The sequence below is a fragment of the Ahaetulla prasina genome, chromosome 1, assembly GCF_028640845.1.
Source record: "Ahaetulla prasina isolate Xishuangbanna chromosome 1, ASM2864084v1, whole genome shotgun sequence".
Lineage (NCBI taxonomy): Eukaryota > Metazoa > Chordata > Lepidosauria > Squamata > Colubridae > Ahaetulla > Ahaetulla prasina.
In genome coordinates, this window is record NC_080539.1 from 2,841,118 (window position 1) to 2,984,151 (window position 143,034).

Genomic DNA, 143,034 nt, shown 5'->3' on the forward strand with positions numbered 1-143,034 from the left:
CTTATAAAGGATGGAAGGCTGAGTCAACCTTGGGCCTGGTGGGACTTGAACCTGCAATAATTGCAAGCAGCTGTGTTAATAACAGACTGTCTTAGCAATCTGAGCGACAGAGGCCCTCTAGATGACCGAGGTCATCTAGAATCACTAGATGACCTACCAGGTTCTTTCCAACTCAACTTTAATTTGTTAATCTATACATTTTATTGTCGCTTGAAAGTGGATCAGTTATAAATGTTAATGTTGCTTGAACGCGGATAAATTATAAATTTGATTTATTTAAAGTTCTAAATCAAAGCAGCGGTTCAACAGTGCTAAGAATTTCCTTGTTAGAGAGGAAAGATTGGCCATTTGAAGTCACACGGGGGGTCAACGAAGAGGTTGCTCCAGAATAAGAATTCCTTTACCTAAAAAAAAAAAAAAAAGTATCAAAATAATTGTGACTGCCAGCTATAAAATAAATAAAGGAACAAGATTCTGGGGAGCTCCGATAAAAATACAGCCCGTACAGCAACCGGCTGAGTTAAGAGCCGCAGTTTTTATTTGGGCACTACCAGAAAGTAATTAAAGCGGTTTATAAGGGCTGCCCATCGCACACCGTGACTCTGCGCAGCAAACAGGAAATTAAAACCCAAAGCAAGGCAAACAACACAATTAGTGGCAATGGCATTTCAACCATAATCTGTCAATCTATGTTGAGGCGGAGAGCCAAACAATCGTTTCATTTTGCAATCGAGGAAAGATGACCGTGACAAAAACAGGGCTGGTTCACCACCCAGCCCAGAGATGGAGGTCCTTCATACTTAGTAAGCCTCAGGTAAGGCCACACCTGGAAAAAGCACGACCTGGATGACTGAGAATCTCCACAGACTTTTAGCCATGCAATTTTGGATGAAGACCCTTTGAATGGTGCGGGAGGAGGAATGGATTCCCAGAGGAAAAAAATAATGCAGATACAGGAACCATTTGCACCATTCAGGTGACCCTGAGGACACAGGCAAACCTCCAAGTGGTCTCAGCGACCCTCTCGGTAAAGGTAAAAGTTCCCCTCGCACCTATGTGCTAGTCGTTTCCGACTCTAGGGGGCGGTGCTCATCTCTGTTTCAAAGCCGAAGAGCCAGCGCTGTCCGAAGACGTCTCCGTGGTCATGTGGCCGGCATGACTCAACGCCAAAGGCGCAGGGAACGCTGTTACCTTCCCACAAAAGGTGATCCCTATTTTTTCTACTTGCATTTTTTACGTGCTTTTGAACTGCTAGGTTGGCAGAAGCTGAGACAAGGAACGGGAGCTCACCCCGTTAGGCGGCACTAGGGATTCGAACCGCTGAGCTGCCGACCTTTCGATCGACAAGCTCAGCGTCTTAGCCACTGAGCCACTTAAAGACCCTCTAAAAGGATGCAAATGACTGGCTGTCTCCAAGGAGTATCAATCCTTCCATTCCCCACCGTCCAGTCAGAGCTGAAGAAGTTTCTTGGCTCTCTAAAGGAATGTCCTTTAACAAATGTCTCACTTAACAACATCAATTTTGGGTTCAGTTGTAAGTAGAAGACTGTCCATGTAGGATACGTCTGTGGGAAGAAAGGTTGTGGGAAGAAAGCTGTGGGAAGAAAGGTTAGAAAATGGGGCAAAACTCACTGAACAAATGTCTCACGTAAGAACAGAAATTTTGGACTCGGTTGAGGTCACAAGTCGAGGACTACCTGTGCTACAGTTGTTAAATAAGTCACACGGTCCTTAGGTTCCCCCAGGGTCTTTGCTTGTCGGAAGCCAGATGGGAAGATTGCAATCGTGATCACGTGATCCTGGGAAGTGGCAACTGTCATAAATTCATTTTCTACCACTTCTACTCTAAATACATGCCAGACAGTTGAATTTTGATCACGGAACCTTGGGGAAATGCTGTGACGGTCGTAAGTGTGAGAACCGTTTGTAAGTTATTTTTTTTCAGTGCCGTCGTAATTTCAAATGATGGCTAAAGGAACGTTTGTAATTCAAGGACTTAAGAAATGAAGCTGCTGTTCGACTTTCTGACTCATATAGAAACGGTGGCGTCTGATTATATTTATCCTGGTTTTTTTTTTGAGAAAGACATGAGTAAGAAGTAATATCGGAAGTACTTACAGGGCAGTGTGGCTGGAAGAATCGGTTTTCTTGAAACACTACCACAAAAAGTGAAAAAGGGAAGAGAAGGGGAAAAGGAAGGAAAGAGGAAAAAGGGGAGGAGAGAGCGAGCAGGAAAGGAAAAGAAAGAAAAAGAAAAAGAAAGAAAGAAAGAAAGAAAAGAAAGAAAGGAAGGAAGGAAGGAAGAAAAAGAGAAAGAAAAGGAAGAAAAAGAAGGAAGGAAGGAAGGAAGGAAGGAAGAAAAAGAAAAGGAAGAAAAAGAAGGAAGGAAGGAAGGAAGGAAAAGAAAAAGAAAAAAGAAAAGGAAGAAAAAGAAGGAAGGAAGGAAGGAAGAAAAGAAAAAGAAAAGAAAGAAGGAAGGAAGGAAAGAAAAGGAAGGAAGGAAAGAAAAGGAAGGAAGGAAGGGAGGGAGGGAGGAAGGAAAGAAAAGGAAGGAAGGAAAGAAAAGGAAGGAAGGAGGAGAAAAAAAAGGAAGAAAGGAAGAAAAAGAGAAAAAAGAAAAGAAAGAAAAAGAAGAAAGGAAGGGAGGGAGGGAGGAAGGAAGGAAGGAAGGAAGAGAAAGGAAGGAAGGGAGAAAAAGAGAAAGAAAGAAAAGAAAGAAAAAGAAGGAAGGAAGGAAGGAAAGAAAGAAAAAGAAAGAAAGAAAGAAAGAATATTTATTAATCATACTAACAAAGGTGAACATTTGTAGCTCGGGGTGACATGAGGAGACCTTGGTGGTCCCTGAGTGTGCTTGTTTTCTTGCAGACATTTCATGACCCAGCCAAGTAACACCATCAGTCCTAGTCAGTGACTAGCACTGGTTGTGTTACTTAGTTTGATAATGAAACATCTGCAAGAAAACAAGCACGCTCAGGGACCGCCAAGGACCCCAATCTCCCCTCCTCCTCCCTGCAACCCCCTCTTCCTTCTAGCATTGATGACGTTGCCTAGTTGGGTCATGAAACGTCTGCAAGAAAACCACCGAAGCTCAGAGAGCACCAAGGATCCCACAGTCGCCCTCCTCCTCCTCATCATTCCCTTCCTTCCTTCCTTCCTGCCTGCCTTCCTGCCTGCCTGCCTGCCTTCCTCTCATTTCCCTTCCTTCCTTCTTGTCTTCCTTCCTTCCTCCTTCTTCCCTCCCTCCCTCCCTCCCTCTCTTCCTTCTCATTTCCCTTCCTTCCTTCCTTCCTTCCTTCCTTCCTTCCTTCCTTCCTTCCTGCCTTCCTCTCATTTCCCTTCCTTCCTTCTTGTCTTCCTTCCTTCCTCCTTCTTCCCTCCCTCCCTCCCTCCCTCCCTCTCTTCCTTCTCATTTCCCTTCCTTCCTTCCTTCCTTCCTTCCTGCCTTCCTGCCTGCCTTCCTCTCATTTCCCTTCCTTCCTTCTTGTCTTCCTTCCTTCCTCCTTCTTCCCTCCCTCCCTCCCTCTCTTCCTTCTCATTTCCCTTCCTTCCTTCCTTCCTTCCTTCCTTCCTTCCTTCCTTCCTTCCTTCTTTCTAGCACTGATGATGTTACCTAGCTGGATCATGAAACGTCTGCAAGAAAACCACCAAAGCTCAGAGAGCACCAAGGGCCCCACAGTTGCCCTCCTCCTCCTCCCTTTCTTCTCCTCCACTCCACAAACCCCACTCCCTACACACTCTGATGACGTTACCTAGATGGGTCATGAAACGTCTGCAAGAAAACCAGCCAAGCTCAGAGAGCACCAAGGATCCCACAGTCGCCCTCCTCCTCCTCATCATTCCCTTCCTTCCTTCCTTCCTTCCTTCCTTCCTTCCTGCCTGCCTGCCTGCCTGCCTGCCTGCCTTCCTCTCATTTCCCTTCCTTCCTTCTTGTCTTCCTTCCTTCCTCCTTCTTCCCTCCCTCCCTCCCTCTCTTCCATCTCATTTCCTTCCTTCCTTCCTTCCTTCCTTCCTTCCTTCCTTCCTTCCTCTCATTTCCTTCCTTCCTTCTTCCTCCTTCCTTCCTCCTTCTTCCCTCCCTCCTCCTCCTCTCTTCCTTCTCATTTCCTTCCTTCCTTCCTTCCTTCCTTCCTTCCTTCCTTCCTTCCTTCCTTCCTTCCTTCCTGCCTGCCTGCCTGCCTGCCTGCCTGCCTGCCTGCCTTCCTCTCATTTCCCTTCCTTCCTTCTTGTCTTCCTTCCTTCCTCCTTCTTCCCTCCCTCCCTCCCTCTCTTCCTTCTCATTTCCCTTCCTTCCTTCCTTCCTTCCTTCCTTCCTTCCTTCCTTCCTTCCTTCCTTCCTTCCTTCCTTCCTTCCTTCCTTCCTTCTTTCTAGCACTGATGATGTTACCTAGCTGGATCATGAAACGTCTGCAAGAAAACCACCAAAGCTCAGAGAGCACCAAGGGCCCCACAGTTGCCCTCCTCCTCCTCCCTTTCTTCTCCTCCACTCCACAAACCCCACTCCCTACACACTCTGATGACGTTACCTAGATGGGTCATGAAACGTCTGCAAGAAAACCACCAAGCTCAGAGAGCACCAAGGGCCCCTTAATTCATCATGGTTAGAAACGGCCCAATTCCCTCCATGAATCCCTCCTTGGGCACAAGATCCAGGTTATTTATCTCTTTATACTTCGTATTTCTAAACTCCCTGAAAAAGGGGGCTTATGTATTTAGGATGGGCCGGTTGGCCTGGATTTTTATTCAATTTAGCTGGATAATTCCTTTTCCTCCCCTCCCCTCCCCTGGCAACCCTCCGTGGTCCAAAATGTTTGAAAGCCTGACTTTAGGATTAACATTGTAATACCACATGTGGTGGCCCTGCCCAAAGGCAACAACAACAACAAAAATTGGGCGAAAATACACACATGGTTAAAGAAAATAATAAAGCAACATACATGCTTTAAACACAGAAATATTTTTGTTAGGTTATTTTGCCAGAAAAACTATAATAAAGGGGACATATATTTAGTACTGTGTGTTTTGACGGCAGCGATATTTGCACAACTTTGGGAAAATGAGGAAACTCCTTTGGATGAAAATATAATAAAAATAAAATAAAATATTAGATGGTGCGGAAGTGGACAGGTTAACATTAAATATAAAGGATAACGAAGGCACAGAATATTTTTTAACTTGGGATTTGTTTTATCAATGGTTGGATAATAAAAGCAGAAATCAGAAGTTGGAAGAGTGCTATTATATGCAAGTAAAGGATATTACTACCCTGTTTTCCCGAAAATAAGACCCAACTGGAAAATAGGTCCTAGCGTGATTTTTTCAGGATGCTTGTAATATAAGCCCCATCCCCAAAATTAGGCCCCGTTAACATTGCCAGCCAGGTGGATGCATTTAGTACTGTATTTCCCGCAAAAGAAGACTTAACCAGACCATAAGCCCTAATGCGTCTTCTGGAGCAAAAATTAATATAAGACCTGGTCTTATTTTCGGGGAAACATGCTATCACTATTATTAGGTAAAGGTTTTCCTCGCACATATGTGCTAGTCGTTCCCGACTCTAGGGGGCGGTGCTCATCTCCGTTTCAAAGCCGAAGAGCCAGCGCTGTCCAAAGACGTCTCCGTGGTCATGTGGCCGGCATGACTCAATGCCAAAGGCGCATGGAACGCTGTTCCCTTCCCACCAAAGGTGGTCCCTATTTTTCTATTTGCATTTTTTACCTGCTTTCGAACTGCTAGGTTGGCAAAAGCTGGGACCAGTCACGGTAGTTCACCCCATTATGCGGCACTCGGGATTCGAACCGCTGAACTGCCGACCTTCTGATCGACAAGCTCAGCATCTTAGCCATTGAGCCACAACGTCCCTTCCTCACTATTATGATGTATATGTAAAATGACCCAGACCAGGGGTCTGCAAACTTGGCTCTTTTAAGACTTGTGGACTTCAACTCCCAGAGTTCCTCAGCCAGCAAAGCTTAAAAGAGCCAAGTTTGCAGACCCCTGACTCAGACAATACACTGTTTATTAAATACTTATATGTTAATAAAAGATTTAAAAAGATTACAAAGATTAAAAGATTAAAAAGATTAAAAGACAAGACCTAAGTTTAACTCATAGAATCATCTATTGTAATGTCCTTCCTGTTAAAGACTACTTCAGCTTTAATTGCAACAATACAAGAGCAACCAATAGATTTAAACTTAATGTTAACCGCTTTAATCTAGATTGCAGAAAATATGACTTCTGTAACAGAATCATCAGTGCCTGGAATACTTTACCTGACTCTGTGGTCTCTTCTCATAATCCCAAAAGCTTTAACCAAAAACTTTCTACTATTGACCTCACCCCATTCCTAAGAGGACCATAAGGGGCGTGCATAAGAGCACAAACGTGCCTACCGTTCCTGTCCTATTGTTTTTCTTTTCTTCTTCCTATAGATATATATATATATATATATGCTTATACCTCCTAATATTTACTCATATATATGTTTATATACTATATAATCTTTTTGTATGATACTTACATATATTGTTGTGACAAAATAAATAAAATAAATAAATAAATAAATAAATCAGTAAGAAGATTAACATCTGGGGCTCTTGGGCCAAGGTCCTGGCGAAAGGAAGCAGGCGGGAGCCACTCCCGTCTGCCCCTCCTTCGCCCAGATGTTAGGCAGGTGTGAAGCCACCACACCAGGCCCATTATCTACCTGAAGGTGCTGCATTTTGGCAGGAAGTGGGGAGCAATTACAAAGTCCGCCTGGGGCCAGGAGGTGGATGACGGCTCCTTCCTGCTGGGTGTGTTTGTGTTTGTGGGTTTATGTTTATGTTTGTGGGTGTGGGTGGGTGCGGGTGCGGGTGTGGCGGGCACCGGGATTCAAGCAAGAACAGCACCGCCTGCCGTCAAAGCAAACTTGGAAGGTTGGTTTTCCCCACCAGCGTTTTTTTTTCTTTCTGAGAGAGGCTCAGGTTTCAAAAGTTAAGGGGGCCACCCAGGGACTTCTGAGTCACATTCGGACATCCGAAAGGGCCACTCTAGAATTTGTGGCTGAAGGGGATTCGCCTCTGGCTAGAAAGGGGCCACTTCTTAAAAATAGGAACAAGCACATCCGGGGCTTTTCCCTGAACTCCCCACCCCCACCCCACAGCCCCTGCCCATGGCGGCCTCTTGCACTGCCAAAGGCTACAGTTTGGCCTGTAGGAAGAACGGCCACATTCCCTTGCGATAAAGGAGACCTCAGGAGGGACAGCTTTCCTTTGAGTTCTACCACAATTTGTGTAGATTTCAGCCCCACAAAGCTATGGCTAATTACAGGAGTTAGTCTGTCTGTCTGTTTGTCTACCTACCATCCATCCATCCATCCATCCATCCATCCATCCATCCATCTATCTATCTCAATCTCTATCATTTTATCTATCTAGCTATCTATTTCATCATTCTCTCTCTCTCTCTTTCTCCTTTCTATCATGTCTATCTCTATCTCTATCATTTTATCTATCTATCTCTCTTCATTATTCTCTCTCTCTCCTCTATCATGCCTACCGATCTCTATCTATCTGTCTATCTATTGATAGATCTATTTTCCATCCATCCATCATTATACATCTGTCTGTCTATCTAACTACCTACCTCTCTGCCTCTATCTATCTATCTATCTATCTATCTATCTATCTATCTATCTATCTATCTATCTATCTATCTATCTATCTATCTCAATCTCTATCTATCTATCTATCTATCTATCTATCTATCTATCTATCTATCTATCTATCTATCTATCTATCTATCTCAATCTCTTATCATTTTATCTATCTATTTCATCATTCTCTCTCTCCTCTGTCATGTCTACCTATCTCTATCTATCTATCTATCTATCTATCTATTGATAGATCTATTTTCCATCCATCCATCATTATACATCTGTCTGTCTAACTACCTACCTCTCTGTATCTATCTATCTATCTATCTATCTATCTATCTATCTATCTATCTATCTATCTATCTATCTATCTATCTCAATCTCTATCTATCATTTTATCTATCTATCTATTTCATCATTCTCTCTCTCTCTCTGCCCTCTATCATGTCTATCTCTATCTATCTCTATCTCTATCATTTTATCTATCTATCTCTCTTCATTATTCTCTCTCTCTCCTCTATCATGTCTACCTATCTCTATCTATCTATCTGTCTATTGATTGATAGATCTATTTTCCATCCATCCATCATTATACATCTGTCTAACTATCTACCTCTCTGCCTCTATCTATCTATCTATCTATCTATCTATCTATCTATCTATCTATCTATCTATCTATCCATCCATCCATCCATCCATCCATCCATCCATCCATCCATCCTCTCCCTGTTTCTCTCTCCCTCTCTCCCCTCTCTCTGTCCATCTGTTCATCGATCGATCCATCCATCTACATATCCATATAAACACACAGGCACACTTTCCCAGGTTCTACGTGTTCCATTTTTTCTTTCTTCTTTTCAAGCTCTCGATCCTCGTGGCTGGGTTGATTGATTTCCCTCCACAATTCGGATGGCTTCCCAGCACACAAAATAAGTGATGCTGGGCACTGTGTTCGATATCCAATATCTGATATTGTCGGAGAAGAAGGGGCAGAGCCTGGGGGTGGGTGGGTGGGAGGTGGAGTCAAGAGAGGACTCAGCCTCGAATCGTTACCTTCCCACCAACGGTCTAAACCCAACCTCTCTGGAACTCCATTGACTCTTGTCTAGCACCAAAATAGTGCTGACCATTAGTTGACTAGATTACAAGGGTCTCCAAACTTGGCAACTTTAAAGACTTGTGGACTTCAATTCTTAGAGTTTGTGGGAGTTGAAGGCCACAAGCCTTAAAGTTGCCAAGGTTGGAGACCCCTGGACTAGATTCTTGTGTGTAGACATGAGCAATGAATCAGCTTAACCAGAACCGAACTGGGTTAAGGATTCATGTGATCCTGATTCTTCGCCTCTGCCAGATGCTTCTGAATGACTCAGAGCAATCTTCCAGCCTTCCTACCTGTGTGATCTTCTTCCATCGAACCGCAAGACCGAAGAGAGCTATGAGGGACAGGACCACTCCAGCAGCGATGACCGCTTCGGTGGGGAAAGGCAGTTTTCTCCCTGGAAGACATTCAACAGGCACCAAGAGCTAACTTCCATAATAATAATATCAGAGTGGGAAGGGACCTTGGAGGTCTTCTAGTCCAACCCACTGCCCAGGCAGGAAACCCTACACCAGCGGTTCTCAACCTGTGGGTCGGGACCCCATTGGGGGTCGAATGACGATTTGCCAGGGGTCGCCTAAGACCATCGGAAATATGGGAAGTATACTTGCGAGTCGAAGAATCACGCTCCAATGGTTGACTCCACAAGCCAGCTGCAGGCTCTTCAAACCGCTAGCCGAATTCGGCTTCAGGCGCAATGAATTAAAAGAGAGAGAAATCTTTGCTCCGATGTCTCCCTCTCAAGCCAGCTGCAATCACTCCCAATCGCTAGCCTAATCTGGCTTCAGGCGCCATAAACTTAATAGGGGAGGAGTCTCCGCTTTAATGCCTCCGTCCTCAAGGCAATCGCAAGCAGTTCAGATCGCTAGCCAAGACGGCTTCAGGCGCGATAAATTCAAAATGAAAATAATTTTATGGTTGGGGTCGCCACATTGTGGGTAATTGTATTAAAGGGGTTGCCACATCATGGGTAATTGTATTAAAGGGGTCGCAGCACTATAAAGGTTGAGAACCACTGCCCTACACCATTTCAGACAAATGGTTATCCAACATTTTCTTAAAAACTTCCAGTGTTGGAGCATTTACAACTTTTGCAGGCAAGTTGTTCCACTTATTGATTGTTCTGACTGTCAGGAAATTTCTCCTTAGTTCTAAGTTGCTTCTCTCCTTGATGAGTTTCCACCCATTGCTTCTTGTCCTGCCCTCAGGTGCTTTGGAGAATAGTTTGACTCCCTCTTCTTTGGGGCAGCCCCTGAGAGATTGGAAGACTGCTATCATGTCTCCCCTAGTCCTTCTTTTCATTAAACTAGACATACCCAGTTCTTGCAACCGTTCTTCATATGTTTTATGGATTGCAATAGTAGAGTATAGCCTTTATTGCCATTGTACATCATGTATACAACGAAATTGGTTAGTACAGGTAGTACAAGAGTATAGGTAGTCTTCGACTTACGGCCATCGTTGAGCCTGGAATTATGGTTGTAAGTCGTGCGGGATCACACGATTTTACGAACTTTTTGCAACAGTCGTTATGTGAATCATTGCAGTCATTAAGCGAAAAGACCTTGGAGTCCTAGCGGATAATCCCTTAAACATGAGTCAGCCGTGTGCGGCAGCAGCCAAGAAAGCTAATCCAATTCTTCATTGCATAAACAAAGGCAGGGAATCAAAAATCAGGTGAAGTATTAGCACCACTTTCTAAAGCCTCAGTAAGGCCACACCTGGAATGCTGCATCCAGTTTTGGTCCCCATATTACAAAAAGGATGTTGAGACTTTTGGAAAAAGTGCAGAGAAGAGCAACTAAGATGATTAACGGCCTGGAAACTAAAAGAAGTTTAACGGTTGCAGGATTTGGATATGTCTAGTCTAGAGAAAAGAAGAATTGGGGGGGTGGGCATGATAGCAGTCTTCCAGTATTTGAGGGGCTGCCCCAAAGAAGATTTGGGGGTCAAGCTATTCTCCAAAGCACAAGAAGGCAAGACAAGAAGCAACGGATGGAAACTCAACAAGGAGAGAAGCAACTTGGAATTTAGGTGAAAGTTCCTAACAGTGAGGACAATTAACCAGTGGAACAGCTGGCCACCAGAAGTTGTGGGTGCTCCAACGCTGGAGGCTTTAAAGAAGACAGTCACTTATCTGAAATGGTATAGGGTCTCCTGCTCGAGCAGGGGGTTGGACTAGAGGACCTCCAGGGTCCCTTCCAGCTGTATTTTGATTGATTGACGTAAAGACTTGTGTACAAATTTATGTGGGGAGACGTACCCTTGTATTTAAAAAAAAATACATCAGAACTAAGGCAAAGCTAGCATGTGAATGTGAATGTCACAGACTGTTTGATACATAAATCCAGAGTGTTAAATTTAAGGTCCTGAACCCACAAATAGTTTAATGACTAAAACTTTAGGTTTGCATGATTCCAGCCAAATCATAAAGGAAAACTAATTTGATGTGATTCATTAGCTATCTATTTCTGCTTCTCATAGTAGCTGTCTTAGGACAAAACCCAGTCCTTTCCTTTGGCTGGCATTCATGAATTCCCCTTTTAAAGACGTAAAAGACAGAAGGGCATCTGCACATTAAGCTCAAAGTAGAAAAAACAATTATTTTGGCTTTGCACTTTTCTATGAAAAGTGTTTGGTAGCCATACTTCCTAGGTCGGAGAGTCGTTTTGATCTAGTGGTTAAGGCACCAGGCAAGAAACTGGGAGACGGTGAGTTCTAGTCCCGCTTTAGGCAGAAAAGACAGTCTAAGTGACTTTGGGATCAATCACCAGGAAAAAGTGAGTTCTAGTCCCACTTTAACCACAAAAGCTAGCTGTGTAATTTTGAGCCAATCACCAGGAGACGGTGAGTTCTAGTCCCGCCTTTGGCATGAAAGCCAGCTAGGTGACTTTGGACCAATCACCAGGAGACAGTGAGTTCTAGTCCCACCTTTGGCATGAAAGCCAGCTAGGTGACTTTGAGCCAATCACCAGGAGACAGTGAGTTCTAGTCCCGCCTTAGGCATGAAAGCTGGGTGACTTTGGGCCAATCATCAGAAGATGGTGAGTTCTAGTCCCGCCTTAGGCATGAAAGCCAGCTGGGTGACTTTGGGCCAATCACCAGGAGACAGTGAGTTCTAGTCCCGCCTTAGGCATGAAAGCTGGGTGACTTTGGGCCAATCACCAGGAGACAGTGAGTTCTAGTCCCGCCTTAGGCATGAAAGCTGGGTGACTTTGGGCCAATCACCAGGAGATGGTGAGTTCTAGTCCCGCCTTAGGTGTGAAAGCCAGCTGGGTGACTTTGGGCCAATCACCAGGAGAGGGTGAGTTCTAGTCCCGCCTTAGGCATGAAAGCCAGCTGAGTGACTTTGGGCCAGTCCTTCTCTCTCTCAGCCCAACCCACCTCACAGGGTTGTTGTTGTGAGGCAAACAGGAGGAAGAAGACATACTGAACACAGTACCTTCGACGACCAGGTGGAAATCCTTACGGCTCGTTCCACGCGGAGAGCGAGCCACGCAGGTGTATATCCCTCCATCCGAGGATTGGAGCTGCTTAATGGTCAGCTGGAACAGCTCGCTGGTTTGGAAGATCCAGTAGCGGGAGTCCTCCAGGCTCAGGCTTTGGTTGTCCTTCAGCCAGGTAAGTTGAGCAGGAGGGTTGGCTTTGACACGGCAATCGAGGGTCGCATCCCACTCGGCGGGGATGCCGGGAGGGTCTTCCCCAGTTAGGATGGGGGCGTCTGTGGAGCGCCAGCAGACGGGTCAGCAAAGAAAACCCAGGTTTGGGCAGAATTACCTTGGCGCCACCCCCACCCCCCCCCGGCCAGGTGCCCTTCCCAGCAAAGCCTCAGCATGGACACAAAGAGCAAATAGATATTCAACGTGATCCTAAAGCCAATGGATCCAAATGGGAAAATACAATATAAATAATTACAAAGACTAAAGACTTTTCCTCCCTCTCTCCTCTTTTAAAATGCTTTTTCTGCTTTTTCTTTCTACTACTTTGCATTAGCATTTTCCCATTTCCTTCCTTCCTTCCTCTTTCCTTCCTTCCTTCTTTCTCCTTTTTAAAAATTCCTTTTCTGCTGTTTTATTCTTCTAGTTTGTATTTTCCCATTTCTTTCTTTCTTTCTTTCTTTCTTTCTTTCTTTCTTTCTTTCTTTCTTTCTTTCTTTCTTTCTTTCTTTTCTTTCTTTCTTCCCTTCCTTCCTTCCTTCCTTCCTCCCTCCCTTTTTTCCTTCCTTCCTCCCTCCCTGTCCCCTTTTCCTCCCTCCCTCCGTCTTTCTTTTACCCCCTATTTCTTTTTTTCTTTCTGCTCATTTGCCTTAGTGTTTAATTCAGTGGTGAAATCCAAATTTTTTTACTACCAGTTCTGTGGGCGTGGCTTTGTGGGCATGGTGTGACTTGGTGGATGTGGCTTGGTGGGCGTGCCAGGGGAAGGATACTACAAAATCCCCATTCCCTCCTCACTCGAGGGGGAAGGATACTGCAAAATCCCCATTCCCACCCCACTCTGGGGCCAGCCAGAGGTGGCATTTGCCAGTTCTCCGAACTGCTCAAAATTCCCGCTACCGGTTCTGCAGAACCTGTCAGAACCCGCTGGATTTTTACCTTATGTTCTTCTTCATACAACTTCCAATTAAAAAAAAAATTTTTTTTAAACCGCCACTCACAGGCGACGTTCAGCAGGACAGAAATCTGGACGGAATTGTCCCGGGCCAGCTGGCAGGTGAAGGAGACGCCGTTGTCCTCGTCAGTGACGGGGGAGATGCAGACGTTGCTGGCGTTCACTTTGTTCCCCTCCTGCAGGATCACTTCTTGGTCTCCTCGCAGCCACCGCAGCTCCTCATCCTGGCTGGGATGCTTCACGGCGCACCAGAGTGACTGGGTCAGGCCCGCTTCGGTCGCCAGTTCGTAGCCCGCGGTGTTGGCGTTGATGGACAGCTCTAGGCCTGAGGCGGGAAGGAGTTAGTCAGAATAACAGAGTTGGAAGGGACCTTGGAGGTCATCTAGTCCAACACCCTGCTTATGCAGGAAACCTGTCCTAGGGATTCGAACCACCGACCTTTCTGGTCGACAAGCTCAGTCGATCTCAGACAACTGGCTATCCAGATTCTTTTTAAAAGTCTCACATGATGGAGCACTCACAACCTCTGGTGGCCGGCTGTTCCACTGGTTAATTGCTTCTCGTTGTTGGCAAGTTTCTCCTTCATTCTAGGTTCCTTCTCTCCTTGATTAATTTGCATTAACAACTGCACTTATTCGCTTAACAGCTCTGGCGAGAAAGGTCGTAAGATGGGGCAAAACTCCCGTGACAAATTTCTCACTTAGCAACATAAATTTTGGGGCTCAATTGCGGTCGTCAATCGAGGACTACTTTCTATTTATTGTTTTAAGGTTTTGTCTTGTTTTTATTGAGTGTGAACCACCTAGGTCAGGGGTCTCCGACCTTGGTCCCTTTAAGACTTGTGGACTTCAACTCCCAGAGGTCCCTCAGCCAGCTTTGCTGGCTGAGGGACTCTGGGAGTTGAAGTCCACAAGTCTTAAAGGGACCAGCTTTGCTGGCTGAAGGACTCTGGGAGTTGAAGTCCACAAGTCTTAAAGGGACCAGCTTTGCTGGCTGAGGGACTCTGGGAGTTGAAGTCCACAAGTCTTAAAGGGACCAGCTTTGCTGGCTGAAGGACTCTGGGAGTTGAAGTCCACAAGTCTTAAAGGGACCAGCTTTGCTGGCTGAGGGACTCTGGGAGTTGAAGTCCACAAGTCTTAAAGGGACCAGCTTTGCTGGCTGAGGGACTCTGGGAGTTGAAGTCCACAAGTCTTAAAGGGACCAGCTTTGCTGGCTGAGTGACTCTGGGAGTTGAAGTCCACAAGTCTTAAAGGGACCAGCTTTGCTGGCTGAAGGACTCTGGGAGTTGAAGTCCACAAGTCTTAAAGGGACCAGCTTTGCTGGCTGAAGGACTCTGGGAGTTGAAGTCCACAAGTCTTAAAGGGACCAGCTTTGCTGGCTGAAGGACTCTGGGAGTTGAAGTCCACAAGTCTTAAAGGGACCAGCTTTGCTGGCTGAGGACTCTGGGAGTTGAAGTCCACAAGTCTTAAAGGGACCAGCTTTGCTGGCTGAAGGACTCTGGGAGTTGAAGTCCACAAGTCTTAAAGGGACCAGCTTTGCTGGCTGAAGGACTCTGGGAGTTGAAGTCCACAAGTCTTAAAGGGACCAGCTTTGCTGGCTGAGGGACTCTGGGAGTTGAAGTCCACAAGTCTTAAAGGGACCAGCTTTGCTGGCTGAAGGACTCTGGGAGTTGAAGTCCACAAGTCTTAAAGGGACCAGCTTTGCTGGCTGAGGGACTCTGGGAGTTGAAGTCCACAAGTCTTAAAGGGACCAGCTTTGCTGGCTGAAGGACTCTGGGAGTTGAAGTCCACAAGTCTTAAAGGGACCAAGGTCGGAGACCTCTGACCTTGAGTCACCTTTAGGCAAGATTTGAGGGCAGCATAAAAGTTTTTTAATAATTTTTTTTATAATTCCAGCGACAGTACCTTTAACGCCATCAGACACCCCTATCTGCCTCTCCCAGGTCCTTGGGAAGGACTCCATGCAGGTAGTCCTCGACTGACGACCACAACAGAGCCCAACATTTCTGTTGCTAAGTGAGACTTCTTTCCACTGAGTTTTGCCCCGTTTTACGACCTTTCTTGCCACTCGTTGTTAAAGTCGATCACTGCACTTCGTAACACCGTTGTTAAGCGAATCGCCGTAGTTCACAACACCGTTGTTAAGCGAACCTTGCTTCCCCACTGACTTTGCTGGTCAGAAGTTTGCAAAACGGGATCACGTGACCCTCCCCCGCCCCGAACACTGCGACCGTCATAAATGTGAGTCAGTCGCCCAGCGCCTGAAATTTTGATCTCATGGGATGTTGCAACAGTCGTAAGTGTGAAAAACCGCCATGGTGGCTCAGCAGACTAAGTCTGTCTGTTATTAACACAACTGCTTGCAATTACTGCAGGTTCTAGTCCCACCAGGCCCAAGGTTGACTCAGCCTTCCATCCTTTATCAGGTAGGTAAAATGAGGACCCAGATTGTTGGGGGGGCAATAAAAGTTGACTTTGTATATAATATACAAATGGATGAAGACTATTGCTTGACATAGTGTAAGCCGCCCTGAGTCTTCGGAGAAGAGCGGGATATAAATGCAAATAAATAAAAAAGAAGGAGGGAGGGAGGGAGGGAGGGAAGGAAGGAAGGAAGGAAGGAGGGAAAGAAGGAAGGAAGAAGAAAGAGGAGGGAGGAAGGAAGGAGGGAAGGAAGGAAGGAGGAAAGGAAGGAAGGAAGAAGAAAGAGGAGGGAGGAAAGAAGGAGGGAGGGAGGGAGGGAAGGAAAGAAGGAGGGAACGAAGGAAGAAGAAAGGAGGGAGAAAAGAAGGGCCTCTGGTGGCTCAACAGACTAATGCAGTCTGTTATTAACAGCAGCTGCTTGCAATTACTGCAGGTTCAAGTCCCACCAGGCCCAAGGTTGACTCAGCCTTCCATCCTTTATAAGGTAGGTAAAATGAGGACCCAGATTGTTGGGAGCAATAAAAGTTGACTTTGTATATAATATACAAATGGATGAAGACTATTGCTTGACACAGTGTAAGCTGCCCTGAGTCTTCGGAGAAGGGCGGGATATAAATGCAAATAATAAAAAAAAAGTTTTTTCAGTGCCGTTGTAACTTGGAACGGTCACTAAACGAATGGCTGTAAGTCGAGCATTACCCGAGGGTGGACACAAATGCCAAATCCAGTCTTAACAGCTGGCTGACTGGGTGACCACCCGTAATAATGGTCATAATCCCCATTTGGAAAGGATGCAAATGACCAAACTTTGTCTGCATGGTATATCAATCCTTCCCTTCCCCACCGTCCGGTCAGAGCTGAGGAAGCTTCTTGGATGAGAAGAGAAACGTCTTCAAAAGAAAAACCAGAAAGTCCAGTTGCTTATCCTGGACATAAACTGTTTCAACTCCTACCCTCAAAACGACGCTATAGAGCACTGCACACCAGAACAACTAGACACAAGAACAGTTTTTTCCCGAAGGCCATCACTCTGCTAAACAAATAATTCCCTCAACACTGTCAAACTATTTACTGAATTTGCACTACTATTAATCTTCTCATAGTTCCCATCACCAATCTCTTTCCACTTATGACTGTATGACTATAACTTGTTGCTGGCAATCCTTATGACTTATATTGATATATTGATCATCAATTGTGTTGTAAATGTTGTACCTTGATGAAGGTATCTTTTCTTTTATGTACACTGAGAGCATCTGCACCAAGACAAATTCCTTGTGTGTCCAATCACACTTGGCCAATAAAAATTCTATTCTATTTCTTGGAAGAAGAAAAAAAAAGACACCTCTGGAACAATCTTGAACTGGTTGACGGAGAAGCTCCGTAGAGATTGTTCTTTTCCAAAAGGCAACTTGGACTTCCTTGGGGTTTTTTTTTTAATTTCCTCTGAAAACATTTCGCTTCTCATCCGAGAAGCTTCTTCCGTTGTGAAGCTTCTGAAAAAAAGCTGGAGAAGCTTCTCGGATGAGAAGCGAAACGTCTTCAAAAGAAAAAAAAACCAGTCCCAGTTGCCTCTTGGAAAAAGCCCCTTTGGGGCAACTGATGATCTGGATGACAGAGAATCTCGACAGACTTTTAGCCGTGCAATTTGGGACGAGTACCCTTCAAAGTTTACGCCAATTGTCTGACCTTCGGACCTTTCGCCGGGAACTGAAAACTTATTTATTTATCCAAGCGGGACTGGCCTGATTTTTAAAACGCTAAATTTTTAAATTTTTAAATTTTAATTGTATTTTATTGGGTATTTTATATGGTCAATTGGACGGTTTTAATTTTGGCCTTTATGGAATAAGTTTTTTAATTGTTATTTTAGTGTGTATATAAATTGTTTTAATGCAGGCTGTACACCGCCCTGAGTCCTTCGGGAGAAGGGCGGTATAAAAGTTTAATTAAATAAATAAATAAATAAATAAATAAATAAATAAATAAATAAATAAATGGGCCGGAATAGCTCAGGCTGTTAGAGCCTGTTATTAGAACACAGTAGCCTGCAATTACTGCAGGTTCAAGCCCGGCCCAAGGTTGACTCAGCCTTCCATCCTTTATAAGGTAGGTAAAATGAGGACCCAGATTGTTGGGGGGGGCAATAAGTTGACTTTGTAAAAAATATACAAATAGAATGAGACTATTGCCTTATACACTGTAAGCCGCCCTGAGTCTTCGGAGAAGGGCGGGATATAAATATAAACACAAAAAAAATGGTGTGGAAGAAGGAATGGAATTCCAGAGGAAAAAAATTGCAGATTACAGGAACCATTTGCACCACTCGGGTGACCCTGAGGACACAGACAAACCTCCAAGTGGCATCAACGACTCTCTAGAAAGGATGCAAATGACCAGCTTTGTCTGCAAGGAGTATCAATCCTTCCCTTCCCCACCATCCGGTCAGAGCCGAAGAAGCTTCTTGGATGAAAAGAGAAACATCTTCAAAAGAAACAAACCAGAAAGTCCAGTTGCCTCTTGGGGAAAAAAGCACTTTTGGGCATAATCCTCATTTGCATACAATGAACCCCAACTTGCACCTGGCCTGTTGGATGCAGTGCTCTGCTTACCTGTCATGACGCCTGGCGCAATGGCTACAACAAAGAGCAACTTTTGGTAAAAGACGCCTTCCATTTTCACGCAGGTTGCTCAGAACCCGAGCTGGAAAAAGAGACAAGAAGGGGGGGGCCTCTTAACGCTTCCATGGACTTGAAGGGTCCCCCCAAAATCGTCCCAGCTGCACACACCCCACCCCAGGAGAAAAGCCCTCCAACCGATCCAATTTGCATTCATTGCAGATGAATGATCTTTGCAGGCAATTTTCATGATCTGCAAATTCCAGAAAGCCATTTGCAGATCAATCCCACACCCTGCTGTTCTTCGTGCCACAGGGACCCATTTTGGGGTCTCCTCCACCCCACCCCACCTGCAGGCTATCAAAACAGACACTCACTTAAACGACCGGTCCTCCCGGGCCGTCCTTGGTCTGAAAAAGAGGCGGCCGTGATTGCCCAGGTTTTATAGGCGTCCCAAGTTATATGACTTTATGGCGGTGCGCGGAGAAGTGAGTCAGGTGTGCTGAGTTCAAGGTGTTGCCCATTCAAGGACTTTCTGGGTAAACACTGGGCAAACCCTTAGGAAGAAACCAGGAAAGGATCGTTACCCATTTATGGGACCGGTTGGGACAATGAGTAACGAGCATCCCGCTGGCTTACTGGTTTTGACCTGGCGGGCAGGGAGAAACCTTTCAATAGGCTGAACTTTGTCACTCAAAGAGGACTAGAAACTTTAACAGAATGAAGGCCAAGGTGTTAATCCGACGGAGCTGTTCAACATTCTGTTTTGGAAGATTTGGAGGCCAAGATTTTGGCTGTAAGGTAAAGGTAAAGGTTCCCCTTGCACATACGTGCTAGTCGTTCCTGACTCTAGGGGGCGGTGCTCATCTCCGTTTCAAAGCCGAAGAGCCAGCGCTGTCCAAAGACGTCTCCGTGGTCATGTGGCCGGCATGACTCAACACCAAAGGCGCACGGAACGCTGTTCCTTTCCCACCAAAGGTGGTCCCTGTTTTTCTACTTTCATTTTTTACCTGCTTTCGAACTGCTAGGTTGGCAGAAGCTGGGACAAGTAACGGAAGCTCACCCCATTACGCGGCAGCACTAGGGATTCGAACCGCTGAACGGCCGACCTTTCGATCGACAAGCTCAGTGTCTTAGCCACTGAGCCACCGCGTTCCTTTTAGGCTGTAGGGTTTATTTTATTTATTGTACAGATAGTCCTCAACTTACCACCACAGTGAAGCTCCAAATTTCTGCTGCTGAGTGAGACATTTGTTAAGGGAGTTTCCCATTTTACGACCTTCCTTGCTACGGTTGTTAAGTGAATCCTTCGCAGTGGATAGGTTAGGGACACTGTTGTTAAATGAATCCGTCTTTCCCATTGGTTTTGCTTGTTGGAAGGTCGCCAAAGGGGATCACGTGACCTCGGGCGCGGTAAAGGTCATAAGTATGAAGCAGGGGAACTGTTGTGAAGGAGGAGAGTGCAAAAGTTGGCTTGAAACTCAACATTAAGAAAACTAAGATCGTGGCATCCGGCCCTCTCAATTCCTGGCAGCTAGATGGGGAAGAAACGGAAGTAGTGACAGATTTTATTTTCCTGGGCTCCGATATCGCCACAGATGGGGACTGCAGCCAAGAAATTAAAAGACGCTTGCTCCTGGGGAGGAAAGCTATGGCAAATCTAGACAGCGTACTATAAAACAGAGACATCACCCTGCCAACAAAAGTGCGTATAATCAAAGCTATGGTTTTCCCAGTTGCAATGGATGGCTGTGAAGGTTGGACCATAAGGAAGGCTGAGCGCCAAAGAATGGAGGCCTTTGAACTCTGGTGCTGGAGAAGACTCCTGCGAGTCTTCTCACATAACATAAAAAACATAACATAAAAAAGATGCTGAGACTCTAGAAAGAGTGCAGAGAAGAGCAACAAAGATGATTAGGGGACTGGAGGCTAAAACATATGAAGAACGGTTGCAGGAACTCGGTATGTCTAGTTTAACAAAAAGAAGGACTAGGGAAGACATGATAGCTGTGTTCCAATATCTCAGGGGTTGCCACAAAGAAGAGGGAGTCAAACTATTCTCCAAAGCACCTGAGGGTAGAACAAGAAGCAATGGGTGGAAACTGATCAAAGAAAGAAGCAACTTAGAACTAAGGAGAAATTTCCTGACAGTTAGAACAATTAATAAGTGGAACGACTTGCCTTCAGAAGATGTGAATGCTCCAACACTGGAAATTTTTAAGAAAATGTTGGATAACCATCTGACTGAGATGGTGTAGGGTTTCCTGCCTGGGCAGGGGGTTAGACTAGAAGGCCTCCAAGGTCCCTTCCAACTCTGTTGTTATGTTATGTTATGAGTCCCTTGGACTGCAAGGCGAACAAACAAGTCAGTCCTAGAGGAGATCAACCCTGACTGCTCTTTAGAAGGCCAGATCCTGAAGATGAAACTCAAATCCTTTGGCCACCTAATGAGAAGGAAGGACTCCCTGGAGAAGAGCCCAATGCTGGGAACGATGGAGGGCAAAAGAAGAAGGGGACGACAGAGAAGGAGGTGGCTGGATGGAGTCACTGAAGCAGTCGGCATGAGCTTCAATGGACTCCAGAGAATGGTAGAGGACAGGAAGGCCTGGAGGAACGCTGTCCATGGGGTTGCGATGGGTCGGACACGACTTCGCAACTAACAACAAAACTGACTTGAAACCATTCGTTTAGTGACTGTTTGAAGTTACAACGGCACAACCATGCTTCACACTTGCGGCTTTTTCAGCATCCCCATGTGATCCAAATTCAGAGGCTTGGCAACTGACATGTACTTATGACGGTTGGAGTGTCCCCGGCTCACGTCATCCCCTTTGGTGACCTTCCGATGAGCAAACTCCGCAGGGAAGCCGGATTCACTTAACAACCGTGTTGCTAATTCAATAAGTGCAGAAGATTCACTTGACAATGGTCATAAAATGTGGCAAAACTCACTTAACAACTCACTTAGGAACAATTGTGGTTGTTTTAAGTGCGGGACTTACCTTACAAGGAAGCGCCTGCGAATGTATTTTAATCTTATGGCTGCTTGTCTCCTTGATAGCCACTAGAGGGAGCTGCAGTACAGGATTTGGGATTCCTGTTTGAGGAAAGCAATTTTAATGGCTAAAGCCGCTTTTAGCTTTACAGGTGAGCCTTACAGGTTCAAATGCTACCTTGCCATCAGGTAAGTTTTGTTTTGTTTTTCCTCAGGTCAGAGAAAACCTTCTTCATCAAAACAGAGAAGCAGCAAATGTGGAAGACTTTGGCATACAAACAGGGTGAGTGAACTACCCATGTGAAGCTTTAGAACAGGGTTTTCCTAAAATGGTCAACTTTTAAGATGAGTGGACTTCAACTCCCAGAATTTTTTTTTTTTAATTTGTCAAACACAACGGTATATATAAGTATAAGCATGAAATAACCATACAAATTGGATACAACCAAAGGGAACATTAGGACAGGAACGGTAGGCACGCTGGTGCTCTTATGCACGCCCCTTACAGACCTCTTAGGAATGGGGTGAGGTCAATAGTAGATAGTCTTTGGTTGAAGCTTTGGGGATTTTGGGAAGAGACCACAGAGTCAGGTAGTGCATTCCAGGCATTAACAACTCAGGGCCTCTGGTGGCTCAGCAGACTGTCTGTTATTAATAGCAGCTGCTTGCAATTACTGCAGGTTCAAGTCCCACCAGGCCCAAGGTTGACTCAGCCTTCCATCCTTTATAAGGTAGGTAAAATGAGGACCCAGATTGTTGGGGGGGCAATAAAAGTTGACTTTGTATATAATATACAAATGGATGAAGACTATTGCTTGACATAGTGTAAGCCGCCCTGAGTCTTCGGAGAAGGGCGGGATATAAATGCAAATTAAAAAAAAAACTCTGTTTATTCCTAATTCCTCAGTCAGCAGGGATGTCCAACCTCGGCAGCTTCAACATCTGTGGACTTCAACTCCCAGAATCCCTCAGCCACCTGTATTAGCACTTTTATTCCAATGAAGAACAGATGCTTAGCAATGTCTGTCCCAAAGGCGCTTTTTTTTCAGGAGGCAACTGGACTTTCTTGTTTTTTTCTTTGAAGACGTTTCGCTTCTCATCCAAAAAGCTTCTTCAGCTCTGACTGGATGGTGGGGAATGGAAGGATTTATCTTCCTTGCAGACAGCCGGTCATTTGCAAACTTTTAGAGAGTTGTTGAGGCCGCTTGGAGGTTTATCTGTGTCCTCAGGGTCACCTGAATGGGGCAAATGGTTCCTGTAGTCTGCAGTTTTTTCTCTAGAAATCCATTCCTGCTCCCACCCCTGAATCCTCTGGAAATCCAATCCATAGGGGCCTCTGGTGGCTCAGACTGCTAAAACAGTCTGTTATTAATAGAATAGAATAGAATAGAATAGAATAGAATAGAATAGAATAGAATAGAATTTTTATTGACCAAGTGTGATTGGACACACAAGGAATTTGTCTTGGTGCATATGCTCTCAGTGTACACAAAAGAAAAGATACCTTCATCAAGGTACAACATTTACAACACAATTGATGATCAATATATCAATATAAATCATAAGGATTGCCAGCAACAAGTTATAGTCATACAGTCATAAATGGAAAGAGATTGATGATGGGAACTATGAGAAGATTAATAGTAGTGCAGATTCAGTAAATAGCAGTTAACAGCAGCTGCCTGCAATTACTGCAGGTTCAAGTCCCACCAGGCCCAAGGTTGACTCAGCCTTCCATCCTTTATAAGGTAGGTAAAATGAGGACCCAGATTGTTGGGGGCAATAAAAGTTGACTTTGTATATAATATACAAATGGATGAAGACTATTGCTAACATAGTGTAAGCCGCCCTGAGTCTTCGGAGAAGGGCGGGATATAAATGCAAAAAAAATAATAATAATTAAAAAATAAAAATAAAAAAATTGCAGGCTACAGGAACCATTTGCACCACTCAGGGGACCCTGAGGACAAAGATAAACCTCCAAGTGGCCTCAAAGACCCTCTAAAAGGATGCAAATGACCAGCTGTCTGCAAGGAGTATAAACCCTTCCCTTCCCCACCCTCCAGTCGGAGCTGAAGAAGCTCCTGGGATGAGAAGCGAAACGTCTTCAAAAGAAAAAACCAGCAAATCCAATTGCCTCCTGAAAAAAGCAACTTTGGGACAACCGTGACCTGGATGGCTGAGAATCTCTACAGACACTTAGCAATGTCTGTTTTGTTGGAGGTGTCGTGTCCCACTCCTCCGCTGACGGCCGGGTCCGAATCAGGCGTGCCTCTGCAGCTCTGCCAAAGTCCTAGCAAAGTCCTCAGGGCAGGCAGGAGACCAGTAAGTGACTTCAGCAAGATATGTTTTAGACTTTGCCTGACTCAGAGACTGCCAGAAAGCAGATCCTTTATATAGGCCATGGGGTGTGGCTCCATGACTCAGCACTCATTAAGGCCTGCCCCTCCCTTCCTTCTGTTGCCTCCGCCTATCCAGTCTTCTGATGCGAGGGTCACTCCAATCAGCTGTTGTTGGGAGTAAACTTTCCTCAGGCTCACATGCTGTGGAGGAGGGGGAGGGGTCTAGCTGCTCCGTTTGCCTGGGCATGGAGCCAGAGCTGGGGGCTGGAGGCACTTCCTCCTCTTCAGCCTGTCTGGGCATGGAGCCAGGGCTGGGGCCAGGAGGCATATTAGGACATTCCTCCGTGTTCGGAAGCAGATAAGAAGAGTGCAGAGAAGAGCAACAAAGATGATTAGGGGACTGGAGGATAAAACATATGAAGAACGGTTGCAGGAACTGGGTATGTCTAGTTTAACAAAAAGAAGGACTAGGGGAGACATGATAGCAGTGTTCCAATATCTCAGGGGCTGCCACAGAGAAGTGGGAGTTGGGCTGTTCTCCAAAGCACCTGAGGGTAGAACAAGAAGCAATGGGTGGAAACTGGTCAAAGAAAGAAGCAACTTAGAACTAAGGAGAAACTTCCTGACAGTTAGAACAATTAATAAGTGGAACGACTTGCCTTCAGAAGATGTGAATGCTCCAACACTGGAAATTTTTAAGAAAATGTTGGATAACCATCTGACTGAGATGGTATAGGGTTTCCTCCATGGGCAGGGGGTTGGACTAGAAGGCCTCCAAGGTCCCTTCCAACTCTGATGTTATGTTATGTTATATGTTATGTTAAGTTAAGAAGACCCCGGCTGTGGTGAGATCGGACGAGACACAACAGGAGGGGATTCTCCTAAAATAAGTAATATTTTAAAATAAGGCATGCCAGGCTGCGCAGGGAAACTAAGGTGTTGATAGCCGGGGGTGTGAAAACTCAAGGCAGTTCGGTAAAGGTTAGTTGGCTCAAAAATTTTTCAAAGGGAAGCTAAACCAGCTGAAGCTTTGGAGCTCCTGAGGGAACGGAATTGCACAACTCGAGAGCAAGATAAGGCCACACTTGGAATATTGCATCCAGTTTTGGTCGCCACGATGTAAAAAAGATGTTGAGACTCTAGAAAGAGTGCAGAGAAGAGCAACAAAGAGGATTAGGGGACTGGAGGCTAAAACATATGAAGAATGATTGCAGGAACTGGGTATGTTTAGTTTAATGAAAAGAAGGACTAGGGGAGACATGATAGCAGTGTTCCAATATCTCAGGGGCTGCCCCAAAGAAGAGGGAGTCAAACTATTCTCCAAAGCACCTGAGGGTAGAACAAGAAGCAATGGGTGGAAACTAATCAAGGAGAGAAGCAACTTAGAACTAAGGTGGAATTTCCTGACAGTTAGAACAATTAATAAGTGGAACGACTTGCCTGCAGAAGTTGTGAATGCTCCAACACTGGAAGTTTTTAAAAAGAGATTGGATAACCATTTGTCTGAAGTGGTGTAGCGTTTCCTGCCTAAGCAGGGGGTTGGACTAGAAGACCTCCAAGGTCCCTTCCAACTCTGTTATTCTATTTCTAAGATTAGCGTGGTCTCTTTTGTTTTGAAATACTTGGCAGTAGCCAGTAGGAAAATCCTTGTGTGTGAATTCACTGCCCTCTGACCACTTGTATGTCCTCTTCATTTTTCACAGCAGTTACAGTCCTTAACTAGAAACCCTCTTGGAAGAGATTACAGATTAATAAAAATAAAACAATCCAGGAACATAGAAGCGAGAAAGAAAAACTGAACATGCATTAAGAACAATATTCCAATATTTAATAGTTCCAATATTTGAGGGGCTGCCCCAGAGAGGAGGGGTCAAGCTATTATCTAAGGCACCTGAAGGCCAGACAAGGAATAATGGAGGAAAACTGAACAAGGAAAGATTCAACCTGGAAATGAAGAGGAATTTTCTGACGGTGAGAACAATCAACTGATGGAACAGAAGTTGACTTTGGATGTTGCGGGAGCTTCATCACTGGAGGCTTTCAAGAAGAGACTGGACTGCCATCAATTAGGAATGGTGCAGAGGTGGGTTTCAGCAGGTTCTGACCAGTTCTGGAGAACCGGTAGTGGAAATTTTGAGTAGTCCGGAAAACCGCTAGTAAAAATTCTGACTGGCCCTGCCCCCATCTATTCTCTGTCTCCCGAATCCCAGCTGATTGGGAGGAAATGGCGATTTTTGCAGTAACCTTCCCCTGGAGTGGGGTGGGAATGGAGATTTTACAGTATCCTTCCCCTGCCACGCCCACCAAGCCATGCCACGCCCACCAAGCCACACCCACAGAACCGGTAGTAAAAAATTTTGAAACCCACCATTGGAATGGTGTAGGGTTTCCTGCTTGGGCAGGGGGTTGGACTAGATGACTAACTAGGTCCCTTAAATCTCTGTTAATCTGAGTACTGAGTAACCAAGGAGAGAAGCATCCTAGAAATGAGAAGCTTGCTAACAGTAAGGACAATGAACCAGCGGAACAGCTTGCCACCAGAGGTTGTGGGGGCTCCATCACAGGAGGATTTTTAAAAAGAGACTGGACAGCCACCCATCTGAAATGGTCTAGGGCAGGGGTCTGCAAACTTGGCTCTTTTAAGACTTGTGGATTTAAAGCTGGCTGAGTAGGAGTTGAAGTCCACAAGTCTTAAAAGAGCCAAGTTTGCAGACGCCTGGTATAGGGTCTCCTGCTTGAGCAAGGGGCTGGACTAGATGACCTCCAAGGTCCCTCCCAGCTCTGTTGTTCTATGTCCCCTGAGAAGTAGTATCCCTGCAGGCATTTCCTTGTACAGCCTTTGGAATGGAACGGCCCCTGCAGAGAAAGCATCAGGCCAACCCAGCGGACAAAATCAGAAATCCAGGGCGGTGTGGTCTTATATTGGCAGTGTTCCAATATCTCAGGGGCTGCCACAAAGAAGTGGGAGTCGGGCTGTTCTCCAAAGCACCTGAGGGTAGAACAAGAAGCAATGGGTGGAAACTGATCAAAGAAAGAAGCAACTTAGAACTGAGGAGAAATTTCCTGACAGTTAGAACAATTAATAAGTGGAACGACTTGCCTGCAGAAGTTGTGAATGCTCCAACACTGGAAATTTTTAAGAAAATGTTGGATAACCATCTGAATGAGATGGTGTAGAGTTTCCTGCCTGGGCAGGGGGTTGGACTAGAAGACCTCCAAGGTCCCTTCCAACTCTGTTGTTACATTATATTATATATTACTTCCTTTCCCATCGGTTGCTTTGCATCGGCTGCCACTCCAGGGAAAAAGAAGAAGAGGCCGGAACCGGTGACGAAAATCAGACACATCCCAAATGTTGTTGTTTTTTTCTACAGAAAGGAATGAATTACTCACGGCCGGTCGCATCTGGCCCGTAATTCGACGCTTTCGAGAGGAAAAGCGATTGAGAATGCGATAAGGAGAGCGAACTTGCTGTTCTGCCCCCCACCCTCTTAGATCTGGTTTCAAACAGGTGTAAAGATTGCAACAGGAAAAAGCCAGCAGACTTTCCCACAGCTAAGGAGGTCCTCGTGCTGAATTTCCCCATCGTTCTAGTCGGATCTCAGGATGCATCTCAATCAAGATCAAGGGAGGTACTAATACCCCTCTATAAAGTGGTATTACTTACTATGACCTAGTAAGACCTTAGTAAGGCCACACCTAGAGTCCTGCATCCAGTTTTGGTCCCAACACTATAAAAAAGACGTTGAGACTGTAGAAAGAGTGCAGAGAAGAGCAACCAGGATGATGAGGGGACTGGAGGCTATAAAACATACGAAGAACGGCTGCAGGAACTGGGCAGGGAAGACAGGAGAGCATCTTCCAATATTTGAAGGGCTACCCCAGAGAGGAAGGGGGTCAAGCTATTCTCCAAAACACCTGCAGGCCAGACAAGGAACAATGGATGGAAACTGAACAAGGAGAGATTCAACCGGGAAATAAGGAGGAATTTCCTGACAGTGAGAACAATCAACCCATGGAACAGAAGTTGCCTTCAGAAGTTGTGGGAGCTTCATCCCTGGAAGATTTCAAGAAGAGACCGGGCTGTCATCTTGTCAGGAATGCTGTAGGGTCTCCTGCTTGGGCAAGGGGCTGGACTAGATGACCTGCAAGGTCCCTTCCAAGTCTGTTAATCTGTACTCTGCAATCCCAAAGGAAAAATGGAGAAACATGCTCTTAAAGCCAGAAAGCAGACTCAGACTTTCTTAATAGCACCCCCAGCAGATATTTGGTGCCAATCTAGAAAGTCTGTTTGTTATTAGCACAGCTGCTTGCAATTATTGCAGGTTCAAGTCTCACCAGGCCCAAGGTTGACTCAGCCTTCCATCCTTTATAAGGTAGGTAAAATGAGGACCCAGATTGTTGGGGGCAATTAAAGTTGACTTTGTATATAATATACAAATGGATGAAGACCATTGCTTAACATAGTGTAAGCCACCATGAGTCTTCGGAGAAGGGCGGGATATAAATTCAAATTTAAAAAAAATTAAAAACAAACAAACAAAAAACCTTCACCTCGAAGGATGGGATTAAAATCGATCTTCTCCTCCACCCAAATTCTCCGAACAGGACACGAGCCTTCAGGACACAATAGGATTAACCCACTACCATTTAGCACAGGGGTCTCCAACCTTGGTCCCTTTAAGACTTGTGGACTTCAACTCAGCAAAACTGGCTGAGGAACTCTGGGAGTTGAAGTCCACAAGTCTTAAAGGGACCAAGGTTGGAGACCCCTGGTTTAGCAGAAGGCACAGAGCTCACTACATTCCACAATCTCCAAAGGGCATTTTAAACATTGCACCACCTGCAGAACAGTTCAAACTTCAAAGTCACAGAAACCTACAAAAATCCATCCATTCTTTCAGTCAGTTGTTCAGCTGACCCAGAACTGCACGCTATCTTTGTGTGTTGTGTGGCTCTGTTCACCCTTAAACTTTCTTTCCAATCAGCCTCCAGGTTGTTTCCAGCGTATTTCTCGCAGCTTGGAACTGAACCAGGTAGGTGGATTTCCCTTCCAACCCTCTTCAAGGGTAGCCCTGCAGAGAGCGTGTTGCAGTCGTCCAGACCAGGGGTCTCCAAGCTTTGCAATTTTAAGACTTCAGCTTTGCTGGCTGAGGGATTCTTGGAGTTGAAGTCCATAAGTCTTAAAGTTGCCAAGGTTGGAGACCCCTGGTCCAGACGGTATGAACACGGATCACTGATCCAAGGAATGGGCCTGCATTTTGGCTTGAAGTGTTTTGTTCAGGCATTAGGCCCACCCACCCTATGGAGAAATTGTCTCCCAGGGTCAATGCCTTCTGCCCCTTCTTGATTTCGCAACAGGCATTTCTCTCAAGGACGTTTTTGCAGAGTGAAGACTTAGACTTAGAACTTAGAATAAACTTTATTGTCACTTTGAATGTACATTGATCCATTAAAATGAAATTTCGTTACATGTAGCTCTCAAAGGGTCACCACCGCCAACAAACACTACATAAACATAACTAGATAGATAGATAGATAGATAGATGATAGATAGATAGATAGATAGATAGATTGTAGGTAGATAGAGAGAGATTGGATGTATGATAGATAGGTAGCTATATATGGAGAGAGAGAGAGACAGAAAGAGAGAGAGAGTGGATGGATAGAATAGAATAGAATAGAATAGAATAGAATAGAATAGAATAGAATAGAATAGAATAGAATAGAATAGAATAGAATAGAATTTTTTTATTGACCAAGTGTGATTGGACACACAAGGAATTTGTCTTGGTGCATATGCTCTCAGTGTACATAAAAGAAAAGATACGTTCATCAAGGTACAACATTTACAACACAATTGATGGTCAATATATCAATATAAATCATAAGGATTGCCAGCAACGAGTTATAGTCATACAGTCATAAATGGAAAGAGATGGGTGATGGGAACGATGAGAAGATTAATAGTAGTGCAGATTCAGTAAATAGTTTGACAGTGTTGATGGAATTATTTGTTTAGCAGAGTGATGGCCTTCGGGAAAAAACTGTTCTTGTGTCTAGTTGTTCTGGTGTGCAGTGCTCTATAGCGTCGTTTTGAGGGTAGGAGTTGAAACAGTTTATGTCCAGGATGCGAGGGATCTGCAAATATTTTCACGGCCCTCTTCTTGATTCGTGCAGTATACAGGTCCTCTATGGAAGGCAGGTTGGTAGCAATTATTTTTTCTGCAGTTCTAATTATCCTCTGAAGTCTGTGTCTGTCTTGTTGGGTTGCAGAACCGAACCAGACAGTTATAGAGGTGCAAATGACAGACTCAATAATTCCTCTGTAGAACTGGATCAGCAGCTCCTTGGGCAGTTTGAGCTTACTGAGTTGGCGCTCATAGATAGGTAGATATGTAAGAGATAGATAGATAGATAGATAGATAGATAGATAGATAGATAGATAGATAGATAGATAGATAGATTGATTGATTGATTGATTGATTGTAGGTAGGTAGAGAGAGATTGGATGTATGATAAGTAGGTATATATGTAGATAGATAGAGAGAGAGAGAGAGAGATTGGATGGATAGATAGGTAGATATGTAAGAGATAGATAGATAGATAGACAGATCGATCGTAGGTAGAGAGAGAATGGATGGATAGATAGGTAGATATGTAAGATAGATAGGTAGGTAGTAGGTAGATAGATCATAGGTAGATAGAGATTGGATGTATGATAGATAGGTAGGTATATATGTAGAGAGAGAGAGAGAGAAAGAGAGGGAGACAGAGATTGGACGGATGATACAAAATTATGCATGTACCCGAATGCATAAATTTTGGGTAATATGACATAAAGAGACAACACAGTCTAGTTCGGATGCACACATGTACACGGCGAGAAAAACAAATCTTGCGAGTTTACCACCGGACGGATGGCCTAGGGAACAAAGCCGTTACAGAATCTGGTAGTCCAGCTAGAAATACTTCGACACCTCCTCCCAGAGGGGAGCAACAGAAACAGCTCATAAAGCGGGTGTCAGGGTCTCTAATAATGCTTCGTGCTCTAAGCATATAGCACTTATAAGCGGTATCCTGAAGAACGGGAAGCGAGCTTCCTATAATCTTCTCCGCTGTCCTCACCACTCTCTGTAGGGACTTTCTATCTGAGGCATTGCTGCCACCAAACCAAAAAGTGATGCGGCTTGTTAAAACGCTCTCCATCGTGGCTCTTGCAAAAAGTAGCCAGATCAGAAGGAGAGAGATGCGCTCTCCTCATCCGACGCAGGAAATGCAGACGTTGGTTTGCACGCTTCACTAAGGAGGACATGTGGAGAGACCAATTCAGATTGTTCATTGTCTGCACCCCAAGATACTTAATACTGTTGACCACCTCAATGGCTGCATCCTTGATACTGAGTGGAGTATGATCATGGCGGCTCTTTCTAAAACCTACAATGACCTCCTTTGTTTTATTAACATTTAGAACCAGGTTACTTTTATTACACCCGTCCACCAAGAGTCTTCCCCTCTTCCCTATACGCATTTTAATTGTTGTCCCAGATAAGACCCACCACTGCCACGTCACTGCAGGTGGGAGTGTTTTGGCTTTTAAGTCTCTTGCTGCCCATTGGTGGAGGTTTTCGAGCAAAGAATGGGCAGCCATTTATTTGGGATGGTATGAAGCAGGGGGTCTCCAAACTTGGACACTTTAAGACTCGTGGACTCCAACTCCCAGAATTGCTGGCTGGGGAATTCTGGGAGTTGAAGTGCACACATCTTAAAGTAGCCAAGTTGGGAGATCTCTGGTTATAAAGGCTGCTGCCTTGGGCAGGGGGTTGGAGTAGATCAGCAGCCCTCAACTTTTTGAGCACCAGGGACTGATTCCGTGGAGAGAATTTTCCGTGGACCGGAGGGGGTGGGGGGGTGTTTCACGTGCTGCCTATATCCTGAGGATGGGGCTTCGCTTGTTTGGGGCAGCCCAGATTTCTGGCATTCCGCAGTCTGTCCATGGACCAGGCCCACCCCACTAACCTGCTCTGGGAAGGAATCAAACTCCCGCCTCGTCATTTCCCCAAGTAAAATATTACTCCTAAAAAAAAAGACTTCCAGAAAAGCAAGGAAAAATCAAGCTGCTAACAAGGAACCTGCCTGATATTCATTTCACATTCCTGCCAGCTGCATAAAGGAAACTGTAAGAAGAAAACAGCTACGGGTGCTTGGAGATAATAGAAAGTGGAAGCTGGAAGTTCGGCTCCATTTACAAGCAGGCAGAAAACTCATTCAAGACCGGATATTTCACAATGGAAATCGCCCAAACCTTTTTAGAAACACAAAGCCCATGTTGCACAAACCCCAAAACTTCAAAAACATAGAACCATATAAGAATCCCTCCTCTTATCCAATTTGTTTTTCAGCTGACCCAGAAACGAATGTCACTTTGCTTCTGCAAGTAAAAACCTCCTTCCAAGCAGCTGCTTCTTGGCTTGTCCATTTAAAGCGACAGCATCTTTTTTTTTTCCCTCCCCTTCTTCTTTGCCAAGTGTTCTCCTGGCTGAGAAGCGAGTCCTGATTTTTTTCATTCTAGCCGATCAGTTGGGAGGCTTCCTGGCTTCTCAATTTAAAGCGGCGGTGTTTTGGTTTTTTTCCCTTCTTTGTCAAGTGAGCCCTCATTTTTTTCTTCTAGCCGATCAACTGGGAGTCGGGAGGCAGCGAATAGATTAGGGGCAGGGCCAGCCAGAGGTGGTATTTACCGGTTCTCTCAAAATTTCCATTACCGGTTCACAAGAACCGGGGAGAATCGGTAGCAACCCACCCACCCCTGGACTAGATGAAGATCCCTCACAGCTCTAAGATTCTAGGTTATTCCTGGCTGGCAACAAGTAATTTCAGAAAATAATGTAGAGACAGCCCCATCTCAAACCCTTTTCATCTTGGATATCGAACCTAAATGAAAAATGTGATATTTTGATTGTGTGTGTGTATGTGAGAGAGAGAGAGAGAGAAAGAGAGGGAATATGAGATTATTGGAGAAACAAAATCTCTGCATACAGAGACAGGCACACACATTTTATTCTTGGGTTCTCACACAATTGTGTGTAAATGCACACACTCACGTGTATCAAAAATAATAAAGATATCAGAGTGTTCTGAATTCCTTTGGGACTGAGGTTGCTTTTGCCTGTTTCTACGATATGTACCCAAGGGAGCCAGTCCCGTGTAGTGGTGAAGGAACAAGGATAGAAACTACAAGGTGACGAGTTCTAGTCCTTCCTTGGACATGAAGGCCGGCTGGGTGACTTTGGGCCAACCCCTCTGGCTCTGCCCTAGGAAGATGGAGGCAAACCAGTTCCACAACCCTGTGAAGAAAATTGCAAGGACTTCGCCAATATCGTCGATTCATCGTTTTATGACCCAAAATTTCTGTTGCTCAGTGAAACATTTGTTAAATGAATTTTGTCCCATTTTACAACCTTTCGTGCCACAGTTAAGTGAATCACTGCAGTTTAGTAACACGGTCGTTAAGTGAATCCGGGTTCCCCATTGACTTTGCTGGTCAGAAGGTCCCCAAAAGGGATCACCTGACCCCAGGACAATGCAACCGTCATAAATATGAGCCAGTTGCTAAGCGGATGAATTTTGGTCATGTGGGGATGCTGCAGTGGTCCTTAAGCATGAAAAGCAGCCTTAACTCCCTTCTTCTGGGTTCTATCATATCGCAAGATCTCAAATGGACAGCTAACATCAAAAACATCATTAAAAAAGGACAACAAAGAATGTTCTTTCTGCGCCAACTCAGTAAGCTCAAACTGCCCAAGGAGCTGCTGATCCAATTCTACAGAGGAATTATTGAGTCTGTCATTTGCACCTCTATAACTGTCTGGTTCGGTTCTGCAACCCAACAAGAAAAACACAGACTTCAGAGGATCATTAGAACTGCAGAAAAAATAATTGCTACCAACCTGCCTTCCATTGAGGACCTGTATACTGCACGAATCAAGAAGAGGGCCGTGAAAATATTTGCAGACCCCTCGCATCCTGGACATAAACTGTTTCAACTCCTACCCTCAAAACGACGCTATAGAGCACTGCACACCAGAACAACTAGACACAAGAACAGTTTTTCCCCGAAGGCCATCACTCTGCTAAACAAATAATTCCCTCAACACTGTCAGACTATTTACTGAATCTGCACTACTATTAATCGTTTCATAGTTCCCATCACCAATCTCTTTCCACTTATGACTGTATGACTATAACTTGTTGCTGGCAATCCTTATGATTTATATTGATATATTGATCATCAATTGTGTTGTAAATGTGGTACCTTGATGAACGTATCTTTTCTTTTATGTACACTGAGAGCATCTGCACCAAGACAAATTCCTTGTGTGTCCAATCACACTTGGCCAATAAAATTCTATTCTATTCTATTCTATTCTATTCTATTCTATTCTTTTAGTGCCAATGTAACTTGGAATGTTGTAAATGAACTGTTGTAAGTCAAACACTGCTTGTAGTTGCTACGTAGGAATCAAGTGACTGAAAGACTCACAAAAAATAAAAATGTACCTAAAACCATGATGTCTCTTGCAGAATAATTAAATGCATTTCATTAAAAAAAAAATACTAACTTGAGATTAGCTTGAGTACAACTTAACTAGGGGTGAAATGCTCCCGGTTCAGACCGGATCGTCCGATCTGGTAGCGATGGTTGCAGGTGGTTCGGAGAACCGGTAGCAAAAATCCTTGCCCCCCACCCCCATGCCCAGCTGAGCCGCGCAATCATCAGAGGTTTTTCTTTTTACTCTTAAAAACATTTTTTTCTTCGGCCGAAAAAATGCTTTTAAAAGTAAAAAAAAAAAGAAAAAAGCCCGTGATGATTACGCGGCTCAGCTGGGATTGTCGGAACCCTTTAAAAGCATTTTTAAATGCTTTTTTTTTTTTTTTTTTGAATTTATATCCCGCCCTTCTCCGAAGACTCAGGGCGGCTTACATTGTGTAAGGCAATAGTCTCATTCTATTTGTATATTTATATACAAAGTCAACTTATTGCCCCCCCCAACAATCTGGGTCCTCATTTTACCTACCTTATAAAGGATGGAAGGCTGAGTCAACCTTGAAAAGTTTAAAAGTTTTAAAAGTTAAAAAAATAAAGTTGGCCACGCCCACCCAGTCACAGTACCACCCCCCACCAAGCCACGCCCACAGAACCGGTAGTAACAAAATCTACATTTCACCACTGAACTTAACCCTTTGTGAATGTTGTTTTTCTTAATTGGTATTTTTCTGCTGATACATAAAGCAGATCCTGAAAATAAGACCAGAGGGTAGTGTTTTATTTAAGCTTCGTTTCACTGTGTGACTCTTCCCTCTGTGAAACTCAATTCATTCACACATTCAGAGAGAGATGCATTTGACCCAAGTTGATCCTATCAACTGACAGCCTAATCAATGGCGCCGTTTACCTGCAAAAACAGTGCACAACTAGTTGCAAAAGGCAGAAAAATCATCACATTCGCTTTTTCATTTTATTTATTTATTCTATTTTTTTTGCCTCCCAGCCTCCAGATAAATTCAATTTTCAGGCACTAATTTAAACTGCAGAGAAGCCTAGCATTATTTTTCAGAGAATCTGCCCTTTAAGCACCAATAAACTATACCTCCCTCTATTTTTTAAACTGATATTATTCGATAAAAACGTTTTAAAATAATAAAACTACGTTTTCCAGATTTTCCCCATTCTGACGTGGCTATACCGTTCACGTGAAAAGACAGACCCCGTTTGTACCTTTGGCTCCGCCCGCCGCCACCTGCTATCGCCCTTCTCATTGGTTCGTCATTAATTATTCCCGCCCAACTGTCCTTGGACACGCCCTTTACCCCGCCTCCCTTACCTCATTGACTCCATCCCGCCACCTGTTATCCCCCTTCTCATTGGTCGTCATCATTCATTATTCCCGCCCACTTCTCTTTGGACCCGCCTTCTATCACCCCACCCGTCTCCCTTACCACATTGACTCCATCCCGCCACCTGTTATTCCCCTTCTCATTGGTCGTCATCATTCATTATTCCCGCCCACTTCTCTTTGGACCCGCCTTCTATCACCCCACCCGTCTCCCTTACCTCATTGACTCCACCCCGGCTTTCCACGTATCGTTCCCCACTCCTAACTTGCGGCGCTTAGGTCGAACGAACTATCCCCGCCCCTTTCGGCTTCGCCCTATGGGTTCTTAGCCCGCCTTCCGCCGCTACATCCTCGGGCCCTCATTGGCTCCCGGAGAATCTCCCTAGTGGATACTTTCACGCCCCTTTCTGATTGGCCGGCTGCTCTCTTCCCGGCGCACCAATCGGGTGTCGAGTTACCTCAGGAGCGTTATCCTCGCTGAGGTTTGAGGCGGCGGCTACCTGTCAGAAGCCAAGCGGCGTGATGGCGGGTCGAGGCCGGCCCTGCGCGGCTTGGAGGCCGTGGCTTCCGCTCCTTTTGCTGCTCTCGTGGCGGGGCGGCGGGGCCCGGGCGGCGGCGCATATCAAGAAGGCCGAGGCCGCTTCTTCTTCTTCCTCGGAGGCCCCGCATTACTTGGACGACGCCGAGCTGGGCGAGGCGCTGAGGCGGCTCTCTGAGGAGGAGGCTCCGCGAGGCCTGGCGCGGCGCTTCTCCATCGGCCGCTCCAACCAGGGGCGCGAGCTGTGGGTGCTGCGCCTCAGCGAAGGCCTCCCGGGCGGGGACGGCGGCGGCGGGCCTCCCCTGGCGGGCCGCCCTCAGGTGAAGCTGGTGGCCAACATGCACGGCGACGAAGCGCTGGGCCGGCAGCTGCTGGTGCGGCTGGCCCGGGAACTGGTGGCCGGCTGGGCTCGCGGGGATCCCCGGACCCGCCTCCTCCTCAGCACCACCGACCTCTTCCTCCTGCCCAGCCTCAACCCGGACGGCTTCGCGCGATCCCGGGAAGGGGATTGCCAGGGAGTCGGCGGGCGGGAGAACGGACGGGGCCTCGACCTCAACCGCAGCTTCCCCGACCAGTTCGGCGCCGCACAGCCGGATCTGGCCGCCGTGCCCGAAGTGCGCGCGCTGATGGAGTGGATGCGGCGCAACCGGTGAGGAGGAGGAGGAGGAAGCGCACGTGGGGGGCGGGGCTTGCCGGGTGTGCGCTTTGAAGCGCCGCCTTGTTCCTAGTGGTGGCCACGCCCCTCTGAGGTGGGCGGGGCAGCTCCTGCTTTAGGGTTGTGTGTGTGTGTGTATATATATATATATGCATGCCTGTATATATGTATAGAATTCTTTATATATTTATAATATATTACGATATATATATTGTAATACATACACACATGGATATATAATACATTATATATATATGTGTGTGTGTGTGTGTAGGTCTTTGGTTATTCGGGTTTTCTCCCGCGTAAAATTGGAAGTGTCTTGGTGACGTTTCGACGAAGTCTCATTCGTCATCTTCAGGCTTCAGCTTCCTGCTTCTGGGAGCAATGTGTGATTGCAGCTGTTTCTTCCTTTTTAACTGCTAGTGGGGGTTTGAACTGATTGGGTGGGAGCTTGGCTGTGCTCTGATTGGATGGGGGTTTTTTTTGTGCTCTGATTGGATGGGGGTGTGTCCTGTTTGGGTGGGGGCTTGGTTGTGCTCAGATTAGTCTGAGTTGCAGGGGGATTTGAGCTGGTGAGCTGCACTGCTGCTGTTTGAGCAGCAGTGCAAGCAGTGGAGTTCCCAGAAGCACGAAGCTGAAGCCTGAAGATGACGAATGAGACTTCGTCGAAACGTCGCCAAGACACTTCCAATTTTATGCGGGAGAAAACCCAAATAACCAAAGATACAAACACCCGGGAAAACCTCAGAAAACATATATATATATATATATATATATGTATGTATTTATGTATGTATGTATGTAAGACCAGAAGTTGCACCGCCCAATTAAGAGGTGGGGTGCCCACCACAACTAGGAATAAGGCAGCACTTATGTATAAAGTTTTAGGTCTAAAACTTGGCAACTCCAAATCTCAACCAGCAAATGCTCAGTCTTACATACTGGAAAAAAGAACCCAAACACTAAGTACAAGCTTGGTGGACATTACCTTAGAGATGACCCCCACCCTGTTAAAGATCTTGGAGTTTTCATATCAAATGATCTAAGTGCCAAAGCCCACTGCAACTACATCACAAAAAAAGACTTTAAGAGTTGTAAACCTAATCTTGCGTAGCTTCTTCTCCAGAAACACTACACTACTAACCAAAGCATATAAAACATTTGCTAGACCAATTCTTGAATACAGCTCGACTGTCTGGAACCCATACCACATTTCTGACATCAATACAATTGAACGTGTCCAGAAATATTTTACAAGAAGAGTTCTCCACTCCTCTGAATACAACAAAATACCTTATGCCACCAGACTTGAAATCCTGGGTTTAGAAAACTTAGAACTCCGCCGCCTTCGACATGACCTGAGTTTAACTCGTAGAATCATCTATTGCAATGTCCTTCCTGTCAAAGACTACTTCAGCTTCAATTGCAACAATACACGAGCACACAATAGATTTAAGCTTAATGTGAACCGCTCCAATCTTGATTGCAGAAAATATGACTTCAGTAACAGAGTTGTTAATACTTGGAATGCACTACCTGACTCTGTGGTCTCTTCCCAAAATCCCCAAAGCTTCAACTAAAAACTGTCTACTATTGACCTCACCCCATTCCTAAGAGATCTGTAAGGGATGGGCATAAGAGCACAAGAGTGCCTACTGTTCCAGTCCTATTGTTTCCTTTCATTATATCCAATTAATATAGTTATTACATACTCATACTTATACTCTGGTGTTCTCAGAGTTTGCTTGTCTTCTTGCAGACATTTCACGACCCATCCAGGTAACATCATCAGTGCTAGTAAGGAGTTTGCTGTCAGTTTATATTCTTGTGTCTTGCCCTGTCAGTGTTGGTGGGGGTGGTCTTGGAGAGCCTTTGGTTAAACTGTTTGATGTTGGCTTCTTTGGCAGTTTCTTGATTGGGGTATTGTTTACTTGATTGGTGGTCTGATATTAACCTTGGAGTTAATCTATGCTCCTCTGGGTGCTGATTGCTGATGGCAAACCCATCTGAAGGCAAGCGTTTTAATAATAATAATAATAATATTTTAATTTTTATACCGCCCGTCTCCCGAAGGACTCAGGGCGGTGAACAGCCAAATAAAACAATACAATATATTACAATAAAAACTATTTTAAAAACTTATTCCATATGGCCTAAATTTAAATATAAAATACATAATATAAAAATAAACCCCATTTAAAACGAATTAAAAATCTCTATTAAGCCAGTCCTGCTCGGAAGAATAGGTATGTTTTCAGCTCGCGGCGAAATCCTGCTCTTCATTTGGAGAAGACGTTGATCCCCCCCCCTTCTTTGTGGCAGCCTCTCAAATACTGAAATAGAGTCCCCCAGGTCTTTATTTATTTAAATCTATATGTTGCCCATCTCATTGATAACGTGACTCTAAGAGGCTTACAGATAGTAAAAAAAACTTTTTAATATGTCCTAACAATGAGGACAATTAATCAGTTGTGGGTTCTTCATCACTAGAGGCTTTTAAGAAGAGACTGGACAGTCACTTGTCTGAAATGGGGTCACCTGCTTGAGCAGGGGGTTGGACTAGAAGACTTCGGAAGTCCCTTCCAGCTCTGTTCCGATTGATTTATTTCCTTATGAATGCTTCGGTTTTAAAAGTAGCCTATGAATAAATTAGTGAAGGAATTAATAAACGTTTGAATCCTGTTCATCATTTTTCAATATATAATGTAATGTTCTGGTTGGCACACAGCAATTCTTAAAAAGAATTCTTTTGATGCTAGCTTGCTTAACATTGAAAGGTATCATATCCTTTTTGTACTGCTGGAAAGAAAGTAACTGGAGACGATATTTAAGTAAAGCTAGAATTTCTCATCTGCTGCAATCGATCTGATATATTTAGGGCATTCCCCCTTTTTTGACATGAGGTTACGTAGCTTTCAGGTATTCATTGAAGATTCTGCAATTTGGTTTTGCTGCTGCTGATTCAAACACAATTACTTTTGGCAGGAAAATAAATACCCTTTACCTCCAAACTGCTGAGATTTTTATTAGTGTTGTTCTGTTGTTGTTTTTTAATACAGGTTTGTGCTTTCTGGGAACTTTCATGGGGGAACCGTTGTTGCAAGCTATCCATTTGATGACTCAAAGTCACACAAGTCCTCTGGAATATACAGTAAATCAGCTGATGACGAAGTTTTCAGATACCTGGCCAAAGCCTATGCTTCAAACCATCCCATCATGAAAACGGGCACCCCAAACTGTCCTGGGGAAGAGAAAGAAACCTTCAAAGATGGCATCACCAATGGAGCTCAGTGGTATGATGTAGAAGGTAGGTTGCTCAATTGACTTGATTGCCAGCTAATTGATCGAAGCCTTTCGATGTAGAGATAAGGTTGGAAATAACCTGCTTTATAGAGAAATACGCTACCAAAAAGAAAGTATCCTAGCAACAGGGCCAGTGGTGGCTATAGATTCTGCTTGTTTAAATGTCATTGTTGTTCTCAGTAAAGCAATATATCAAGAAACCATCGGGTTTAACTCGTATAACTAATCCTCGAGTTACAACCACAATTGAGCCCAAAATTTATGTTGCTAGGTGAGACATTTGTTAATTGAGTTTTTTCCCCCTTTATAACTTTTCTTGTCACCATTGTTAGATGCATTTGTTAAGTTAGTAAACCAGTTGTTAAGTGAATCTGGCTTCCCTATTGTGTTTGCTTGTCAGAAGGTCACAAAAGGGGATCGCATGACCCCCTGGATACTGCAACCGTCATAACTGAGTCAGTTGCCAAGTGTCTCAAATTGGATCGTGTGAAATGGGGATGCTGCTGCAACGGTAGTGTGAAAACTGGTCCCAAGTCCCTTTTTTCAGTGCCGTTGTAACTTTGAACGGTCACTAAAAGAATCGTTGTAAGTCGAGGACTACCTGTATGGAGCAGATGTTAAGCCAAAGCACTTGTTGTATGGCTTGTTTGGGCATTTTGCAATTGGTTGAATTTCCCTCTAGATCCACAAAGTTAGAAGAATGCTATACATTCCACTTGAAGATGGATGGATGCAGCTGGTCTTATTCTGCTTAATATGGGAGACAAGTAACCAGGCCCTGGGGCATGTAGGCTTTGTGAGGAATAACCGGCACTTTGAATTGTGCTCAGAAGTAAATCATCAAATTAATGCAGCTTATGAAGCAGAAGTGTTACATGGGCATATTGAGTCCTGCCCACCCAGGCACTTAGGACCAATTGAAGTTTCTGGGGGGTCTTCAAGGTTTGCCCCACGTGGAGTGTGCTGCAGTAGTCAAGCCGTGAACTGACAAGGAATGAATGATGGTCTGAAGGTCTCTTTGATCCAGGAAGCAATAAAACTGTCTCCTTCAGTATCTGCCTAGGTAGTTAGATCCTGCAGGATTCAATTAAATATCTATTGGAACCCTAGAAGTATGCCTTCTGTAGTAGAACCTAAAGAATGACGTCCCCCCCAAAAAAAAACTAGATGCCCCCCCTTCCACACATAAACACAAACACACACACACACTGCTGTTGCTTCCAACTCTGTTATTCTGTATTCTGTATTGTAAGAACCATGAAGCCCTGGTTATTCATCCAGGCCTTCCACAAGGAAGAATGAGACTCTGGCTTCTGTTGCAATAATTTATGAAATACTCAACTGCTAGGAAAGATTGCAAAAGCACATAGAAGAGCAATTAACGAGAGTATTATATTCCAATCTTATGAATAGTAAGGTTTATTTATGAAGAAAAGTAGATACATTGAGGCATTTAACATAGTAGAGAAAAAAATTACAAAATCTGTTGTGCTGATGTCTCTATTTGTGACAGGTATTTCCATGGCTAATTATGTGCTTTTGGTGTTGCTGTTGATTGAACAAAGGATTGCATATACTGTATGTTATACCAATGGTTAGCTTTGGTATAGCAGCTGAACAAGTATATTCAATTAGTTAAAATTATTTGTGATCCTGAAAATACATTCAGCATCATAAAGAACATCTAAGATCTATCCGAAAGCATGTTTACAAGTATCTGTCCAGGATGTGTTTGGTAGTTGATTTCTTAAACAATAGACATTTTTAACATCAACCTATATATTCCTGATTTTTTTTTTTTTTTTGCAATTCTGCAGTTGGTTTTGTTGTCTTTATACTGTAAGTGTGTGGAGTGAGTGTTGATAATTTTCTATTAAAGTTTAAATAATATAATTGTTTTACATTTTGTAAGCTGCCTAGAAATAGTAGCTTTAATTTAGCCTATAAATTTGATTAAATTAAAAATGAATTAAGTGTTTAGATTTAGGATTTAGAGTCTCTTTATATTATTCTTTATGTTGGGTTAAAGAAGTATACATATTTTTTATTCTAATTAAATGCTCTCAACCTAACGATTCTGATTTCTTTTTCAATAACTTCATCTAAATTAGTGATAAACGGATTAAACAACCACATTTCAAACTCTACTTATCAAAATAAGATTACGGTAGTTCATTGTTATCAATGGAAAAGAAATAGAATTTTGAAGCCATGAATTATGCCTATTAATAGTTTTATATAAGGACTTCATTAATTTTATTATTATTATTTATTTATTTATTAAATTTTGTCATGAGTAAGATAGGTAGGTGTCAGATCTAATGAGAAAAATAACTTTTTAGCCAAATAAGCTAATGATTTCATTGTAATAATTTAAAATTTAATAATTTAGTCAGCAGATTTTTACACTGGCCAAATGTCTTATTTAAAGAAAGCCATCTCTTTTTATCAGTAATTATTATCTCTTTTCCTGTTATAGCCCCTATTTCTCTCTCTCTCTTTCATCATAGCAAACACACCCAAATAGTGGAATAAGATACGAGCTAATTATATTTACAAGGATTGCTGCATTTAATGTACCGTACAAGGAAATAGAATGAGTAAATAGTTGTAAAACTTAAAATTATTACTCAACTCAAACCAGGATATCCTTGTAGAAGCATAATTTCTTTTTTCGTATTTACAGATTCATCTGTTAGGTAGAAAACTATGAATTGTCAATGAATTCTTCCCTATCATAACAGGAAAATGTACGTTGTATATATAACAAGCAGTGTGATGCTCTCCAAGTATTTTGAAATAAAAGTCCCACAATCCCTCATCATTTATAAGGCTCCTGATGGGAAACATTTTTTAAAGTATACTGCTATAATTCACAACCTCTGACAATTAACAAGAACAATATTAAAATATCACAAACCTAAAAGTCATAAAATACCAATGTGTCCCCACTGCTATATTTTATGGCAGCAGTAATAATACTTGAAACAAATGTTAGCTTCTGCATCTCAGTTTTTCTTTTTCTTTTTTCTTCTACTTCATTTTCTCATATGCCATGTGTTTTTAAATTGTAGTTCTTTTTTAAAACATATATCACAGAGACCAGCTGTTCCCAATCATGTTTCCTGATTCCTGCTTTTTTTGTGCTTCACAGCATTTATTGGGTAAAAACCTTCTTGCAATCTGTTTCTCTCTTCATTAAAATAATTATAATATGACAAACTGGCGCTGCTCGCTTTTATAAGCAGATCTGTTAGTATATGTGAACTTCAAAACTTGTGTGTTTGCTTAAGAGAAAATCTTCCTTGGCACACTCTAGTATTTACAGTATCTCTTTAAGTCCTTCAGACAGTTTCCCATGTTACATAAAGCTAATTATCCACTTGGAAAATTCCCACAGATGCCCATGTTAGACATGAATTCTGAGAGCCTTACAATTGAAAATTGAAACAATAGAATGAAATCTCTACCATTCTAGACAAGACACAACACTAAAATACTCCTAGCACAATAACTCAGCCTACCTCTATTAAGCTCGTCTAGCATTCTGGCTCGGTGTCTGGGTTTTAGCTTGGTCTTTGGGACGGTTGGGAGAGTTGGGACCTTTTGGATTGGGGTCCCTAACCCCCACTCCCAGCCAGAAACCGGCCACACGGACAAGCAAATCATGTGAAAACATGTGAAACCACATCAGGGGTGAAATCTACTTACCTTCGGTTCGGAAGGGTGTTCTCCGCTGTTCTATTCCCTATTCTACTCTACTCTACCCTACTCTACTCTACTTAACTATACTCTATTCTATTTTCTATGCCATTTCATTCCTATTCCTCCTATTCCTATCCTATCTTAGTACTGTTGTCTATTCTATTCTCTATTTATTCTATTCTATTTGGAACTTTAATTACTTTTCAAAGAGAGCTGTATGTTCAGCACATTGCAATTATCCAATTGGGAAGTGAATTGTCAGTTGGCACACAAATATGTACAGAAGTCCCCTAGCCAAGGTGGCACCTACTCTTCAAACAAGCCATGAGTCTAGAAGGACTAGCAAACTCCGGGGGAACTGCTAGTCCATTGCCAATTAGGGATGAAAAATAGCTGAATTCAGGAGACCTCAAAAGCCAAAGCCACTCCATCTTGAGTTTCAGTCTGTTCTTGCACATCTAGCCCCTCACAGCCTCCAGGTACTGAATAAGCACCTCAGTGGCCTCATTTGTTTGGCCAGAGGTGGAACTGAGCATCATCAGCTGATCTCTCACTCTGTGCTGTTAGATGACCTTGTCCATCGGTTTCATGTCAATGTTAGATAGAAGTGGAGAGAAACTGACGCCAAATAAAGGAGAAGAATCACTACAAAATAGCACACACACATCCACTCCTAACACCGTGACCTCTGGAATGAGGTTTCTCCCAAGATCCAGATGGCCCTCACCCTGCCCTGGGTTTTCCACCTGAGCTTTTAATGAGGGAGAGCGAAGACTCTGCTTCCTTCCTCCCCATTTTGTTATCCTGCCATTTTATTTTTATTTTTTTACTGGTGGTTAATGTATGTCTCGTGTTTTAGTATTGTGAGTCTCCAAAATAGCAATAGCAATCCAGCATAGCAATAGCAATTCCACCAATGGTGGTTTTTTTTTTTTTTTTAATTATTTATTTACATTTATATCCCGCCCTTCTCCGAAGACTCAGGGCGGCTTACAGTGTATAGTTACAAGTTTACAGTTTCAAAAATTTTTACTACCAGTTCTGTGGGTGTGGCTTGGTGGGTGTGACATGGTGGGCATAACAGGAAGGATACTGTAAAATCTCCATTCCCTCCCCAGTCCAGGGGAAGGTTACTGCAAAATCCCCATTTCCTCCCGATCAGCTGGACTTGAGAGGCAGAGAATAGATGGGGGTGGGGCCAGCCAGAATGTTTACTACCGGTTCTCCAAACTACTCAAAATTTCCACTACCGGTTCTCCAGAACTGGTCAGAACCTGCTGAAACCCACCTCTGAATTCCACTTAGGCTTATATACCGCTTGACAGTGCTTTACAGCCCTTTTACAAAGTCAGCATATTGCCTCAACAATTTGGATCCTCATTTTGCAATACAAATTTAATAATATCAATGTTATCAAAAGCCTCGGAGAGATCCAGAGGCAATGATGGATGCACCACCCCCATCCATGTTTTCCAAAGGCCCTCTACAAATGACTCAGCACTATACCTAGCAGGAACCCCAACCAAAAAGGGTGCAGATAATCTGCTTCCTCAAAAACCATTGTGAATTGAGGTCCCATGACTGTGGGATGCTGCAAACTTCCTTTAGAGCAAATACGATATAGGTATTCTGTAATTGCAAAGTTATCTCTTAACTGTTATGATTACAAAATTATCTAGCTTTTTTTCCCTAATCATCAAAGCCTCAAAGTGCTTTTTTTTTTTTGTTTCATGCAAAAAAAATCTGCAGGTTTCCAGTCTTTTCTCTGATCAAAGAAGTCAATTTAGCCATCTTTGCAAATTCCATCATTCTCACTGACTATTCCTATATTGTGGGTAGAATTGAACTTTTCCCCTTTTGAGCATATAGTAATCACACCACAGTTGTCCTCTATAAAAACAGAATCCTGTGACTGTTTTTTAGCTGTTTGTCCATTAAATGTTACAGCATTGTTCACGTAACTGCAAATGGTTGCTAAATGAGGCAGTCGCTAAATGAGCACTACCTGTACGTTTTTTTCACATTGTATTTTAAATGTGCCAAGAACAAGGATTTGCTATATGTCTTTCCATGGCAACGGCAAAATTTCATATTTGTCCAGGGTGCGCTTTCATTTGTTTATTGTTTTGCTGCCGAATTTGGCATTCCTGCTTTGAAATCTGGAGAAGTTATTTTGCTAACCTTAAGAGCTATTGTCATGTTAAATTAGCATTGGAATAGGGACACCTTGTTTTTCAGGTTCTGATTAACTTTCTTTGGGACTTTAGATAGGTACATTTTTGGATAGGCACAGCTTAACCTACTTAATAGGAGTATAATAATGATAAAAATGGGGAGGGACATGCACTTTATTATTAGTTTTTCAAAAAAATGTGTGTGTATATATATGAATCTACAATCCCACCCTTTAGATTGAGTGAAGGATAAAAATTATATCAATGTGGTACTTAAATACATTTAAATTAACATAAATATTTAGAATAGAATAGAATAGAATTTTATTGGCCAAGTGTGATTGGACACACAAGGAATTTGTCTTGGTGCATATGCTCTCAGTGTACATAAAAGAAAAGATACGTTCATCAAGGTACAACATTTACAACACAATTGATGATCAATATATCAATATAAATCATAAGGATTGCCAGCAACAAGTTATACAACAACAAGTTATACAACAAGTTATAGTCATACAGTCATAAGTGGAAAGAGATTGGTGATGGGAACTATGAAACGATTAATAGTAGTAGTATAAATATTTAATATTTAAATATTAATATCGTAGACTTGAAAGCTTAGGCCAATTCTAAGCATCAAGTATTGACCTACTGAAGAATAAAAAGAAAAGATGAGTATAATAAAATGCCTCAGACATAATGAAAAATCAGGACTCCTACATATTAACCTGTTAAGGTTTTTTTGTAAACATGTATATATGCTTATACCTCCTAATATTTACTCATATATATGTTTATATATGATATAATCTCTTTGCATGATGTTGTGACAAAATAAATAAATATGACAAATAGGGAAGTTGCATGATCTCAAAATTCCAATTTTAAAGTAGCAGACACCTTTCTGGTTTTCCCCTCCTAAATGGTCCTTTGTTTCTTTGAAAGTTGAAACCTTTTTTTTCATGGCACAAATGGTTTTCCTGCCTACTGAAAAATGCTAATTTGAAATCATGTGAAGAGAAGCCTGTTGATGCAAAAGATTGTTCTTTGCTTACATTATTTCACAATTTTTTCTTTAAATTCCTTAGGTGGAATGCAAGATTATAACTATCTTTGGGCTAACTGCTTTGAGGTCACATTTGAACTTTCCTGTTGCAAATACCCGCCAGCTTCTCAGCTTGAGCAAGAATGGCTGAATAACAGGGAATCTTTGCTCACTTTCATTGAAAAAGTAAGATTTGACTTTAACTCTTTCTTGACTGTTACCAAAAACAATCCATGTATATTTGAGTCTGTCTTTGTTCTAGAAAATGAAAAGACTTTATTCATCTCTGTCTGGGCTTTTTTTGCCGTAGATTTTGAATATGCTTCTTGTTTGTCAGAATGTCAACTCTGCCTAATCCGTTTTGACTCATAAATTGGACCAAGTACACAATTTTTAATGTTCGTATTATTGTTTTATGACCCTATAAAGCTTAGCATGATTCATACCAAATGAAATAAGAGAAAATGTAATTGTGGTATACCAAAATTCAGGTAACATTTAAAGAGAAGGAAGTGTCACTGATCCATGTTTGAATTTCTTTGTTTCAAATCACAAAAAGACTTTGGTTTAGAGATATATACTAAGCTATAATAATAAGTGTGTTTGGTTTTAGCAGTTTTGTAATTCCACTTAATCATATCCTATTTATTAAATTAATGGCTAAGCAAGCTATAATTAGATCTGTGTTAATCAGATCTTTGTCTCAGTTTCTTATCAACACATTTAACAATTACCCAACTAAGCAGGGAATAAGTAATTTTCCCCCCCTCACTCAGGTTCCTTTTCTTTCATTTGCCCAGAGTAAAGGCATCTGGTTGGATCTTCACAAGCTTTATTCAGTGTCATTTATATTATCTAAATTCTGTCACTGTAGCTGTGTGTGCTTAGAAATACTTTATCTCAAAGAACACATAGTTCTTTCAAAGTTACTTCCTGTCCTGATCTCTCTTTCATATCTAAAGTCAACACTGGTAATTAGTCACACATCAGACTAAATGGTATTCCTTGTATTCAGCTATTGATTACTGGTAATTGTCAACGTAAGACCACAATTGAGCCCAGAATTTATGTGACTAAGTGAGAAATTTGTTAAGTGAGTTTTGCCTCATCTTACGATCTTTCTTGCCACCACTGTTAAGTGAATCACTTCAGTGAGTCACATGGTTGTGAAGTGAATCTGGCTTCCCAATTAACTTTGCTTGTCAGGTTGCAAAAGGGGATCAGATGATCCCAGGACACAACTGTCATAAATCTGAGTCATCTGGCAAGTGTTTGAATGTAAATGTCAGAGATTCCTCCCTTCAAACCATAAGAAAGAAACCCACTGACTCCATTGATTTAGAGAGGAGGTACCGGTACTTTTACTAAGAATGAACTGATAGCAGCAAAAGTGAGGCAAGATCTGAAACAAACCGCCTGAAAGTTACACATTGAAAGTCACCCCAAGTCCCTGTCCCTGGAGTCCCAGCACCAAGAGGTCAGCCAACAACCAGTAAAATATTATGGGAAAGCTCCTCTGCAGGTATTTCTCACCTCTGGAGTCTCAGGATGGTTAGCCATGAAGAAGTATAAACAACTCCACTCAGCATGCATGAGTGCAAATCTCCCTTCCAGTTCTCATGGGACGTCTCACTTCCCCATCCCAAATGCCCAATGCACCCCTCCCCCTTTCTATGGCAGCTGAGAGCAAGCAAACGTCAGGAAACCATGCTAGAGATCCGGCTGGCATTAAGTCACATGAGCATGGGGATGCTGCAATGGTCATTAGTGTGAAAAATGTTCTTAAGTCACTTTTTTCAGTGCCACTGTTAACTTCGAATGGTCCCAAATGAACTATTGTGTCAAGGACTACCTGTATCACAAGTATATGCAAACCCTACCTTTCAAGGTCTAATTAAAGAATGGCTGATCATGGAGCCAACCCCTAACCATACAGACATGGTATATTAAGCCATTCCATGGTTTTACAGTTCAGATTATTGTATCCTAATCCTAGAAACTTCATCACTTTGGTGGCTGTGAATCACAATTAGTGTCCTTTTGGGGTTGAAGCTCATCTGTGTAATCTGTGGTTAGAACTTAGAATAACTTTATTGCCACTTTAAATGTACACTAATCAGCATTCATTAAAATGAAATTTCGTTGCATACAGCAAAATGGTTCGGGGTGTTGTCCAGCTCTAGACAAAAGGATTAACTCTGTTTAAGGAGTCATTTGTCCTTTTTGAATGTAGCACGGGATGCTGTCAATGTTGAGTTGCTCATATGTCAGCAATAGCATTGATAATTTTCTTTTTTCAATAATTATAACTGCATAGGAACCCCCTTTCAATATCAGAGGAGCTAAAATAAAAATGAACTTTTGTCATTTTGTCATTTATTTGTTGTGCATATACTAAAATTCTCCCGAAAGTTGCAGCCTGGCAATCACCACAAAGATTAATGAAATATCAGTTAATACAGGGACAGATCATGGTTTGTCATTGTTTTCAGCATTACTGTTTTTACAGGTCTCAGGGAATTAGTCACCTTGTCACACACTGAGAGCAGAGCACTCGGATATCTAAATCTGTTGCACGAAATCCTTTAGGCATGGAAATAGTTTTCTTTCATCTGAGTTCCCCGAGGAGAAGGTCTTTATTTTTAAACCAAATGGCTTAAGCCTTAAGGCATAGATTGCAGCAGCATATGAAACTGCCTGAACTTGTTCTGATCATTCATTCTGCCAGGGTATAGTGATCATGTGTATAAATCTCTTCCCTTTTTTCATCTTTTACAGAAATATTTAGGACCATGCATAAAACACATTTAGAAGCCGTAACTGTAAAGTCTAAAAAAATGATATCTTATCCTGAGGCTGTCTTTTGCTGCCTTTTTATTATAGTTTCAGTTCCTGTTGCCTATTTTGTTTGATTAGCTGAATATTTGCACAAATGCTTTTTCACTTAAAGAGTTTACTTAAAGAGAGCCAGTTTGGTTAAGATGCTGGCATAGAAACCAGGAGATTGGGAGTTTTAGTCCTGACATGCCTTGAAAACCAACTGGGTGTCTTTGGGCCAGACCCTCTTTGTCAGCCTAGTTCAACTCACAGGATGGTTGTTGTGGGGGAAAAAGAGGAGAAACGCGTATTATTTATATCTGTCAAACTTGTATGCTACCCATCTCAACAAAGATGACTCTTTGTTTGAGTAACTTATAAAGTAATAAAGGCAGGATAAAAATTTAATAAATAAAAGGCATAGTATTGCTTATTTCCCACAAGAGCTGTGTTGAGGATGCTTTCAGGCCATGTCTCATAAATTAATAGTTGACTTTGCATAAATCGCAGCAATTGGCCATAAATTTATTGATACCTTCCTCAGTCTTCTAGCCATGGAAGAAATTATTTCACTTTACTCCGTGAGCTTCTTAATATGTGCTCTGTCTCGAGCTCTTTTATGAAATGGGAGCAAGATATGCCCAATCCCACCAAGGTATCAAAAAGTAGGCTACGGCCTCACTGCGAAGCGACAACCCATTATTAGGTCACATCAAAGAAAAAATGACATAATGAAGAAAGACAACTCTGTCTCATTTGTTTTATTAATGATTGGTAAATAATGCTGAATATGAAATCAGTACAAAGTAATAGGTAACAAATACTTTAATGTAACATTCCCTTTTATACCTGCCAGTTGCCACATGAATATTTATTGAAGTTCCTGTCGATAGCCCTAACAATAAATAATGATGTGCTTTGTGAACCTTCTTGAACATAATTTTATGTTTTAAAGCCACATGAATTCACCATCTGTTTTGAGTGAAGCATTTTGATAGAAGCAGTGCACAAAAATGGCATGTTTATCTGTAAGAGCCATCTTTTCGCTTTTATAAGCATGACTCAAAAACACACAACTATCCTCTTTGTTTTTCTTGGCATTTTGTTTTTTGAAAGACAGCCTGTGTTCCCTTTCAGTAGCTGTGACAGAAACAATCCCCTGGTTACAGAAAAAGAAATCTAAAACAGTGAACATAAGCTGATAAAATCTATGACATTTCCTTCAATCTAAAGATTAATGTAGTTGCTCTTTCTAGTATACTGAACTTTATGTAGAAGAAATTCATAATATAAAAATTCACAGGCATACTGTCAAGTTACATGTATATCCGTGCACTAGTTTTTGATTCATGCCAACCTTCTGGTGATACTGCCTAGCTGCTCTTGTTATGTAAGAAATGTGCTATTCTATGCCAATTTTTCCTCGTTATAGTCCTTGGATGAGAAAAAAAAAAGAATATTGCACAGATCGCTTAGCATGAAATTAACTAGTTACTGAACATGAGAGGAATAATGTAGCCTCATGATACTGAATATATTTACAACGTGTTTTGGATCTAATTCCTATTTATTTAATACAGGTACACATTGGAATTAAAGGATTTGTGAGAGATTCGGTCACTGGGGCTGCCTTGGAAAATGCAAGCATTGCTGTGGCTGGGATTGCTCACAACATTACGACTGGACAGTTTGGTGACTATTATAGACTGTTGGTGCCTGGGACCTATAATATCACAGCTTCCGTCTCGGGGTAAAGTATATGGAGCTGGTGTTGACATGTTCATTATCTTTGGCATAGTTTCTTCTAGCAGGGAGCTGCTTTTATGGGAATATTAGAAGCCAATCTCACTGCTTTGTCTCATTTTGTCATAAACTAGGCAGGTGCTGTCGTATAATCACATTGCCAGTGCGGACAACAATAAAAACAGGCACATAGGAAAGCAGGAAACGACAGTCGTTCTGTGAGGATTAGGAACTACTGTCAGTGTTTTTTTCTTAAGAAGGCTTCCCTTTGTTAAGGGGAATTGAGTGAAGGATTTGGAACAGCTGCACTACCAGCCTGAGGTTTGCAATTAAGCAGGCATAAAAATGGGGCTTTGATGTGGGACCCTTGATTTTGATTCTTCAGTTGAGAAATAATAACACTGCTATTTGGTCTTATTTTTTTCATTCACAAAATGGGAATGATATTCAAGGTGAATAAATACAGGTAGCCCTCGACTTACGACCGCCATGGAGCTCAAAATTTCTGTTGTTAAGTGAGACATTTGTTAAGTGAATTTTGCCCCATTTTACAACCTTTCTTGCCACAGTTGTTATGTGTATTCGCTGCAGCTGGTATGTTAGTAACTTGGTTATTAAGTGAATCTGGTTTCCCCATTGATTTTGCTTGTCAGGTTACAAAAGTTGATTACATGATCTTGGGACACAGCGATGGTCATAAATATGAACCAGTTGCCAAGCAGCTGAGTTTTGATCACATGATCATAGGGATGTTATAAAGGTTGCACCTGTGAAAAATGATCCTAAGTCACTTTTTCCAGTGCCATTGTGACTTGAACGGTCATTGAATGAACTGTTGTAAGTCGGGGACCATCTTTAGTAATAGAATTAAAGTAAATTCCATTAGGGATGCTCTTAAGCCAGGTGAAGCTGACGTCAGCCTAAAAGCATATTCTTCTCTCTTTTTCCCCCATCAGTTACCTGCCAATCACCATGGAGAACGTTGAAGTAAAGGAAGAAAATGCAACCGTAGTGGACTTTTCCTTGCATCCTACAGTCACAATACTGACTTCCAGCCCCACCAAGGAAGCGCTGATAACGACCAGCAACTCTCTTGACAATGCAGCAACTACCTCTGCTGTAAACAGAACAACCTCTGCTCGCCAGGTGATCCAGCCGGATGATTTTCGCCATCACCACTTCCCTGATATGGGTATCTTTCTGAGGAAATTTGCCACTGAGTACCCAAACATCACCCGACTCTACTCGGTGGGCAAGTCAGTGGAGCAAAGGGAATTATATGCCATGGAGATATCGGATAACCCAGGCATTCACGAAGCAGGTAATTTCCCATTATATGGTTTTGTTGCATGATCTAGATCACGGGTGTCAAACTCACATTGCCATGTTGCCGTCACATGACGTTTCGCGACGTTTTCCCCATTCGTGTGCTTCATGGCTGCCATTTTGACACCCCTGATCCAGATTCTCGTATTTGGAAAAATGGGAAAATATTTCTCCCTAGTGTTAACGAATTTTGAATCAGGTCTGTTAATATAGTTACCAATGTCCTGTAATCTTTCCTCATAAATGAGTTGGTCCAGTTTTCATTAATTTTTAATATATTTGCTCTGAAATAGTCATTCTTTAATTGCGATAATCGGAACCAACTATATGCAATAATTAATGTACAGTGATATCATTGTAGAGTATTACGATTTTTAATTCTGTTCCTATAATTAGCAAGTTGAGGGGAATTTTTCAGAGTTTTTCATTGCATATTTTACTGCGTTTACATTTTAATATGTTTTTTCTATCAAGTTAATTTTGTAAATAGGGTAGGAGAGTAACAGGGTTTGAAATGTTTCTTTTGCAAACCTTGAGGAAGAACTTCCTGAAGCAACAAAATATATAAATGCTGATGGATTTCTAAGTTTAAAATAATTGTTTTTTAAGGCCAAATTGTTTGGATTTTAGTTTGAATCTTTGGTTTCAATTCTGAAGTTTTATCAATAATTTCAAATGTAGCTTTTACTAAAGAGTCTTCTTTGGGCCAAATGACTTTCACTTCCTAAGGTTTATGTCCATTGTAGGTTCTGTTAACATTATAGACTATTTGTTTGGGCCTAATTAGAGCAATAAAGCCACATGTTAATTGTAAAAAAAAACATTAGACAAGTATGCATTTATAAGGTACTTGTTTATACATTTGAATGTTGTCTAAGTGTCTTGTAAAGCTCATGTGCCATTAGCAGAGCTTGGATTCATTTGGTGGGCTGTGAATGGTGTTTTCAGTTCATGTTAACATCTAGACCAGGGGTGTCAAACTCACGTCATCATGGTGGCATCATGTGACATATCGGGACTTTCCCCCCACTTCGCTAAATCGGGTGTGGGTGTGGCCAGCATGTGACGCATCTGGCCCTCAGGCTGGGAGTTTGATAGCCCTGATCTAGACCAAACAGAGAGAGAGAACTGAAATTTGTTTCTCTCCCCTATTTATCTATCTATCTATCATCCCTCCCTCCTCGTCTCTCTCCTTCTCTCCCCCCCCCCTCTCTCCATGTTTGTATGATCTATCTCAGCTTCTATACATCATCCTACTGTATATAGACAAACTGCTAAATGCGATGGCTAAACTAAGCGTCTCTGTTCCTCCTCCAGGTGAACCAGAATTCAAGTATATTGCCAATATGCATGGCAACGAAGTGGTGGGAAGGGAATTGCTCCTCAACCTCATCGAGTACCTCTGCAAGAACTACGGTACCGATCCTGAAGTGACCGACTTGATCCAAAAGACTCGGATCCATATCATGCCATCGATGAACCCCGATGGCTATGAGAAATCTGTAGAAGGTAGCTTTGCATGCCAGCTTTCTTCCTACACTTCTAGCAAAGGTGTTGGACAAGGAAAGGAAAGTGGTTTTATAAGGCAAACGGCTTCAGTTTTTTCTGATAGGCGACTTGGCTTTAGTCATGTATGTAAAGAGCCCCTTTTCTTTTCTGTGTTTTAGCCCAAAATTGCTTCTTTTCCTTGACTTATCCCAGTTTCCTAATTTTTCTCGATTGTACTTCATTTATCTCCCAGAAGTAAGGACTTTCTCAATTTTAGCTTGACTCTTTGGTCATTTTCATGCATTTTTGCCGGCCACTGTGAAGGAGTGGTTTGCCGTTGATCTTTAGTGATCTTAGACATTACTAAGCAGATTCTGTTCAGAGTCTGATCCAGGTGACACCTGTGTGCCAAGACTCATAGTGCTTTAAATTGCACATTTTAAATTACATTTGAAGGTCTGTCAGGAGTCAGTGCAGGGCCAATGACACAAATATGATAACCTGCCAGTGATGGATGCCAGTTAACATACGGGCTGCTGCATTCTGGATCAAATGCAGTTTTCAAGTGCATTTAGTGCTGTCCATTGCAGTAGTTTAAGGAAGTGGTGATAAGATATCCCAAAGGTGCTTTTTCATCAGGAGGCAACTGGACTTTCTTGTTTTTTCTTTGAAGACATTTCACTTCTCATCCAAGAAGCTGCTTCAGCTTTGACAGGATAGATGGGAGTGGTCTGAATAGTCCAGTTGCCTCCTGAAAAAGCACCTTTGGGACAACCATGATCTGGATGACTGAGCAGGTCTACAGACTTTTGGTGATAAGGTAGTAATTTTAGAGGATCCGTGGTGACCAGGCATTTTACATTAAGTAATATACCATCCTGCTTTCATGGTTTAGCTCCCCAAAGCATTAGAGAAAGGAAGTGGAAATTTACATCAGCCCAGGCAGGCAGGCAGGGAAGGTTTGTTGTAGACCTGTCAGCTAAAGAATTCCAGCTGACAGGGTCCAGGATGAAAGCCTTCGGTGCCATTGCCCCTGCCCTGTGGAACGTTCTCTTCCCAGAGGTGAGGCAGGCCCCCACTTTCCTGGCGTTCCAGAAAGGCATAAAAGCATGGCTTTATGGTTTTCCTTGGGGTGCACAGAGAAGCCTGCCGATGTGGGAATAATTAGTAGCCTGAGGGCCCTCCCTCCACCTTTTAATTAACTTTTAATGGAGAATTTTAATTCTCTTTGCCTCTTTTAATTTTTATATACATTCTGTTTATGTTTTCATACTTTAGTTGTCCTTGTGTGAGGGAGATGGGCAGTTTCAAAATTGGATAAATGAGATTTTATCAGCAATTTAAATAGCTGAATGGAACCAGCCTTTAAATTTTAGTTCGCTGGTTGACTTCAAAGGAATAACATTGAATGCAGCCCTATAACAATGGGGGATTGGTGAGAAACAATTGATTTAAAAAAGGGGTGGCATCAGGAGTTGGCAGATGTAATCTTACTTATTAAATTTATACAGCTGCCTATCTTTTGAATGGCAATGTGCGGCATACAGTAAAAACAGAACAATAAAATCCCATCTTAAAATAACCATAAAAACAGCAAACGCGTATAACTTGGGACGATATTGAAAAACTCAGTCCTAATAGATCCATCTCTGTTCCCAAGGGATCCAGGGCCTGTTGGGGGAAACCGTGTCTTAAAATGTCTCTGGAAGGCCAGTTGGATCAGGCCACGTTGTGCCTCAGGGTGCATGATGTGCCACAGTATTTTTATTTTATTTATTTATTCAAATTTATATACCAAATTTATTCAAATTTATACAGTAGAAAAAGCTCTCACTGCCTGGGTCCAATCGCATGGAACTCCTTAACATAGCCCCCCCCCCCCCAAACTTTTGAGAACCAGGGACCGGTTCCGTGAAGAAAGGTCTTTCCGCGGACCGAAGGGTGTGTGGTTTTGCCTGCATCCCGTGAATGGGGCTTCACTCGTTTGCGTGGCCCGGTTTCTGGCATGCCGCAATCTGTTGCTGGTCTACGGATTGGGGGTTGGGGACGCCTGCTTTAGCAAACAAGACCCATACAATGCCCTTCCTTCCTGACCTGACCTGATGGGAATCCTCCATGACTCACACAGTTTACTCAAGAGCAAACTAATAGTACGTTTAGAAAGAAGGTTTAGTGTCCCTAAGGTGTTGTTGTTTTTTCTCAAAAGGCAACCGGATTTTCTTAGTTTTTTTCCCCTTGAAAACCTTTTGTTTTTCATCCAAAAAGTTTCTTCAAACTGAAGAAGAACTGAAGAAGCTTTCTGGATGAGAAAAGGAGGCTTAGTATTTATTAGTGCAAGAGCCATGAAATAGGGACTGTGGAAAGATGGAACAATGAAAGCCGGGTCATTCATGAAAGAAAGAGACCAAATTTAACAATAGCTCATGCCGTTTTGGCAAGCCACAACTTGGTGTTTGAACAGTAGCTTGCTCGGCTGCACCTTGGATTCTTTCTAAAGAAAGGATTTTTCCAAATTGAAATGCTTGATTAGTATGAATGTTTATAATGGCTTGGGGCCAAAGTATATGGCAGCAACTTGAACAACAATTTGTTCATGTTGCTTCATACAATTAGGTAGATCTCCACAAGTAGGACTTCTAAAGTTTCTGAGATGAATACAGGTAGCCCTCCACTTACGACAGTTCATTTAGTGAGCGTTTGAAATTACAACAGCACTGGAAAAAAGGGATTTGTGACCATCATTCACACTTATGACCATTGTAGCATCCCCGTGGTCAGCTGATCAAAATTCAGACGCTTGGCAACTGGTTCATAGTTATGACGATTGCAGTGTCCCAAGGTCAAGTAATTCCCTTTTGCGATCTTCTGACGAGAAAAGTCAAGGGGGAAGCCAGATTCACTTAACAGCTGCGGCAAGAGAAGTCATAAAATGGGGCAAAATTCACTTTACAAATGTCTTGCTTAACAACAGAAATTTTTGGGCTCAAGTATAGTTGTCAGTCGAGGACTACCTGTAAAGTCTTTGGGGACAGTTTTCATTTATCCCTTGTTAATTATAAAATCTCTTAAAGAGTTTGGTAAAGGAGAATTGCAGAAAAAAACATTGTTTTGCCCACTTAACTTGGAGGTGCAAATTCTGTGTGCGGGAAGGATAGATATTGATAATCGCTATAAAGCACAGATGGTTCAACCAGGCTCTCTTCTGTTTCTCAGGAGACGTATCGGGAATTTTCGGAAGGAACAACAGCAACAACTACGATTTGAATCGGAATTTTCCAGATCAGTTCATCCAAATCACCGATCCCCTGCAGCCAGAGACCATAGCGGTGATGAACTGGCTGAAGACCTACCCTTTTGTGCTATCGGCCAATTTGCATGGAGGTAAAGAGGGATGCAGAGTGGCTTGTGTGGAAATGTACAGCACTTTTATTCTAGAAACAATAAGCCTGAGGCCTCACTGCAGGAAAAGTTACCCATGCATGGAAAAGGGTTTTCACTACATAATTTTATCTGATAATACCTTACAGGTTAGGATTGCTGGCCAAGATCATCCAAAGGAGAACCTGCAATTAAAAAAAAGTGTTCAGATTCAACACATGTGCTCCTATTAGGGTTACTTTGAAAATGGTTAGCATTGCATTGAAAAGAATGCTACTTGAATTACTTGATTGATTGATTAATCGTTTATTGTTTCTTAAATTCATACGCCTCCCATCTCGCTCTCCAAAGGCACTCTGGGCAGCTTAAAATGTAATTAAATTAAACTAATTGTATTACATTTACTAAAACAGAGTTGTCTTTTTTCCCCAGATTTCTGGACACCTGGAAAAAAGACATGTCTATTTTAATAGGTGTTATGCTTGCACGAGATCCAAAAAACTTCAGAATCATTTTTAAAGTATGCCCAACACTGTTTGTTTTTTTTTGGTTTGTTTTTGTAGCTCTTCTGAAAGGTCTAATCCCCCCCCCTCTTTTTTTGGGCTGGGGGGGAGGGTTTACTGAGTACATTTCCTCTGTACTGGCTCTTGATTTTCAAGAACAAGTAACAAGCAGGTGCTATCTTGCCATCTCTTGATGAATTCCCCTAGGTGGATTTTTTACTCATTGTTGTTTTTATTTAACTGGATTAGTTTTGTGGTTAGTTGCGAAATATAAGCAAATAGTATTATTCTTGACTGGAACAACTGCCTTTTATTTTACAATTAATTTACTTAGAGTAATAAAATCCTGAAAGCAAATATTTTGCTCTTTGCAGGATCTCTGGTGGTTAACTACCCCTATGATGACGATCGGCTAGGAGTTGCTACATACAGTAAATCCCCTGATGATGCTGTTTTTCAGCAGCTAGCTCTTGCCTATGCCAAGGTAACAATTATTGGAAGGTGTCTCCAGCGGATCCTGGAACCTCTGAGATCCAGTGGCTCACTTATCACACATGCTTATATATAGTGTTATGCGGGTTATGATTCCTGGGGGGTTACAAGGAACTTAAGAGAAGCTACTTTTTTTTTAAAGCTGTCAGGCTTGTGCAGACGAAATGCAGTTATATAACTTGTGGTACATATAAAGCATCCACAGTAAGGTACCTACAAGAATTAAAAGGCAATGCAACTAAAATTTAGCAGTACATAATGGCATAATAATCCAATGGCATTATCTAGCTTGTTAGAAAGGCCTTCTGCAAGATGCTGTTGTTTTAAATTTCTAGTCTTTTGAGATTATTATTGTTATATATCTATTAAATTTATTTGCCACTCATCTTACCACAAGTTTTACTCTGGGAAAGGTTCTGTTGGATAAGAGAAAAACAAAAGTGGTCAATTTTATGAATAGAATAGAATTTTTTATTGCCCAAGTGTGATTGGACACACAAGGAATTCATTTTTGGTGCATCTGCTTTCAATGTACATAAAAGAAAAGATACATTCATCAAGAATCATAAGGTACAACACTTAATGATAGTCATAGAGTACAAATAAGCAATCAGGAAACAATATCAATATAAATCGTAAGGATACCAGCAACAAAGTTACATTTATCCATATAAATTGGACATGTATGGTGTTTACTAGGGATGGGGATTATAGTAAAATTGTATTATGGTTGTTCCAAAGGTGCTTTTCCCAAGAGGCCACTGAACTTTCTTGTTTTTTCTTTGAAGACATTTCACTTCTCATCCAAGAAGCCTCTTCTGCTCTGACTGGATGGTGGGGAAGGGAAGGATTTATACTCCTTGCAGACAGCTGGTCAGTTGCATTTAAAAGACAAAGGCCTCTCTTTTGAAGACAGCAAAATCCACATTTTGGAGAGAGAGGGACACTGGTTTGAAAGAGGGGTCCAAGAAACCATCTATGTCCAAATTGAACAGCCCTCTCTCAATAGAGGGGGAGGGATACCACACCATCCATATTCAGTCTACAGCACAGTTCTTTCAGCAGTTCCAAAAAGGCTCCATACCCATTTGCACCACTCAGGTGATCCTGAGGACACAGATCAACCTCCAGGTGACCTTAATGACTTGCTAAAAGGATGCAAATGACCACCTGTCTGCAAGGAGTATAAATCCTTCCCTTCCCCATCATCCGGTCAGAGCTGAAGAAGCTTCTTGGATGAGAAGTGAAATGTCTTCAAAAAAAAACTAGAAAGTCCAGTTGCCTCCTAAAAAAAGCAATTTTAGGACCTTTGCTGTTTTGGTTGTTTTTTTTTTATATTAATAAGTAGGAGTCCTGGTAATTATTGCACTACATAAAATAAATAATATTGTCAGACTCTAGAATGTGGTGAAAGTTGTACCCTTTGTAAAGAATATATTTCTTTGCCCTAACTGCAAAACAAATCATTTGTTTTATTCAGGGTAGGGCAGAGAGTTTCACACCAATTCATTTATCTTTTTAGGGGGTTCACAATATCACAAAGATTAAGGAGTCCTGTACCAAACCATAATGAAATGTTTATTTAACATGATATGTTAACAGCCATTGTGCTTTCCAACCACGGTTCACAGCATGGGTAAACACCTTTTTTCAGTTTGACTTTTGTGGAGGCCAGACTCCCTCCCAAAAAAGAACAATGAACAAAGAAGTAGAGATAGGGTTAGGGCCAAAAGTAGATTTCACTTAATTCAATTGAAATTACATTAGATCAGTTAAATACAGTTTCTCTTCTTGTCCCTTCAAAAAAAAATAGCATTTTCTGGCAATTTCTGAAAGGACTTTGCCTATAACATTTTGTGATCTGCATGTGGCTTTGTGGAATAAATTTACTCCTCAGATTTGTCACTTAATGTCATTCTGAAACCAGCCACTGTAATTATTTTATAAATCCAGAAATAAATGATATACAGTAAAGGGAAGTGTAAACCCAATGACTGACTGGGGCGGATCCTGGAATATTTAATGCAAAATGTTTGGAAGGCACTAAAGTTCTAAAAAAAAATTTGAATTGTTGCACATACAAGAAAGTTACAAGAGGACTTGCTCTCCAATATCTGGAGAAAAATAGTAGAAACAATGTGATCTGAATAAATTCAAGTCAACACTTTCAAAACCAATTCTCTGGTTTTACTTATTTCTGCAAAAAAAAAAATCAGTTCCTTGTTATCTTGATTATAGTTCCTGCTAGGAACTTCCTTCTGTTACATTTGCACCAACAACTTGGTTGCTTGGATTTGCTTGGATTTTAGGGAATGAAAGCTATAACTTTTTAATTTAATTTTAAATAGGGACTCTGATAATTATGAAACTTGGTGGGTGATCCTGAGTCTCACGTAGCCTAACCTGTCTCACAGAGTTATCTGGTTAAAATTGCAAGAGAATGGGATACTGGATTAATGTTGGGATAAATAGGTAGTAATTTTTCACATATTTTGATTTTCAGATACAGGTAGTCCTGGATTGACAGCCACAATTGTGCCCAAAATTTCTATTGTTAAGGGAGACATTTGTTAAGTGACTTTTGCCCCATTTTACGACCTCTCTTGCCAACATTAAGTGAATCACTGCAGCTGATAAGTTAGTAACCCGGTTGTTAAGTGAACCTGGCTTCCCCATTGACTTTCCTTGTCAGGTCGCAAAAGTTGATCACATGACCCCGGGACACTGCAGCCATCATAAATATGAGTCAGTTGCCAAGCATCCCAATTTTGATCGCACGACCATGGGGATGCTGCAAAGGTCGTAACTGAAAAACTTGCAATAAGTCACATTTTTCAGTGCCGCTGTAACTTTGAACGGTCACTAAACGAACTGTTATAAATCGAGGAGCCCCTGTACCATCCTCAAGAATAAAAACGTAGTTTAGAGTTGATCGTTCACAAACTACTTATTTGTGTATGTACCCTGTTTAGAATGGAAGCTGAAGAGCGATATTTAAAAAATCCATAATGACCTAAGACTTGGATTTTTCCAGTCTGAATTTAAGAATGTGTAAAATCAAGTCCCTTTGGGGTCAAGCTGAGCTGCTGCTGACATCAGAGCCACGCCCATATTGTTTTCCTTGAGCAACTGACCTTTTCCATCTGGCATGCTTTACAATTTCTCAGTCTACCTCAAAGCCCTAGGAATTCCTGGTTGTCTCCCTTCCAAGTGCTGAACAGGTTCAGCCTGCTTAGCTTTTTTATAAGGTCACATGAGATCACGGGGAACATTACCTTCCTGTGATCTGTTATCTCACACTACTGCTCATAAATAAACAAAAATTCTTCACATAATAAATTTCTCTGTGATTTCAAGTGTAATGTAGGAATGAAGTATTCGAACCCAAATTTGTATTCTGGTCTTTCAGGAAAATGTGGAAATGTTCCAGGGCCATCCGTGCGACAACATATATCCTGATGAATATTTTCCTCGTGGCATCACTAACGGAGCGGATTGGTATAACGTCCCAGGTAAAGCATAAATGCTGGAGGTGTTTGGGGTTTTTTTGGGTGGGTGGGGGCACACAACATCTATGGGCTTTATGTGCGAAAATAAGATCCGAAATCCCCTTCGGGTTAGTCTGAGTTTCTCAAGATGAAGAACTTTTCTTTGTAAGCCAGCCATGATGAGGGCTGTGAAAAATGTTTTTCTTTTTTAAAGTCTTATTTTAACATCAAAAAAGTTTTGACTTTGAGATTGGGAGCTTTGGATTTGGAACACTTTCTTTGAACTGCTTTGCCCATCACAAATGTTTATTTGCTTGTTGTCAAGGGAAAAAAACCTAATTATTGAGCATAGCTGCACTTATTAACAATTGAACAGACACCACACCATAAAGCATCTCACTTAGGATCCAGAGGTTTATTACAATTTAAAGCATTAGCAAACATAAGTCAGTTACATTAATCACATTGCAATGAAGGTCAGTTGAACAGTCAGAAGGGACGGCTTGAGGCCAATTGGTCCCCTCCCATTATTCAACATTTCATTATGTACCTTAAAACCACAAAATCCCATGACTTTCAGGATTCTACCATTGAGCATAGCAACAGGGCCAGTTGTCCATTCCTCCAACCTAAATGTTACAGCATGGTTATTTTTTACGTGTACTTTTAAGCGCACACTTCCTCTTTGTCCACAACATTTTGCAAGCTAAGCAACTGTCAGTGTTGCAAAGCATCATTTTGATATACTTAAAGGGTCACAATTTCAACACACAGATTAACACTAACAGACTTTTCAGTCCTTAATATACACGATAGTGCAGGTAAATAGGCCTTTATTAAAAAAAAAACAGGTGTACATTAAAACATTTTCCCTTACAGTGTCCAAGCCAGAATTTTTTTAAAATCCTGGTTTACACGGTGTGTGAACATAGCCAGTGTTTAATAAGGAAATGGCATAGTGTTCCAACCGAAATCCCTTAAATTCCATTTTAAAAAAAAAATACTGCCTCCTACTGCTGGGCACAGGTGTTTAAGAAAATATTCTGTATTCTATTTGGCATCTTCTTTTTTTAAACCCCTTTTCTAGGGTTTAAAGGTTGGTCCTTATTTCACATGAATTTTATTCGGTACTATTGATACAGCTAATCCTCAACTTACAACCACGGTTGACACCAAAATTTCTACTGTTAAGTGAAACAGTTGCTAAGTGAGTTTTGCCCCATTTCACAATCTTTTTTGCCACACTTGTTAACCGAATCCCTGCAGTTGATCGGCTAGTAACCCGGTTGTTAAGTGAATCATGCTTCCCTATTGACTTTGCTTGTCAGAAGACCACAAAAGGGGATCATGTGACCCCTGACTGACTGCAACCGTCATAAATACAAGTCAGTTGTCAAGGTTTGAATTTTCATCATGTGACGGTGGGGATGCTGCAACGGTCGTAAGTGTGAAAAACGGTCATAGGTCACTTTTTTCAGTGCCGTTTTTCAGAACGGTCACTAAATGAACTGTTGTAAGTTGAGGACTACCTGTACTGCTACTTTGGGAATATGTATGGCTGAAAACGATTCTGCTTTCAAACTCCTGTCCCTAAAATGACCTCTTGCTTTATAAGTAGTCCTTGACCGCCAACCATTATTTTGGTGACCATTTGAAGTCACAACAGCACTGAAAAAAGTGACCTATGACCTTTTTTTTCCATTTACAACCATTGCAGCATCCCCATGGTCACCTGATGAAAATTCAAACCCTTGGCAACTGACTTGTATTTATGACCGTTGCAGTCAGCTGGGGTCACATGATCAGCTTTTGTGGCCTTCTGACAAGCCAAGTCAACAGGGAAGCCAGATTCCTTTAACAACCGTGTGGCTAACTTGACAACTGCAGTGATTCGCTTAACAACGGCAGCAAGAAAGATCATAAAATGGGACAGAACTCATTGAACAACTGCTTTGCTTCTACTTGTATTTTGTTCCACAACCTCTAAGTTTTGTGGTTAGGATTTCATCTCTGGGATTAATTTTCTTTATTCTCCTGCTGCCAAGACCTTTGCCGCTAAGCATAAGCCGTTGATTTCCCTCCTGATAATCCTCGTTTCAGGTGGCATGCAGGATTGGAATTACCTGAACACAAATTGCTTTGAGGTGACTATTGAGTTGGGCTGTGTCAAATATCCCAAGGCAGAAGAGTTGCCAAAATACTGGGAGAAGAACCGCCGGTCTCTGCTGCAGTTTATCAAGCAGGTAAGATGATTCGCTGCCCTGCGCGATTAAGTGATGCTCACCTATGCTGCTGCATAATGCACAAGGAAAAAATACAACCAGAATAAGAGAGTTGGAAGGGATCTTGGAGGTCTTCTAGTCCAACCCCTTGCTCAAGCAGGAGACCCTATATACATTTCAGTCAAATGGCTGTCCAGTCTCTTCTTAAAAACCTCCAGAGATGGAACACCCACAACTTCTGAAGGCAACTTCTGTTCTATGGATTAATTGTTCTATCAGGAAGTTTTTCCTTGGTGGTAGGTTGGTTCTCTCCCTGGTTAGTTTTCATCCATTGCTTCTTGTCCTGCTTTCAGGCGCTTTGGGGAATAGATGGACCCCCTCTTCTTTGGGGCAGCCCCTCAAATACTGCTAGACTGCTATCATGTGACCCCCTAATCCTCCCTTTTCACTAGACTAGACATACCCAATTCCAGCAACCGTTCTTCCTCCAGTCCCCTAATCCTCTTCGTTGGTCTTCTCTGCACTCTTTACCTGGCCTTTGTTTTTTCATGGATTTGGGGAGAGGGTTCGGAGAATTAATGGATTCTCTGTTGCACAGTGTAACAATTCATTCACCTCTCTTCACTTAGGTCCACCAAGGTGTCAGGGGGTTTGTTTTGGATGCCACGGATGGACGAGGCATCTTGAACGCCACCATCAGCATTGCCAGCATTGACCACCTTGTCTCCACCTATAAAGCTGGGGATTATTGGCGCCTGCTGGCTCCAGGAACGTACAAGATCACGGCATCTGCCCGAGGGTAAGCCGCGCGACTTTCGATTCTCTAATATCCATCGTTTTCACCTGAGGGCTCTTCTTAAATGCGCTGGAATGAAAAAAACCTCTTCCCTACAGAGAGAAAAAGCTACTGCTACTTTTCATCTTATTGTTGTAAGTCCAACTGTGGCAAGGATGTGGTAAGATGTAGGTGGAATGCGGTATGTGCCTCAGCAGATTACAGCCCTTATTACTGTTTGAATTACATAGAGGAAATTAGAGAATGAGGTGGGGTGGAATTAAGCATCTCTTTTCTTTGTCCGGTTCCTCTTTATGAGGTTTGCATCGGAACGTTTCAACTGCCTCAGTTTGTAAAGGATACTAAATAAAATGACTACAGGCAGTCCTCAACATAGGACCACAATTGGGCCCAAAATTTATGTTGTTAAGCAAGACATTTGTTAAGTGAGTTTGGTCCATTTTACGACTTTCCTAGCCACATTTGTTAAGTGAATCACTGCATTTCTTAAATCAGTAACACGGTTGTTAAGTGACTCTGGCTTCCCCATTGACTTTGGTTGTCAGAAGGTCACAAAAGGGGATCACGTGAACCCCAGGAACACTGCGATCGTCATAAATATCAGTCATATATTGCCAAGCGTCTGAAAATAAGTCATGTGACCCTGGGGGTGATGCAACGGTCGTAAGTGTGAGAAACAGTCATAAGTCACTATTTTCAGCGATGATGTAACTTTGAACGGTCACTAAATGAACTGTTGTAAACCGAGGACTACCTGTATGTAAGAAGTAATTATTATTAAGGTCACCTGCAATTAAGCTAAAGTAAAATTTAAATGAAGCAGCTTAATTTTTGTACTATTAATGATTTAAGAAAGTGGGAACATCATAGCCTGCTAAATTCCAAATGGCCGTATCAGCCTAGGCCTCAATAACTGGTTAGATTTGGTAAAGATACTTACTGTGATACAGGTACAGTAGTCCTTGACTTACAATCATTCGTTTAGTGACTGTTTGAAGTTAAAATGGCACTGAAAAAAGTGGCTTACGACTGTTTTTTCACACTTATGACTGTTGCAGCATTCCCACAGTCATGTGATCAAAATTTGGATGCTTGGCAATATATTTATGACCGTTGCAATGTCCAGGGATCACCTGATCCCCTTTTGTGACCTTCTGGCAGGCAAAGTCAGTGGGGAAAGTCAGATTCACTTAACAACCATGTTACTAACCTATCAATTGTCACAATTCACTTAACAATGTAGCAAAAACAGTCGTAAAAATGGGATAAAATTCACTTAACAACTGTCTCTCTTAGCAACAGAACTGTTGGGCTCAATTGTGGTTGTAAATCAAGGATTTCCTGTTAGGTCTGGCAAAACATGGTATTATTATCTCTTGACAGAATGAACTGCAGTCTGTCATATTCTCCCCCGTTTCTCTTCCCGTTTTTTCTGGAAGGTATAATTCAGAGACAAAGATGGTCAAAGTCGAAGAGAACAATGCCCCACAAGTCAACTTTACTTTGAATCGCAAAGGCCCCAAAGTTGAAGAAGGGTCAGCACCGCACGTGAGCATGGCGGACTCCAACGGGCCGGTCACCAAGGAATTAGAAACCCTGATCAAAGACCTCTCAGCAGAGAATGGCTTGGAGCATCTCCTCTTGGCTTCTTCAGCTGATGTTCAGCCTTCGCGTTACCGTCCCTACAAAGATCTGTCTATGTTCCTCAGAGGCTTGAATTTGAATTATCCTGAAATCACGAATCTTGTTAGGTATGTGAGAATGTTCAGAGACATTTACATTCAGGAAAACCACAGCTGTGCTCCATCACTGGATCACAGATGTGTTCCTGAAAGAATCTTCAAAAGATAATGACCTGTACAGCAATGTAGTCCAGAGTCCAGATGGGTGTGTCCATCTGCCATTCTCAAAAACACTCTGCATCTAAAAGTCTGAAGAGATTCTCTGTCATCCAGGTCATGGTTGTCCCAAAGGTGCTTTTGCCAGGAGGCAACTGGACATTTTTGGTTTTTCATTTGAAGATAACGTAAAATAACATAACGTAATGTTATGTTTCACTTCTTATCCAAGAAGTTTCTTCGGCTCTGACTGGATGGTGGGGGAGGGAAGGATTTATACTCCTTGCAGACAGCTGGTCATTTTCATCCTTTTAGAGGGTCTTTGAAGCACTTGGAGGTTTATCTGTGTCCTCAGTGTCACCTGAGTGGTGTTCCTGGTTCCTGTAGTCTGCAAAATGGTGTAGGAATGGATTTCCAGAGAAAAAAATTGCGGACTACAGGAACCATTTGCACCACTCAGGTGACTCTGAGGACAAAGATAAACCCCCAAGTGGCCTCAAGGACCCTCTAAAAGGATGCAAATGACCATCTGTCTGCAAGAAATAGAAATTCCTTCCCCACCATCCTGTCAGAGCTGAAGAAGCTCTTTGGATGAGAAGTGAAACTTCTTCAAATGGAAAAAAAGAAAGAAAGAAAGTCCAGTTGCCTCTTGAAAAAAAGCACCTTTGGGACACTGCATCTAATATAGACAAACTAGAGTCTATGTTGATAATGCAGAATCCAACTTGCAACTTTTTTGCAAGTTGGATTCTGCATCAGGAAGAGGTGATTCACTCTTCTTCCTTAGAACACAAAGTCAGCAAAAAATATTTTGTCGCTTGCTGTTCTTCGTTCCAAAATACTTATTATATTCAGTAGCTGAGAACCTTAGTAATGTGATTGATATCACTGAAAGATAGGGGAATATTTCCTGGGGTAGGGTGGGATGAATTAAAAAAGCAAAAAACCCAGTGAGAAGCTTAAATGATGTGGTGGCGGCACAGTGGTTGGAGTGCCGTATTGCAGGCTAACCCTGCCCACAACCAGGAATTCGATCCTGAACGGCTCAAGGTTGACTCAGCCTTCCTCCCTTCCGAGGTGGGTAAAATGAGGAGCCGGATTATTGGGGGCCATATGCTGACTCTGTAAACCACTTACAGAGGGATGTAAAGCACTGTGAAGCGGTAGATAAGTCTCAGTGCTGTTGCTATTAAATCATACTATTTTAAATGTGATAATAAAGTAATTTTTTTTTTAGCTTGAGTGACCTAAAAAGTAGCTGGAACCTGTCTCCGTTCGTTGGTGTTTTGTTGCTCTTTCCCCATGGAGCAATCTTGAGGTCATTCAGTGGGAGGTGCACCAGTATCTTCTTATAAACCTCTCACCATTACGTGAAAATGTAGTTTTTGCACTCCTGCAGATTGAAAAAGCAGCCCAAAATGGCCATTTCTATTTTTTTTTTTTTTTACAAAGCAGCCAGTGGACTCCTATCTCTTTTCTTTTGGCAGCTTGGGCCAGAGTCGTGAGATCCGTCACATATGGTCCCTGGAAATCTCTAACAAACCCAACCAGTCTGAGCCAGAAGAGCCGAAGATTCGTTTCGTTGCCGGCATCCATGGAAACGCCCCTGTCGGTACCGAGCTGCTCCTGGCTCTGGCAGAGTTCCTCTGCATGAACTACAAAAAAAACATGGCTATCACAAAGGTGGGTGACCTGCATGTGTTTTCCCCAAAATACGACCTACCCCGAAAGTAACTCCTAGCTTGATTTTTACATGTGTGCCCAATATAAGCCCTAAGTAAGACTCCGCCCACTCCAGGGTGCGAGGGTAAAAATTAAGCTCGGGTGGGGATGGCGGTGGTGGAGCTGCCCGACTACTTACCTTCGGACAGTTGCAACCAGGCCCCGCACACCTCAGCCCATTTCTTCTGCAGACGGCAAGGCTTTCCTGAAGGCGATAACAGAGCTCCGGATCGATCCAGAGCTCTGTTATCGGCTGCAGTGGCCTTCAGGAAAGCCTTGACGGCTGCAGAAAAAGTTCCTGAAGGCCTCTGACAGCGAAAAGGAGGCCGTGGGGGCGACAAGCACCAGTGAGGTGAGTCAGTGGATGACATTTTCCCCACCCCCTACCCCAAAAATAAGACCTGGTGCCTTTTTTGGTGGCCAAAAAAATAAATAAAAATAAGACGGTCTTATTTTTGAGGAAACACGGGTACAACAGGGATGGGCTGCTATGGCCCCTTTGCGACCTGTGGGCTTTGACTCCCAGAATTCTGAGCCAGCCATAGTGTCTCAGGAATTGTATGAGTTGAAATCCAGAAGTCATAAAGGGCCACGGTGTGGCTCAGGCTGTAAGAAGCCTGTTATTAAACACAGCTGCCTGCAATTACTGCAGGTTCAAGTCCCACCAGGCCCAAGGTTGACTCAGCCTTCCATCCTTTATAAGGTAGGTAAAATGAGGACCCAGATTGTTGGGGGGGCAATAAGTTGACTTTGTATATAAATATACAAATAGAATGAGACTATTGCCTTACACAATGTAAGCCGCCCTGAGTCTTCGGAAAAGGGCGGGATATAAATGTAAATAAAAAAATAAAAAATAAAGGGGCCACAATTGCCAACTGCACAGTTGTAGCAATTAGTTGTAGAATTGCACCTTTATCAGATTAGGTGGAACATGAATGTATTAGAGCCCTATGGAAAAAGCATCTCATGTAAACCGAAATCTGAAGAGTGCAAAGGCCACTCGGGGCTTTTCTCTTGGTTTGGGAATGTTCCCAATGAGGCCTTTTATGTGCGGTCACTCTGCTGTATATTTTCTGAGACAGCTTTGTTCTGCTTTCCCACTGTTTCCTCTATTTATAAATGTTGAAATACTACACAGCCTGTAAGAGGGTTTGCCTTGCAAGAGTTTTAAAATATCCAAATCTGATAAGGGGATTGCCCGTCACATCACTTAATGAAACAACCACAGTACCTTTCAAATTATGTGTAAAAATCCTTGGTTAGGTAACCATAATTGATAAACAGTCACCTTTGAATTTCCTAATTTCATGAAAGTCTGCTGAAATGGGATTTCAGGATGCAAGGGAGAGGCACCTTGTTCAGTAGAAGAAAGTTACTCTTTGAACTTGCATCCAAAAGCTCTTTTGTGCCCAATAGCCTCAATAGAAGGTTGCAAACCTTGAAACTTTGTTAAAGTGGGGCCATTCTTCAGTTTTCCCAACCCTCCTTGGTGAGACATAGTGGGTTAATTCTCCATATTAATGGTTTGTTTTTAGAGGTTTTTTAAATACATTTTTTATTTGTTTTCTCTTTACATACAATATGTGCTTAATGAGCAGCCTATTATCTGGGTCCATTCGTTTACATAGTAATACTTCTTAAGTCCCTAATTTCTATCTCTGTTATCCAACCATTGATAAAACAAGTCCCAAGTTTAAAAATATTCTGTGCCTTCTTTTTCTTTCATCTTTATCAGTGTTGATCTGTCCATTTCTGCAGAGTCCAATTTTTAAAAATTATATCTTCTTCCGTAGGTGTTTCCTCACTTTTCCAATGTTGTGCAAATACAATTCTGGTTTATTTTTGTGTTGACTGTTTCCCCTCCCCCCCCTTCAGCTGATTGAGAAGACAAGAATAGTGATTGTTCCGTCCCTAAATCCAGACGGGCGTGAGATTGCCCAGGAAGGCGACTGTACCTCCAAACTGGGACAAGCCAATGCCAACGGCAAAGATCTGGACACCGACTTTACAAGTAAGAGCAGGGTTAATGTGTTCCTTTGTGGGCTGCACCAGGCAAGGCAGAACGTTCCCTGTCTCTGATCCCTTGGTTGATTGTTTTAGCATGCAGAGATTAATCGCGTGTCACTTGTTCTTACATGTAATTCAGTTTTTTCCTCTGGTGTGCTTAGATGTCTTACCAGTGGTTTGTTTATTCAATGTATATGTTTTATTTAATGTTTTGAATGTAGGTTGTCTCTTGCATACTATTTTCTTAAGAATTTCTGTTGTTTTATGTATTTTAACCCTCTGTTAGTCAGTCACCCAGAGTCGCATAGCCAGTGGATTGTCATACAGATGGAAATAATACCAATAGAACACAACATATGTACCTCCAGGTTAAACAGTGGATTCCTTGCTGCTCTCTGAGCCTGCTTGCTTTCTTGCAGACATTCAGTTATCCAACAGATAACATCCTGAGTGATAAAAGGGAGTGGGGTTGGCTGTCTGATTATGTATCTTAGCTTGCCCTGTCAAAGTTTTCAGGGTTGTTGTTTTCTCCTTGGTAGGTCCTTGATTAGGCTGTTGTTTACTGCCTGGTTATATCTCTATTAGCTTAGAGTATTGGTTGATTATTGCTTAGGGCATTGTCATCAGCAGTCACCTGCAATCAGCGCTCGGGAGAAGCAGAGATTAATACCCAAGAAACAATCAAGAAATAAACAACAGTCTATTCAAGGAACACACACACACGAGCGCTGGCATTGCAAGCGACTGTATATAAACAGAGAGCAAACCCCATTCTCTTCTTGCACTGAAAACAATCAAACTCAGAGAGCATTAGGGACCCCACAGCCCTCTTCCTCTTCCTCGTCCTCTCTTCTTCTTCCAGTCTTCTTTTCCATCCTTTCTCCTCCTCCCTTTTCCTTCTTCAAGTTTTCTTCTTCTTCATCATCATCATTCCTCCTCTCCTACATTCCACAACCCCCCCCCTCCCTCGTAGCATTGAAGGTATTACCTGGCCAGATAACCAAACACGTTTGGAGAGCACCATGGGCCCTACAGACTGGAATAGCAATCCGATCAACATGGCTCAGCACCGGTCACCTACTGTCTGGTGCATTTACATCAAAGTTGAATGGGGAGGCTTGTCTCTCACTGTGAAAAATCCCTTGATTATTCCACTAGGCAATTCCTCTGCGGCAAGGGAACCTGAGACCAAAGCCATCATGGAGAACCTGATACAGAAGCAGGACTTCAGCCTCTCCGTTGCCTTAGACGGAGGGTCCCTCCTTGTTACTTACCCGTATGACAAACCAGTGCAGACAGGTGAGCTGATTTTTTTTTCTTTTCTTCCTGGTGCTTTGCAAAAAAATCTTTTCAGATTGGCTCTTTTATTCTGCTTCGGTCCTTGATGCCAAAAAAAAACAAAAAACCCCTAAACATTCTGAAAAGAAATTTGACTGGTTTGTTTTTGTTTTTAGTGGAAAATAAGGAAACTATGAAACATTTGGCTTCTGTCTATGCAAACAACCATCCTACGATGCACCTAGGACAGCCAAACTGTCCAAACAAATCAGGTATGTGCCTACAACGTCCAGGGTTGGGGTTGAAAAATTTAAGCAACCGGTTTGCTACCTGGGTGTTTGGGGGCGTGGTTTACTCAGCCTCCTGCACCACAGAGGGCGGGGGCATTTTCACCCTCCTCGGGGGCCTCCAGGAGAGCGAAAACGGCCTCCCCTGGGCAGCGGGGGTCGGAAATGGGCCCCTTTCCAGACTTCCAGTACTTCCGGTAGGCCTGTTTTTTGCCCTCCCCAGGCTCCACTGGCCTTCCTGGAGCCTCCAGGAAGGCAAAAACGGCCTTCCCCAGGCTCCAGAGGCCCTCCGGAAGCAAGCCCATTTCCGCCTTCCCGTAAGCCCCTTTTTTGGCCCTCCCAGAACCTCCGCGCACGCCCTGCACTTACCTGGCATTCAAAACAGGCCCCGTGGAGACTCCTGGGAGGGGCAGGGTGGGGCAGGGTCAGCCGGTCCTTGAAACAACCGGTTCGGTTAGCCAGGTTAAAATTAACACCCGATTCATCCGAACTGGCTGAATCCCACCACTGACAACGTCCTAAAGCAAGGGTCTCCAACCTTGGCAACTTTAAGCCTGGCGGGCTTCAACTCCCAGAATTCCACAGCCAAGCTGGCTGTGGAATTCTGGGAGTTGAAGTCCACCAGGCTTAAAATTGCCAAGGTTGGAGATCCCTGTCCTAAAGCATTTGGGGCTGGTTGCTGTGAGTCAACTCAGGGTTGCAGAATCAGACTGCAAGTATAACAGGTAGGGTTGAAAAATGGGATAAAACAAAATAAAGGAAAAATTGCTGATTTCTGACTCTTTTGCAGATGAGAACATCCCGGGAGGCGTGTTGCTCGGAGCACAGTGGCACAGCCATCTAGGGAGCATGAAGGTATTTCCGAGATAGTTATTTTGGTGCTCATCATGCAGATTGTGCAATTAATCAAGGTTACCAATACAGGTAGTCCTTGACTTACAGCCATTCATTGTTTGAAGTTACAATAGCACTGGAAAAAAGTGACTTATGACTCACACTTACAATCGTTGCGGCATCCCCATGACCTGGTAATCAAAATTCAGATGCTTTGCAACTGGTTCATATTTATGACGGTTGCAGTGTCCCAGGGTCACGTGATCCACTTTTGGGGACCTTCTGACAGGCAGAATCAATGGTTCACTAAACAATTGTGTGACTAACTCAACAACTGCATTGAATCACTTAACAACCAAGGCAAGAATTGTCGTAAAATTAGGGTATGATTAGGGGACTGGAGGCTGAATCATATGAAGAACGGTTGCAGGAACTGGGTACATCAAGTTTAATGAAAAGAACTAGGGGAGACATGATAGCAGTCTTCCAATATCTCAAGGGTTGCCACAAAGAAGAGGCAGTCAAGCTGTTCTCCAAAGCACCTGAGGGTAGAACAAGAAGCAATGGGTGGAAACTAATCAAGGAGAGAAGCAACTTAGAACTGAGGAGAAATTTCTTGACAGTTAGAACAATTAATCAGTGGAACAACTTGCCTGCAGAAGTTGTAAATGCTCCAACACTGGAAATTTTTAAGAAAAAGTTGGATAACCATTTGTCTGAAGTGATGTAGGGTTTCCTGCCTGGGCAGGGGGTTGGACTAGAAGGCTTCCAAGGTCCCTCCCAACTCTGTTATTCTATTCCGTTCTGTTCCATTATTAAAATGTAGTGGAAATTTTTCACTTAGCAATGAAAATTTTGGGCTCAATTGTGGGTCATAAGTCAAGGAGTTCCTGTAATCTGTTGCTGATTGGGATTTTTTTTTAATAGGGGGATATCTTTCTTTTGACCCAAACCCTCTTATTTATTTATCTCTCCAGGATTTCAGTGTCACGTATGGGCATTGCCCAGAGATCACAGTATACACCGGTTGCTGTTTCTTCCCAAGTGCAGGACAGCTCCATACTCTGTGGACAGAGAATAAGAAATCTCTTCTCAGTATGCTGGTGGAGGTGAGTTTGGATGGATGGTCACCGGATGTCAATTACAGATAGTCCTCCACTTACAACCTTTATAGCCTCCCCATGGTCACATGATCAAAATTCAGATGCTTGGAAACTGGTTCCAACTTACGTCCATTGCTGCGTCCCAGGGTTACCTTTTAGAATCTTTTGGCAAGCAAAAGTCCATGGGGAAGTCAGATTCACTTAGCAACTGTGTTACTAACTTAACAACCGCAGTGTTTCATTTAACAACTGTGGCAAGAAAGGTCGCAAAATGGGGCAAAGGCCATTTAACAACTGTCTCACTTAACAACAGAAAACTTGGGCTCAATTGTGGTCATACGTCAAAATTTATCTGTACATTCAAACTTCCGTTTGCAGCTGCTCCAAAAGCAAAAGAGATGAGGCTCAATTTTAAGAATCAGACCTCACGTACCTCTTGAATACGGAAAATATCTTTCTTCCAGGTTCACAAAGGAGTCTATGGCTTTGTCAGAGACAAGCACGGCCGGCCAGTGTCCAAAGCCCAAATTGTGTTCAACGAAGGGATAAAAGTGTGCACCAAGGAAGGCGGCTACTTCTATGTGCTTCTCGCTCCAGGCTATCACAAGATCCACGCCATAGCGGAAGGCTATCAGCAGCAGCATGTCCAGGTACGGGGAAAGCCTCTTCGTTTTAGCGTGGCTCCACTGGGGTGGAATAAACGCCATGCGGAATAAGTTGGCATAACTGGCAGTCCCCTTTTTTTATATATATATACCGCGGTATGTTTATACACAGAAACATATACCGTACTTTCAGAGCATAAGATGCACTTTCCCCCCCCTTAAAAGAGGGTGAAAATGTCGGTGCATCTTATACAGCGAATATAGCCATTTTTAGCCTCCCGTAATCCCACGCGTCCTGTTTTTGCCCTTCCTCGGCCCCAGGAGCACTCTGCAGGCCTCCCAAACCCTCTGCATCCCATTTTTGCGAAAAATGGGTTCGTTTTTTGCAAAAATGGGATGCGCAGAGAGGGTTTGGGAGGCCTGCAGTGTGCTCCTGGGGGCCGGGGAGGGCAAACAAACTATTTTTTTCTTGTTTTCCTGTTCGAAATCTTGGTGCCTGTTATACTCCGGAGCGTCTTATAGTCCGAAAAATACAGTACATACATACATACATACATACATACATATATATATATATATATACCGATACATACATATGTATACACACACATACCCTGTGTTTCCCTGAAAATAAGACCCTATCTTATATTTTTTTTGCCACACAAAAAAGGCACCAGGTCTTATTTTCGGGGTGGGATGGGGTGGGGGATGTCCACTGACTCACCTTGCACACGTCTCCCCCGGCCTCCTTTTCGCTATCAGAGGCCTTCAGGAACTTCTTCGGCTTCGGATAGTTGCAGCCAAGCCTCGCACACCTCAGCCCATGTCTTCTGCAGCCAGCAAGGCTTTCCTGAAGGCCTCCATTCAGGAAAGGCCTCCATCGGCTACAGAGGCCTCCAGGAAAGCCTTGCTACAGCTGTCCGAAGGTAAGTAGTAGGACAGCTCCACACGCACACACACCCATCCCCACCCTAGCATAATGTTTACCCATGGACCTTGGAGTGGGCAGGGTCTTAATTAGGGGTTATTTTGGGGATAGGGCTTATGTGTAAAAAATCAAGCTAGGACTTACTTTCTGAATAGGTCGTATTTTCAGGGAAACACAGTACATATATATACACACACATACATATATACATATACACACACACCCTGTTATAAACACATCACCTGTAGGTCTGGGCTGACACATTCTGCTGCAGTGAGAAAATTACTTCACTGCAAGCTGATTTGCTTATGTGTAGCGTGATTCCTTGAATGCCCTGAACGCATCCACATGGTTGTTGAAACATGTGTTTTGTCATTTCAGGTCTTCGTTCGCCACGACATGGCCAGCTTCCTGCATATACAGTTTGACATAGACAACAAGATCTTTGGCCTTCCAAGAGAGTTGGTGGTTACAGTAGCAGGTAGAACTTAGTGCTGTTATCTGGGGTGGTTTTGTTTTAATTTAGTTTTTTTTTTGTGGGAAGGGGTGTTTCTGTCTGACTGGCTACCTGAATAGAAGCAAACAAGCCACTTTTCACCATTCTGGCCTTGTGACCATTCTCCTTTGGCTTGCTCCCTGTACATTTGCATCCAGCATTCCTTTCATTCATTTATTTTTCTAGTTTTTGAACTGCCCATCTCCCTCAGAGAGGGACTCTGGCATACAATAAAACGTTAAACTATTTAAAAAGTATATAAAAGTTAAGGATTTAACAGGAGGCAAGGATGATTAAACACTGTTAAAGTGAGTTAACATGGGAAGGAAGGGCTATCGGGGCACTGATCAGCGCCACAGCTGCACGTTCCTATATGAGCCCCAAGTAAAGTTTCAGGGCCATGTTTTCACACTGTTCCAAAAGGCCAGGAGAATGAGGGCACAATTCACTTTTGGGGATAGAAACAGAGTGGGGCCTACGGCAGAGAAGGCTCTCTTCCTGGCCCCCAACTTATTGGAGTTCTTTAACTTTAATTAAACTTTAACTGATGGGGTCTGCAACATACCTTCCCTGCCTGACCAGGTGGGGCAGGTCAATGTGATGTTTTCATTCCTTGCTTGCAAAGAGAGCTTATATTCAATGCATACTTATAGCAATAGCGCTTAAGACTTATATACCGCTTCACAGTGCTTTACAGCCCTCTCTAAACAGTTTACAGAGTCAGCCCCCAACAATTCAGGGCCTCATTTTATTGACCTCGGAAGGATGGGAGGCTGAGTCAACCTTGAGGGGGTCAGGATCAAACACCTGGCTGTGGGCCGAGTCCACTGCATCACCAAAGCTCATAAAATGCCCCTTCCATACCATATCACAATAACAACAATAGCACTTATATACTGTTTCACAGTGCCTTATAGCCCCCTCTAAGTGGTTTACAGAGTCAGCCTATTTCCCCCAACAACCTGGGTCTTCATTTTACCGACCTCAGAAGGATGGAAGGCTGAGTCAACCTTGAACCGGTGAGATTTGAACTCCTGGCAGTGGGCAATAAGTTAGCCTGCATTACTGCCTTCTAACCATTGTACAATCTTGGCTTCCTTCCTCCCTTTTCCTAACCTACCTACCTTCCTTCCTTTACAACAATAGCACCTAGATTTATATACCACTTCACAGTGCTTTTACAGCCCTCTCTAAGCGCTTTGCAAAGTCAGCTTCTTGCCCCCAACAATCTGGGACCTCATTTTACCAACCTCAGAAGATCAGAGACTGAGTCAACCTTGAGCCTGGTGAGACTCGAACTGCCGGAAATCGGCAGTCAGCAGAAGTAGCCTGCAGTACTGCTTTCTAACCACTGTGCCACTACGGCTCTAAAACACAAATTCTACACTGGGTTGCTGAGCTGGTTTTGCATTCACACATATTGGTAGATGTGAGGGATCTTTAAAAAGAGAAGATTACTGTCCATTCAGTGCCAGATAGGATGGGATGGGATGAGATGGGATAGAATTCTTTATTGGCCAAGTGTGATTGGACACACAAGGAATTTGTCTTGGTGCACATGGTCTCAGTGTACATAAAAGAAAAGATACCTTCATCAAGAATCATAAGGTACAACACTTAATGATAGTCATAGGGTACAAATAAGCAATCAGGAAACAATATCAATATAAATCGTAAGGATTGCCAGCAACAAGTTACAGTCATACAGTCATAAGTGGAAAGAGATGGGTGATGGGAACGATGAGAAGATTAATAGTAGTGCAGATTAAGTAAATAGTTTGACAGTGTTGAGGGAATTATTTGTTTAACATAGTGATGGCATGTGGGAAAAAACTGTTCTTGTGTCTAGTTGTTCTGGTGTGCAGTGCTCTATAGCGTCGTTTTGAGGGTAGGAGTTGAAACAGTTTATGTCCTGGATGCGAGGAGTCTGTAAATATTTTCACAGCCGTCTTTTTGACTCATGCAGAATACAGGTCCTCAACGGAAGGCAGGTTGGTAGCCATTATTTTTTCTGCAGTTCTAATGATCCTCTGAAGTCTGTGTTTTTCTTGTTGGGTTGCAGAACCGAACCAGACAGTTATAGAGGTGCAAATGACAGACTCAATAATTCCTCTGTAGAACTGAATCAGCAGCTCTTTGGGCAGTTTGAGCTTACTGAGTTGGCGCAGAAAGAACATTCTTTGCTGTCCTTTTTCGATGACGTTTTTGATGTTAGCTGTCCATTTTAGATCTTGCGATATGGTAGAACCTAGAAATTTGAAGGTTTCTACTGTTGATACTGTGTTGTCTAGTACTGTAAGAGGTGGAAGTATGTTAAAATATTTTAAAACGTCCACTGAGATAATTACAGGCAAGCATGTTTAACCTTGTGTGCATGGCCTGAATCTGACTACGGCCTCTGCATTTTGTCTTCCCCTTGCCTCCACTCAGGTGCCACCATGTCAGCTGTGATCCTTACGGCTTGCATCATCTGGTGTGTGTGTTCCATCAAGTCCAACCGGCACAAAGATGGCTTCCACCGCCTACGGCAGCACCACGATGATTACGAGGATGAGATCCGCATGATGTCCACCGGCTCCAAGAAATCACTCCTGAGCCACGAATTCCAGGACGAAACGGACACCGAGGAGGAAACAGTTTACACCAGCAAACACTGATCTTTCCCGTGGCAGGGGGTTCCCCTGCCGAGACACATTTCGCTAACCTGAGCATCGTCCCCAGCCAGCGGACGTAAAACGCATGACCTTCCAAACCTCAGTTCTTGGTTCCAGGCCAATTTCTGCTTCATGCGCAAGAAGGCCCCACTGGACGGCTGGCTGTTCTTCTGTTTGGAATCGGAAGTGGACCCCTTCAGCAATTTAGCTAGGGTAAAACGGACACTCTGATCATGGAAGCTGCCACGGAAAAGCTGTGGCTTTTCTAGTACTTTGAAAAATTTCCCTTTAAAATCTTCTGAATGCTACTTGTGGGTGGGGGGGGAAATCCACAATGGCCACCAAGGTTTGGTCTAAGCTGCTTATCCACTGCAGCCTATGGACAGTTGGAACTTTCTTTCTTTCCTGCCTGCCTGGAACAGTTTTCAGGGTTGGTTGCGAAGGCATTTTTTTTCTAAAAAAACACAAATTTAATCCTCTTAATTATGGAGAGTAAAACTCCTTCTGCTGAGAATGGCTTCAGGTCAGGTCTTCTTTGCAGATGCCGTCTTGCAAATCTGTGTTGAGATACGGGATGATCTTCCTCTCCCATTGAGGTTGCATCTGTTGTTGTTGTTTTTAAAAAAACACAACACTTACTTTAATTACCTTACACAGACCGTGGGGGGGGGGGAATTTCTGCTGGTTTTCTTTGGGAATATAGAATAGCAGGAGGTGCATTTCTATATGGAGAGCGAATAACTCCTGATAAAGCCTAGTACTAATAGGAGATTGAAATTTCAGCTTGGTGCCAAATGTTGTTTTGTAATTTATTTCTGGAGTCTGCGGAAGCATCCAGGGAACTGGTTTGTTCGACGGGGGCTGCCAGTCTAGAAAATAACTTTCTGTAAGAAGAACATGTTCTGTTCTTTGAAAGCATCCGGCTGCTTTTTCAGGAAAATGCCTTGTTTCTTTCCTTTTCAACATGAAGTCGCTTAAATGGCAGTCGCTGCTCTTCTGCCAAGACTGAAATTTGTGTGGAATTATGATGTTCTCAGATTCTTCTTCTTCTTCTTCTTCTTCTTCTTCTTCTTCTTCTTCTTCTTCTTCTTCTTCTTCTTCTTCTTCTTCTTCTTCTTCTTCTTCTTCTTCTTCTTCTTCTCCTTCTCCTTCTCCTTCTCCTTCTCCTTCTCCTTCTCCTTCTTCTTCTTCTTCTTCTTCTGAACTTTTGTGCCCCGAATATCTAGTGGGTCTGTTTAGGAAGGAAGGTGGCACAGTGTGTTATTTGGTCCTCACATTATATGGTTGTATAAGTTTAGCCTTTTATTCTTGTAGCACTTTGGTGTGAAATGTTAAAAAGAGGGGCTTAAATGTTTGAGAAAAGCAAGAAGCTGTTGTACAGCTGATTAAGTACTAGTGTTGGACTAGAAAACCATGTTTAAACGAGATCATTTTCCTGTTTATGCCTCAGGGAGTTGAATTCCACCATTCCTTGATTAAGGTAAGACACGTTGGATTAGAATATAGATAAAAACATGATCTGCAACTCCAAAGAACTGGATCTATTATAGAGAATCCATTTTGGTTCTTGTTACTACCCCAAAGTTTAACCTCAGACTCCTCAAAATTCTTTCCTGGTCTCTTAAAACTTGCCAGAAATGGGGACAATGACTTATTTTGATGGCTTATCCAGAGGCTTGGTTGTTACTAATAAGGATTTCTCAAAATAGTTTTAATTCCCTTTTGGAATGTCAAATCCACTTTAAAACTGGGGCATTATAATAATGTTGGATTCTGGTCGTCATTCCCAGGAAATTCATCGACATAATATAATACATTTTAGCTATCAAGACGCTAAACGTTTAGGCTGGGTTGTTGATCGCACTAGGAAGTAGAACAAATTGTAGGACTTAACCTTTAAAATCATCAAGTTAAATGCATTAATTTTATCCTTTAGCCGCTCATTCTGGATTCAGTTCCTTTTGGCTCCCTCCCATCTGCTAGAAAGTGTGCAGTACTAAAAACCAAGTGCCTCAGTCTGTTAGCATTATCCATTTATCTTAGTATAGCCATGCCAGTAGATTGTCCTCTAAGGTTCAAGCGATGCTACCCCGGTCATGTTTCTGCTTTAATTCAACTTCGCTGCTTCTGGTCCAATTAGCCGCAAGAGCTTTCTTTGAAATGAAGTTGGGTGGTAACTGACTCCAAACCCCTAGCTGCTATTTTGGGGTCGGAGTGGAGGGAAGGCATAGGTTTCTTTAATCTATATTGCAATGTACGTTATCCTCTTCATAGCCCAGTCCAAAATTTTAAAAAAAGGAAAGCAGTTCATCATCTCTGGATGAAATTTGCCAGCAATAACTAGCGTGTTGAGTACCAGCCACAGATCTTCTTTTATATTTTGTATAACACCGAGAGTGGCGGAGAAGAATAAATTGCAGCTACCTGCGTGTGTTTGCCACTTTGATTTTGGGGGGAGGGGGAGGGAGGGAGGGGGGTCCGTGTCCTGTGCCTTCAGAAGGAGATGTTGAAAGGAAGGGCTTGACTTAGGAATGCAAACCGATCAGTGTCACTTGACAACTTGAAGATCTGTAGGTCAAACAAGGACTTCTGCAAGTGTATTTGATTAAAAAATGTATGCTAAGCTCTAATCTGTATAAAACTCTTTTATGGTTTCATCCCTTTCTCAGCTTTCTTGGCTTCACCAGTTATTTATCCCTTAGGACAGAGGTCTCCAACCTCGGCAGCTTTAAGCCTGTAGGACTTCAACTCCCAGAATTCCCAGAAAGCTTTGCTGGAGAATTCTGGGAGTTGAAGTCCTACAGGCTTAAAGCTGCCAAGATTGGAAATGCCTGCCTTAGGATATATATAATAATAATTTCTGGCTGGTTTCTTAACCATTTCGCTATTTGGTCTGAAAGTGCTTCCAGAGAGACACATCAAAATGTGTATTTCTCTGCCATCATTAGAGGCACGGTCTGGAATATCTGTAGAAATAGTCCTCGATTTACGACCACAATTGAGCCCAGAATTTTGGTTGCTAAGTGAGTTTTGCCCCATTTAGTTAGTCCCCCGGTCGTTAAGTGAATCTGGCTTCCCCGTGGACTTTGCTTGTCAGAAGGTCGCAAAAGAGGATTCATGTGACCCCCCCGGGGACATTGCAACCGTCATAAATATGAGTCAATTGCCAAGTCTCTGAATTTGTGACCATGGGGTGTGGAAAAGGGAACAGTCGTAAGTGTGAAAAACGGTCACCTGTCACTTTTTTCAGTGCCGTCGTAACTTCAAACAGTCACTAAAGGAACAGCCGTACCTTGAGGACTGTAGTGTTTCACCCTTCGTTCCTGTTCTGATGCCTTTGAATCAAATGTGGGAAGATCCTGAAGAAATTCTATACAGACACCAGCATGAGAATAAAATGCAACGCTTTATTTATTTATTTATTTATTTATTTGATTTTTATACCGCCCTTCTCCCGAAGGACTCAGGGCGGTGTACAGGCAAATAAAAACAAACAAGACAATATTATATAAAATGCAAGATTAAAAAACTTATTATACTTTGCCTAAAAATTTAAAATATATAGAAAACTAAAACCCATTTAAAATTAATAAAAACTATAAAAACCATAAAATTTAAGCCAGCCCCGCGCGAATAAAAAGATGTGTCTTCAGTTCGCGGCGAAAGGTCCGAAGGTCAGGTATTTGGCATAAACCAGGGGGAAGCTCGTTCCAGAGAGTGGGAGCTCCCACAGAGAAGGCCCTGCCCCTGGGGGCCGCCAGCCGACATTGCTTGGCGGACGGCACCCTGAGAAGTCCCTCTGTGAGAGCGTACGAGTCGGTGGGAGGCATGTGGTAACAGCAGGCGGTCCCGTAAGTACCCAGGCCCTAAGCCATGGAGCGCTTTAAAGGTCATAACCAAAACCTTAAAGTGCACCCGAAAAGCCACAGGTAGCCAGTGCAGACTGCGCAGGAGTGGTGTTACATGGGAGCTTATTAAGCAGAGAGATGTTTTAAGAAGCCAAAAACTTAACAGTATCCTCATCCATGACAGACAGTAGTGGGGAAAACCAAGATTATAAGGCCAGGTGAAGCAATCCATCAGAATAGAGCTGGAAGGGACCTTGGAGGTCTTCTAGTCCAATCCCTTGCTCAAGCACGAGACCCTATACAATTTCAGACAGGTGGCTTTCCAGTCTTCTCAAGCAGGAGACCCTACAGCAGTGATGGCTAACCGTTTTTCCCTTGGGTGCCAAAAACGTGTGCAAACGCGCGAGAGCGCACACGCGTGTGCCCACACCCGTAATGCAATGCCCCGCGCATCCACGCGCAACCCCCCCATGCCTTGTTTTGGGCATAGCAGGCCCCCCTGAAGCCGCCTGGGACCAAAAATGGGACATGGGGGGGGCTGCACCCGTCCCCACACCCCATTTTTTTCCTAGCAGGTCTCCCTGAATCTAAAAAGGGCCACGGAGGGGCGCGCAACCTCCCCCGGGCATGCGCATGTGCCTCCTGCATGCACGGCAGAGACCTGAAAATCAGCTGGAAGGCGCGCACACATGCGCAGTGGAGCTGGCTAGGGCAACGTTCGCGTGCCCACAGAAATAGCTACGCGTGCCACCTGTGGCACGCATGCCATAAGTTCACCATCACGGCCCTATAGCATTCAAGGCAAGTTGCGGTCCAGTTTCTTCTTCAAAACCTCCAGGGTTGGAGCAGCCATGACTTCTGGTGGCAAGTTGTTCCGCTGGTTAATTATTCTCTCTGTTAGAAAGTTTCTCCTTCTCCTGGCTTAGTTTCCATCCGTTGCTTCTTGTCCTGCCTTCAGGTGCTTTGGTGAATCGCTTGCCCCCCCTGCTTCTTTGTGGCAGCCCCTTAAATACTGGAATACGGCCATCACGTCACCCCTAGTCCTTAACAGAATAGCAGAGTTGGATGGGACCTTGGAGGTCTTCTAGTCCAACCCTCTGCTCAGGCAGGAGACCCGTATACTTCTCCAGACAAATGGCTGTCCAATATTTTTTTGAAAACCTCCATTGATGGAGCACCCACAACTTCTGTTCCACTGGTTAATTGTTCTCAGAATACAATAGAATAGAATAGAATAGAATAGAATAGAATAGAATAGAATAGAATAGAATAGAATAGAATAGTTGGAAGGGACCTTGGAGGTCTTAATAATAATAATAATAATAATAATAATAACAACAACAACAACAACAACAGAGTTGGAAGGGACCTTGGAGGCCTTCTAGTCCAACCCCCTGCCCAGGCAGGAAACCCTACACCGTCTCAGACAGATGGTTATCCAACATACTCTTTAAAAAATGTGGGTTAGACAGCACCACCACCAGATGGATCCGTAACTGGCTGACCAACCGCACTCAACGTGTAGTCCTCAACGGAACTACATCCACATGGAGGGAAGTATGCAGTGGAGTACCCCAAGGCTCTGTTTTAGGCCCAGTACTCTTCAACATCTTCATCAATGACTTGGACGAGGGGATAGATGGGGAACTCGTCAAATCTGCAGATGACACCAAGCTGGCAGGAATAGCCAACACTCCAGAAGATAGGCTCAAGTTACAGAAGGATCTTGACAGACTTGAACATTGGGCGCTATCTAACAAAATGAAATTCAACAGTGAAAAAAGTAAGGTTCTACATTTAGGCAAAAAAACCCAAAATGCACAGGTACTGAATATGTGGTACCTTGCTCAATAGTAGTACCTGTGAGAGGGATCTTGGAGTCCTATTGTTTCCTTTCGTTATATCCAATTAATATAGTTATTACATACTCATGCTTATATATATATGCTTCTATATTGTATAGTTATTTCATGCTTATGCTTATATGTACTGTGTGACAAAATAAATAAATAAATAAAATAAATAAATAAATAAAATAAATAAATAAATAAATAAATAAATAAAATAAAATAAAATAAAATAAAATAAAATAAAATAAAATAAAATAAAATAAAATAAAATAAAATAAAATAATGGATGGAAAGATGGATGGCTTTTAACACTGAAAGCTGCCCAGAATTGCCTCGGTTTATTTATTTATTTTATTTTATTTATTTTTCAAATTTATATACCGCCCTATCTCCCTAAGGACTCAGGGCGGTTCACAGGCAGTTAAAATACATATAAATACAGATTAAAAACGACAATTAAAAAACTTATTCTATTGCCAAATTTAAAAATAGTATAAATAATAAAAACCCCTTAAAACCCATAACTTTAAAATCTAATCCAGTCCCGCGCAGATGAATAAGTGTGTTTTAAGCTCGCGACGAAAGGTTCACATTAAGCTTAAATCTGTTGTGTGCTCATGTATTGTTGTGATTGAAGCTGAAGTAGTCTTTAACAGGAAGGACATTGCAATAGATGATTCTATGAGTTAAACTCAACTCATGTCGAAGGCGGCGGAGTTCTAAATTTTCTAAATCGGTCTGTTTGTCTATCTGATTTTATATCTCTATATCTATTCATCCGCCCATCCTATCCTATCTTCTGTCTACCTAATCATCTCCATTAGTTTTGATCATCCATCCATCCATCTACTGCAGGGCTCTCAAAATCCAGGCCTACAGACCGGATGCGTCATGCACAGGCCATGCCCACGCCCAGTTTAATAAAAATATTTCAAAAAAACCCACAAATAATTCCCTCAACACTGTCAAACTATTCACCAAGTCTGCACTTTTATTATCGTCTCATCGTTCCCATCCCCTCCCATTTACGACTGTATGACTGTAACTGGTTTCTTTTGTATCCTTACGATTTATATTGTTTCCTAGTATGATTTGATAGGGGCCTCTGGTGGCTCAGACTGCTAAGACAGTCTGTTATTAACAGCATGCTGCTTGCAATTACTGAAGGTTCAAGCCCCACCAGGCCCAAGGTTGACTCAGCCTTCCATCCTTTATAAGGTAGGTAAAATGAGGACCCAGATTGTTGGGGGCAATAAGTTGACTTTGTATATAATATACAAATGGATGAAAACTATTGCTTGACATACCTTCCATCCTTTATAATGTTGGAAGAAATATCCATCTGGGTTCAGTTCCAAGTGGGGACAAAGACACTGGAAACATGGAGACTGCTTGGAAAGATGGTTTAATGGTGGTCAGGATCACATGGCTTGAGATCCTGAACAGAAAAAGGGGTGAGATCCTGTGTGCTCCCTGGCTTTATGCTTTTTCTGAGCTTTGACCTTTCTGGGGCACAGGAAGAGTATCCTGATTGGTTGTCAGACTCCCAGGGGGTGGGAGTCTTAGCTAGCCTTGCTGGCTGTCTCTCAAGCTTGCTTGAGCCATGCCATGTGGTGAGTTTCAGTTGTATTGTGTTGCAAATCATGGGGGGATTGAGTGAGCTTGGTTGAAGCCTTAATTGCCCATTGACAAAGGTGGGGAGAATGAGTGAGCTTAGCTGAGGCTTTTAATGGCCCATTGACAAAGGTGGGGGAGTCAGGAAGTTGCAGGAGCTCCTTTGTCTTTAAAATATGTTTCTCCATTTCTCATCCAGGAAGGTATAATATTCTGCTTTTAAAATATTTCCTAGAATATTTCATTCTTCTAGGAGGGGTGGGTGCTAAATTCCTACAATCCCTACTTTTTTTTTTCAAAACGTGAGTTTTGAAACATGCTCTTGGCAAAAATTAAAATTGATCAAATCAGTGGGTGCTTTTAATTTTCCTGATGCAAAGGAAGCCATTGATAGAGACAACAGAAAAAGATTCCTTCAGTGGCTCCCAAAAGCTTTCAACCATGAAGGTCTAGCAGCCAGGGAAAAGTTCTGGTAAGAATTTTACAGTATCCAATTTTCTATGCCAATTAATTTCAGCTGTTAGATATCACTTTCTGAGAGCTTCCAGTCAGGTCAAGCAAGCACACATCCCAAAATTTTCACAGCCATGGTTTTCCTTTTAATTACAGGCTGCCCATTTCAAGGGTTGGTTACTGAACCTGCCCTAGCTCTTACTTTAGTCTATCCAAGATTTTTTTCCAGTCCAAATTGAGGTTAATCAGTGTGCAATCCAGGCTTTTCCTTTCTTTTTAAAAAATTACACACAATGAGCCCTGGGACTTCTACTCATGAGACCACCAGTGCAATATATCTTGCTTTACTGGGCAACTGGGCAGCATCATTTGTGAGTCATAGTCAGGGCTTGGGTTTTGGATATCACTTTTTCTGCTATCTCTTCAAGAGAGGGAATTGCCTGAGGGGATGCCTCCCCATGGAATTAGCAGGAGATCTGACTCCTTGGGCTTTTAGTGCCACAGAGCAAAATCAACCTAAAAGTCTTGTGTGGAGGTAAGTGAAGGAATAGACTAATTCTGAATGGTGTGTCTCTCTGTGTGCCTGTGTATGCAGCTACTTTTACAATACAGGCAATACAAACATTTTGGACATATTCCCTCCCACCAGACAAAAATCTAACGTGTTCAGAACTTGCTGTGGTAGCCACTCAAATACAATCCTTACATGAGTACTTTAGACTGATTACAATGTAAATGAGACAAGACAGAAAACCTTACAATGAATTTCCACCCTTCCCCATAGTCTTTCCAGTTGTCTTCTGGGAATTGAAAAGAGTCTTTTAGTCTTTACTTATACATCTCAGGGTCCTTTCTTTCATATCTTTTGGGTGGCATGCTTGTTGGTCAGTCAGGTTTGGAAAGGTCTGCTCCAATCTGGTTGCTGTGATGACTTTCAGTGGGGGCTGGATTCAAACTCAATTCCTGACTCCAACAAATGGAAGGTCTCCTCTGGGGGCAGCATCTGGAACCATGTGCTCTGCTTCCACAGTTGCAGAGTCATCTTTTCAGGGCTGAAAGACATTAGAACAGGATCTCCTCCCCACTTTTGTGGGTAATCTTCTCAGGAAAGGCATTGTAACAGGATTAAAGGGGGGGGGGTGTAGATATCTTGAAGGCAGAGTTTGAAAAGAAACAACACATCAATATTGCAGTTACTAAAAGGTAATGCAGTTTCAACAAAATGGAGACACAACTGATGAGAAAGAAAAAACTTCACATACTTCAGGAAGAGGATGAACAGGTAAAATCATTTAAATACACAGTAAATGCAAGACTGAATTTTTTTTTCTCTTGTAAGTGAACTTAAAACGTTTCCTCATAAACTTATCTTGTAAGTGAACTTAAAATGTTTCCTTATAAACTTGAGTTGTTACTTTAAGATAGAGAGGAGAAAAAAAAACAGAAATAGGATGAAAAGTCCTTTTTACTATTTTGTTGGCCGGACAAAGACAGGAAAAAGGCTCTTTCCTTTTTTTTTTCTCTCTCTCTTCCCCATTTTCATTGTTTCAACCTTTTGTTTTTCTTTTTCCCTAACAATTTAAAATTCTTGTCTCTAGAGATCAGATACATTTTACAGTTACAATTACCTCAAGGGCCCACAAAGACAGACATACACACATAAAAACAAGGAGGACAGAGAGGAAAACAAAACTCTGAGATTTACACACACACTGATCATTCCCGCCATAAATCTCAGTTAAATTAGGGAAGGCACAAATCTTAACAGACAGACCACGTGGTTCCATAGAAGACAGAGAAAGAGACAAACAAACAAACAAACAAAACAAAAACCCAAACATTCCTATTTATATATTTCCCTTTTCTTTTAAGTACCTTTATTTAGCCAAATTTGTTTCCTATTCTCATCTTTATTACACAATTTCCTCAATTTCTTTTCCGCATACCAGGTAAAACTGGCAGCCTCCGGGCACTCCAGGCCCCAGCAGGTTTTCCAGGGATTTCCCTCCACCCTCGAGCTACTGCTTCCCATGTTTCCTCTCCGATGTGAGGTTTTATTTTCACTTTGGCTTAGCTGGGTGGATCCTCCTACAGTTTTCAGAAAAAAAGTTCTGGGAAGGACTTGACTCCCTTCTGTCAGTATGGGCACCTTCCTGTTAAGGAGCTTCCGTTTTGGATCAAAAGGTGATCCCAGAGGACCTACTGCCCTGCCAGTAGGTACGAGCACCTCTTCAACACTGCTTCCTGCTTCCTTTTAGCATACCAGGCAGTACTGGCAGCCTCCGGGCATCCAGGGCCCCAAGCAGATTTCCTGCTTCCTTTTTTTTCTCCTTTTTTCTTTTTTACTCTCTTAATTGCTTCATTCACACTTACTTTCCTCTCGCTCGGCTTCCGTTCCTAATAAACACAAAGTTCCACGTTTGGCTTCCCCCCCTTGCTTTCTCTATCCTACCGGTCACGGCTCGGTGGAGCTAGCAGTAGGCAGAGGTGCGGCTAGAGGTTGCTCAAAGAGGTGGAATCAGACTGTTTCCTCAGGTGGAATCCCACACACACACTTCTTCCTTCCCTAACAGAAGGTCCTGTGCTCTGGCAAAACCCCCATGCTCTCCAGACTTTTGGTCTTTCTGCGGTTAGGAAATGCACAGAGGATGCAAGATCCAGCTGTGATTGGGAGAAGGGCTCTCTCATTCACACACATGCAGGCATACACATATTTCCCATGCTTTTCCATGCTTAAAATTAAAATTTAGAGGTACTCACCTTCTTTCCAAGCAGTCTTTGAGCTCAACACTCAAAACCCCTTTAAAACCTAGTTCCAAATGGCCAAGGTCCAGGAAAACTTACCCACAGACTCAATGGGTCTGCTGCTAGCAAGGGAGGCTTACCTGGGCCAGGTCCATTGGTTAGGTTAGCTTGGAGTCCCATCTGGGTCGCCAATTGTTGGAAGAAATATCCATCTGGGTTCAGTTCCAAGTGGGGACAAAGACACTGGAAACATGGAGGCTGCTTGGAAAGATGGTTTAATGGTGGCCAGGATCACATGGCTTGAGTTCCTGAACAGAAAAGGGCGAGATCCTGTGTGCTCCCTGGTTTTATGCTTTTTCTGAGCTTTGAACTTTCTGGGGCACAGGAAGAGTATCCTGATTGGCTGTCAGACTCCCAGGGGGTGGGGGTCTTAGCTAGCCTTGCTGGCTGTCTCTCAAGCTTGCTTGAGCCATGCCATGTGGTGAGTTTCAGTTGTATTGTGTTGCAAATCATGGGGGGATTGAGTGAGCTTGGTTGAAGCCTTAATTGCCCATTGACAAAGGTGGGGAGAATGAGTGAGCTTAGCTGAGGCTTTTAATGGCCCATTGACAAAGGTGGGGGGGGGAGTCAGGAAGTTGCAGGGAGCTCCTTTGTCTTTAAAATATGTTTCTCCATTTCTCATCCAGGAAGGTATAATATTCTGCTTTTTAAAATATTTCCTAGAATATTTCATTCTTCTAGGAGGGGGGTAGGTGCTAAATTCCTACAATAAGGTAGGTAAAATGAGGACCCAGATTGTTGGGGGCAATAAAAGTTGACTTTGTATATAATATACAATGGATGAAGACTATTGCTTGACACAGTGTAAGTCGCCCTGAGTCTTCGGAGAAGGGCGGGATATAAATGCAAATAAAAATAATAAAAAAATTGCTTATTTGTTCCTGATAACTATCATTAAGTACCTTAAGATTCTTGACCAATATATCTTGTCTTTTTATCTAAACTGAGAGTTTATGCACCAAAGACGAATTCCTTGTGTGTCCAATCATACTTGGCCAATAAAAAAAATCTAACTAAATTAATAAATCAATTAATTTCTAATCTAAATCAGGTATTAAATGGTGATGAAAACAACAATCAAAGAACCAAAGAACCCAGCAGGAGCATCGGAGGCCATCCAGGACGCCTGTCTCCATGCCCTTCGCTTGCATTAAGCATGAACGCGCGAACATATCCACACGCACACGTGTAGGAGGAGCAGACGCGGGTTAAGCCACGTCACCGCCCCGCAGACTTTCTTAGGATTATTCATCGCAAGGCAAAAAGCCAAAAAAAACGAGGCCGGAGGACCCTTTCGGGCCATCGCCGAAAGGGGGCAGTGCGGAGACTTAGGAGGTCGGTTCGCGCCGCGCTTCCTCCTTCGATGGTTCTCGCCTCCTCCTCCTCCTCCTCCTCCTTCCCTCTATGATCGGAAGCGAGGCCGGGGGGCGCTCTGGCCGGCCCCGCTCTATGACCGAGCGCGCCGCCGTCTTGCGTCGGGGGGGCTGACGTTGGTCAACAAAGATGGCGGCGGCGGCGGCGGCGGGGAGCAGCAACTACTGGGAGGGTGAGTGGGGGTCGCGGTGGGGAGGGCGACCCTCCAGGGGAAGGGGGGGGGTCCGGGAAGGCGCCCGGTTGGAGGACTGGAAGCCGAGAGGCCAACCGCCCCGCCCCGCCCCGCCCGCAGGGCTGGCTGGACTACAACTCCCATCATCCCCAACCCCGGCAGGGCCCACGTTTGGCGGGGTTAAAGACCGTTTAAGACGCCAGGGAGAAAGGAATGACGTTCCCCACCCCCACCCCCACCAGGAGATGGGTTATGTCGTCGCTCTGCGGGTGGTGGATGATGGGATTCAAGCCGAGGTGGGTGGGTGGGGGGGGTCCTCTCGAGAGCGTCGGGCCGAGCCCAGAGGCCGGGGAATGGGAAGTGGGGGTGGGGGTGGAGTGGTTGGAAGAGGCCTCCCACCACCCCCAACCCTAAAATCCTCTGGGGGAGGGGGTGTCAAGGGTGGGGGCTGGGGAGGGGAGGGTCTCTGGGCTGGGAAGGGGAGCGGGGAGGGGTGTCTCCAGAAGTGCCTGGCCGACGTTGTGCCGGCTGCCCGAGGGAGGAACAGCGTCAGCTCCCACCTTAAAGAGGAAAAGGAAAAAAAAAAAAGTAGGAGCTCTGAGATAGACTGCTCCTGGACATGGAGGTTCTTCTCAGCTGCAAGAGAGGCAGCCTGGCGAAACTTTGCCTTGCAAGAATTGAAGGGTGAACCATACGCGGGGATGGGTGGGGGGCAGGAAGCAGGAGAGCATCAGGAGATTTCCATAAGGAATGGAGCCAAGGGAGGGGATTCCCGGGGTGCAAAAAAAAAAAAAAAAAAGGACGGTTCGGACACATCCAAGAACTTCTCTCTCCTCCCTCACAGGACGTACTGCGCAAAGTGGGAGGTTGATTTTACGCACCTAGGCGTTTGGGCGCTTATCTAGGCAGGTGTTCATCCAGGTGTTTCCCATGGGTGGACTTCAATTCCCACAATTCCCAAGTCATCAACTCCCATGCATCTGAAAGCATGCCAGCTGTGAAATTATGGGAGTGGAAGTCCTCCCCTCTTAAACCATGGCTGGCTGGGGGATTCTGGGAGTGGAAGTCCACCCCTCTTAAAGCAGGCTGGCTGGGGAATTCTGGGAGTGGAAGTCCACCCCTCTTAAAGCAGGCTGGCTGGGGGATTCTGGGAGTGGAAGTCCACCCCTCTTAAAGCAGGCTGGCTGGGGAATTCTGGGAGTGGAAGTCTTCCCCTCTTAAAGCATGGCTGGCTGGGGAATTCTGGGAGTGGAAGTCCTCCCCTATTAAAGCAGGCTGGCTGGGGAATTCTGGGAGTGGAAGTCCTCCCCTATTAAAGCAGGATGGCTGGGGAATTCTGGGAGTGGAAGTCCTCCCCTCTTAAAGCAGGCTGGCTGGAGAATTCTGGGAGTGGAAGTCTTCCCCTCTTAAAGCAGGATGGCTGGGGGATTCTGGGAGTGGAAGTCCTCCCCTATTAAAGCAGGCTGGCTGGAGAATTCTGGGAGTGGAAGTCTTCCCCTCTTAAAGCATGGCTGGGGAATTCTGGGAGTGGAAGTCCTCCTCTTAAAGCAGGATGGCTGGGGATTCTGGGGTGAAGTCCTCCTATTAAAGCAGGCTGGCTGGAATTCTGGGAGTGGAAGTCCTCCCCTATTAAAGCAGGCTGGCTGGAGAATTCTGGGAGTGGAAGTCTTCCCCTCTTAAAGCATGGCTGGCTGGGGAATTCTGGGAGTGGAAGTCCTCCCCTCTTAAAGCAGGCTGGCTGGAGAATTCTGGGAGTGGAAGTCTTCCCCTCTTAAAGCAGGATGGCTGGGGGATTCTGGGAGTGGAAGTCCTCCCCTATTAAAGCAGGCTGGCTGGAGAATTCTGGGAGTGGAAGTCTTCCCCTCTTAAAGCATGGCTGGCTGGGGAATTCTGGGAGTGGAAGTCCTCCCCTATTAAAGCAGGATGGCTGGGGAATTCTGGGAGTGGAAGTCCTCCCCTATTAAAGCAGGCTGGCTGGAGAATTCTGGGAGTGGAAGTCTTCCCCTCTTAAAGCAGGATGGCTGGGGGATTCTGGGAGTGGAAGTCCTCCCCTATTAAAGCAGGATGGCTGGGGAATTCTGGGAGTGGAAGTCCTCCCCTATTAAAGCAGGCTGGCTGGAGAATTCTGGGAGTGGAAGTCTTCCCCTCTTAAAGCAGGATGGCTGGAGAATTCTGGGAGTGGAAGTCTTCCCCTCTTAAAGCAGGATGGCTGGGGGATTCTGGGAGTTGAAGTCCACCCCTCTTAAAGCATGGCTGTCTGGGGAATTCTGGGAGTGGAAGTCCTCCCCTCTTAAAGCAGGCTGGCTGGGGAATTCTGGGAGTGGAAGTCCACCCCCTTCAAGCATGCTGGCTGGGGGATTCTGGGAGTTGAAGTCCACCCCTCTTAAAGCATGGCTGGCTGGGGGATTCTGGGAGTTGGAGTCCTCCCCTCTTAAAGCATGGCTGGCTGGGGAATTCTGGTAATGGAAGTCCTCCCCTCTTAAAGCAGGATGGCTGGAGAATTCTGGGAGTGGAAGTCTTCCCCTCTTAAAGCAGGATGGCTGGGGGATTCTGGGAGTGGAAGTCCTCCCCTATTAAAGCAGGCTGGCTGGAGAATTCTGGGAGTGGAAGTCTTCCCCTCTTAAAGCATGGCTGGCTGGGGAATTCTGGGAGTGGAAGTCCTCCCCTATTAAAGCAGGCTGGCTGGAGAATTCTGGGAGTGGAAGTCTTCCCCTCTTAAAGCAGGATGGCTGGGGGATTCTGGGAGTTGAAGTCCACCCCTCTTAAAGCATGGCTGTCTGGGGAATTCTGGGAGTGGAAGTCCTCCCCTCTTAAAGCATGGCTGGCTGGGGAATTCTGGGAGTGGAAGTCCACCCCCTTCAAGCATGCTGGCTGGGGGATTCTGGGAGTTGAAGTCCACCCCTCTTAAAGCATGGCTGGCTGGGGGATTCTGGGAGTTGGAGTCCTCCCCTCTTAAAGCATGGCTGGCTGGGGAATTCTGGTAATGGAAGTCCTCCCCTCTTAAAGCAGGATGGCTGGGGAATTCTGGGAGTGGAAGTCCTCCCGTCTTAAATCATGGCTGGCTGGGGAATTCTGGGGGTGGAAGTCCTTCCTTCTTAAACTTCCTCTTAAATTTCCTGACAGTTAGAACAATCAATAAGTGGAACGACTTGCCTGCAGAAGTTGTGAATGCTCCAACACTGGAAATTTTTAAGAAAATGTTGGATAGCCATTTGTCTGAAATGGTGTAGGGTTTCCTGCCTCGGCAGGGGGTTGAACTAGAAGACCTCCAAGGTCCCTTCCACCTCTGTTGTTATGTTGTGTTATGTTAAACTATCCTGGCTGGGGAATTCTGGGAATGGAAGTCCTCCCCTCTTAAAGCATGGCTGGCTGGGGAATTCTGGGAGTGCAAGTCCCCCCCTCTTAAAGCATGCTGGCTGGGGGATTCTGAGAATTGAAGCCCACCTCCCTTAAAGCATGCTGACTTGGGAATTCTGGGAGTTGAAGCCCACCCCTCTGAAAGTTGCCAACTTTGATAAACACTGTGTTGATCCAACATTACAGAAGACACAGCTATATCTTTAGGAGATATTTTCAGTTGCACAAAATGAACTCCACAAAAATGGAAGTAGAAGCATTTTCCTGATTGCTCAGTTGCTGCCGGTTTGCAAAGATTTCCCCTTTGGATGTATGAACAAGTCAGGCTCTGCAAACGCAGAGGAGTTGGAAAGTCTGGGAGTTGGAAGTCCACAGGCCTTTAAAGTGGGCCAAAGTGGGACTCTGTGTCTACTCTATGTCTCCAACTAGGTGGTTGGTGAATTTGCAGGATTGGAAGAAGGCAGCGAAGCGTTGCAATTTTTCTTCTTCCTCTTTTGGCAGATCTAAGGAAACAGGCCCGGCAACTGGAAAACGAACTGGATCTCAAGCTGGTTTCCTTCAGTAAATTGTGCACCAGCTACAGCCATGGCAGCTCTCGCGATGGAAGATGCGACAGGTATAGGTACTATCACGCTGCTACTTCATTCGATTTTTTTTTTGTTTAATAAGAAGTTTTTTATTTTGAACATATTAAAACAAAAGACAAACATATAACATTTATATACTTACCACTGTTTCTTATCAGCTATTCATTGCGGTCCTTTCTTGCTATTTATACATATTTTAACTCTACCTTATTCTACTTTTATATTATCTATCTTTCTTTATTTCATCTACATTTTATCCTGTTATCCGATTTGCTTATCTTTCCTATTTTCCAATCATTCATACCATCTACACCAGACCTTATAATATTCTGTATCTTCTTTTTCTTTGATTTTTTTTTTTTTTTGGTGAGTTTATCCATCTCTGCACATTCTAGGATTTTCTTAATTAATTCTTCTATTTTTCATTGCAACGGTCAACTTGTTTGTTTGTTTATCCATGCCCCACAGCCCACTTTCTCCATTTGCTTCCGTTATGCGCTTCTGGACGTTTGAAATATTTTAAGTTTCAGGAATAAGGGAGTCTTACTTGTGAAATTCTTAGAACGTTTAAATAGGCAGCCTGGAGGAGCAAGTAAGGCCTTTCCTTTCTTCAGTCCAGGCCTACATTTGCTGCCTATAAGCAACTATTTGTATTTGTTTAAATTTATATTAAATTTTGCAAATATTGGAAAAGAGTGTGCTATACAGGTAGTCCTCGACTTATGACCACAATCGAGCCCAACGTTGCTGTTGTGAAGTGATGCATCTGTTAAGTGAGTTTTGCTCCATTTTACCACCTTTCTTGCCGGCGTTGTTAAGTGAATCACTGCAGTTAATAAGTTAGTAACATGGTTATTAAGTGAATCTGGTTCCCCCATCGATTTCGCTTGTCAAAAGATTGCAGAAAGGGGATCACGTAACCTTGGGACACAGCGGCCGTCATAAATATGAGTCAGTTGCCAAGCGGCCAAATTTTGATCACATGACCACGTGGCTGCTGCAAAGGTCATAACTGCGAAAAACGGTCCTAAGTCACATTTTTCAGTGCTGTTGTAACTTTGAACGGTCACTAAATGAACCGTTGTAAGTCAAGGACTCCCTGCATTGAGGTGGCTTGAACCTCCAGCTAGATTGAATACTTGAAATGAGTTAAAAATGAAACGATACCCAGTTTGGTGTACTGGTGAAGGTGCCGATCTAGAAAGCAGGAGGTGATGAGTTCTAGTCCTGCCTTGAAAGCCGGCTAGGTCACCAGGAGACAAGGAATTCTAGTCTGCCTTAGGCAGGAAAGCCAGTTAGGTGACTTTGGGCCAATCACCAAGAGACGGTGAGTTCTAGTCCTGCATTAGTCATAAAAACCAGCTTGGATGACTTCGGGCCCATCTCTCTCTGAGCTGAACCCACCTCACAGGGTTGTTGTGGGAAAAATAGGAGGAGAAAGAGTATTATATGTTTTCACTGCCTCTAGAATTACTTATACCGTAATAAAGGTGGGATAAAACTCAAATAAATGTGGTTGAAGATTTCCTACCATGTCCTAAACTTTAACGCTGCCTCTGTGTTGTTCCTTACTTAGCTCAGACACAACCCCTCTCTTGAACGGATCCAGCCAAGACCGCATGTTTGAAGCGATGGCTGTGGAAATTGAGCAACTCTTGGGGAAGGTAAGACAGGCGACTTCGTGGCAGCCAGCTCTGACTCCTGCTTGAAATGCTGAAGGTCTCTGGAGGTTCTCAGTTAACCCGGGTCATAGTTGTCCCAGCTATAAGAGCCGAAGAAGCTTCTGGGATGAGAAGCGAAACGTCTTCAAAGAAAAAGCAAGAAAGTCCAGTTGCCTCCTGAAAAAAAAAGCTCTTTTGGGACAACCATGACCTGGATGACAGAATCTCTACAGACTTTACAGACTTTACAGACTACAGACTCTACAGACTTTAGGCCAAAAAAACAAAATGCACCAGTACCGTATATGTGGTACCTTCCTCAATAGTAGTACCTGTGAGAGGGATCTTGGAGTCCTAGTGGACAACCATTTAGATATGAGCCAGCTGTGTACAGCAGCTGCTAAAAAAGCCAGTTCTGGGCTGCATGAACAGAGGGATAGAATCAAGATCACGTGAAGTGTTAATACCACTTTATAATGCCTTGGTAAGGCCACACTTGGAATATTGCATCCAGTTTTGGTCTCCACGATGTAAAAAAGATGCTGAGACTCTAGAAAGAGTGCAGAGAAGAGCAACGAAGATGATTAGGGGACTGGAGGCTAAAACATATGAAGAACGGTTGCAGGAACTGGGTATGTCTAGTTTAACGAAAACAAAGACTAGGGGAGACATGATAGCTGTGTTCCAATATCTCAGGGGCTGCCACAAAGAAGAGGGAGTCGGGCTGTTCTCCAAGGCACCTGAGGGTAGAACAAGAAGCAATGGGTGGAAACTGATCAAAGAAAGAAGCAACTTAGAACTAAGGAGAAATTTCAAATATATAATTTTAAATTATATATTGTACTGTTTGTTTTATTTTTGCCTGTACACCGCCCTGAGTCCTTCAGGAGAAGGGCGGTATAGAAATTAAATAAATAAAATAAATAAATAAAATAAATAAATAATAGATAAAATCTATACTAAAAATCACAATTTGGCATCCAATCTGTTGGTTACACATGGCCTAACTATACTATAATATCAAATTGTGAGGCCCAACAGTCATTAAATGCCAAAATGGAAAAGAGTAGTTACATTGGGAGTCCTCAAAGTACGACCACAGAGGAGTCCCAGATTTATGTTGCTCAGCGCGAAATTTCTTAAGTGAGCTTTGCCCCATTTTATGACTTTCCTTGGCTGTTAAGTAAATCACTACATCTGTCAAATTAGTCACACGGTTGTTGAGCATGTCTGGCTTCCCTCCTTGACCTTGCTTGTCAGAAGGTCGCAAAAGGGGATCAAATGATCCCGGGACACTGCGACCGTCATAAATATGAGTCAGCTGTCAAGCATCTGAATGTAAACCAACAACCATGGACGATGCTTGTTTTTCGCAAGTGTGAAAAAATGGTTGTTAAGTCCCTTTTTTCCAGTGGCATTATAACTTCAGTCACTAAATGAACCATCGTAAGATGAGGACTGCCTCTGCTAGCACTAAAATTGCTTTTAAGATTTACAAAGATGGGAAGGAAGGGAGTGAGATGCCCAAGGGGACAAGGTGGGCACCTTACCTGAGCCCATTAATCACCTCCAGAATAAGGTGCCCCACTGGGACCCCAATCCGGTTGGCACTGCCAGGTCTTCAGTCTCTTTCTTACCTCTCGCTTGGACTACTGTAATGCTCTCTACATGGGGCTCCTCTTGAAGAGCACCCGGAGGCTCCAGTTGGTTCAGAACGCAGCTGAGCGGGTGATAGTGGGAGCCACACGTTGCTCCCATGTAACACCACTCCTGCGCAGTCTGCACTGGCTACCTGTGGTCTTTCGGGTGCACTTCAAGGTGTTGGTGACTACCTTTAAAGCGCTCCATGGCTTAGGGCCAGGGTACTTACGGGACCACCTGCTGTTACCTCATGCCTCCCACCGACCTGTACGCTCGCACAGAGAGGGAGTCCTTAGGGTGCCGTCCGCCAAGCAATGTCGGCTGGCGGCCCCCAGGGGGAGGGCCTTCTCTGTGGGGGCTCCCACCCTCTGGAACGAACTTCCCCCTGGACTTCGGCAACTGCCGGACCTTCGGACTTTCCACCGAGAGCTGAAGACCTATTTGTTTGTTCGCGCAGGACTGGCATAGGATTTTAATAGGATTTTAATTAGTTTTAATGTTTTAACATTTTAAAATTTGGGGTTTTATTCTAAATGTTTTAATTCGGCCATTTGTATAATAAGTTTTTTAAATTATGGTTTTATGTGTATATTGTTGTTGTTTCTTATTATGGCTGTAAACCGCCCTGAGTCCTTCGGGAGAAGGGCGGTATAAAAATTTAATAAATAATAATAATAATAAATAATCTTTCGGAGGGCCAGGAGGGTGGCTGCATCCTTCCTGCTCGCTTTCCTTCCACCAAAATCTGGAATCACAGATAATATATATAATATAAATTATATGTTACAGATGTTTGGAGCTAATTAGGGGACTGGAGGATAAAACATATGAAGAACGGTTGCAGGAACTGGGCATGTCTAGTTTAATGAAAAGAAGGACTAGGGGGGAACATGATAGCAGTGTTCCAGTATTTGAGGGGCTGCCCCAAAGAAGAGGGAGTCAAACTATTCTCCAAAGCACCCCAGGGCAGGAGAAGAAGCAACGGATGGAAATTAATCAAGGAGAGAAGTGCGAAAAACAGTCATAAGTCACTCATTTTTAGCGATGTCGTAACTTCAAACGGTCACTAAGCAAACTGTTGTAAGTTGAGGACGACCTGTAATGCCAAAGGGCTGCTTGTATGAACCATCTTATACTTAGGCAAGAAAAACCAAAAATAACACGTATAGAGTGGGTGAAACCAGGCTTAATAGCAGGAACTGGGAGCGGGTTCGTGGAGTTTTAGTGGACAACCAGTTAAATATGAGCCAGCCGTGTGCGGCGGCAGCCAAAAAAGCCAATGCAATCCTTAATTGCATTAAGAGAGGGATACAATGAAGATCAAGGGAGGTGCTAATACCACTCTATAAAGCCTTAGTAAGGCCACACCTGGAGTACTGCTCCCAGTTTTGGTTGTCATGATGTAAAAACAGATGTTGAGACTCTAGAAAGAGTGCAGAGAAGAGCAACAAAGATGATTAGGGGACTGGAGGCTATAAAACATACGATGGATGGTTGCAGGAACTGAGCCTGGCTAGTCTAGGGAAGAGAAGGACTAGGGGAGACAGGAGAGCATCTTCCAATATTTGAGGGGCTGCCCCAGAGAGGAATTGAGGGTCAAGCTATTTTCCAAAGCACCCGAAGGCCAGACAAGGAATAATGGATGGAAACTGACCAAGGAGAGATTCAACCTGGAAATAAGGAGGAATTTTCTGGCAGTGAGAGCAATCAACCCATGGAACCAAAGTTGCCTTCAGAAGTTGTGGGAGCTTCTTCAGTGGAGGCTTTCAAGGAGAGACTGGACTGCCATCGGTCAGAAATGGTGTAGGGTTTTCCTGCTTGGGCAGGGGGGTTGGACTAGATGACCTCCGAGGTCCCTTCCAGCTCTATTAATCTCAATATATTCGAGGCATCGTGTCAGGTTTTCCTGCTTATTGAATTTTTTTTTTTTTTTTTACAGATCCACGAAAACCTCTTTTGTCTCTCAAAAGCCGCTAATGCTCTCCTCCTCTCTGTTGCAGCTGACCGCGGTCAACGACAAAATGGCGGAGTACACCAACAGCGCCGGCATCCCCTCCCTCAACGCGGCTCTGATGCACACCCTGCAACGCCACAGAGACATCTTGCAGGTAAGGCCGTCTCCCTGAGCGTGGGCTTCCCTCCCCTATATCTACAGGCAGTCCTCGACTTAACGACCGCCAGTGAGCCGAACATGCCCGTTGCTAAGCGAGACATTTATTAAGCGGGTTTTGCCACATTTTTTTTTATGCCTTCTTTCTGCCACCGTTCTTAAGTGAATCGCTGCCGTTGTTAAGTTAGTCGCATGGTTATTAAGTGAATCCAGCGGACTTCGCCGGTCAGAAGGGTCCCAAAAGTTGATCACGCGACTCTGGGGACACCTGCAACCGTCATAACTACGAGCCAGTTGCCAAGCGTCCGGATTTTGGTCAATGAACATGGGAATGTTGCAGTGATCATATGGCCCTAAGTCGCTTTTTTTCAGTGCCGTTGCGACTTCAGGTGGTCACTAACTGAACTGTTGTAAGTCGAGGAGTACCAGTACTGGCTGGGCCTTTTATAGGTAAACATTCCTGTGCACAAAGCCAAGGAACGGTCTCCCCCACCCATCCACCCAGCTTAAAAAAACAATTAAACAATTTGGAAAAAAAATGTTGCAAGGTTCTTTTCCTTCCCCTTTGGGTCAATTTTAACTCCATTTCACCGTTAATGTTTATTATGGGAATTCTGGGAGTTGAAGTCCACAAATCTTAAAAAAGTTCCTAGCGTAAGGATCTGCCTCCGTTCCACTCCCAAGGAAGCAAAACTCTGGAAACCAGCCACATTTCAAAAGGAACTTTTACTGGGAGAGAGCGGTTGCAGAAAAGTCAGGCCGAGTGTTCTGTCCCCCTCGCCGCAGTCCAAACGATGACTTAATTAGCCGGCAACTATCAGCTCTGGCAGCAAGCTAGCAAGCGTCCGCCAAGTGTCTCTGTTATCTCCCTTGATGCCGATGAGTCACCCCGGAACAAACAGTACTTCAGCTCTTTGTTAAGCAATTGATTTGCCTGCTACGAAGAGGCATAGCAGCCCTTGCTGCTTTTATATCCTGTGGGGTGTGGCTCCATGACTCAGCACTTCCTAGGCCTGCCCCACCCTTGCTTCTGTTGTTCCCGCCTCTCCTGCCTACGAAACCTAGGGTCCAGCCAGGCCTGATTGCCATCAGCTGGGTCTGGAGGCGTGGCCTGGGGGGGGAAAGAGTCAGGGGATGGAGGCCTCGTTATCTCCTCCACCTGGCCTGCCTCTGGCTCCTGGAGCTGAGCCAGGGAAGCCGGTGATCCCGAGGTAAGTCCTGATGGCCCTTCCCCCTCACTTTCCAAGTCACTTTCTGGCAGGGGGCCCGGCTCGGGGTGCGCAGACACAACACGGAGCCTGAAAAATCAGACGCCAGGCCTATCAGGTTGTCCCCTTCAAACCCCCCCCCCCCAATACCCTGTGTCCCATCAGCAACCAGTTATCTGCCGCAAAGGTGGTTTGAATTCGCCGAAGCAGCGTAGTGAGAAGGTGGCAACCTCGAGGCACTGCGGCATTGCATTGCATTTCATTGAGATGGTGGCAACCTCCCCTCCCTAAAGCTCCCAAGCAGTTGCAGCAGAAGCGGAAGCATGTGAATTATGTCTGTTCCGACGGACACCTGACACCTTCCGTGTTTCCCCGAAAATAAGACCTAACCACAAAATAAGCCCTAGCCTGATTTTTTATCGCATGCTCCTAATATAAGCCCTACCCAAAAAATAAGCCCCAGTTAAGGTCAACCAGGAAGTGGGGAGGGCACAGTGGCCGACAGGGTTGGATAGCCCAAGGAGCGCAGGTGAATTGATTACCTGTCCAAGCAGCGGCTGGAGGCAGAGGCGTGTGGGAGAGGCACGCGATCCAGATGTTGCCCCATGGCATGGGAAAGCCAAGGGTCGGCTTTCCCGCAGCCCGCGTGGCACTTCCGGATCGCATGGCTTTGCCCCTCACTTCTGCCTCCAGCTGCTGCTTGGACAGGTAATCAGTTCACCTGTGCTGTGCGGGCTGCGCAACCACAGAGTGCGCCAACCAAGGACCGGGTGGGCTGTAGCTGCTGCCGGACACCAGTGGCTCCTGTGTTCTGGGGGGGGCGCCCAGCTGGGCTGATCACCCTGTGGTTTCCCCAAAAATAAGCTCTAATAATAAGTCCTTTTGGAGGAAAAACATTTTTTAAGACCAGGTCATATTTTCGGGGAAACACAGATTGGACACGTCAAAGGACAGTAACAATATTTGGACTTTAACTCGGCTTAGGTTGATGGTTGAAGGCCGCAAATTCTCTCCTAAGCTCCTAGTCCTCAAACCAGTTGGAATCATTTCTTTTTCTTTTCACGACAGGATTACACCCATGAATTCCACAAAACCAAAACCAACTTCGTGGCCGTGCGGGAAAGAGAGAACCTGATGGGCTCGGTCCGGAAAGACATTGAGTAAGTTGTTCGTTGTTTTCACAACATTTATTATAATTCCAGGCAGTCCTCGACGTACAACTGTTTGTTTAGTGACCGAAGTTACAACGGCACTGAAATGAAAGTTTCAGACACGATTGTTTTTCGCACTATCATTTGTGAAGTGAGCTTTGCCCCTGTTTTATGACCTTTCTTGCCGTCGTTGTTAAGTGAATCACTGCCGTTCTTAAGGTCGTGACACAGTTGTTAAGTGAATCCGGCTTCCCCATGAACTTTGCTCGTCAGAAAGTCACAAAAGGGGATCACGTGACCCCGGGACACTTCAACCGTCATAAATACGAGTCAGTTTCTGTCTGATCAGGTGAAGCATGGGGATGCCGCAACGGTCGTAAGTGTGAAAAACAGCCAGAAGTCAATTTTCTTTTTTCAGTGTCGTCGTCGTAACCTCAGTCACTAAACGAATGGTTGTAAGTCAAGGACTACCTTTGAATTTGGGACTCCTGTTTGCAGGCCTCTGCAGTCTCTCTGAAGCTGTTCATAAAAAATAATTGACTTGCATTCTGGTGGTATTTACTTAGCTCTGATCCCTGAACTTCAAATAACGTTATATATTCCTTGGAGACTTTGAACTTCACACACTCCCAAACACAACAGGGTGTGGTCTTGTTATAAACAACTCTGTGTGTGTGTGTGTGAGAGAGAGAGAGAGAGAGGTTTATTTGCACACAACGTGAAGGATTGCAAATTCAGCCTTGTGTTCAATGCAGGGAGTCCTCAACTTACAACTTAACAACTGTTCAAAGATACCCCCAAAGCTACTTACCGCCTGCTTTCAAAGTTACACACACGAGGTTGAAATGGATTAGAAAAGTAATATTCCAAAGAAAGCGGTTTAATAATAATAATAATAATAATAATAATAATAATAATAATAATAATAATAATAATAATAATAATAATAATAATAATTTAATTTTTATACCGCCCTTCTCTCGAAGGACTCAGGGCGATGAACAGGCAGATAAAATAATACAGTACATTACAATAAAAACACTATTTAAAAAACTTATTCAATATAGCCTAAATTTAAAATACAATACAAAATATAAAATAAACCCCAATAAAACCATGTTTAAAAACCCTATTTAAGCCAGTCCTGCTCAGAAGAATAGATATGTCTTCAGCTCGCGGCGAAAGGTCTGGAGGTCAGGAAGTTGCCGAAGTCCTGGGGGAAGCTCATTCCAGAGGGTAGGTGCCCCCACTGAGAAGGCTCTCCCCCTGGGGGTCGCCAGCCTACACTGTTTGGCTGACGGCACCCTGAGGAGACCCTCCCTATGGGAGCGTACCGGCCGGTGGGAGGCATGTGGTAAAAGAAGGCGGTCCCGAAGATATCCCGGTCCTATGCCATGGAGCGCTTTAAAGGTGGTGACCAGCACCTTGAAGTGCACCCGGAAGACCACAGGTAGCCAGTGCAGCCTGCGCAGGATCGGTGTTATATGGGAGCCACGAGTGGCTCTCTATCACTCAGCCAACCCGTTTGGCTGAGAATTGTCCAATTTTGGGGGGGGGAGGGGGTCGTTTCTCGTAAATCAGGAATGGGCAACTGCGGCCCCTTTAAGACCAGTGGACTTCAACTCCCAGAATTCTTGAGCCAGCCATATTGGCTGGCTCAGGAGTTCTGGGAGTTGAAGTCCTCCAGTCATAAACAGGTCACAGTTGCTCACCTCTGCCTATAAATCATCAGTACTGAAAGTCTGAATTCTCTTTTCACCTCTTTTTTTTTCTTTCTTTTTTTTCTTCACACCTTTCAGGTCGTACAAAAGCGGTTGTGGTGTCAACAACAGGCGAACGGAACTTTTCTTGAAGGAGAACGAACACCTCCGAAAGTAAGTCGCTCTCCCACGCTGGGTCTTTTTTTTTTTTTAATTTGCATTTATATCCCGCCTTTCTCCGAAGACTCAGGGCGGCTTACACTGTGTCAAGCAATAGTCTTCATCCATTTGTATATTTATATACAAAGTCAACTTTTATTGCCCCCAATAATCTGGGTCCTCATTTTACCTACCTTATAAAGGATGGAAGGCTGAGTCAACCTGGGGCCTGGTGGGACTTGAACCTGCAGTAATTGCAAGCAGCTGCTGTTAATAAATGGTTCCTGTAGCCTGCAATTTTTTGTCTGGGAATCCATTCCTGCTCCCACTCCTGAATCCTCTGGAAATTTAATCCATAGGAATGGATTTCCAGAGGAAAAATTACAGACTACAGGAACCATTTGCACCACTCGGGACCCTGAGGACAAACATAAACCTCCAAGTGGCCTCAATGACCCTCTAAAAGGACGCAACTGACCAGCTAGTCTGCAAGGAGCATAAATCCTTCCCTTCCCCACCATCCAGTCGGAGCTGAAGAAGCTCCTTGGATGAGAAGCAAAACGTCTTCAAAAGAAAAAACAAGGAAGTCCAGTTGGAAAAAGCACCTTTGGGACAACTCATTAAGTGTTTTTTTATTTTTTATTTGCATTTATACCCCGTCCTTCTCCGAAGACTCAGGGCGGCTTACATTGTGTTAAGCAATAGTCTTCATCCATTTGTATATTATATACAAAGTCAACTTATTGCCCCCCCAACAATCTGGGTCCTCATTTTACCTACCTTATAAAGGATGGAAGGCTGAGACGACCTTGGGCCTGGTGGGGCTTGAACCTGCAGTAATTGCAAGCAGCTGTGTTAATAACAGACTGTTTTAGCAGCCTGAGCCACAGACTCAGACTTTTTTCTCTTGTGAGCAGCCGGTATCTCTTCTTGCTAAATTCGTTGTTTCCTAATATATTACATTATATTACATTATATTATATTATATTATATTATATTATATTATATTATATTATATTATATTATATTATATTATATATTATATTATATTATATTATATTATATTATATTATATTATATTATATTATATTATATTATTATATATAGCATAATATTATATAACATAATATAGAATATATTATTATAAGCCTTTATTATTTTTACCAATAATTCAACCTACTGACTTTTATGTTGCTTTTTTTTTTTTCAAAAGACTACTGGACTTTCTTAGTTTTTCCTTGAAGAGGTTTCGCTTCTCATCCAAGGAGCTTCTTCCGTTCTGACCAAATAGTGGAGGGATTTATATTCTTTGCAGTCCTCTGGTCGTTAATGCTCTCTCTTAGAGTTACTGTTGCCGCTTGGAGGTTTATTCCCTGTCCCCACCCCTCCGCCCCCGGGTTACCTGAACAGTGCATTTGGAAGTAACTTTGGAAGCCGGATTTGTTAAGTAAATTTTGTCCCATTTTACGACCTCTCCTTGCCACCGTTGTTAAGTGAATCACCGGAGTTCAAGTAGCAAGCCGGTCAGTGGTGGGATTCAAATAATTTAATAACCGGTTTTCTGCCCTAATGACTGCCTGGGTGGGCGTGGCCATGGTGGGCGTGGCAAGGGGGTGTGACAAGGCAGTACTCGGCCTCCTGCACCCCCCTGGGAGCAAAAACGGGCTGCGGGGGGCGGACACACACCTCCGCCTCTTGCTCCATTTTAGGCCTAGGCTCCCCTTTTTGGGCCTAGGAGGCCTCCCGGCACTTACCTGAGAGCCAAAATGCGGTGCGTGGGGACTCCTGGAAGGAGCCAGCCAGCAATTTATCTACCGGTTTGCTCGAACCGGCTGAATCCTACCCCTGAACCCGGTTGTTAAGCAAGTCTGATTTCCCTCATTGAGGTCGCAAAAGGGGATCGATCACGTGACCTTGGGACGCGGCGACCGTCATAAATATGAGTCAGGTGCCAGGCATCTGGATTTTGATCACGTGACCACAGGGTGGGGTTGGGGAAGCCGTAACCGTGGAAAACGGGCCTAAAGTCACTTTTTCCAGTGCTGTTGTAACTTTGAACGGTCACTAAATGAACCATTGTAAGTTGAGGACTACCCGTATTGACTTTGGAGCAGGGGTCTCCAACCTTGGCCACTTTAAGCCTGGCGGACTTCAACTCCCAGAATCCCCCAGCCAGCTTTGCTGGCTGGGATTCTGGGAGTTGAAGTCCTCCAGGTTTAAAGTGGCCAAGGTTGGAGACCCTGGCTGGAGGATTCTGGGAGTTGAAGTCCTCCAGGTTTAAAGTGGCCAAGGTTGGAGACCCCTGCTTTACATTCAGTTTTTCCAACCTAAATATATGCTAGATTCGGAGGCGGTATTTAACCGGCTCAGACCGGTTTGCCGAAACCGATAGCGTAAATCTATTTAGGCACATTTTTGAGGCCGGGCGCAGGTGTGAAAGTCAGGTAGACGTATGAACTGGGCACGTGCTCACAAAGCAAGGAAGCGCACAGGCGCTGAACCGCTAGTAGCATAACAAGAAACCCAGCGCTGGCTAGATTGTCCATTGTACTCGCGTTACATTTCACGGCCCTGGTTGACCCATCCCGTGTTCGTATCCTGGTTTTCAATAAAAGCCGTTTCCTTTCTACGACAGCCACGGCATTCTCGCCTCCAGGGGGCGCTGCTTCTTCAAGGATCGCTTTCTTTTTTTGGGAAGTTTTCAAACATTTGGTTCCCTCAAAAGCCCTTGTGGTGTTCCCTAATGAAGTGTGCGCATAACATAAATTGGACAGTATATTTCCTTTTTTTTTTTTCTTTCTTTTTTGTCCCTGCTGCTGGTTGGGAGGTAGAGTGCGGATGGATGCTAAATCGCAGCTGTAACTCAGCGTGTCTTTGGGACTCTGCTAAAGAATAGAATAGAATAGAATAGAATAGAATAGAATAGAATAGAATAGAATAGAATAGAATTTTAGAATAGAATAGAATAGAATAGAATAGAATAGAATAGAATAGAATAGAATAGAATAGAATAGAATAGAATTTTATTGGCCAAATGTGATTGGACACACAAGGAATTTGTCTTGGTGCATATGCTCTCAGTGTACATAGAAGAAAGAAAGTGTGGGAATAACAGAATAACCGAGTTGGAAGGGACCTTGGAGGTCTTCTAGTCTAGCCGCTGGTCAGAGTAGAGAATAACAGACTTGGAAGACCTTACAGCTCCTCCTCCCCCTCCTCCTCCTCCTCACAAACCCCCCTTCCCCTTCTAGCACTGATGATGTTCCCTAGTTGGGTCATGAAAGGTCTGAAAGCAAACCACCAAGCTCAGAGAGCCACAGTCCTCCTCCTCCTCCTCCTCCTCCTCCTCCCCTTTCCACTCCTCCTCCTCCTCCTCCTCCTCCTTCTAGCACTGATGATGTTCCCTAGTTGGGTCATGAAACTTCTGCAAGAAAACCACCAAGCTCAGAGAGCCACAGTCATCGTCTCCTCCTCCTCCTCCTCCTCCTCTTCCTCCTGAATTTGCAGATGCAGCTTCCTTCCACAACAGCAGCTGTCTGCCAGAATGCCCCGTTCATCTGGAAGGTCCATTAATCTTGCCTCTTTTTGCAACCGAGGCACGCCAACACTTTCATTATAGGAAAAATAGAAATAAGGGGGGTGGGCCCTTGATTGATGGAAAAATCTCCTCCCTTTGAATAACGGCTTTTCCACCAGCCGTTAATTGACTGGCTGTGTCGGAGGCCGAGCTGTCCTCTTGCCAAAAAGTGGAGATTTTCCTCTACCTTCCCTCTCGCTTCGCTTGGAGTGGGATTACTTTAGGCCAAAGCGCAGCAAATGAGATTTTTCTTTCTTTTCTTTTTTTTAACAAAAAAGAACAACAGTACATAACATACATTGACATAAAGCATCTATTCCTTCTTTAAATCAGCTTCGTTTCCTTATTTTTCTCATATTTACATCCTTATTCCCCCTCTCGTTTCTTTTAATTGTACTTTTCTTTTTTGTCCCATTCTCTCGTTTCTTTTTTTCTATCCTATCTATCCTTCTAACTATTCATTTTCTTTCATATATTGCCATTTTATATACATATAAAATGTATATAAAGCTTTTCACCTTTTTTCATCATCTAGCGCAATGGTTCTCAACCTTTATAGTGCTGCGACCCCTTTAATACAATTCCCCACGATGTGGCGACCCCAACCATAAAATTATTTTCGTTTTGAATTGATCGCGCCTGAAGCCGTCTTGGCTAGCGATCTGAACTGCTTGCGATTGCCTTGAGGACGGAGGCATTAAAGCGGAGACTCCTCCCCTATTAAGTTTATGGCGCCTGAAGCCAGATTAGGCTAGCGATTGGGAGTGATTGCAGCTGGCTTGAGAGGGAGACATCAGAGCAAAGATTTCTCTCTTTTTTAATTCATCGCGCCTGAAGCCGAATTCGGCTAGCGGTTTGAAGAGCCTGCAGCTGGCTTGTGGAGTCAACCATTGGAGCGCGATTCTTCGACTCGCAAGTATACTTCCCATACTTCCGATGGTCTTAGGCGACTCCTGGCAAATCGTCATTCGACCCCCAACGGGGTCCCGACCCACAGGTTGAGAACCGCTGATCTAGTGTTTCTAGTCTCCAGCCAATTATACAATTTGTTCCATATTATGTAGTATAGCAAATGAGATTTTTTTGGTCAGCATTCCGTTTGGTTAACCGCCTTCCAACTCATCTTTATATATATATATTTTTCCTTTGATTTTACACTTGTGGCTTTGGAAAAAAAAAAAAAAGCCTTTTTCTCAAAAATGACCACAGCAGCTGGAGAAGAATAAGGAGGAAAAGAAGATCAGAAACTATCCTGTCCAATTCAGTCTCCGGAGTAGCCTTTGTCATGCTTGGCTATTTGAAGAGGTGTGGACTTCAACTCCCAGAATTCCCCAGCCAGCAAGGTTGGCTGGGAATTCTGGGAGTTGAAATCCACACCTTTTCAAATCACCCAGCTTGAGAACCACTGGTGTAGAATGACAGTAAGGATTTTGCCTCCAAGTATCAAGTATGTTTTCCTCCAGATACGGAGTACAGGTAAATAAAGCCTAACATTTCCATTGTTAAGTGAGTTTCACCCCGTTTAACCGCCACTCTTGCAACTATTGTTATTTTTTCCCCCCCGTATATATTTATACAGATTTATTACTATTTTCCAACTCCTGAGTCTTCTTTCTTTGATATTTTCTTAGCCTTTTGCACCTATCCTCTTGCCACTGTTGTTAAATGAATCACTGCAGTTGTTAAGTTAGTCACCCGGTTGTTAAGTGAATCGGGCTTCCCCCATTGATTTGGCTTGTCAGAAGGTCTCAAAAGGGGATCGCGTGACTCCGGGACGCTGCGACCGTCATAAATACGAGTCACTTGGCAAGCATCTGGATTTTGATCACATGACTACGTGGATACTGTAAATTGTATGAAAAACGGTCCGAAGTCACATTTTTCAGCGCCATTGTCACTGAACGGTCACTAAGTGAACTTTTGTAAGTAGAGGACTAGCTATATCTGAAATAACTGTACCGGAAGTCCTCGACTTATAACGGTTCATTTAGCGGCCCTTCAGAGTTACATGGCGCTGCGAAAAAAATGTGGCTTACGATCATTTTTCACATTTACGACTTTCTGCAGCTTCCCCAGGGTCACGTGATCCAAATCCAGGCGCTTGGGAACCGACTCGCATTTATGACGCTCGCAGTGTCCCGGGGTGCCGTGATCCCCTTTTTTTTGCGACCTGACGAGCCAAAGTCAACGGGAAAGCCAGATTCACTTAACAACCAAGTGACTCGCTGAACCGCTGCCGTGGTTTCACTTAACACACCTGTGGCAAGGAAGGTCATAAAACGGGGCGAAACTCCCTTAACAAAAAGTCTCATTTAAGGACAGAAATTTTGGGCTCGTTTTTTGTCGTAAGTTGAGGACTGTCGTGTCCCACTCCTCCGCTGACGGCCGGGTCAGGGAAATCCGAATCAGGCTTGCCTCTGCAGCTCTGCCCAAAGTCCTAGCAAAGTCCTCAGAGCAGGCAGGAGACCAGAAAGTGACTTCAGCAAGATATGTTTAGACTTTGCCTGACTCAGAGACTGCCAGAAAGCAGGTCCTTTATATAGGCCATGGGGTGTGGCTCCATGACTCAGCACTTATCCAGGCCTGCCCCTCCCTTCCTTCTGTTGCCTCCGCCTATCCAGTCTTCTGACGCGAGGGTCACTCCAGTCTGCAGCTGTTGGCAATTGACCTCCCTCAGGCTCACATGCTGTGGAGGAGGGGGAGGGGTCTAGTTGCTCCCTTTGCCTGGGCATGGAGCCAGAGCTGGGGGCTGGAGGTATTTCTTCCTCTTCAGCCTGTCTGGGCATGGAGCCAGGGCTGGGGCCGGGAGGCATACTAGGACATTCCTCCGTGTTCGGAAGCAGATAAGAAGACCCCGGATGAGGTGAGATTGGACGAGACACAACAAGGACTCCCTGTATTTCTTCACACTTGTTAGGAATATATCCTTTTTCTCAGATTGTGTTTTTTTCCCCCCGATTCTCCCGTCTGACTTTTCCCATCCTTTTAATGAGCTCAGAGGCTGACTTCGCGGGAACCTTTTAATTGTTTCCCATCCGAGGTATTAAAGCGGCCACATTTTCTGGGGTTTTTAATTTTTTCATTCCCTTTTCTTTCCTGGCCCGTAATGGCATTCATCACCTGGGTCCAGATGGCACCTACGACCACAGCATTTTTTCCGCCGAGCGAACATCTCTGCATTTAACCTCCCCGCAACACTGAAAGGGAAAAGTTGACCTCGTCCATTAGCAAATTACCGGAATTCGTTCTGACAGATGTAGCTGGTGGTAATGCCTTACATTAATGCCCAGGGCTTCCTTTTTAAGTCCCTTTTAGAGCCGTTCCCTTGGGGGAGTGGGCGCTTCGTGGGAAGCGGTCTTGTTCGAATTGCAAGGGGGGGCAGCCCACTGAGCAGGCTTGAGAAAGTTAGGAGGGACCAGCGGAGATGGGCTGGAAAGAGCCTGGGGGAGACAGGAGTCAAGCGGGGAAGTAGTACTGTTGTAAGGGCCCAGGAGGTAGTAGGAAACTCAGCCAGTGTCAAAACAGACAAACTTTATTCGAACAGCTGGGAATTACTTCATTCCCAGCGTCGTTCGACTCAAGTTAAAGCAAATTCCTCCCAACACAAATTCCTCAGTCCTATCCCCCAACCTTGGTTCTATTAGGCAAACTGCCAAAGGCCTTTCTTGGCCAAACGTTCAGAAGACGCCGATACAAAAACAAATGCAACAAGACGAAGCTATCAAGCTGTTGTTTTCCGGCAATTCCCACGTCTGCCTTGCTGGTTCGGTGGTGACTCAGCCAGCTGGCTGTTGTGGAACTTCCTTGCAGACACCCTCCAAGACGAGGGCTGACCGTAAACAGTTCTTGCACTCACATCGGTCACCTTGCCTGGAAACCTGCCTAGTTTTTCCTTCCTTCCTTCCTTCCGTCCTTCCTTCCTTCCTTCCTTCCGTCCTTCCTTCCTTCCTCTCTCTCTCTCTCTCTCTCTCTCTTTCATCTCTAGCTAGCTATGTCTGTCTGTCTGTCTATCTATCGGTATCTATCCATCCAGCTAGCTAGCTATCATCTAGGTCTGGGGTCCCCAATCTTGGCAACTTTAAGCCTGGTGGACTTCAACTCCCAGAATTCCCCAGGCAGCAGCTTTCCGCGTCAGTTATTCTTATTTTTAGACGGATAAATGATTGACGATTGATAGATTATAGATAAATAGCTGATATAGATAGCCATCACTCTGCTAAACAAATAATTCCCTCAACACTGACAAACTGTTTCCTAAATCTGCACTACTAATTAATCTTCTCATCGTTCCCATCACCAATCTCTTTCCACTTATGACTGTATGACTGTAACTTTGTTGCTGGCAATCCTTATGATTTATATTGATATATTGACCATCATTTGTGTTGTAAATGTTGTACCTTGATGAACGTATCTTTTCTTTTATGTACACTGAGAGCATATCCACCAAGACAAATTCCTTGTGTGTCCAATCACACTTGGCCAATAAAATTCTATTCTGTTCTATTCTATTCTATTCCATTTCTCTATCCTATCCTATCCTATTTCCTATTCTATTCTATTCTATTCTATTCTATTCTATTCTATTCTATTCTATTCTATTCTATTCTTATTGCTATTCTATTCTATTCTATTCTATTCTATTCTATTCTATTCTATTCTTATTGCTATTCTATTCTATTCTATTCTATTCTGACAGGAAAATAGGTTTATAGAAGATAGGTATAGATCGATAGAAGATAGATAAATAGGTGATGAATCAGTTGATGATACGAGAGATAGATATATTGACTGATAGATGGATAGATAGATAAAATAGATAGATAGAAAGGCAGATAGACAGAATCGATTTATAAGTGATAGGTATAGATGATAGATAAATAAAGGATTAATCAGTTGATATAGATGGATTGATTCATAGATGATTGATAGAGAGATAGACAGAAAATAGATTTATAGATGATAGGTGTAGATAGATGCTAAATAGATGAATAATTGATTGATGATAGAGATATATTGGTAGATATATTGATTCATAGATGAGAGAGAGAGAGACACATACATACATACATATATACATTCACAGATAATCAAAACTAATACAGAAAAAAGAGGCAAGGGGAAAAAAGAGAAAAATAATAAAGTCCCAGAAGAAAAGTTAAAAAGAAACAGAAGCTTCCAATTTCCTTTGCAGCAATTACAATAATTGGCAAACCAATAATTGCAAAGCTATCTCTTACCCCAGGATTTACCAGAAAAACACCTTCTCCCCCCCCACCCTCCACCCCGACTTGGAGTCAGTGAGATGACAAGCTTTATTTTTCCGCTCCCTTTCGGTTCGTTTTCGCAATATTAACTCAGCCGCCTGCACCAAGCAGCCCAGCCATCTGTTCACACTTTTCCTGCCCAAAACTCTTTAAAACGTGGAATGGGAACCAACATCGGCTCCCTGCCGAGGGATGGGCAGATATTTTCAGGAAAAAGCGGAGGCAGAAAAAAACCAAAACGACTTTGGGGTGGGATTCTGTTAATATTGGAAAAGCAGGAGAGCAGGAGTGAAATGCTCCCGGTTGGGACCGGATCAGCTAGTAGCGATGGCGGCGGGTGGTTCGGAGAACCGGTTGCAAAAATCCCTGCCACCCGCCCATGCCCACCCAATGCCCGGTTGCTGGCTGCTTCTTTTAAAAAAATGCTTTTAAAAGGTAAAAAAAAAGGCTCTGATGTTCACAGCTGAGCCGCACGATCGTCAGAGTCTTTTTTCCTTTTCTTTTAAAAGCATTTTAAAAGCATTTTACAACCTATTCAGCCGAATAGGTTGTAAAAAAATGCTTTTAAAAGGTTAAAAAAAGGCTCTGACGATCCAAGCTGAGCTGCCTGATCATCAGAGCTTTTTTTTTTTTTTTACTTTTAAAAGATTTTTTTTTTTACAACCTATTTGGCCAGTTGTAAAAAAAAAATGCTTTTAAAAGAAAAGAAAAAGAGATCGCGCACCACAGCTGATCACCCACCCACCTCCGCACGGTGTTCTACTTACCCCATGCTTCCTTTTGGCGTGCACTGTGCATGTGCACCTTGCATTTGGTGCATGGTGCGCACTGCGCATGCGTGGGAGCAGCGCACATGCGCAGCCAGCGAACCGGTAGTAAACCGGTTCAGATTTCACCGCTGCAAGAGAGGGCTGGTCTTCACCATCTTCTTTTAACGACCTCATAATCGCTTGCAAGGTGGCTTCTGGGCAACCTGATTGGAGCTGAAGTATTTACTGGCCGGATGCCCTTCTTGTTGCCATTGCGGAGTTTTGTTCAGCAGATACCGAATATTCTCATCGTTCCCAGAGCGAGAACTATCTGCCTCTACCTAGGATCGAACTCACAGCCTCCTGATTGTGAGGTGAGAGCGCCACCTCTAGGCCACCGCGCCACTCAGGAGAGGGCTGGTCTTGGAAGCCAAAAAAAAAAACAACTGTACCGCTCCCCCTCCACTTATAACAATTCATTTAGTGACCATTTGAAGTTACCACCACAGAGACTTGGGACCGATTTTCTCACGACTGTTGCGCCATCTCTGTGGTCACGTGATCAGAATTCAGGCGCTTGACGATTGACTCGTGTTTATGACGGTCTCCGAGTCCCTACGTCACATTTCTGAGAATCAGAGTCAATGGGGAAGCCAGATTCACTTAATGACCATGCGAAGGACTGCAGTGATTCACTTAACAAACCAAAATGCCAAGAGAGGTCATAGGAAGGGGCAAATTTCAGTTGACCGCTGTCTCGCTTAGCAACGTAAATCTGGGGCTCCATTGTGGTCGTAAGTTGAGGACTTTGTGTAAATGTGGGGGCTCCCGTGGGTTTTTTTTTCCCCAGTTGTTTCAATTCGCTTCCCGTCTCTTGGATACGTATCGACCCCGATTTTATGTTGACAGTTCACGCAGGGAAAGAGGGATGTAAAAAAATTAACTAATTAAAACTTAATTTCTCTTTCCTTTCAGCTCCGACCGGTTGATCGAAGAGACGATAAGGTAAGACTGGGAATGGCTTTCTTCGAAGGGATCCACTGGATCGCTTCAACTGGCTTTCACCCTGGGGGATCCTGCCATTGCGCCCCTCTCTCTCCCTCTCTCACACACACACATCTTTCTCCTGCCTTCCCAAATTCCCCAGGCGGCCTTCTGAAAGAATTAAGCCCTTGTACAGGTAGTCCTCGACTTACGACCGGTTCGTTTAGCGACCGTTCAAAGTTACAACAGTATGGAAAAAGTGACTCGGTAAGTTTTCACACTTACGACCGTTGCAGCATCTCCATGATAGTGTGATCAAAAGTCGGACGTCTGACAACTGACTCGTATTTAGAATAGAATAGAATAGAACAGAATTTTTATTGGCCAAGTGTGATTGGACACACAAGGAATTTGTCTTGGTACATTTGCTCTCAGTGTGCATAAAAGAAAAGAAAAAGAGATCGCGCACCACAGCTGATCACCCCCCAGCATGCTGCTCTACTTACCCCATGCCTCCTTTTGGTGTGCATTGCGCACGCATGTGCATACCTTGCATTTGGTGCATGGTGCGCACTGCGCATGCGTGTGCGCAGTGCATATGCGCAGCCAGCAAACCACTAGTAAACCAGTTCAGATTTCACCACTGCAAGAGAGGGCTGGTCTTCACCATCTTCTTTTAACGACCTCATAATCGCTTGCAAGGTGGCTTCTGGGCAACCTGATTGGAGCTGAAGTATTTACTGGCCGGATGCCCTTCTTGTTGCCATTGCGGAGTTTTGTTCAGCAGATACCGAATATTCCCATCGTTCCCAGAGCGAGAACTATCTGCCTCTACCTAGGATCGAACTCACAGCCTCCTGATTGTGAGGTGAGAGCGCCACCTCTAGGCCACCGCGCCACTCAGGAGAGGGCTGGTCTTGGAAGCCAAAAAAAAAAACAACTGTACCGCTCCCCCTCCACTTATAACAATTCATTTAGTGACCATTTGAAGTTACGACGGCACTGCAAACAGAGACTTGGGACCGATTTTCTCATGACTGTTGGCGCCATCTCTGTGGTCACGTGATCAGAATTCGGGCGCTTGACGATTGACTCGTGTTTATGACGGTCTCCGAGTCCCTACGTCACATTTCTGAGAATCAGAGTCAATGGGGAAGCCAGATTCACTTAATGACCATGCGAAGGACTGCAGTTATCCACTTAACAAACCAAAACGCCAAGAAAGGTCATAGGAGAGGGCAAATTTTAGTTGACCACTGTCTCGCTTAGCAACGTAAATCTGGGGCTCCATTGTGGTCGTAAGTTGAGGACTCTCTACTGAACTAAATTTTTATTTATTATTTATTTTATTTTTATTTTATTTATTTGCATTTATATGCCGCCCTTCTCCGAAGACTCAGGGCGTCTTACACTATGTCAAGCAATAGTCTTCATCCATTTGTATATTATATACAAAGTCAACTTATTGCCCCCAACAATCTGGGTCCTCATTTTACCTACCTTATAAAGGATGGAAGGCTGAGTCAACCTTGGGCCTGGTGGGATTCGAGCCTGCAGTAATTGCAGGCTGCTGTGTTCTAATAACAGGCTTCTTACAGCCTGAGCCACACCGCAGCCCTTAAGCTCCCACCCACCTCAAAACAAAAAACCCCAAGACAGAAAAGGGTTGGAAGAGACTTTTGGAATGATTCTCACTCTCTCTTTCTTCTCTCCAAAGCCGGAGCCTTTAAAGAGGATGGGTTTTGTGGTGGGAGGCCATTTTGGATGCCTCTATTTAGAGGTCCTGAATAGCGGTGATTGGAAATTGTAAATTGCCTTTTGGAAAGCGGCACTTTCAATCTCTTTCCTTTCAGCTCCGACCGGTTGATCGAAGAGACGATAAGGTAAGACTGGGAATGGCTTTCTTCGAAGGGATCCACTGGATCGCTTCAACTGGCTTTCACCCTGGGGGATCCTGCCATTGCCCCCTCCCCCCCGCTCTCTCTCTCTCTCTCTCTCACACACACATCTTTCTCCTGCCTTCCCAAATTCCCCAGGCGGCCTTCTGAAAGAATTAAGCCCTTGTACAGGTAGTCCTCGACTTACGACCGGTTCGTTTAGCGACCGTTCAAAGTTACAACAGTATGGAAAAAGTGACTTGGTAAGTTTTCACACTTACGACCGTTGCAGCATCTCCATGATAGTGTGATCAAAAGTCGGACGTCTGACAACTGACTCGTATTTAGAATAGAATAGAATAGAACAGAATTTTATTGGCCAAGTGTGATTGGACACACAAGGAATTTGTCTTGGTGCATATGCTCTCAGTGTACATAAAAGAAAGATACTTCATCAAGGTACAACATTTACAACACAATGATAGTCATAGGATACAAATTTAACAACTAATATCATTAAGTCATAGGTTACAAAAGAGAAGAGAAGAATAGAGTAGAGTAGAGTAGAGTAGAATAGAATAGAATAGAATAGAATTTTTATTGGCCAAGTGTGATTGGACACACAAGGAATTTGTCTTGGTGCATATGCTCTCAGTGTACATAAAAGAAAAGATACCTTCATCAAGGTACAACATTTACAACACAATTGATGGTCAATATATCAATATAAATCATAAGGATTGCCAGCAACAAGTTACAGTCATACAGTCATAAGTGGAAAGAGATTGGTGATGGGAACTATGAGAAGATTAATAGTAGTGCAGATTCAGTAAATAGTTTGACAGTGTTGAGGGAATTATTTGTTTAGCAGAGTAATGGCCGTCGGGAAAAACTGTTCTTGTGTCTAGTTGGTCTGGTGTGCAGTGCTCTATAGCGTCGTTTGAGGTAGGAGTTGAAACAGTTTATGTCTAGGATGCGAGGGATCTGCAAATATTTTCACGGCCCTCTTCTTGATTCGTGCAGTATACAGGTCCTCAATGGAAGGCAGGTTGGTAGCAATTATTTTTTCTGCAGTTCTAATTATCCTCTGAAGTCTGTGTTTTTCTTGTTGGGTTGCAGAACCGAACCAGACAGTTATAGAGGTGCAAATATTTACGACGGTTGCTGTGCCCCCCGGGGTGTGTGGGTCATGTGATCCTCTTTTGTGACTTTTGTCACTTCACATCCGTGTTTACTAACTTAACAACTGCAGTGATTCACTTAACAAACCAAAATGCCAAGAGAGGTCATAGGAAGGGGCAAATTTCAGTTGACCGCTGTCTCGCTTAGCAACGTAAATCTGGGGCTCCATTGTGGTCGTAAGTTGAGGACTTTGTGTAAATGTGGGGGCTCCCGTGGGTTTTTCCCCAGTTGTTTCAATTCGCTTCCCGTCTCTTGGATACGTATCGACCCCGATTTTATGTTGACAGTTCACGCAGGGAAAGAGGGATGTAAAAAAATTAACTAATTAAAACTTAATTTCTCTTTCCTTTCAGCTCCGACCGGTTGATCGAAGAGACGATAAGGTAAGACTGGGAATGGCTTTCTTCGAAGGGATCCACTGGATCGCTTCAACTGGCTTTCACCCTGGGGGATCCTGCCATTGCGCCCCTCTCTCTCCCTCTCTCTCTCTCTCTCACACACACACATCTTTCTCCTGCCTTCCCAAATTCCCCAGGCGGCCTTCTGAAAGAATTAAGCCCTTGTACAGGTAGTCCTCGACTTACGACCGGTTCGTTTAGCGACCGTTCAAAGTTACAACAGTATGGAAAAAGTGACTTGGTAAGTTTTCACACTTACGACCGTTGCAGCATCTCCATGATAGTGTGATCAAAAGTCGGACGTACGGCAACTGACTCGTATTTAGAATAGAATAGAATAGAACAGAATTTTTTATTGGCCAAGTGTGATTGGACACACAAGGAATTTGTCTTGGTGCATTTGCTCTCAGTGTACATAAAAGAAAAGATACTTTCGTCAAGGTACAACACTTACAACACTTAATGATAGTCATAGGATACAAATTTAACACCTAATATCATTAAGTCATAGGTTACAAAAGAGAAGAGAAGAATAGAGTAGAGTAGAGTAGAGTAGAATAGAATAGAATAGAATAGAATTTTTATTGGCCAAGTGTGATTGGACACACAAGGAATTTGTCTTGGTGCATATGCTCTCAGTGTACATAAAAGAAAAGATACCTTCATCAAGGTACAACATTTACAACACAATTGATGGTCAATATATCAATATAAATCATAAGGATTGCCAGCAACAAGTTACAGTCATACAGTCATAAGTGGAAAGAGATTGGTGATGGGAACTATGAGAAGATTAATAGTAGTGCAGATTCAGTAAATAGTTTGACAGTGTTGAGGGAATTATTTGTTTAGCAGAGTAATGGCCTTCGGGAAAAACTGTTCTTGTGTCTAGTTGTTCTGGTGTGCAGTGCTCTATAGCGTCGTTTTGAGGGTAGGAGTTGAAACAGTTTATGTCTAGGATGCGAGGGATCTGCAAATATTTTCACGGCCCTCTTCTTGATTCGTGCAGTATACAGGTCCTCAATGGAAGGCAGGTTGGTAGCAATTATTTTTTCTGCAGTTCTAATTATCCTCTGAAGTCTGTGTTTTTCTTGTTGGGTTGCAGAACCGAACCAGACAGTTATAGAGGTGCAAATATTTACGACGGTTGCTGTGCGCCCCGGGGTGTGTGGGTCATGTGATCCTCTTTTGTGACTTTTGTCACTTCACAACCGTTTTTACTAACTTAACAACTGCAGCGATTCACTTAACAAACCAAAACGCCAAGAAAGGTCATAGGAGAGGGCAAATTTTAGTTGACCACTGTCTCGCTTAGCAACGTAAATCTGGGGCTCCATTGTGGTCGTAAGTTGAGGACTTTGTGTAAATGTGGGGGCTCCCGTGGGGTTTTTTTTCCCCCAGTTGTTTCAATTCGCTTCCCGTCTCTCGGATACGTATCGACCCCGATTTTATGTTGACAGTTCACGCAGGGAAAGAGGGATGTAAAAAAATTAACTAATTAAAACTTAATTTCTCTTTCCTTTCAGCTCCGACCGGTTGATCGAAGAGACGATAAGGTAAGACTGGGAATGGCTTTCTTCGAAGGGATCCACTGGATCGCTTCAACTGGCTTTCACCCTGGGGGATCCTGCCATTGCGCCCCTCTCTCTCCCTCTCTCTCTCTCTCTCACACACACACATCTTTCTCCTGCCTTCCCAAATTCCCCAGGCGGCCTTCTGAAAGAATTAAGCCCTTGTACAGGTAGTCCTCGACTTACGACCGGTTCGTTTAGCGACCGTTCAAAGTTACAACAGTATGGAAAAAGTGACTCGGTAAGTTTTCACACTTACGACCGTTGCAGCATCTCCATGATAGTGTGATCAAAAGTCGGACGTACGGCAACTGACTCGTATTTAGAATAGAATAGAATAGAATTTTTTTATTGGCCAAGTATGATTGGACACACAAGGAATTTGTCTTGGTGCATATGCTCTCAGTGTACATAAAAGAAAAGATACCTTCATCAAGGTACAACATTTACAACACAATGATAGTCATAGGATACAAATTTAACACCTAATATCATTAAGTCATAGGTTACAAAGAGAGAAGAATAGAATAGAATTTTTATTGGCCAAGTGTGATTGGACACACAAGGAATTTGTCTTGGTGCATATGCTCTCAGTGTACATAAAAGAAAGATACGTTCATCAAGGTACAACATTTACAACACAATTGATGGTCAATATATCAATATAAATCATAAGGATTGCCAGCAACAAGTTATAGTCATACAGTCATAAGTGGAAAGAGATTGGTGATGGGAACGATGAGAAGATTAATAGCAGTGCAGATTCAGTAAATAGTTTGAAAGTGTTGAGGGAATTATTTGTTTAGCAGAGTGATGGCCTTCGGGAAAAAACTGTTCTGGTGTCTAGTTGTTCCGGTGTGCAGTGCTCTATAGCGTCGTTTTGAGGGTAGGAGTTGAAACAGTTTATGTCCAGGATGCGAGGGGTCTGTAGATATTTTCACGGCCCTCTTCTTGATTCGTGCAGTATACAGGTCCTCAATGGAAGGCAGGTTGGTAGCAATTATTTTTTCTGCAGTTCTAATTATCCTCTGAAGTCTGTGTTTTTCTTGTTGGGTTGCAGAACCGAACCAGACCGTTATACAGGTGCAAATATTTACGACGGTTGCTGTGCGCCCCGGGGTGTGTGGGTCATTGATCCTCTTTTGTGACTTTTGTCACTTCATAACCGGGTTACTAACTTAACAACTGCAGTGATTCACTTAAGCAACTGTGGCAGCAAAGGTCGTTAAAGGGGGCAAAATTCACTTAACTGTCTCACTTAACGAAAGAGATGTTGGGCTCCATTGCAGTCGTAAGTCGAGGACTGCCTGTATTGAGGAGCTAAGAAGTTTTATAAAGTCGGGAGGTCTTCGCTCCTCAGTGTGTACAGGTAGTCCTCGACTTACGACCACAATGGAGGCCAACATTGCTGCTGCTAAGCGAGACGGTTGTTAAGTGAGTTTTGCTCCGTTTTACGACCTTTCTTGCCACCGTTGTTAAGGGAATCGCCGCAGCTGTTAAGTTCGTCACACAGTTGTTACGTGAATCGGCCTACCCCGTTGACTTTACTCGTCGGGAGCTCGGAAAAGGGGATCAAGTGACCCCGGGACACTGCAGCTGTCATAAGTACATGCCAGTTTCCAAGCCTCTGAATTTTGCTCAAGTGACCCTGGAGTGTGAAAAATAGTCTTAAGTCACGTTTTTCCATTCCTGTTCTAACTTTGGATGGTCATTAAGTGAGTTGAGGACTCTCTACTGAACTAAATTTTTATTTATTATTTATTTTATTTTTATTTTATTTATTTGCATTTATATCCCGCCCTTCTCCGAAGACTCAGGGCGTCTTACACTATGTCAAGCAATAGTCTTCATCCATTTGTATATTATATACAAAGTCAACTTTTATTGCCCCCCCCAACAATCTGGGTCCTCATTTTACCTACCTTATAAAGGATGGAAGGCTGAGTCAACCTTGGGCCTGGTGGGACTCGAACCTGCAGTAATTGCAGGCAACTGTGTTTTAATAACAGGCTTGTTACTGCCTGAGCCACACCGCGGCCCTTAAGCTCCCACCCACCTCAAAACAAAAAACCCCAAGACAGAAAAGGGTTGGAAGAGACTTTTGGAATGATTCTCACTCTCTCTTTCTTCTCTCCAAAGCCGGAGCCTTTAAAGAGGATGGGTTTTGTGGTGGGAGGCCATTTTGGATGCCTCTATTTAGAGGTCCTGAATAGCGGTGATTGGAAATTGTAAATTGCCTTTTGGAAAGCGGCACTTTCAATCTCTTTCCTTAATGGGGTCCGTTCGGCCTCTTTCTCCTTTCCAGCCTCATCTTGGCAGCCTGGAAGAAGGAAGGGTAGCGGCTTTCGAAGAGAGAGAGAGAGAGAGAATCTAAAATGTATTTAACATTAGCGCTTGGCTCAGGGCCTCGGATGCACGCTGCGGGCTGCAGGCGGTGGCCACGGATCAATAGGGGACACAGCTGGTTGTCCCCGACTTACGACCGCAACGGAACCGAAAATTTCCGTTGCTGGACAGTGGTTCACGGTGTTCTGCCTCACTTTACCACTAGAACTCGGGACTAGAACTCCCAGTCTCCTGGAGATTGGCCCAAAGTCACCCAGTTGGCTTTTGGGGCTAAGGCGGGACTAGAACTCCCAGTCTCCTGGAGATTGGCCCAAGTCACCCAAGTTGGCTTTTGGGGATAAGGCGGGACTAGAACTCCCAGTCTCCAGAGATTGGCCCAAAGTCACCCAGTTGGCTTTTGGGGCTAAGGCGGGACTAGAACTCCCAGTCTCCTGGTGATTGGCCCAAAGTCACCCAGTTGGCTTTTGGGGCTAAGGCGGGACTAGAACTCCCAGTCTCCTGGAGATTGGCCCAAAGTCACCCAGTTGGCTTTTGGGGCTAAGGCGGGACTAGAACTCCCAGTCTCCTGGTGATTGGCCCAAAGTCACCCAGTTGGCTTTTGGGGCTAAGGCGGGACTAGAACTCCCAGTCTCCTGGAGATTGGCCCAAAGTCACCCAAGTTGGCTTTTGGGGCTAAGGCGGGACTAGAACTCCCAGTCTCCAGAGATTGGCCCAAAGTCACCCAGTTGGCTTTTGGGGCTAAGGCGGGACTAGAACTCCCAGTCTCCTGGTGATTGGCCCAAAGTCACCCAAGTTGGCTTTTGGGGCTAAGGCGGGACTAGAACTCCCAGTCTCCTGGTGATTGGCCCAAAGTCACCCAGTTGCCTTTTGGGGCTAAGGCGGGACTAGAACTCCCAGTCTCCTGGCGATTGGCCCAAAGTCACCCAGTTGGCTTTTGGGGCTAAGGCGGGACTAGAACTCCCAGTCTCCTGGAGATTGGCCCAAAGTCACCCAAGTTGGCTTTTGGGGCTAAGGCGGGACTAGAACTCCCAGTCTCCTGGTGATTGGCCCAAAGTCACCCAAGTTGGCTTTTGGGGTTAAGGCGGGACTAGAACTCCCAGTCTCCTGGAGATTGGCCCAAAGTCACCCAGTTGGCTTTTGGGGCTAAGGCGGGACTAGAACTCCCAGTCTCATGGCGATTGGCCCAAAGTCACCCAGTTGGCTTTTGGGGCTAAGGCGGGACTAGAACTCCCAGTCTCCTGGTGATTGGCCCAAAGTCACCCAGTTGGCTTTTGGGGCTAAGGCGGGACTAGAACTCCCAGTCTCCTGGTGATTGGCCCAAAGTCACCCAAGTTGGCTTTTGGGGCTAAGGCGGGACTAGAACTCCCAGTCTCCTGGTGATTGGCCCAAAGTCACCCAGTTGCCTTTTGGGGCTAAGGCGGGACTAGAACTCCCAGTCTCCTGGCGATTGGCCCAAAGTCACCCAGTTGGCTTTTGGGGCTAAGGCGGGACTAGAACTCCCAGTCTCCTGGCGATTGGCCCAAAGTCACCCAGTTGGCTTTTGGGGCTAAGGCGGGACTAGAACTCCCAGTCTCCTGGCGATTGGCGTAAAGTCATCCAGTTGTTTTTCCTGACTAAGGCAGGACTAGAACTCACCGTCTCCTAGTGATTGGTCCACTCAGCTTGCTTTCCTGCCTAAGGCAAGACTAGAACTCACCAGCCCTTAGTGATTGGCCCAAAGTTTGGAGATCCCTGCCATAAGGCATTTGAAAAACCACAGGCGAAGCTATTAAGAGGTCGGTTTTTATTGGGTCCGTGTGAAAAAAGAGATACTCATGGGAATCCCTCCGAGTAGCACATTGTCCAAATTGGCTGGCAGGTTCCCCTCCTTCTCCATTACGGCCCTTAAGAGTTTTCCAGGCACCGCAAAACCCTTTGCCTCTCCATCCACATCCTTCTTTTTACCTTCTCATGCCAACGTCATTTCGCCTTTTCGTGCAGCTTTGTCCTTCTGCCTCTCCCTAGGCCAGAAACGGGGCAGCCTCTTGGGGTTCCTTCCGTCCTCTTTCCTGGGCCTGCCCCAATTCTCCAAGGAGGCTCCCCTGGGTAGAGATGGGTCGGCCCCAATTCCCGGATGGGGTAGCCTAGGAAACACGTACTCCTTCGCTGCGGCACAGAAACACACATTCCCGGTTAACTCCCCCGGTTAAACGCGTTGGTCTGTTTCAAAGGTGCAAACGTTTTGGAATTTGCTTAGATTGGTATTTCTCAATCTTAGCAACTTTAAGAGGGGAGGACTTCCATTCCCAGAATTCCCCAGCCAGCCATGCTTTAAGAGGGGTGGACTTCCACTCCCAGAATCCCCCAGCCAGCCTGCTTTAAGAGGGCTGGACTTCCACTCCCAGAATCCCCCAGCCAGCCTGCTTTAAGAGGGGAGGACTTCCACTCCCAGAATCCCCCAGCCAGCATGCTTTAAGAGGGCTGGACTTCCACTCCCAGAATCCCCCAGCCAGCATGCTTTAAGAGGGCTGGACTTCCACTCCCAGAATCCCCCAGCCAGCCTGCTTTAAGAGGGGTGGACTTCCACTCCCAGAATCCCCCAGCCAGCATGCTTTAAGAGGGCTGGACTTCCACTCCCAGAATCCCCCAGCCAGCCTGCTTTAAGAGGGGAGGACTTCCACTCCCAGAATCCCCCAGCCAGCCTGCTTTAAGAGGGGAGGACTTCCACTCCCAGAATCCTCCAGCCAGCATGCTTTAAGGGGGTGGATTTCCGCTCCCAGAATCCCCCAGCCAGCATGCTTTAAGAGGGGTGGATTTCTGCTCCCAGAATCCCCCAGCCAGCCTGCTTTAAGAAAGAATCCCCCAGCCAGCCTGCTTTAAGAGGGGAGGACTTCCACTCCCAGAATCCCCCAGCCAGCCTGCTTTAAGAGGGGAGGACTTCCACTCCCAGAATCCTCCAGCCAGCATGCTTTAAGGGGGTGGATTTCCGCTCCCAGAATCCCCCAGCCAGCATGCTTTAAGAGGGGTGGATTTCCACTCCCAGAATCCCCCAGCCAGCCTGCTTTAAGAGGGGTGGACTTCCACTCCCAGAATCCCCCAGCCAGCATGCTTTAAGAGGGCTGGACTTCCACTCCCAGAATCCCCCAGCCAGCCTGCTTTAAGAGGGGAGGACTTCCACTCCCAGAATCCCCCAGCCAGCCTGCTTTAAGAGGACTTCCTCCCAGAATCCCCAGCCAGCATGCTTTAAGAGGCTGGACTTCACTCCCAGAATCCCCCAGCCAGCATGCTTTAAGAGGGCTGGACTTCCACTCCCAGAATCCCCCAGCCAGCCTGCTTTAAGAGGGGTGGACTTCCACTCCCAGAATCCCCCAGCCAGCCTGCTTTAAGAGGGCTGGACTTCCACTCCTAGAATTCCCCAGCCTGCATGCTTTAAGAGGGGAGGACTTCCACTCCCAGAATCCCCCAGCCAGCCTGCTTTAAGAGGGGTGGACTTCCACTCCCAGAATCCCCCAGCCAGCCTGCTTTAAGAGGGGAGGACTTCCACTCCCAGAATCCCCCAGCCTGTATGCTTTAAGAGGGGAGGACTTCCACTCCCAGAATCCCCCAGCCTGTATGCTTTAAGAGGGGAGGACTTCCACTCCCAGAATCCCCCAGCCTGTATGCTTTAAGAGGGGAGGACTTCCACTCCCAGAATCCCCCAGCCAGCTTGCTTTAAGAGGGGAGGTCTTCCACTCCCAGAATCCCCCAGCCAGCATGCTTTAAGGTGGGTGGACTTCCACTCCTAGAATCCCCCAGCCTGTATGCTTTAAGAGGGGAGGATTTCAACTTCCAGAATTCAACAACCAAGCATGCTTTAAGACGGATGGACTTCCACTCCCAGAATGCCCCAGTCAGCATGTTGAATCCACCCATCCTGGCTGGGGAATTCTGGGATTTGAAGTCCAGTCATCTTAAAATGTTTACAAAACACTGTTTGAGGGTGTAATAACAGAACTTTAAAATCCCTATGGTGTTTCCCTTTCTTTCTTTCTCTTCTCTACTCAAGAGAATCAAAGCTGGATCCTCTTGAGTTTCTTTCTCACTCCTTCCTCCCTTCCTGGGCCAGGCTGGTATTTATCTAACATCTACTGAATGCTTTTCAATGCAGCCCCAGAGAAGAGCTAGAAATTCCAGTGCAATCCAATTTTCTGTTTAGTTTTTCTTTCTTTTTTTTTTTAAGGAATTTTTTTTTATTTTTAACAAACAAACATACATAAAATCATCATCAATCCAAATACATTGTGTCGATGGGTTGATCCCCGATACACATTCCAATTAATTTATCTAAACTTACATTTTTATCAGTATGATATGTATCTCAACTATAATCAAAGAATTTCTAATTATAACGTTTCAATTTCTCCCTTAAAATAGTTTTTCTTTTTAAATGAGTTTATAATCTTTGCCAGTTTTTTTTTTTCCTTGCTCTTCAGCTGTGCTGCGTTTTGCGGGGGGGCCAATGTCGAAAAGCAAACACCATTTTTTAAGGAATGACTTTTCTGGACCTTCAGTTAATCCGACCATCTTGGGAAGCCGAAGTTTTACGTCTTAAGGTTCCTCGGGGCCTCCCCCAAAACTACAAATCCCAGAATGCCAATGGGGAAAGCCTTGGGGGGCTTGGAACAGATTTATACAAATCAAATATTATTTGTCGATCGAAGCATGGCTTAGTCGTTTCAAGTACAGGTCGTCCTCGACTTACAACCGTTCGGCTAGTGACCGTTCAAAGTTTGGGAGAAGGGCGGTATACAAATTAAAATATTATTATTATTATTATTATTATTATTATTATTATTATTATTATTATTATTATTATTATTATTATTATTATTATTATTAAAGTTACAACGACGGCACTGAAAAAAAGTGACTTGGGACCATTTTTAAAAATGGCAACCTTGGTTAGCATCCCTGTGATCATGTGATCACAATTCAGATGCTTGGTAACTGCTTCATACTTACGGCCGCTGCGGTGTCCCGGGGTCACGTGACCCTCTTTTGCGACCTTCTGACAAAGCAAAGTCAATCAGGGAAGCCAGAGATGCTCAACAACCGTGTGACTTAATTTAAGAACTGCGGTGATTCACTTAACAACGGTGGCGAGAAAGGTCGTAAAACGGGACAAAATTCAATGAACCGGTGTCTCCCTTAGCAGCAGAAATGTTGGGCTCCGTTATGGTCGTAAGTCGAGGACTACCTGCAGTGAGTTAACCTTGAGTGCCTTAATCTCCTTTTTGCCCTTTCTCTGGTCCCTCTCCGACCTCAGCATTGCCATGGCGACAAAAGAAAACATGACTTCGCAGCGAGGGATGTTGAAATCCATACAGAGCAAGATGAACACTTTGGCCAGTATCCTTTCTCCTCCTCCTCCTCCTCCTCCTCCTTTTCACATCCCAGGCGCCCAATGTTCATTGGAATCACGAAGTTGGAAAATAGCCTGGAGGTCATCCAGTCCAACCCCCTGCTGGATGCGGGGGGGCTTCCCAACCGTAGCTCATTTAAGAGATGTGGGATCAAGGAAGAGCCGAAGAGAGCCAACAACGCTCTGCGATGTGGCCCTGGAAGGAGCCACCCGGAGTTGGTTGAAAGGTGTGGGGGGGGGATCTATAAATGTTTTAAATAAAATGAATCAGTGAAGTCGGGGGGGTGGGTGGGACGCGAAGATTCACAAAGAATGTGGTCAGGGAAGAGATGAGAATAGAGAAAGGATGGAGGGAAGACCCTGGCTTCCCTTTGAGAGCAGCAATTCCTTCCCTTCCCTCTCTCCCTTCCTCCCTTCTCTTTTTCACTTTCTCTTCTTCCTTCCTTCTCTTTTTTACTTTCTCTCCTTCTTGTCTTCCTCCCTTTCCTTCCCCCCTTCCTTCTCTTTTTCACTTTCTCTTCTTCCTTCCTTCCTTCCTTCTCTTTTTCACTTTCTCTTCTATCTATCTTCTCTTTTTCACTTTCTCTTCTTCCTTCCTTCTCTTTTTTACTTTCTCTCCTTCTTGTCTTCCTTCCTTTTCTTCCCTCTTTCCTTCTCTTTTTCACTTTCTCTCCTTCCTTCGTTCCTTCCTTCCATCCTTCCTTCTCTTTTTTACTTTCTCCTTCTTGTCTTCCTTCCTTTCCTTCCCTCCCTCCTTCCCTCCCTCCCTCCCTTCCTTCTCTTTTTTACTTTCTCTTCTTCCTTCCTTCTCTTTTTTACCTTCTCTCCTTGCCTTCCTTCTCTTTTTTACTTTCTCTCCTTTCAGTCTTCCTTCCTTCCATTCTTCCTTCTCTTTTGCATTTTCTCCTTCCTTCCTTCCTTCCTTCCTTCCTTCCTTCCTTCCTTCCCTTTTTTACTTTCTCTCCTAGTCTTCCTTCTTTCTTTCCTTCCTTACCCCTTTCTTTCTTTCTTTCTTTCTTTCTTTCTTTTTTTCTTTCTTTTTCTTTCTTTCTTTCTTTCTTTCTTTCTTTTCCTTTCTCTCCTTTCTTCTGTTTCTTTTCCTGCCAAATCCTACCAATAAGGATATTTTTTAAAAAAAATAAAAAATCACAGCCACTACCAAAATGTGAAAATTATGGTGCCCTTCCCAACAGGCCCAAACCCCCCCCCAAAAAAAACAACCCTAGAATGCCGATAGAAAAAGACTTGAGAGCACTCTTGCCCCCACCAGTGGGTGGGTGGGTGAGTGGCTGGCTGGCAAACACCCTTCCTTCCTTCCTTCCTTCCTTCCTTCCTTCCTTCCTTCCTTCCTTCCTTCCTTCCTTCCTTCCTTCCCTCCCTCCCTCCCTCCTTCCTTCCTTCCTTCCTTCCTTCCCTCCCTCCCTCCTCCTTTCCTTCCTTCCTTCCCTCCCTCCCTCCTTCCTACCTTCCTTCACTCCCTCCCTCCCTCCTTCCTTCCTTCTTTCCCTCCTTCCTTCCTTCCTTCCTTCTTTCCTTGCGGCCCTTAACTCAGCTGCCCCTCCAGACCGTTTCCCAGCTGTGAACAGCCTCATCCAGCGGATCAACCTGCGGAAGCGACGCGACACCCTCATCCTGGGGGGCGTGATCAGCATTTGCACCATCCTCCTCCTCCTCTACGCCTTCCATTGACGGAGGACGCACAGAGTGACTTCTGGGACTATGTTCTGGGCGCCTGCGAAGGGGCAGGCGGACCGCTGCGGGACCACCACCACCACCCCCTCAATCTGGGGACACGGAGACCAAGTGACCTAGGCAGGCGGACTCTCTTCCTCCTTCCTCCACGGATGGCCACGAAGGTTCCCAAAGGTGCCCACGCGGTTCATCCCTCGTCCTGTTCTCCCACGTTAAGGACACGGATCCCTTCTTCCCGTTCAATGTCCTTTGTTCCTTTTCTACCATTTTGCTCCCGTATAAAGTTAAGACCTGGCTCCCCCCACACCCCAATTCAGCTGTTGTGTTTATCTTCCAAAGGAGATAATTCTCCTTCTTCCTAACCTGTCTCCCCAAGAAACCCTGCTCCGATATTTAAAACAACTTCGCCCAGACTTTGCAACTTAAAACTTTGCAACTTAAACTCTGGTTGGAGATCCGAGAACCAGAGAGAGAGAGAGAGAAATTCTTCACCAGATTTTGTGATCCTCGGGGGATCGGGTTGGTAAGTATTCCACCGTTTTGGGGAAGGCCACTTCCTTCTGATCTCTTTTTTTTCACAACATCAAGAACAGCCAAAACGCACCGGTTCGCTGATGGCGGGAAAATGTTCCCAAAAACAAGAGACCGGATTTTTCCTTTCGACGTGGACAACGTTCGTGAGACAGACCCCACTCCGTAGAGACTTTTCACCAAACTGGAAACGCAGTTGCTATTTTACCGATCCCGCTGGAAAACGAGCGAGCGCGTTTCTTTTCTCGCAATGTTTTCCGAATAGCGAGGGGGATTAAAAGAGAGCGAGTGCCATTTTGGTATCCGAATCGTCGAACTGTTTTAGCAGGGGTAATTTGACCAAAAGAGTTTCCCGCAAGTCCTCGGCTTGTTTGTCCGGTTTTGGTTTGGTTCCCATCTTGAAAAAAAGATACCGGACATCCCCCTACCCACCCTTGCTTCAAAGCAAAAATAAAATTAAAAAAAAAAAAAACAATGTCTATTACATACTGCTCTTGGACCTTCGGATGCAGAAACGCAGAGATTTTGACTTTATTGGCAACCCAAGCCAGCCCAAGGTTCGCCTCTTCCTCCGATAGTCATATGCAGACGACAATTCGCAGTTATTAGCTTAGTCAGTGGGGATCATGGGATTTGGAGTCCCGGTGGATTCAAGGCTGGGAAGAGTGATTTAAGAGAGCTTTGGTTGCTGGGAACCCTGGTTCCCATTCCTACATGGTGACATTAAACCAGGGTGGGCAACTATGGCGCCTTTTACGACCTGCGGACTTCAACTCCCAGAATTCCTGAGCCAGCCATATTTGGCTGGCTCAGGAATTCTGGGAGTTGAAGTCCGCAGGTCGTAAAAGGCGCCATAGTTGCCCAACCCTGCATTAAACGCTAATATACAATGTTTGTCTTTTAAAAAAATTTCGAATAGATTCTAGCAACTAGCCACTCTACCGCAAAAGACCAACTTCTTAAATTAATAAACTCTTCCTTCCCTTTCGGTTTCGCAAGACTGTTTAATTCTGTTAACGCTTTGAATTGACTAAAAATGACGAGATAGTTTTTGGCTGCAAGAGGTTGCTCGAGGTTAGAGAAGGCTTCCTTGTGCAAATAAACTCTTATTTTTGTCCCTTCCAGAAATAGGGAAAAGCAAAAAATTCAGAGTTGAAACGGAATTTCTTTACGAGAGCTCCGGGTGAAGGAACCTGCTGTTGGGAGTTTTTATTTTTATTCCGGTTTTTTTAATTTGTCTTTCTTCTCCGCCTTTTGGTGGGTTCCGTTCTGCTGAGATAGGGAAAAGGGTTATCTTGATTAATAAATTAATAAATAAGATGCGGTTGCATTATCTAGCTAACATGAAATGGAAAAGGCACTATCTCTGAATAAAACATATTTCTTTAATTCTAGGATTCTCGTTTCTTCATTGGGTTTGGGGGTTTTTTTTTTGCGTTCTGGGTTTGTTTCGGTGGAAGGTGTAAAACTAATTTGGGAGGCGGCTAAAAAGAAAAATCACACATAAAACGGCACAATCTAGAACTGAGTTTGCTTAGCACGTAACACTAAACTACGATTGATTGATATGTTGGGGTTGACAGTGCAGGTTGTCCTTGACTTTCAACCATTCGTTTAGTGACCAAAGTTATGGGATCACTTCCTTCAGCTGGGGGTTGGATTAGAAGACTTCAAAGATCCCTTCCAGCTCTATTCTGATTAACGAGTTGACTACCTGTATTATTACAAACATTTTTGTATACTCTTTTTTTCTATAATCTAAAAAAAAAAGATTTTTCTATAATCTTTTGCACTAACTACGAGCTGATATTTCATTGTTTTTTACTCTCAGCTGAGATGCTGTTTCTTTTTCTTTTCAGCTTTTATTCATCTGTCATTTTTTAATACGTCTGTGGATTGCAAACTGTATTTGGAGGGCAAATCTCACTGGCATTTAAGTTCTACTTGAACAATAGCTGCAGGAGGGGCCGAAAGGGAACCAAGAACTCCTAAAAATAAGGAGAAATTTCCCGACAATGAAAACAATTAACCAGTGGAACGGCTTGCCACCAGAAGTTGTGGCTGCTCATTGGAGGTTTTCAAGAAGCGATTGGACAGCCACCTCTCTGAAATGATTTAAGGTCTCCTGCTTGAGCAGGGGGTTGGACTAGAGGACCTCCAAGGTCCCTTCCAGCTCTATTCTGATCGATTGATTGATTGAAATAGTATAGGGTCTTCTGCTTGAGCAGAGGTTTGGACTAGAGGACCTCCAAGGTTCCTTTCAGCTCTATTCTGATTGATTGATTGATTGAAATGGTCTAGGGTCTCCTGCTTGAGCAAGGGGTTGGGCTAGAAGACCTCCAAGGTCCCTTCTGGCAGGGGGCGGTGTCTTCACTTCGATTTGGACACCTGCCCGTCCCCTTTCCCAGCCTTTTCTGCAAAACTAAATCAATTACAAAGGCAGCGAGGGCGAGGATTAAAACGAATGAATCTGCTTTTCACACTTAGTGCAGAAAAAAAACATCCGATGGTGTCCTTCTTGGGTTTGTTTTGGCCGCCCGGCTTTCCGATCGGGATCAATTATTCATGATCACCCGTTAAGTTGGTGGATGGATTAATAATTGAGCAGGCCAAAGTACTCGGCACTCCTGAAAAACTGTCGGGTCTAATCATTTGACAGTCCAGATCTCTGCCCTCGCCAGAAAAATCTGCCCCAATTTTATTTTATTTTTTTTCCCCCTTTTTTTTCTGACTCCTTGGGGATCTGGCTTTCTTTGGCAGCTGAGACGGGGGAAGTGTGTCCGGTGGCTGGGACACGAGGCTGTGTCCAGATAACCAGGAAAATGCTGTGCGGACAAGAGGATAACAGAGTTGGGAAGGACCTTGGGAGGTCTTCTAGACCAACCGTCTGCTCCAGCAGAAACCATATACCATTTCAATCCATCCATCCATCCATCCATCACAATAGAGTTGGAAGGGACCTTGGAGGTCTTCTAGTCTGACCCCCCCACGTCAAGCAGGTGACCCTATACCATTCCAAACAAACTCTTCTTAAAAAACCTCCAGTGATGAAGCACCCACAACTTCTGGTGGCCAGCAGTTCCACTCGTTCTAACTGTCAAGTTATTTCTCCTTAGTTCCATGTTGCTTCTCTCCTTGATAAGTTTCCATCCATTGTCTCTTGTCCTGCCTCCTCCTCCTCCTCCTCTCCTTCCTCCTCCTCCCTGCAAACCCCACTCCATTCTAGCACTGATGATGTTACCTAGCTTGGTAATGAAATGTTTGCAAGAAAACTAGCAAAATTAGAGACCACCAGGAACCCCTCAGTCCTCCTCCTCCACCACCTCCTCCTCTCCTCAAACCCCACTCCCTTCCAGCAGTGATGATGTTACCTAGTTGGGTCATGAAAGGTCTACAAGAAAACAGCCAATCTCAGGCCTCCACAGTCTTCTTCCTTTTCCTCCATAAACCCCTCTCCCTCCTAATATTGATGGCATTACCTAATTCGGTATTGTAACATCTGCAAGAAAACCACCAAGCTCAGAAATCACCCAGGATCCCCCCCTCCCACAATCTCTTCTCCTCCTCCTCCTCTTCCTCCACAAACCCCACTCCTTTCTACCTAGTACTGATGATGTTACCTAGTTGGATTATGAAACGTCTACAAGAAAACCACCCAGCTCAGAGAGTACCCAGGACCCCTCATAGAATAGAATAGAATAGAATAGAATAGAATAGAATAGAATAGAATAGAATAGAATAGAATAGAATTTTTTATTGGCCACATGTGATTGGACACACAAGGAATTTGTCTTGGTGCATCTGCTCTCAGTGTACATAAAAGAAAAGATACCTTCATCAAGGTACAACACTTACAACACTTAATGATGGCCATGGGGTACAAATTCAATACTTAATATCATTAAGTCATAGGCTACAAAAGAGAAGAGAAGAATAGACTAGAATAGAATAGAATAGCAAATAGAATAGAATAGAATAGAATAGAATAGAATAGAATAGAATAGAATAGAATAGAATAGAATAGAATAGAATTTTTTATTGGCCAAGTGTGATTGGACACACAAGGAATTTGTCTTGGTGCAGATGCTCTCAGTGTACATAAAAGAAAAGATACCTTCATCAAGGTACAACACTTACAACACTTAATGATGGCCATGGGGTACAAATTCAATACTTAATATCATTAAGTCATAGGCTACAAAAGAGAAGAGAAGAATAGACTAGACTAGACTAGACTAGACTAGAATAGAATAGAATAGAATAGAATAGAATAGAATAGAATAGAATAGAATAGAATAGAATAGAATTTTATTGGCCAAGTGTGATTGGACACACAAGGAATTTGTCTTGGTGCAAATGCTCTCAGTGTACATAAAAGAAAAGATACCTTCATCAAGGTACAACATTTACAACACAGTTGATGGTCAATATATCAATATAAATCATAAGGATTGCCAGCAACAAAGTTAATTCTGGCCAACTCTGTTATGCAAACACAGCCTTTGTTTAGACGGCAACCCCTCTTTTGATGTGTTGCATATATATATTTATACATAAATGGTGGGAGCAGGTGTGAAAACGACTTTAAATACTCCAAATGGTGAAGAAGCTTCAAACGTCCCTTACAACCAACGGCTTATTTCTCATTTACCGATGTGGAAAAATCAAGGTTTTCCCAAAAGGAAAAGAGGAAAATTAGCGGAGTGGTCTTTTTTTCTGTGCAGGCAGTCCGCGACGTGCAACCCCCAACCGAACCCCAAATTTCAGTTGCTCAACGAAAGGTTTGTTAAGGGAATTTTGCCTCATTGCACCACCTTTCTTGCCACGGTCGTTAAGTGAACCATTGCCGTTGTTAAGATGACTTCATGGATTCATGGTTGTGAATTGAATCTGGACTCTAGAACAGGGGTCTCCAACCTTGGCAACTTTAAGACTTGTGGCCTTCAACTCCCAGAATTCCTCAGCCGGCTTTGCTTGAAGGCTTGCGGCCTTCAACTCCCAGAATTCCTCAGCCGGCTTTGCTTGAAGGCTTGCGGCCTTCAACTCCCAGAATTCCTCAGCCGGCTTTGCTTGAAGACTTGTGGCCTTCAACTCCCAGAATTCCTCAGCCGGCTTTGCTTGAAGACTTGCGGCCTTCAACTCCCAGAATTCCTCAGCCGGCTTTGCTTGAAGACTTGCGGCCTTCAACTCCCAGAATTCCTCAGCCGGCTTTGCTTGAAGACTTGCGGCCTTCAACTCCCAGAATTCCTCAGCCGGCTTTGCTTGAAGGCTTGCGGCCTTCAACTCCCAGAATTCCTCAGCCGGCTTTGCTTGGACTTCAACTCCCAGAATTCCTCAGCCGGCTTTGCTTGAAGACTTGTGGCCTTCAACTCCCAGAATTCCTCAGCCAGCTTTGCTTGAAGACTTGTGGCCTTCAACTCCCAGAATTCCTCAGCCAGCTTTGCTTGAAGACTTGTGGCCTTCAACTCCCAGAATTCCTCAGCCAGCTTTGCTTGAAGACTAGTGGCCTTCAACTCCCAGAATTCCTCAGCCGGCTTTGCTTGAAAACTTGTGGCCTTCAACTCCCAGAATTCCCCAGCCAGCTTTGCTTGAGGACTTGCGGCCTTCAACTCCCAGAATTCCTCAGCCAGTTTTGCTTGAAGGCTTCTGGCCTTCAACTCCCAGAATTCCCCAGCCAGCTTTGCTTGAAGACTTGTGGCCTTCAACTCCCAGAATTCCCCAGCCATCTTTGCTTGAAGACTTGCGATCTTCAACTCCCAGAATTCCTCAGCCGGCTTTGCTTGAAGACTTGTGGCTTTCAACTCCCAGAATTCCTCAGCCGGCTTTGCTTGAAGACTTGTGGCCTTCAACTCCCAGAATTCCTCAGCCGGCTTTGCTTGAAGACTTGTGGCTTTCAACTCCCAGAATTCCTCAGCCGGCTTTGCAAAGCTGACTGAGGAATTCTGGGAGTTAAAGTCCACAAGTCTTAAAGTTGCCAAGGCTGGAGACCTCTGCGCCAGAAAAAGTGCAGAGAAGAGCAACCAAGAGGATTAAGGGACTGGAAGTTAAGACATACGAAGAACGGTTGCAGGAACTGGGCCTGGCTACTCTAAAATCAGAATCAGAATCAGAATAGAATTTATTGGCCAAGTGTGATTGGACACACAAGGAATTTGTCTTGGTGCAGATGCTCTCAGTGTACATAAAAGAAAAGATACCTTCATCAAGGTACAACATTTACAACACAAATGATGGTCAATATATCAATATAAATCATAAGGATTGCCAGCAACAAAGTTACAGTCATGCAGTCATAAGTGGAAAGAGATTGGTGATGGGAACGATGAGAAGATTAATTAGTAGTGCAGATTTAGTAAATGGTAAATAGTGAAGAGAAGGACCAGGGAAGACAGGATAGCATCTTCCAATATTTGAGGGCCTTCCCCAGAGAGGAGGAAGGGGGGCAAGCTATTCTCCTAAGCACCAAAGGCAGGACAAGAAGCAACGGGTGGAAACAAATCAAGGAGAGAAGCACAGAATAGAATAGAATAGAATAGAATAGAATAGAATAGAATAGAATAGAATAGAATAGAATAGAATAACAGAGTTGAAAGGGACCTTGGAGGTCTTCTAGTCCAACCCTCTGCTTAGATAGGGAACTCTACACCACATCAGACAAATAGTTATCCAACCTCTTCTTAAAAACCTCCCGTGTTGGAGCACCCACAACTTCTGGAGGCAAGTAGTTCCACTGATTAATTGTTCTAACTCTCAGGAAATTTCTCCTTAGTTCTAAGTTGCTTCTCTCCTTGATTAGTTTTCACTAGTCCCTCTTTTCATCAAACTAGACATACAAAGTTCCTGCAACGGTTCTTCAGAAAAAGAAGCAACGGGTGGAAACTAATCAAGGAGAGAAGCAACTTAGAACTAAGGAGAAATTTCCTGATGGTTAGAACAATTAATCAGTGGAACAACTTGCCTGCAGAAGTTGTAAATGCTCCAACACTGGAAGTTTTTAAGAAAATGTTGGATAACCATTTGTCTTTCTGGGAGCAATGTGTGATCGCAGCTGTTTCTTCCTTTTAACTGCTAGTGGGGGTTTGAACTGATTGGGTGGGAGCTTGGCTGTGCTCTGATTGGATGGGGGTTTTTCTGTGCTCTGATTGGATGGGGGTGTCCTGTGTTGGTGGGGGCTTGGTTGTGCTCAGTCTAGTCTGTGCTGCAGGGGGATTTGAGCTGGTGAGCTGCATAGCTGTTGTTTGGCTTTGTGGTCGTGCTACATCTTCATAGTGGGTGTCAGTCTGCTGCATGAATGGATTGGAGGGGTTTGAAATGGCTAATGTTGCAGCTGCGGTCTGGCTTCTGGTCCTTGGTTGTGCTTCATGATCAGTGTGGGTTTGGGTCTGCTTTCTGGGTGGATGTGCGGTGGTGACATCCTGTGTGGACCTTGTGAGTGTGGGTCTGGTGTCATTCCTCGTGTTAGGGACTCGTTTGTCAATAAGGGCGGGTTTCCAAATGGCTGGTAGGCGGGAGGTGTCATCTCGTTTGTTCATGCTGTGTGGGCGTTTTTCTATCTCGATGGCTTCTCTGATTATTCTGTTGTTAAAGTGTTCAGTTTTGGCGATAGTTCTGGTCTTTTTAAATTCAATATCATGTCCTGTGACTTTAAAATGTTGGACCAGGGAAGAAGTTGGTTCCTCTTTTTTGAATGAATTCTTGTGTTCTTCAATGCGTGCACTTATTCTTCTGTTGGTTTGTCCAATGTATGTGGTGGGGCAGGCGGTGCATGGGATTTCATATACTCCTTGATTTTCTAACTCAATTTTGTCTTTGGGGTTTCTTAGGATGGTGGATATTTTTCTGTTTGTGCAGAATGCTGTCTTGATGTTGTGTTTGTGGAGGATCTTGCTGATTCTGTCTGTGGTGCCTTTTATATATGGGAGGAGGCACAAGGTCCACACAGGATGTCACCACCGCACATCCACCCAGAAAGCAGACCCAAACCCACACTGATCATGAAGCACAACCAAGGACCAGAAGCCAGACCGCAGCTGCAACATTAGCCATTTCAAACCCCTCCAATCCATTCATGCAGCAGACTGACACCCACTATGAAGATGTAGCATGACCACAAAGCCAAACAACAGCTATGCAGCTCACCAGCTCAAATCCCCCTGCAGCACAGACTAGACTGAGCACAACCAAGCCCCCACCAACACAGGACACACCCCCATCCAATCAGAGCACAGAAAAACCCCCATCCAATCAGAGCACAGCCAAGCTCCCACCCAATCAGTTCAAACCCCCACTAGCAGTTAAAAGGAAGAAACAGCTGCGATCACACATTGCTCCCAGAAGCACGAAGCTGAAGCCTGAAGATGACGAATGAGACTTCGTCGAAACGTCGCCAAGACACTTCCAATCTTACACGGGAGAAAACCCGAACAACCAAAGACCTATATATATATATATATGTTTTAGCCTCCAGTCCCCTAATCATCTTTGTTGCTGTTCTCTGCACTCTTTCTAGAGTCTCCACATCTTTTTTTGTATCGTGGTGACCAAAACTGGATGCAGGATTGCAAGTGTGGCCTTACCAAGGCCTTAGAAAGTGGTGTTCACACTTCACGTGGTATTAAGGTGGCATTAACTCTTCAAGCAACCTGGAATTAAGGAGAAATTTCCTGACAGTGAGAACAATTAACCAGTGGAACAGCTTGCCACCAGGAGTTGTGGGTGCTTCATTACTGGAGATTGTCAAGAAGAGATTGGACAGCCATTTAAGGAGGATGGTATGCAGTGGTGGGTTTGATTTTTTTTTACTACCGGTTCTGTGGGTGTGGCTTGGTGGGCATGGAACAGCTTGGTGGGCACCGCTTGGTGGGCGTGGCAGGGGAAGGATACTGTCAAATCTCCATTCCCACCACACACCAGGAAAAGGATACTGTAAAGTCTCCATTCCCTCCCCACTCCAGGGGAAAGTTACTGCAAAATCCCCATTCCCTCCCGATCAGCTGGGACTCCAGAGGCAGAGAATAGATGGGGGGGCGGGGCCAGTCAGAATTTTTACTACCGGTTCTCCAGAACTACTCAAAATTTCTGCTACCGGTTCTCCAGAACTGGTCAGAACCTGTTGAAACCCACCTCTGATGGTATGAGACTCCTGCTTTGAGAAGGGGGTTGGACTAGAAGACCTCCAAGGTCCCTTTCCAGCCCTCGCATTCTATCCATCTGCAGATGTGGGAAAAACGCATCCTCTTTGGATTTGCCGTATCCCTGCATGGCTGGTTATGTGCATAATCTCTCTCTCTCTCCCCCTCCTCCTCCCCCTCCCTCCTTCCCTCCCTCTCTCTCTCTTTCTACCGATTCTGCTGATGGAGAAAACTGACCATGAGCCAAGAGGCCGGAGCAGGGCGTGGAAGGCCACAGCCACGGACTTTCATCCGGTTGCTGCAATAATTCAAAAACTGCCTTGCTGCTGAATTTTCTCATTCGTCCGTCCGTCCCCCCCAATAGATTTATGTTGCTTAATCAGGAGAAGTAATGAATTTCTTGGTCAAAGCAGGCTACTTTGAACTGCTTAAGCTTGCTTTATCAGGGTTGGCGGCTGGATAAGCCTGCATTGGGCTGGCATCACCCAACTTGGAAGCCAAGATCAAAGAAAGCCGCATGGGTTAGTGCAAAAGAGTGCAGAGTTTATTTTATTTATTTATTTTATTTAATCACATTTATATACCGCCCTATCTCCCAGGGGACTCAGGGCGGTTTACAGCCTAATAAAAACATGCATATAAATACAGAATAAAACACCAATTTTAAAAAACTTATTAAATAAGGCCGAACGTTAAAAATTGCAATAAAAATAATAAAACCCCATTAAAACCAAATTAAAATTTAAAATTCTAGTCCAGTTCTGCGCAAATAAGGGGCTATTAGGGGCCGTAATAGCTCAGGCTGTTAGAAGCCTGTTATTAGAACACAGCAGCCTGCAATTACTGCAGGTTCAAGCCCCATCAGGCCCAAGGTTGACTCAGCCTTCCATCCTTTATAAGGGAGGTAAAATGAGGACCCAGATTGTTGGGGGGGCAATAAGTTGACTTTGTAAAAAAATATACAAATAGAATGAGACTATTGCCTTACACACTGTAAGCCGCCCTGAGTCTTCGGAGAAGGGCGGGGTATAAATGTAAATAAATAAAATAAATAAATAAATAAACAGAGTGTGTGTGTGTGTGTGTGTGTGTGTGAGAGAGAGAGAGAGAGAGAGAATCCTAATTTGCTGGAGCAGGGGTTGGACTAGAAGACCTCTAAGGCCCCTTCCAACTCTGTTATTCTCTATCTATACTATACTGTATTATTTATGGTTACCTGAAGGAGCCTCTTACCAATAAGGAGAAGATCTGTAGCTCAGGATTGAAATGAGGAATAATTAGCGCTCTCTTGGTGGTTTTCTTGCAGACGTTTTCATGACCCAACTAGGGAACATCATCAGTGCTAGAAGGGAGGGGGGTTTGCAGGGAGAAGGAGGAGGAAGAGGAGGAGGAGGAGGAAGGAGAAGGGGGGAAGGGGGAGGACTGTGGGGTCCTTGGAACTCCCTGAGCTTAGTTGTGTTCCTGCGGGCCTTTCATGACCCAACTAGGGAACATCATCAGTGCTAGAAGGGAGGGGGGTTTGCAGGGAGGAGGAGGAGGAAGAGGAGGAGGAGGAGGGGGGAGGAAGAGGAGGGGGAGGACTGTGAGGTCCTTGGAACTCCCTGAGCTTAGTTGTGTTCCTGCAGGCCTTTCATGACCCAACTAGGGAACATCATCAGGGGTAGAAGGGAATGGTGTAAAAAAGCAGAAAGGGAGGAGGAGGAAGAAGAGAAAGGAGAGGAGGAAGGAGGAGGAGGACTGTGGGGTCCTTGATGGTCTCTGAGCTGGGTGGTTTGCTTGCAGACGTTTCATGACCCAACTAGGGAACATCATCAATGCTAGAAGGGAAGAGGGCTTTCCATTTTGAAAGAAACCATGTTCCCTTCACCACTAACATCACTAACTGGCTTCGTGATTTTTAAATTTTGTAATAATATATTTTTAGAGAGTTTAATTTTAAATAGGATATTGTTTTATATCTCAGCCCGTATATAATAAGTTTTTTAATTGTTGTTTTAATTGTATACTGTTCTATTTTTAATCATGGCTGAGAACCGCCCTGAGTCCTTCGGGAGAAGGGCGGTATAAAAATCTAATAAATAAATAAAATAAATAAATAAATAAATAACAGGGCAAGCCACTTGTGTATAAGCAGAGAGCAAACCCCACCCCTTTCTACAAAACAACCAAGGACCCCACAGTCATCATCGTCCTCCTCCTCCTCCTCCACTCTGAAATCCCACCCCCTTTCTAGCACTGATGAAATTGTCTAGTTGGGTGGTCAAATGTCTGCAAGAAGACCACCCAGCTCAGAGAGCGCCAAGGACCCTTAATAACCGATTTGCAAACCCAGACAGACAACTTAGATCAGGGGTCTCCAACCTGGGTCCCTTTAAGACTTGTGGACTTCAACTCCCAGAGCCCCTCAGCCAGCAAAGCTGGCTGAGGGACTCTGGGAGTTGCAGTCCACAAGTCTTAAAGGGACCCAGGTTGGAGACCCCTGACCTAGATGGTGTCTTCGCTTGGGGGGGGGAGAACGCCAAATGGATTTGCCGACTCAACCCCTTCCACCACGGCAACCTCTCTGCTTTTACTCCAACTAGCAGCGGCATCTCCGGAGTCTTCTGCGTAAAAATCTTGCTCTGAGGTTGCACCCATGGATGCCAGCGTGGCTGAACTTTTGGGTAAGGGGTGTCAAGTCTAAACGTAAGTCACAGAAGGGAGGGAGGGAGGGAGGTCCTGGACCCCCAGCAGATGCTCGGAGGCTGACATTTAAATGCGTCCCCCTTTTGTTTTATATATATGTATATTAATTTTTACACTTTGATTTAAATTTTGTTTTAACTGCCTCTACAAGCCGCTTGATTCTGCTTAATTTTTTTTTCTCTCCCCTGGTGTGGAAACTGCAGTTTGGGGGAGTCTGGGAGTTGCATGGACAGAGGCTTCCCCAACCAGCAAGATGGTAGCCCGGGCAGCCTCCTCCAGCCCAAAAATTCAGATGTGGCTTGTAGCACCTGGAAAATCCCAGGCGGTGAAAATACACCTCAACGCCAGGGAAATGCACATCAGGATCGATAAAATAAATAAATAAAACAATGAATAAGTAAAATAGATTGAACAACCGTTCGATGGAGATGGCACAGGGTGTCCTCGACTTACGACCAGGGGTGAGCCCAACATTTCCGTTGCTCAGCGAGACACTTGTTAGGTGAGCTTTGCCCGGTTTTACGACCTTCCTTGCCACCGTTGTGAGCGAACCCCCACAGTTGTTAAATGGTGCGGTCGTTAAATGGTCAGGCTTTTCCCCACTGATGTTGCACGACCCCGGGACACTACGACTGTCGTAAATGCGAGTCAGTTACCACGCTTCTGATCACGTGACCACGGGGATAATACTACTGCCATGATCATAAGTGTGAAAAACAGTCCTAAGTCATTTTTTCACTGTTGTCGTAACTTTGTGTGGTCACGTTTTAAAGGCTGTCCTGTCTTAGGCAGGGGGTTGGACTAGAAGACCTCTAAGGTCCCTTCCAGCCCTAGGATTTTATGTGGTAACATCAGGGAACGGCACATTGACATCAGTGAAAGAAGCCAGGCAAAGTCTGAGAATAAAACAAATCAGGTGTCTAGGAGT

At 44.0% G+C, this 143,034-nt stretch overlaps 3 protein-coding genes across 7 annotated transcripts; 2 read left to right on the forward strand and 1 right to left on the reverse strand.

Moving 5' to 3' along the window:
* Positions 1-250: 250 nt before the first annotated feature.
* Positions 251-36,257, reverse strand: TMIGD1 (transmembrane and immunoglobulin domain containing 1). Of its 2 annotated transcripts, XM_058163979.1 has the most exons (9): positions 36,074-36,257; positions 21,387-21,481; positions 18,762-18,941; positions 18,379-18,469; positions 13,390-13,668; positions 12,120-12,456; positions 9,029-9,132; positions 2,119-2,156; positions 251-404 (listed from the first exon to the last, which is right to left on the reverse strand). In XM_058163979.1, the coding sequence occupies exons 4-9, from the start codon at positions 18,440-18,442 to the stop codon at positions 327-329; spliced, it is 900 nt and encodes a 299-aa protein (XP_058019962.1). In that variant the 5' UTR covers positions 18,443-18,469; positions 18,762-18,941; positions 21,387-21,481; positions 36,074-36,257; the 3' UTR covers positions 251-326. The 2 variants fall into 2 exon arrangements, with proteins under 2 accessions (XP_058019962.1, XP_058019961.1); XM_058163978.1 differs by lacking the exons at positions 18,762-18,941; positions 21,387-21,481 and having other exon boundaries at positions 252-404.
* Positions 36,123-81,475, forward strand: CPD (carboxypeptidase D). The gene is made up of 21 exons (XM_058163976.1): positions 36,123-36,802; positions 39,868-40,115; positions 47,082-47,224; positions 51,436-51,605; positions 52,555-52,919; positions 54,242-54,433; positions 57,626-57,793; positions 58,668-58,777; positions 62,195-62,297; positions 64,374-64,516; positions 65,125-65,294; positions 66,731-67,042; positions 68,617-68,812; positions 70,730-70,865; positions 72,020-72,160; positions 72,316-72,411; positions 73,217-73,281; positions 74,238-74,369; positions 74,828-75,013; positions 76,278-76,377; positions 78,823-81,475. Exons 1-21 carry the CDS (start codon positions 36,138-36,140, stop codon positions 79,047-79,049), a joined length of 4,068 nt encoding a protein of 1,355 aa, XP_058019959.1. The 5' UTR covers positions 36,123-36,137; the 3' UTR covers positions 79,050-81,475.
* A 9,538-nt stretch (positions 81,476-91,013) lies between these two features.
* GOSR1 (golgi SNAP receptor complex member 1) lies at positions 91,014-130,766 on the forward strand. Of its 4 annotated transcripts, none has more exons than XM_058163981.1 (9): positions 91,014-91,162; positions 95,021-95,141; positions 96,683-96,770; positions 100,409-100,516; positions 102,795-102,886; positions 104,677-104,751; positions 115,305-115,334; positions 127,972-128,054; positions 129,632-130,766. In XM_058163981.1, exons 1-9 carry the CDS (start codon positions 91,120-91,122, stop codon positions 129,754-129,756), a joined length of 765 nt encoding a protein of 254 aa, XP_058019964.1. In that variant the 5' UTR covers positions 91,014-91,119; the 3' UTR covers positions 129,757-130,766. The 4 variants fall into 4 exon arrangements, with proteins under 4 accessions (XP_058019964.1, XP_058019967.1, XP_058019966.1 ...); XM_058163984.1 differs by having other exon boundaries at positions 95,021-95,135; XM_058163983.1 differs by lacking the exon at positions 115,305-115,334 and adding an exon at positions 117,167-117,196 and having other exon boundaries at positions 95,021-95,135.
* The last annotated feature ends 12,268 nt before the right edge of the window (positions 130,767-143,034 follow it).

What these genes read in the sequence shown, in the direction of transcription:
- TMIGD1 (XM_058163979.1), bottom strand. Translation starts at nt 18,442, where the DNA reads ATGGAAGGCGTCTTTTACCAAAAGTTGCTCTTTGTTGTAGCCATTGCG. An exon ending in TGCGCCAGGCGTCATGACAG is followed by an intron (nt 13,669 to 18,378) that starts GTAAGCAGAGCA and finishes TTCCCGCCTCAG; the next exon opens with GCCTAGAGCTGTCCATCAAC. An exon ending in GATGGAAGAAGATCACACAG is followed by an intron (nt 2,157 to 9,028) that starts GTAGGAAGGCTG and finishes TTTTTGTGGTAG; the next exon opens with TGTTTCAAGAAAACCGATTC.
- CPD (XM_058163976.1), top strand. Translation starts at nt 36,138, where the DNA reads ATGGCGGGTCGAGGCCGGCCCTGCGCGGCTTGGAGGCCGTGGCTTCCG. An exon ending in GAGTGGATGCGGCGCAACCG is followed by an intron (nt 36,803 to 39,867) that starts GTGAGGAGGAGG and finishes TTTTTAATACAG; the next exon opens with GTTTGTGCTTTCTGGGAACT. An exon ending in GAAATCACGAATCTTGTTAG is followed by an intron (nt 67,043 to 68,616) that starts GTATGTGAGAAT and finishes TTCTTTTGGCAG; the next exon opens with CTTGGGCCAGAGTCGTGAGA.
- GOSR1 (XM_058163981.1), top strand. Translation starts at nt 91,120, where the DNA reads ATGGCGGCGGCGGCGGCGGCGGGGAGCAGCAACTACTGGGAGG. An exon ending in GAGCAGCAACTACTGGGAGG is followed by an intron (nt 91,163 to 95,020) that starts GTGAGTGGGGGT and finishes CTCTTTTGGCAG; the next exon opens with ATCTAAGGAAACAGGCCCGG. An exon ending in GGAAGATGCGACAGGTATAG is followed by an intron (nt 95,142 to 96,682) that starts GTACTATCACGC and finishes TTCCTTACTTAG; the next exon opens with CTCAGACACAACCCCTCTCT.